We start from the raw sequence: 119,164 nt of genomic DNA on the forward strand, positions 1-119,164 counted from the left end.
AGAGGAAGGGAGATAGGGAGAGAGAGAGTGGGAGGAGAGAGGGAGAGGGTGAGAGAGAGAGAGGGAGAGAGAGAGAGTGAGGGAGGCAGAAGAGAGAGGGAGAGAGAGAGTAATAGGGAGAGAGAGAGGGAGAGAGAGTGAGGGAGAGGGAGGAGAGAGGGAGAGAGCGGGAGAGAATGAGCAGAGAGAGAGAGAGTGGAGGGAGAGAGAGAGGGAGGGAAAGAGAGGTAGAGAGAGGGAGGAGGAGAGGGAGAGAGAGAGGGAGAGAGAGGGAGAGAGGGAGGAGAGGAGTGAAGGAGAGAGAGAGGAAGGGAGAGAGAGAGAAAGAGAGAGAAGGGAGAGGGAGGGAGAGAGGGAAAGAGACAGAGAGAGAGGAGGGAGGGAGAGAGAGAGAGGGAGAGAGAGAGGGAGAAATAGGGAGAGAGGGAGGGAGAGAGAGAGGGAGGGAGAGTATGTGTGAGAGAGAGAGGCACAGAGAGAGGTAGAGTGAGATAGGGAGACGGAGAGAGAGAGGAGAGAGAGAGCGAGGGGGACAGTGAGAGAGAGAGAGGGAGAGAGGAGTGAGAGAGAGAGAGGGTAGAGGGAAGGAGAGAGACAGAGACAGTGGGGGAGGGAGAGAGAGAGGGAGAGAGAGACAGAGAGACAGGAGAGAGAGAGAGTGAGAGAGGGAGAGACAGAGAGAGAGAGAGGGAGAGAGAGAGAGGGAGAGGGAGAGAGAGGGGGAGAGGAGGGAGAAGAGAGAGGGAGAGAGGGAGAGGGAGAGAGAGAGAGGGAGAGAGAGGGAGAGTGGGAGGGAGAGAGTGTGGGAGAGAGAGGGTGAGGGAGAGAGAGAGAGGGAGAGAGGGAGGGAGAGAGAGAGAAGGATAGAGAGGGGTGATGGAGGGAGAGGGAGAGAGGACAGAGAGAGAGGGAGGGAGAGAGAGGGAGAGAGAGGAGGGAGGGAGAGAGAGAGGGAGAAAGAGGGAGAGAGGGAGAGCAAGGAGAGAGGGAGGGAGAGAGAGAGGGAGAATGTGAGAGGGAGAGGGAGAGAGAGGGGGGGAGAGGTAGGGAGAGAGAGAGGAATGGAGAGAGAGAGTGAGAGAAAGAGGGAGAGAGAGAGAGGGAGAGCGTGAGAGAGTGAGGAGAGAGGGAGGGGAGAGAGAGAGGGAGAGACAGACGGGCAGGGAGAGAGAAAGGGGGAGAGAGAGAGAGGGTGAGAGAGAGAGGTAGAGACAGAGAGAGTGGGAGAGAGGAGAGAAAAAGAGAGAGAGAGAGGGAGAGAGAGAGGGTGAGAGAGAGAGAGGGTGAGATAGAGAGAGGGAGAGAGAAGGAGGGAGGGAGGGAGAGAGAGACAGAGAGAGAGAGGGAAGAAGAGAGAGCAGGAGAGAGAGAGGGAGAGAGAGAGGGAGAGAGCGAGAGAGAGAGGGAGAGAGTGAGAGAGAGAGAGAGGGAGAGGGGGGAGAGAGAGAGGGAGAGAGAGAGGGAGGCAGGGAGAGAGGGGGGGAGAGAGAGGGAGAGTGGGATAGTGAGGAGAGAGGGAGAGAGAGGGAGAGAGAGAGGGAGGGATAGAGGGAGAGAGAGAGGGAGAGAGAGGGGGAGAGACTGAGAGATGGAGGGGGGGAGAGAGAGGGAGAGAGAGACAGGGAGAGAGGGAGAGAAAGGGAGATAGGGAGAGATAGAGAGAAGCAGAGATAGAGAGGGAAAGATGGAGAGACAGTGAGAGAGGGAAAGAGAGAGAGGGAGGGAGAGAGAGGGAGAGAGAGAGGTAGAGTGAGAGAGGGAGAGGGAGAGAGAGAGGGAGATAGAGTGAGAGTGAGAGAGAGAGGGAGAGAGAGAGAGAGAGAGTGAGGGAGGGAGGTCTTCCATTAGCTGGAGATTTTTCTGGGTCTCCCACGTGCGTGCAGGGGCTCCAGCACTTGGGTCGTCCTCCGCTGCTCTCCCAGGTGCATCAGCATGGAGCTGGACCAGAAGTGGAGCAGCCGGGTCTTGGACCGCACCCACAGGGGAAGCCTGTGCTGCAGACGGTGGCTTTACCCGCTACGCCACAGCGCCTTCCTGCTTTATTTGGTTTTTGAAACTGAGACACGACACACTGATTTTCTGTCCCGTTGACAGGTGCGTGCAGTAGTGAGACGCGCCCTTCCCCGCCTCCTGCACCGTGGCCCTGTGCCCGGATCTGCAGCGCTGCGCCGTCGCAAGGCTGTGGGCACGCGCCTTTTCCCTCTGGAGCTGACTTCAGCTGTGAGTGGCTCGGCTGCGTGTCTGCCACCAACACCCATGCAGCAACAGGATGAGAAGTGCAGGCTGTGACCAAACACTGAGGACATTCAGCCGGTGGCCAACAGTGCACCATGCTCGCCTCCACCACCGCCACCCACACACCTCCACCCACCCACCTCCTCCCACCTCCACCCACCCACCTCCATCTGTGCACCTCCAACCACCTCCACCCACTCACCTCTACCCACTCACCTCCACCCACCTCCATCCACGCACCTCCACCCACCTCCTCCCACCTCCACCCACCTCCTCCCACTCATCTCCACCCACGCACCTCCACCCACTCACCTCCACCCACCCACCTCCACCCACCTCCTCCCACCTCCACCTCCACCCAAGCACCTCCACCCACCTCCACCCACGCACCTCCACCCACCTCCTCCCACCTCCACCCACCTCCACCCACGCACCTCTACCCACCCACTTCCACCCACCTCCACCCACCTCCACCCACCCACCTCCACCCACCTCCACCCACTTCCACCCACCTCCACCCCCCTCCACCCACCTCCACCTGTGCACCTCCTCTGTGCACCTCCATCCACGCACCCAGTATCCACGCTCCTCCACCCATGCACTCGCCTCCCCACCCCCCTCCCTGCAAGTCCTCATCGCAGGGAGCTGGCTCTGATGAACGGAAGCCAGCAGAAGAGTCCAGATGACTGGATCCTCAGGGCCACCACGGACAGTCTCCCACCCCGAGAGTGACTACGGACAGCTCCCACCCCGAGAGTGACCACGGACAGTCTCCCACCCCGAGAGTGACCACGGACAGCTCCCACCCCGAGAGTGACCACGGACAGCTCCTGTCTCCTTAAAGGGTGACCACGGACAGCTCCTGTCCCCTCAAAGGGTGACCACGGACAGCTCCCCGTCCAAGAGTGACCATGGACAGCTCCCGTCCCTGCCAAGAGTGACCACGGACAGCTCCCACCCTCTTCAAGGGCCCAGGACGGGCTCAGGTGGGGGTCTCAGGCACCCAAGGGCTCAGCTGCCTCCAGGGGCCAGGACTGTGCAGGACGAGTCTTGGGAAGAGCCTGGATGCTGAGCCCAGGACTGTGCACCCTGGGCGCGGACCCTCGGGTGTGCCGGCGGCGTGGTGCCGGGGCCGGGGCAGCTGGGGCTCACGGTTTCTAGGGCTCCTGGGCTGGGCGTCTGCCCTGGCCGAAGCCTGGGGTGCATCAGGGTCTGGGTTCTCACAGCCTGGGCTCTGGCAGGAAGGGCCTGGGCCGGGCTCAGGAAGGGCTGGACACAGCTGGACACGGCCCCGCCACGCTCTGGGCCCCACTGTCCCTCAGCTGCTTCCGTCGTCCCCAGGAGCAGCTGTGGGGGGAGGGGTGCCGGGGTCTGCACGGAGGGACCCTCGCCTGTGAGGAGGGACCTCGGGCCCCGCTGGCCATGGGGGCGCACACGGTGCGAGTGGACGCACTGTCCCTTCAGAGACGCCGCAGGCGCCCCAGGCCAGACTGTCCCCGGCCACGGCAGGCGGGGGCACCGGCCCTGTCCCCCAGCGGGCAGCAAGGCAGCCAGGCTGTGGCTCCCCCAGCCCTGCCGGGACGCCCTCAGCTTGCCGTTCCCGTCTGCGCCATGGGGATTCTGGGAGCGACCGGTCAGCGCCTTGCCCCAGATCTGCTCACTGAGCGAGGGCCAGGCCCTCCCTGCCAGACCCCAGCCCCAGCCCCAGCCCTGCACTCTGAGCCCAGGGTCCACAGCCCTGACCCCGCGGCCATCCCCGTCCACCCGGGTCTCTACACGGGGGCCCACTGCGCCACCTCCTCGGGAAACCACGCTGGCCCACGTTGCTGACCGCCCGCTGGGCCAAGCAGAGACCCCACAGGGCGGTCACGGTCACGGCTGCTCCGCCCCACCTCTCTCTGTCGGCCTCACTGCCCTTCATCCGCCCGGAGCCGGGAGCTGCCTCACCTCTCTTCTGTGGCGGGCGCGTGCGTGCGTGCGTGTGTGTGTGTGTGTGTGTGTTACTGACTGGCCTGTGTGTGTGTGTGTGTGTGTTGCTGACTGGCCTGTGTGTGTTACTGACTGGCTGTGTGTGTGTGTGTTACTGACTGTGTGTGTGTGTGTTGCTGACTGGCTGTGTGTGTGTGTGTTACTGACTGTGTGTGTGTTACTGACTAGCTTGTGTGTGTGTGTGTGTTACTGACTGGCTGTGTGTGTGTGTTACTGACTGGCTGTGTGTGTGTGTGTTGCTGACTGGCTATGTGTGTGTGTGTGTGTTACTGACTGGCTGTGTGTGTGTGTGTGTGTTGCTGACTGGCTGTGTGTGTGTGTTGCTGACTGGCTATGTGTGTGTGTGTGTGTTGCTGACTGGCTGTGTGTGTGTGTGTTACTGACTGGCTATGTGTGTTGCTGACTGGCTGTGTGTGTGTGTGTTGCTGACTGGCCGTGTGTATGTGTGTGTGTATTGCTGACTGGCTGTGTGTGTGTGTGTGTTGCTGACTGGCCGTGTGTATGTGTGTGTGTGTTGCTGACTGGTGTTGTGTGTGTGTGTGTGTGTTGCTGACTGGCTGTGTGTATGTGTATGTGTGTTGCTGACTGGCTGTGTGTGTGTGTGTTGCTGACTGGCTGTGTGTGTGTGTGTGTGTTGCTGACTGGCTGTGTGTATGTGTGTGTGTGTTGCTGACTGGCTGTGTGTGTGTGTGTGTTGCTGACTGGCTGTGTGTGTGTGTGTGTGTTGCTGACTGGCTGTGTGTATGTGTGTGTGTGTTGCTGACTGGCTGTGTGTGTGTGTGTGTTGCTGACTGGCTATGTGTGTGTGTGTGTTGCTGACTGGCTGTGTGTGTATGTGTGTGTGTGTGTTGCTGACTGGCTGTGTGTATGTGTGTGTGTGTGTTGCTGACTGGCCTGCTGCAGGGACCTCTGGCCCCAGACCCCTCCCCGCTTCCTGGGGGCCCAGGGTCTGTCCTACCAGCTAGACCCCCGGGCAGGGGCTGGGCGAGGGGCGTGGGTGGGACCCAGGAGCTGAACAGGAGGCCTCGCCCGGGGCCGGCAGGGCAGCGTGGGCGCCCCACTCCCCCAGCGCCCGCGTGCCAAGCGCAAGGTGACTTCGGAGTGCGGGGCCACGCCCCACGCCCACCTGCCTCGGCTCGCATATCCCCATATCGCCAGCGTCCTGCACCGAGCCCACGCCTCCCCGCACATCTGGAGCCGCGGTTTCCAGGGCGCAGAATTGGCGCGCTGTGGCGCGACTGCCGGAGGTTCGTGCGGCCCCGGAGAGGCCCTGCCTCCCAACCTTAGGTCTCGGGCGGGGGTCTCCCTGCATCCCCCCACCCTTCCCCCCACCAGGAATCTTCTGTCCGCCCCAAACGTCGCTTCCTCCGCTCCTGCTCCTGCCCCCTTCGCCCCCGCGGGCCGGGCAGGTTCGGGACCGGGCAGGCTCGGGGCAGGCCGAGCAGCCGGGCGGCGGCGGGAGCGCGCCAGGGCTTGTCGGGGCCGCTGGTGGGCGGCGGGGCCCGGGCCGAGGCAGGGAGAGCCGGCCAGGTCGCGGCCCCTGCAGGTGCGCTCGGTGCCTGGGATCCCTGCGCCCTTTAGGGGCGGCGGCTGGGTTCCCAGGCACAAGCCCTGGGCACGCGCGGCCCCGCCTCTGTCGGCAGTCCTGCTGCTGTGTCCTTTGGCTCCTGGGAAGGGGGCTCCCCTGCCCCGCGGGTGGGTTGGGAGCTGGAGGAGGGGCGACCTGTAATCCGGGGGTGGGGGTGCCTGGCTCCTGCCCCCTCCCAGGCTCTCGGGGCACAGCAGAGGCAGCCTCCATGCTGGCCACCTGACTGCACCTGACTCCAGAGGAGCGACCCCGGGCCCGAGTCGCTGCTGCCTCGCGGAACTGCCACCTGTGCCTGCCTCAGTTTCCCGGTCTGTGTAAGGGGCCTAAGGGGTCTGGAACAGTGCCTGGGGGCGGGTCTTTCTCAGCTCTGCACCAGGAGGCCTGGGTGCAGAGGGCAGAGGGCAGGAGAGGCTGTGTGGGTGTCATAGGCCTCGTTCGTGCACGCACGCGAGCTGCCTGGGTGCTCCCAGGAGTGTCCTCGTGCCCTCAGTAAGAGGTGTCGGCATCTCAGACGCTGCCCTGGGGACACCGGGCAGCCTGTGCCCTGGGAGCAGATGACCACCCTCCAGCCACCCCCGGCCCCCAGCACCGGTGACAGCCACACCCAGGACGCCCCCACTGGACACGGCTCCCCAGTCACCGAGGAAGGGGCTTTCAGCAGAGGGCCAGGGACGCGCCCGTCCCCAGGAGGAGGGGCCCTGGGGCGGGCAGGCCGGGAAGCTGTCGTCCTCAAGGCCTCCGTGAAGAACCGGCAGTCCCAGGGCGCAGGGGCTCCTGGGGGAGGCTGGAGTCCCCGGGGAAAGAAGGAGCCGAGCTGCCTGCTCTGCTCCCTGCCCCCCGCCCCGTGTGCCCCGCAGGGCTGGGGTAGGCGAGCTTGGCCCCTCCTGCCTGGGCCACTCGGCACCTCCTCACACGCTCAGGGAAGCACCCTCCAGGGCTGCATCGGGGGACTCGGGTGCCAGGGGACGGCCCGGCTCCACACCGCAGTCCACCTCCGGGCTGACGTGCACCCTGGAGGGCGGCAGGAGCCGGCTCACGGAGTCGGGCCGCTGCCAGCCACATAGGAGACCCAGACTGAGCTGGGCTCCTGGTTTCGGCTTGGCCCAGCCATGGGTGTTGGGGAGTGAACCAGACAGAAGACCTCTCTCTCTCTCTGATAAACACATTCTGAGAGCCTCGGTTCATTCACTCCCGTGACCGGCGGCTGGACGCTTGGGCTGGCTGCCCTGGGGCTCGGAGGGCCCAGGAGAGGGTGAGCGACACGGACCCCACACATGGATCGGAAGGGGAGGGGTCACAGCCCCTGGAGCGCAGACTTGGCCTCCACTTCCCCCGAGGGTGCTTCAGGGCTGGGGGCCCTGCCGGGTCTCCCGCCGCTGGCTGCTGCCCAGGCCCTGCTCCCCTGTCGCACCTCCACAGGGCGCTCCTGACCTGCGGCCTTTGCTGCAGACGCCTTGGGGGGACGAATACCCTCCTCAGGACCCCCACATGGGAAACAGTCCCCAAGGATGTTTCCCCAGACCAGCAGCCCCTCTGCCCTGGCCCGGGACCCTTGCAGGCCTTCCCCCACCCAGCCTGCGGGTACCAGTTGTCCAGGCGGGCATCGTCACACCTCCTGGAGCCACCAGGGGTCGCTGCACTCGCGATGTGCGGTCGGGTGGATCCGTGCTCTTCTGGAAGCTGGGAAGGGGTGGGACTTGGCTCAGCCGGGAGGGGGCTGCGAGCGGTGCCCCAGGTGCCCTGGCTCTGAGAAGTGGCAGGACTGGCCCTGGGTGCACCTGGGTGCCTCCGGCTTGCTGTCCCCCCGTACAGTGGAGGCAGCAACGTGTCCCTGCCCCACGGAGCAGGCTGGCCGCTGGGCCTGGCGTCCAGCCTCCAAGAGCAGGGCGCTGGTGCCTCAGGGCTGCTGTCCGCACAGGTCACTGGCCCTGACCCCAAGGCTGGGGCTGGGACCGCAGCGTGGGTGAGCACCCCGCAGCGTGCCAGGCTGCTGTGTTCAACAGTGTCCCCTCCCTCCTGTGGCCCTAGAGGCAGGCCAAGTGCCCACTGCCCTCCTCCCAGGGACCCTGTGCGGCCCATGCTGGAGGGCGGTCAAAATGCTCCAGCCTGGGCCCTCCAGGGCAGCCGGGCTGGGTGCTGCCAGTGTGGGTGTTCCCACGCGCCTGGTGCCAGCCCTGCCCCACCTGCCTCCTGGGGAAAGGGCACCCGGAATGCGGCTCTGGAACCTGTCCTGGGGCCACCGATTCCTGTCTCAGTGGGCAAGGGCGGGCGGCTTCCTGCCTTTGATCTCTGCCAGGCAGGCGGTGGCCGGGCAGGGCCTCCCCAGGCGCCAGAGCCCGCCCGGAGCCAGCCCCTCCCCCTCCTGGGCCCGTTCTCAGGACCTCACCTCTGACGGGCTGTGGCCTGCGTGGGGACCCAGGCCCCTCGCCCTGGAAGCGCTTGTGTCCCCCACTGGCCCCTTGGCTCCAGGTGACGACTGGTCACCTGCTCAGTCCATCTTCTTGAGTCACCTCCTGCCTGTGAGCACCCCAAGCCGGGGAGAAGGGGTTCCCAGGGAGACAGGCCCACCCCTGAGCCTGGGGGGGGCTGAATCCCCACACCCCAGGTGGGCGGGACCCAGTCCTGGAGGCAGGAGGTGGAACCCCCACGGCCCCGTCCCGTGGGAAGCAGCAGCGACCAGAGGCCGTGGTGCCGGGCTGGGACTGGCCAGAGCAGCCGAGGCGGAGGGGGCACCTGCCCACCTGGCTGGTTCTTATTCTCAGATGGCCAGGGTCTCGGGGTGCTCCTTCTCAGCGGGGTGCCTGGCTTGAGGGACACACAAGAGGGAAGGGCCAGTCCCAGGCAGGGGACAGCGTCAGACTCACAGCAGCTGGGGCGCTGCGTGCAGGGAGCCACCCAGGGTCCTTTGGGTTTGGGAGCGGATTCCTGAGAGACGCCCCTAGGGGCTGTCAGAGCCGAGCTACCTGCGACCCTCAGCCAGACCGGTCCCATGACCACGTTCCCACGCGGGGCAGGCAGGCAGGGCGGGTCCCCGCGCCATGGTCCAACCACGCACTGGGCCGGAGTCGCCTGAGCCACCTGCAGGGACGGGAGGGCAGGAGTCGCGGGGGGCCGGGGGCGGGGCTTGGGGCGCTGTGGGGGCACAGGGGAAGCGTGAGAAATCCCGGAGGGGAGGGAAAGGAGCCGGAGTCGGGGGCGACCGCAGAGGGCCACGCAGGCAGGCACTGAGCACACCTGGGTCTTGGGAGCCGGCGCCTCTGCAGCGCACCTGGCTGCCGCTGAAGCTGCTCCGTCCCGTGTCCTAGCCCTGCCCGTGGTCACTGACTTCGATTTTATTATTTTGCTTATTCCTAGACATTTATTTACTTGAAAGGCAGTTACAGAGAGGGATCTTCCATCTGCTGGGTCACTCCCCAGATGGCCCCAGTGGCCAGGGCTGGGCCAGGGTCTCCCACAGGGTGCAGGAGCCCAGGTGCCTGGGCTGTCTTCGGCTGCTTTCCCGGGGGCATTAGCGGGGAGCCGGATGGAAGGTGGCCGCACTGCACGTGGTGTGAGGGCGAACGTTCAGCTGTGTCTTTGGGCTCCTGCCCAGTGCAGCGCTATCCCGGGGTCCCTGGGTCCCTGGGGCTGGCCCTCGCCAGCACAGAGGCCTATGTGATGGCCACCACGGCTCAGGAAAACCTGTCCCCAGCAGACACAGGAAGGTGGACGCCAGGACTCCTGGGGATGAGCCCCAGGGGCACTTGGGAGGCTGCAGGAGACAGCTGTGCCGAGGCGGCCGGCGGGTAGCTGAGGTGGCCAGCAGGTGGCCACGGCCCACCTGACATTCCAGACACCAGAGCCTGGCGGGGAAAGCTGGGCAGTGACCTTGATCTGTGTACCCCACTGTGTCCCCCCACAAGCCAAAAGGCATCCGGGCGATGGCGGAGACGACATGGCAGCGGGGTCCCGGCGCCCCAGTCCTCGCTCACTGGCTTGGCTTTGTGTGTGGCCCTTGCTGTGCCCAGGCCACACCTTGTCCCACCTTGTCCCACTGAGTGGTCCCACCGGTCCCCGCCTTCTCCTCTTGTGTGGCTTCCTCTTTTGGTTGCTTTTTTACTTTTTTTTTTTTTTTTTAAAGATTTGTTTTTATTTATTTGAAAGGCAGAGTTAGAGAGAGACAGAGACAGAGACGTCTTCCATCTGCTGGGTCACTCTCCAAATGGCCGTAACGGTCAGGGCAGGGCCAGACTGAAGCCGGAGTCTGGAACGCCATCCTGGCCTCCCACGTGGCTGCAGAGGCCCAGGCCCTGGGCCGTCTTCCACTGCCTCCCAGAACATCGGCAGGGAGCTGGCTCGAAGAGCAGAGCCGGGACTCGAACCGCTGTCCTCATGGGATGGCGGCACTGCAGGCTGTGGCGTCAGCTGCTGTGCCACAGCGCCGGCCCTCTTCAGGTTGCTCTGTGGGCTGTGGTCTTCGGCGCTGTTTCCGGTGCCTTCCTGCCCGAAGCTCGGCGAGCCTCAGCGCCAGGGCCAGCTCTCGTGTTCTCCAGGGTCTCCCATGGATGGAGCATGCGGTGAAGCCTTCAGGGAGCGGGGAGGCGCAGGGTCAGGCTCCGGCCCTTCCTGGTCACCAGCCCGTCACCTGCCTGGGCACTGACCTGCGTGGGCGCTGAGGGCGGTTCTCTCCTGGGGCCGGGGGCGTGGGCGTGGCCCGGTCTGCCAGTCACCCTGGTTCTGGGGAGACCCCCTCTCGTTCCCGCTCCCCACCTTGAGAACTGTCACGCCTGTGCACTGCCCCTCCCCACGGCGCCCCTCCGCCCCCAGCCCGCGCTGCGTTCCTCCCGAGCCTTGCGTGGCTGTCTTTAAATTTGTGCTGAGGGTGCCGTGCTGTGGCGTAGCAGGTAAAGCTGCCGCCTTCAGTGCTACCGGTGGCATCCCACGTGGGCGCCGGTTCGAATCTCGGCTGCTCCACTTCGGATCTAGCTGCCCGCTGATGGCCCGAGTGCCTGGGCCCCTGCACCTGCATAGGAGACCCAGATGGAGTTCAAGGATCCTGGCTTTGGCCTGGCCTGGCCCTGGCCTTTGTGGCCATTTGGGGAGTGAACCAGCGAAGAAAGACATTCTCTCTCTCTTTTATGCTGCCTCGCAAGCGAATGAATGAATGAATGAATGACTCTTTTAAAAGCTCTATAAATCAATATAGCAGGCCGGCGCCGCGGCTCACCAGGCTAATCCTCAGCCTTGCGGCACCGGCACACGGGGTTCTAGTCCCGGTCGGGGTGCCGGATTCTGTCCCGGTTGCCCCTCTTCCAGGCCAGCTCTCTGCTGTGGCCAGGGAGGGCAGTGGAGGATGGCCCAAGTGCTTGGGCCCTGCACCCCATGGGAGACCAGGAGAAGCACCTGGCTCCTACCTTCGGATCAGCGCGGTGCGCCAGCCACAGCGCGCTGGCTGCGGCGGCCATTGGAGGGTGAACCAACGGCAAAAGGAAGACCTTTCTCTCTGTCTCTCTCTCTCACTGTCCACTCTGCCTGTCAAAAAAAAAAAAAAATATATATATATAGCAAAAGCTGCTGCCGGCCAGCCCAGCTGGTGGCCACTGCACACACCCCGTGGTGCCTCTCCCCGAGGCTGCGCGCCCCACCTGGGCCCTGCCAGCGTCTGTGTCCCACCCTGGCCAAGGGCTCCAAGGGCGCTGTCCATGAGCCTGAGGGTTTAGGCCCCGTGAGAATGCATCGGTAGAGAAGGAAGTGACCTGGGCTGACCTGTCCAGGCCCTGCCCCCGAGCCTCGGGCCCCTCCACCCCACATCAACACAGGCACAAACACTGCCCCCACACAGGCATCCCCGCCTGAGCTGCTCCCTGGAGGCTCCGTCCTTCCAGAACCCTCCGCAGAGACGTGGGCTCACAGGGGAGCACGGACCTCTCACCAGGTGCCCCTGGTCCCACCTCCTGGGGCCCTCCCAGGACAGGCCCTGTGCTCCCAGGCCTCAGCCCCAACCCCGGCATCCCCCACTCAACCTGAGACCCTCGCACTCCTGCCAGCCTGGGCTCCCAGGTCTGGGGCCCTGCGAGGAAGGGCCCAGCCCTGCACTTGCTTGGGACAGCTGACTTGGGCCCACAGCCACCGGGAGACCCGTGCCACCCGCCCGCCAGCCCGGCGTGCAGGGGTTAATGGGCCTGGCCATAGCAGGCAGGGCCCAGCCCCTGTGTGGATTCCCCGCGCCGCCCCCCGGGGCCTGGTTTCTTCGGAGACAAGGCAGTCGGCACTGTCTCCAGGCAGAGCAGCTGGTGCCGTCCCCGGGGCGTGTGCCCAGGAAGCCGCTGGTAGCCTCTGGTTGGGGGGGAGGTGGTGGTGAGAGGAGAGGCCCACACCCCAGCAGCCTGCTGCCGGGACCTGGCCGCAGGCTGGAGCCACCACCGGCCCTGCCCTGGCCGTGGGCACGAGCAGAGGGCGGACCCGCCTGCGCCCTGGGAGCCCGCAGCAGCTGCTGTGCAGGGGCCGGGACTCTCCTCCATCCATAGCCAGGTCCCTACCTGGGGTCCCAGTGGGCCGCATACTCTCTGCTGGCCCAGGCTCCTCCCCATGCTCAGAGCCATGTGACCAACACCTGCTGGGCCCTCCAGGTGAGCTTCACGGGGCGGCCCAGGACCCCCGCCCGTCTCTGCTATGTTCCAGGGCCCCAGCCCCCACCGCTGACCAGGGCACCTGCCACCTTCCCTCCTGCCCTGCTTTGAGGCCCTGGGTGGAAATAATGGGCGTGACAACCTTGACCTCATCGGCCTCAGACACCCACTGGGAGCAGGGCCAAGGGCCTGGGGCGCCCCGTCCCACCCCACCCCACCTCTGGGCCTTGAGGCCCCAAAGCAGCACAGACCACAGCCTCTCCATGCAGCTTGCCCAGGACGGGGGGTGGGGGTGGACAGGCGGAGAGGCCCCTGCGGGAGGTGGCCCCGGGGGAGGTCCCGCAGCCTCATGGCGCCCGCAGCACAGCTCCTGGAGACACGGCGGCCATACAGGGCCACACTTGCCCACGGCGTGCAGGGCTGGGAGCAGCGCAGCCTCCCCCGCCCAGCTCAGTCCGGGGCTGCTCCTCTCGCTTGGCTCTGGGAGCTGGGGACCGCACCAGCCTCAGTCACTGCAGTGCCCTTGACCAAGGTTCCCTCTGGCCGGACTTGCCGACCAAGTCCCTGCCCGCTGAGACAGGCCGGGTGGGGTGGGGACATAGGCTGGCCACAGGGCCTGGACCTCCGCCTGGGCCCGGCCACCACTCCTCAACGACTGACTAGGCCAGGCCCCTGTGGGGGAGGCGTGGGGAGGTCGATGGAGAATGGGAGGCAGGCTTGTGGGGGCTGCACACGCCTGCACACTCACAGCTGTGGGGTCGCACACGTGTGTACACTCACAGCCATGGAACCTGCACACACATGTACATGCACAGCCTCACATGTGAACACACACAGCCATGGGGGCTGCACATGCGTGCACACACAGCTTTGGGGTCTCACACACGTGAACACGTGCAGCTGGCTTGCGGAGGCCCCGGTTCTACCCAGGCCTGCTCAGTGCAGGTTCCTTCTGGGAGCCTCACCCTGGACAGGCAGAGGCCAGGCTGTGTCCTGGGAGTCCCTGGGCTTCCCCAGAATGTGGGGGACATGGCCCAGCCCAGCGGGTGCCGCGAGCAGCACGTCCCGGCCCCCGCGGTGCCCGCTCACCAGGAGCCGGCTGTGTCCTGCAGCACCTCCTCCCGGGTGTCTTCCAGTTCCCGGAGTCTCCCTTCGGCAGCATCTAAGGACGGCTGCCCGCCAGCACTCCCGGTTTTCAGCGTGTGTCCGGCACGTGTCCATCTCTAGAAGCTCCACCTGGTTCTCAGGTCTGTGGCTGGGTCCACCCGCGTCCTCCACACCCGTCTTCCCAGGTCCGGCGCTGCAGCACAGCGGGTAAAGCCGCCGCCTGCAGTGCCGGCCTCCCATGTGGGCGCTGGTTGAGACCTGGCTGCTCCTCTTCCCATCCAGCTCTCCGCTATGACCTGGGAAAGCAATGGAAGATGGCCCAAGTACTGGGGCCCCTGCACCCACGGGGGAGACCTGGAAGAAGCTCCTGGCTCCTGGCTCTGGACGGGCGCAGCTCCAGCCGTCGCAGCCAATTGAGGAGTGAACCAGCGGATGGAAGAGCTCTCTCTCTGCCTCTCCTCTCTGTGTAACTCTTTTAAATAAATAGATAATTTTTTTTTTTGGACAGGCAGAGTGGACAGTGAGAGAGAGAGACAGAGAGAAAGGTCTTTCTTTGCCGTTGGTTCACCCTCCAATGGCCGCCGCAGCCAGCGCGCTGCGGCCAGCGCACCGCGCTGATCCGATGGCAGGAGCCAGGTGCTTCTCCTGGTCTCCCATGGGGTGCAGGGCCCAAGCACTTGGGCCATCCTCCACTGCCCTCCCTGGCCACAGCAGAGAGCTGGCCTGGAAGAGGGGCAACCGGGACAGAATCCGGCGCCCCGACCGGGACTAGAACCCAGTGTGCTGGCGCCGCAAGGCGGAGGATTAGCCTAGTGAGCCGCGGCGCCGGCCTTAAATAAATAGATAAATCTTAAGAAAAGAAAGAGAGGCCGATGCCACGGCTCACTAGGCTAATCCTCCGCCTGTTCTAGTCCTGGTTGGGGCGCCAGTTCTGTCTCGGCTGCTCCTCTTCCAGTCCAGCTCTCTGCTGTGGCCTGAGAAGGCAGTGGAGGATGGCCCAGGTGCTTGGGCCCTGCACCCGCATGGGAGACCAGGAGAAGCACCTAGCTCCTGGCTTCAGATTGGCGCTGTGCACTGGCCACAGCGTGCTGGCCGTAGCGGCCATTTAGGGAGTGAACCAACGGAAAAGGAAGACCTTTCTCTCTGTCTCTCTCTCTCACTAACTCTGCCTATCAAAAAAAAAAAAAAAAAAAAGAAAGAAAGAAAGAAAAGAAATGAAAAAAAAGAAAAAGAGACAGGGAGAAAGGGAGGGAGGGAGGCAGGGAGGGAGGGAGGGAGGGAACGCTGCCAGGATCCAAGCTGAGAATCCTGCCCCCTGTGCCAGCTGTCCTGCACGCGTGTTCCAGTGTGGGACGATTTGCCTTTGCTGCCACCTGGTGGCCGGGGCCACGGGTGAGGTGAGCACCATGAAGCCCCGGCCCCTCTGGGCCTTGTGCCCCACGACGGGCACAAACCACACCTGCACCAGGGCCCAGATGTCCCTCGTCCTCCTGGGTGGAGGCCTCACCCCAGAAGAGGAACCCGCAGGCCTGTGCACACACGTGTCACGTGTGCTCCGAGGCGCCTCCTGGGACGCCCACGTGCCGTACCCGGGTTCCAGGCCCGCGGCACTTCCCGCTAACGCACCCCTTGGGAGGCAGCAGTGACGGTGCCTGCCATCCGGGGGGGTCCCCATGGAGTTCCTGGCCCCTGGCTGCGGCCAGGCGCAGCCCCAGCGGTTGTGGCCATCGGGGGAGTGAACCGGCGATGGAAGAACATTCTCTGTGTCTACCTTTCAAACAAAGATAAGTCAGTCAGTTCTTACAAGAGGGACAGCCACGTGAGCTCCCTGCCGCTGTCGGGGTCACCTGCCCACAAAGCCGCCGTCCAGCCTCCCCTCCTTGCTGACCACTCCTGGGCTTTGCTCAGCTTGGGCGACCCCTGCCCCGGGGTGGGGGGCACGGCTTGGGTCAGTGGGGCCTGGGTCAGTGGGACCCCCAACAGCAAGGCCAAGGCAGCTCCCCGGCCACCTGCCCCAGGGCGCTGCCTACTCCCATGTTCTGGGGGGGGGGGGTCCCGGGAACCAGGCCCCGGAGCTCCATCACAGGCAGCTTAGGGGCTTCTTCCAGCCCCTCCCAGCCAGGGTCCCTCCCTCCCAGCCCCGCAAAGAAGAGGGAGGCAGCAAGTGCGGGCATTAAATCAAATATACAGAATGTTCCTTTAATATGTACATATTCACAGTGCACCTGCGGGGGAGGGGCGGGAAGGCACTTGTCACGCGCCGGGGGCCCCGCGGCCAGGGCGCGTGCGGGAAGGCCACTTCTGAAGCACAGGGGAGGTCTCTGGAGCGGGCGGTGCGGGCGCGGTGCGGGCGCGGTGTGGGCGCGGGCAGGAGGGCATGGGGGCGGCGGCCCCGCGGGTGCCGCACCACGGCCGCCGCGCAGCTCCTGGGCCCCAAGCCACCGGACACCCCGACGGGGCGTAGGAAGGTGGGTCCGCGGCAGCCGCCCCGGGCCGCAGCCCCACGTGGCTCCCGCACGCTCCTTACACAAACAGCGCCTCCCGCCCGGCGTCACTGAATAATTTATACACGGGTCCAGGAACGTAGAAAATAAACATTTGTTTTTTGGTTTTTGGTGGGGTTGTTTTTTTTTTTTACACAAAATAGAGGAACTATGCACACGGCCCGGGCGCCCGCGGGGCCTCGGGCGCGCCCCGCACGGCGCGGTTGTCCACCTTGGGGCCCGCGGCCCAGCGCGCGTCCTTGGCAGGCGAGCGCGGCAGGAACTTGTCCACTTCCAGCGCGTCCTCGTCGTCGCCGCCGCCGCCGCCGCCCGCCCCCCGCGGCCGCGGCGCGAAGTTCTTGTGGGGGCCCGGCCGCGCGATGGGGTTGCGGATGGGGTTCAGCGGCGCCCACTGGTTGTTGGCTCCGTCCTCGCGCGGCAAGCGGCTCCGCTCCCGCTCTTTCCTGCGCTTGCGCGTCCACCAGACGCACAGTGCCACGCACGCCAGCCACAGCACGCTGAACACGCCGCACAGCACGGGCACCAGCAGGCCTGGGGGCGGGGGGCGGGGGGCGGCGCGTGAGCCCTGGGCACGGGGTGGGTGGGGCAGGACGCGCGGAGGCGGGGACGCTGTGGGGGTGGGCGGGGCGCCAGCCGCCTGTGCACCTGCCGCACCTGTGGAGGGGCCGCCCGCGACCACGGTCTCCACCTTGACCTCGGTGACCGCCAGCAGCACCGAGCCGTTCCCGCGCTGCGTGACGGCCGCCACGATGGCGTGGGCCGCGCTCTGGATCAGGCTGCTGTCGGGCAGGTCCCGCGCGGGGCTAAAGGACTGCAGAGTGCGGGCTGAGCGCCTGGCCCCGCCTGGGGGCCCCGGGAGGCGCCAGGAGGAGGTCTGGAGCTGGGGGGGCAGAGGTGGCCTCCGCTTCCCGCCACCCCATGTCACGCACCGAGCACTCCCCACCACTCCGGGAACAGGGGCTCACGCACAGCAGAGGTGGGAGGGGCCGAGCAGCACCCAGACCCTGCCGGGGGTCCCCACAGGCAGCCTGAGGAGTCTCAATGAGGGCCCAGCCCCGTTCTCAGGCTGGGGGCTTCCTCACTCGCCTGCCCCCACCCTGCCCATGACCCCCCTGCACACGGCCCCTCCCCAGGACCCCCTGCCTAGAGCCCTGACACCCACAGCCTCAGACCAAACAGCTGGAGCCGACATCCAGCCGTTGTCTGCACAGGCCGCACCAGAGACCCCAGAACCGGTCCCACCCACTGCCTGCCCAGCCGCCTGCCAACCCCGCCCCTGCCGATGTCTGGCAGTGCCTCTGCCCACCCTCGCTCCGGCCACCACCTCCTGCACAGATGAGCTGCCCATCAGCCCCACCCCCAGGAAGCCGAGCCCTTGGGTTGCTGGTGACCCCCCGGATGCCCCCAACTTCTCCCTCTGCCCACCCTTCCCACTGACGCCTGGTGCCCAGCTCCCAGCCTGGACCCTGCTGGCCAAAGCTTCCAACAGCATGGGCAAGCAAGGTGCCACCAGGCCCCTGTGTGTGCAGGTCACCTAGCACCCGGCCAATCCCAGCCAGGGCCCTTGGCACCACACTCACCACAGCCACTTCCACAGCGCTGGGCCCCGAGGGGGACCGGTCACACAGCAGCACCAGCAGGCGGTCCCGGGCGACGGCCCTGGTGGCCGGCAGGGAGCGGATCCCAGAGCAGATGGTGCCCACGGTGGTGCCCTGAGCCGACACCACGCGTGAACAGGGTCAGCCGAGGACCTGGGGCTCAGGCCCCCTCACAGCCAGGACTGGGGCAGAGGCTGGAGGGAGAGGTGGAGGGCACAGGTGCCTGCTGCCGTGGGCGCCGTCCCCCCCCCCCCAGGGCCCAGCTCGGCTCCCGCACTGGGCCCCGCTCACCTGGGGCACCTGGTCGCGGTTGAAGCGCAGCGTGAGGCGGGCGCAGTTGTTGTCAAGGTGGCCGGAGCGCGGCAGGCAGGGGGTGCCGGGCAGCAGGGGCTCCTCGGCACCACACTCCCCCCAGGCGGCGCAGGGCGGCTGCAGGCACTGGCCCTCAGCCCTCTCCCGGCACTGCTGTCCTGGCGGGCACTGGGTGTCCGGTCTGTTGGACTCGGCTGCCAGCAGGCACGGCTTCCACCCGCACCACACCTGGGACAGGCACGCGTGGGTGAGGAGGACCGAGACCGGCATGGGGGTCAGCAGGTCCTGGGCCTGCCCCCCACCCACAGGGAAGGGCAGCGCCGGCCCCCACCTTGCTGCAGTCCCGGCGGCCATCCAGGCAGCGGCAGCTGTTGCAGTCCTCCACCCAGGAGCTGCCGTGTGGGAGCGGCGTGCCCCGCGACCAGCAGGATCTCCCGAACCCGACGACTGTGGGGAGAGGCAGCCTGAGGGGGCGGCGCCTGGGCCCTGACCCGGCCACGCCCCGTGGGACCACGCCAGCCTACCTTCCTGGCACCGAGGCCCAGCCCGGCCTGGCGGGCAGCTGCAGTGGTAGCCGTTGATCTCGTCCACACAGGTGGCCCCGTAGGCACAGGGCGAGGACTGGCACTCATCGATGTCTGCGGGAATGTGCCATTTGCTCAGCAGGGCTGGCGCCCCTGGGGAGTAGTCCCTGGCCTGCTGGGCACCCCGCCCCCGGGGGTAGTCCCTGGCCTGCTGGGCCCCCGCCCCCGGGGAGTAGTCCCTGGGCCTGCTGGGCACCCCGCCCCTGGGGAGTAGTCCCTGGGCTTGCTGGGCCCCCGCCCCCGGGGAGTAGACCCTGGCCTTCTGGGCCCCCGCCCCCGGGGAGTAGTCCCTGGCCTGCTGGGCACCCTGCCCCCGGGGAGTAGTCCCTGGGCTTGCTGGGCACCCCGCCCCCGGGGAGTAGACCCTGGCCTTCTGGGCCCCCGCCCCCGGGGAGTAGTCCCTGGCCTGCTGGGCACCCCGCCCCCGGGGGTAGTCCCTGGCCTGCTGGGCACCCCGCCCCCGGGGAGTAGTCCCTGGGCCTGCTGGGCACCCCGCCCCTGGGGAGTAGTCCCTGGGCTTGCTGGGCCCCCGCCCCCGGGGAGTAGTCCCTGGGCCTGCTGGGCACCCCGCCCCTGGGGAGTAGTCCCTGGGCTTGCTGGGCCCCCGCCCCCGGGGAGTAGTCCCTGGCCTGCTGGGCACCCCGCCCCCGGGGAGTAGACCCTGGCCTGCTGGGCCCCCGAGCCCTGCGGGGGGCACGCCTCTGCGGGCAACAGTGACGGATGGCCCAGGCCAGAAGGGCCCAGGTGAAGCTGTGACCCCAGCCCAGGGACCCCAGCCCTTCTGAGTTTCGTCACCAGGCAGGGTGCGACCCGGGCAGTGGGGGAGGGGGAACCAATGCTGGGGTGAGGCAGGAGGTGGCCGAGGTGCCCGGGCTGGGCTGAGCCCCCACTCACTGAGCCCCCCACTCACTGATGCCCGGGCTGGGCTGAGCCCCCACTCACTGATGCGGCAGTCAGGACCTGCGAAGCCCGGCGCACACTCGCAGCGGAACCAGTTGACGCCGTCCACGCAGACGCCACCGTTGTAGCTGTGGGGCACGGGCGTCAGGCGAGCCCCAACCCCAGGCCCCGCCCCGCCCACTGCCGAAGCTGCACTCACCACGGCAGGGGGTTGCAGTCGTTGGTGTCTGGGTTTGAGAGAGGACAGGGCGGTCGGTACAGCCCCCCTGCACCGTCCAGCCCGGCCCTGCCCAGGGGCCGGGGAGGGGCAGGAGCCTGGGGGCGGGGCTCAGAGCCTTTGGCTGGGGGATGGGGCAGAGGGCTCGATGCAGGGTGAGCAGCCACAGGGCGGGGTGGGGGGCTTGGGGCGTCGCCCTGGGGGAGAGTTGTGCTGGGGGACAGGCAGGGGCAGGCCCTGGGCAGGGAGGGGAGCCCCCGCCCGCTCACTGTGAGTGCAGGTGCGGCCCTCCCAGCCGTCCCGGCAGATGCAGGAGAAGGAGTCGCCGCTGCCCACGCAGGTGCCCCCGTTCACGCAGGGGTTAGGGAAGCAGCTGCTGTTCCTGGCTGTGGGGGGGGGGAGGCGCTCACCTGGTGCCACGCCCACCCCACAGGCGCAGATGGAGTGGGGGGGCATGGGGGCTCCCCATCCCCCACAGGGCACGGATGGAGCAGGGGGTCATCGGGGCTCCCCATCCCCCACAGGGCACGGATGGAGCAGGGCAGGTGGGGCTCCCCATCCCCCACAGGGCACGGATGGAGTGGGGGGGCATGGGGGCTCCCCATCCCCCACAGGGCACGGATGGAGCAGGGCAGGTGGGGCTCCCCATCCCCCACAGGGCACGGATGGAGTGGGGGGGCATGGGGGCTCCCCATCCCCCACAGGGCACGGATGGAGCGGGGGGGGCTCCTCACCCACAGCGCAGGTGCTGCCCTTCCAGCCCGGGGGGCAGGCGCAGCGGAAGGTGTCGCCGCTGTCGTAGCAGGTGCCGCCATTGCTGCAGGTGTAGGCGTCGCACTGGAACTCACCTGCGGGCACACGGCCGTCAGCGGGCGTTGGCCCGGCGAGGCCCCGCCCCCCACGCCCCGGCGCTCACGCGAGTGGCAGGTCTTGCCCTTCCAGCCGTCGTCGCAGACGCAGTAGAAGTCGTTGACCAAGTCGTGGCAGCGGCCGCGGCTGTGGCACGGGTCGGGGAGGCAGTCGTTGGGATCTGGGGGCGAGGCCGAGGGTCAGCGGGGTGGGGCGGGGCGGGGGCCCCGTGGCCGCGCCCCGGCGCCGCACTCACTGGTGTCACAGAGCTCCCCCTCCCAGCCGCTCGGGCAGAAGCAGCGGAAGGCGTCCACCTCGTCGATGCAGGTGCCGCCGTTGTGGCAGGGCTGGCCCAGGCAGTCGTCGATGTCTGCGGGGCAGGCCGGTGAGCCGGCGCGCGGGCGGCGGGTCCCCGGGCGGCCCGGCCCCCGCCCCACTCACTCTCGTGGCAGTAGGTGCCTGTGAAGCCGCTGTCGCAGACGCACGAGAAGCTGCCCCCGGGCTGGCTGATGCAGTGTCCGTGGGGGCCGCACACGCCGGGGGGCGCCAAGCCGGGCGCCCCGGGCCCCACCTCAAACCCGCAGCCGTCCACCACTGCGCAGACAGGGGCAGGAGTCAGGACCGCCCCCGCCGGGCCCCCGCCCCCGCCCGGCCGCACCGCACACCTCTGCAGGCCCCGCCGGGGCACGGCTCCCTGGGCACCGAGCAGTTCTTGCCACCGAAGTCCTCGGGGCACGCGCAGTAGTAGTCGCCGTCCAGGCTGTAGCAGCGAGCCCCGTTGTGGCAGGGACTAGGCTCACACACGTCCACAGTCACCTGCGCCACGGGGAGTGCACCTGTCAGGGCTGCCCCGCCCCCGCCCCCGCGTCCAAGCAAAGGCAGGCCCCTCTTAGCCCCGGCCTGGGCACTGCAGCCGCCCCCACCCCACGGCCGTCCAGGCCCTGGCCGCTGGACGGAAACACCTGTGAGCCCCAGGCCTCCTCCCAACGCCCTCGCCGCCACTACAGCCCAACTTCCTCTGCCTCCCAAGGGCTGCATCCGGCCTCGGCCCCTCCCGCCGGCAGGAAGGCCACCTCCTGTCCCTCACCCCCGCCAGGCCACCCTGGAAGCCAAGGCTGTGGGTCCCCCCAGAGCCAGCCACCTCCATGCTCCTTCCGCCGAAGGCCAAGTCGGCTGCACGGAGAGGTGGGGAGGGGAGGTGGACCCACCCTCCATGCACAAACGCCTCCCCCCACGTCCCCAGGGGCCGCCCACCTGCCCAGCCATCAGGGCCACTTGTGCTCCAGCTGCTGACGGCCTGGGCAGATGGGCCCCCCACACACACCAGGAGGGGCTCCCTGGGCAGCCCCCCCCACACCGGCCCAGCCAGGCACCCAGGCTCTCCAGAGCCCAGAGCTGGGCCTGGGATGTGGGGTCAGCTGCTGGTCACTTGGGCTGGTGCCCCTCCCAGCGCCCAGGCCTCACCTCGCAGAGGGACCCAGAGAGGCCTCTGGGGCAGTGGCAGCGGAAGCCGTCCACCAGGTCCTCGCAGAGGCCACCGCCGTGGCAGGGGCTGCTGGCGCAGGCCTGCCGCTCCAGCTCACAGTGCTGGCCCCAGAAGCCGCGTGGACACACACACCGGTACCCGTTCACCAGGTCCTGCCGGTGGGGCGCCGGCTGAGCCTCCCGCAGTGTCCTGGGCCCTGCACCGGCCCCTGCCAGCCCCCTGCCGCCCCTCCTCCCGGGCCCCCGCTGGCCCCCTGCCCCTGGTCCCAGGGCCCCCCACTGCCCCCTCCTCCCGGGCCCCCGCTGGCCCCCCTGCCCCTGGTCCCAGGGCCCCCCACTGCCCCCTCCTCCCGGGCCCCCGCTGGCCCCCTGCCCCTGGTCCCAGGGCCCCCCACTGCCCCCTCCTCCCGGGCCCCCGCTGGCCCCCTGCCCCTGGTCCCAGGCCCCCCCACTGCCCCCTCCTCCCGGGACCCCGCTGGCCCCCTGCCCCTGGCCCCCCCACTGCCCCCTCCTCCCGGGACCCCCCCCCCCCGCTCACCTTGCAGGTGCCGCCGTGCTGACACTGGCCGTGGCAGTCATTCACGTCTAGGGCACAGGAGTGGGTGTCGGGCTGCCCTGCGCGCCCCAGCCCCGCCCCGGCCCCCCCCCCATACTGACTGATGTGGCAGTTGGCGCCCGTCCAGCCCGGGAGGCAATCGCAGTAATAGCCGCCAATCAGGTTTTTGCAAGACAAAGCGTTAAGGCAAGGCCGCCCTTCACACTCATTGGCGTCTGTGGACGAGACAAGGGCAGCTGGGGAGCCGTGGGCCAGCCCCGGGCCCCATGCCCTGTGCGTGGCGCCCGCAGCCCCGCAGCAGCCCACAAACATGCACACGCGGCCCCACAGCCCTGCAGCCCCACGCGTGGCGCCCGCAGCAGCCTGCATGCATGCACACGCGCCCCGGGACCCCTTACCCAGCTGGCAGGTGGCCCCCACCCACTGCTCCGGGCAGATGCACTCAAAGCCGTCCACTCGGTCCACACAGGTGCCACCCGCCGCACATGGGTTCGAGGCACATTCATCAATGTCTGTGGACAGAGACCAGAGGCTGTGGCCGGGGGCGTGGCAGCCTGGCCCATGGCATGGCCAAGGGGAGAGCCTGGCTCCCACACGGGTCCCCCACCAGAAGCAGGACCACGCGCAGGGTCTCGTGCCACCCGTCCCTGGGCCAGACCGGCCCCTCCCCAGAGCCCTCAGGTGCCAGGCCAAGCCCCCAAACAAGGGCCCAGCACTCACCCACGGCACAGGTGGGCCCGCTCCAGCCCGATGGGCACTGGCACTCGAAGCCGGACGGCACCTCGTGGCAGGAGCCCCCATTGGCACACGGGTTGGAGGCACAGGCGTGTTCCGCTAAGAACCAGAGCAGGGGAAGGTGGGGGGATGGCAGCTGCCCCTCCTCCCTGACCCACGAGCCCCCAACGCCAGGGGTGTTGGGGTCACAGCAGGGGTGCTGGGTCACAAGATGGGTGTGCCAGGGTCATAGGGCCAGGTCACGGGGGCCGGGGTTACAGGGTGGGGGTCACGGGGTCACAGAGTGGGGTCACAGGGTGAGGGTGCCAGGGTCATGGTGCAGGGTTACAGGGCAAGAGATGCCAGGGTCACAGGGTGGGGGGTGCCAGGGTCACAGGGTGCGGGGTGCCGGATTCACAGCGCAGAGGTGCTGGGGTCACGGGCAGGGTGCTGGGTCATAGATTGGGGGGGTGCCGGGGTCACGGGTGGGGGTGCCGGGTCACAGAGTGGGGTCACAAGGTGGGGGGTGCCGGGTCACGGGGCCCCGTCATACCCCGCTCGCAGTTCTTGCCCGTGTAGCCCTCGGGGCAGGTGCAGTGGTACTGGTTGGGCTCCGCATTGATGCAGGTGCCCCCGTTGGTGCAGGGGTGGTGGCTGCCGCAGTAGTTCAGGTCTGGGGACGGAGTGACGCTCAGGGCCACAGCCCGGCCCCCCGCCCCCCGCTACCTTTGTCGCACAGCAGGCCGCCCCCGCCCCCGCTACCTTTGTCACACAGCAGGCCGCCCCAGTTGGTCTCACAGTTGCACTGCCAGGGCTCCACACAGCTGCCGTGCAGGCAGCCAGGGTAGGGGACGCACTCGTCACAGAACCGCCCCTGCCAGCCGTAGCTGCACCTGGGGGCCGGGGCGGGGCCTGGTGAGCCCCACGGGGTGAAGGCCCCGCCGGCCGGCCCCGCGGTCACAGGCATTCCCGGCCACTGGCCGAGGCTGGTCAGCCCAGCTGTCCCGTCACTCCTCCCCGAGCTATTTTGGGACTCCCCCCGAGCTGGGCCCCAGGAGCAGGCGCCGGGGAAGGAAGGCCCTGCAGGGACCCCAGGGAGCAAGCACAGTGTGGACACGCCAGGGCCACCTGGCCAGGCAGCCCAGCAGGCTATCGGGAGGGCCTGAGCCCCACCCTGGTCGTGTGACCCAGGCCACGGTACAGGACCTCACCTCAGCACAAGGGCAGCCTGGGGCGGGGGCCGCCTGAAAAATGGCCCCCAGGGGCGCCATGGCCCCTAGGCCTGGCTCTGCCCTGCGTGCCAGCCGGCGTCCCCTCTGGAAGTCGTGGAGTTGGGCCAGTGGCCCCAAAGGGGAGAGCCTGGGGTCCCCCAGGGACACCCCAGGGCTCGCTGGCTGCCTGCCAGGCCCACATAGGGCTCCAGGGACCCCTTCCCGAAGGCTGACGCCCTGTGGACGGCACCGACGTCCAGGCCGCGTCACTTCCACACCGGCACCCACCACCCGGGTTTATTTTTGTAAAAGGAAAGAGCCAGGGCCCTTCCCTTCCTGAGCCGCCCGGGGCCACGCAGCCAGCATCGTGGCCGGCACCGCGGCCGGCACCAGCCCTGGGCCCAGCTCACCCTGGCTTGGGATGGGGGAAGCCAAGGCTGGGTCCAGCCCAGACGCTCAGGGCCCCCACCTTGCATCCCCACGGGGAATCCCCCTCCAGGTGACAGGGACACAGGCTCAGGGTGGGGCTGTGACGCCTCAGGTCACCGCCAGGGAGCGCCACAGCCGGGCTCAGAGCCCAGACCTCGGGGGTCCCAGGGGTGTGCTCCCAGCCCTGGGTGGGGCAGCCCTGCCACGGCCCCCAGCCCAGCAGCTCCAGGGGCCCTGGGAGGGCAGCAGGAAGGCCCGGCCATCTCCTCTCTGCATCAGCATCCGGTGGGGGGGCACTGCCCCCGAAACACAGGCCCAGCGCTGCTGGAGGCGGCCGCCGGGGCCACCGCCAGGCTTCCTGCCCCTGGCCTCCCCGCAGGTAGCCCGGCAGCCGTCCACCCCCTCCAGGCTGCCCGGTTCTCCTGCCGCAGCTCCTGTGCCGGGGCCTGCTCCCAGCACACAGGCCAGACGGCCCACCCCAGGGACTGGGCCTTCTTGGCCCCATAACCATGTCTCCCACCCTGGATGTGGCTCCCGGAGGCCCACCCAGGGCCAGGCCATGCCCTGCTCCAAACCTTGGCCCCTGCATCTCCGGCTGCCCGTTTTCAGGCCTCTGCTCCACTGGGCAGAGGGGCAGCCCCTGGCCTTTTTTTCCCACCAGCTGACCCCCAACCCCCAGCTGCCAGGTTCCCCATCTCCTGGTCTCCTCTGGCCCCAGCTGCTCCCCTGCTCAGCTGCACACCACCCGTCCGCTTACCTGCCGGAGGCTGGGATCTCCCTGGCCCACGTCCCCCTGACGCGTGCCAGGACCACGGACCTCACTCTGCTGTCCCCAGGGGGTGGCCCTCGGCCCCATCCCACCTGCCCACCACCCCTGCCTCCTCCACTGCTCAGGGTCCTTCCTGGCCCCCCACCCCTGCGTCCAGCCCACCGGCCAGTCCACAGGCCGCCCCACGCCGCAGACACTGCCAGTGGCTTCCGGCCTGCAGCCTCTGCTCTCCGGTGGGCTGACCGCTGGCCGCCGGACACGCCCCGCGCTCAGAGGACGCCAGGCGCCGGGCAGGGGTGAGGGCGGCGCGGGACTCACCTGCACTCCCCAGGCACAGCGCATCCCCCGTGGAGCAGATTACACCCTTGTTTACACACAGCTGCGAACAGAGGAGCAGAGAGAGGCTCGCCGCGGCCCGGGGGGCTGGGCGCCGCCGCCCGCCGCAGGCCCTCACCTTCCTTGCACTCCTTGCCCATCCAGCCGTCCATGCAGGCCTTGTTGCCGTACTGGTCGCAGCCGTAGTGGCCGAAGAAGTCGTCGCGGGGCCGGCAGAACTTGTTGCAGGTGGCGCTGTAGTAGTTGTCGTCACAGCGCACGCGGATCTGCAGCTCCAGCTGGGCCACGTGCCCGCTGAAGTGCAGGCTCTTCCAGCGGTCCTCGGGGTTGATCATGCCGGCGTGCGACACCCGCTCGATCAGCAGCTCCTCTGGGGGGCGGCAGAGTCAGTGGTGGCCGCCGCCCCCCCGCCGCGGACTCTGTAGGGGCCGGGCACAGCGGGACGCAGGGACGCTGGCCGGGATGCTGGGCCCAGGGGAGGCCCGGCTGGGGCGGGAGCCAGGCCCTGGGCTCTGCCGGGAAGGTCTGGGTGCCAGCTGCCTGCCCACAGCGCGGCGTGGCCAGCCCTGGTATCCCGGAACCCCTGAAGCCCGGTGTGGCCCCGGTAACCGCCTGCTTGGGCCCTGCCTTCGCGGAAGCCCCGGTGACGCCAGGACAGGTTCTCCACGGTGAAGACTCAGCAACACCCCCCCCAAGAGCCCTCCCCCCGGGGCCCTGCTCTGGCCTGGCGCCAGCCCCTCCCCAGAGAACTCTGGCCCCTCTGCTTCTCCCTGGCACGGCCCTGTGTGCCCCACAGCTCCAGCCCCCACCCCACCAGCATCCCCAGAGAGCAGGCTCTGCATAGCCTCGGGGCCCACGGGGCAGGACACTCCCTGCCTTTGCTGGCCCAGGGCCCTGCAGACCCCAGCAGGGGCAGCAGCTGGGGAGCCTGGGGCAGGGTCCGCCAGGGGAGGGGCCCAGCCCTGCGTCCCTGACAGGGCCAGCGGCAGAGTGACAGGAGACGCTGCTCCTGCCTGGTGCGTAGCTCAGCCCAGCACCGCCACCAGGGAGCCCGGGCATCGCGGGACCTCTCACGCAACCCTCTGGGCAGAGGACGCTTCCCGGGCACAGGAGACCCTCGTCCCCGAGGCCCCTGACAGGGGCGCCCCCGCCCAGAGCTCACTCACCATCGGGGGTGGTCTCGTTGTCCCAGTCCCAGGCTTCCACAATCAGGGTGAAGGAGCGCTGAGGACAGGAGGCGCGGTCAGCGGCCTGCAGGTGCGCCCAGCACAGCCCCGGGCCCTCCGGCCCGATGCAAGGACCCCCCACCCCTCTGTTCCATCTGAGGACCCCGCCCCCACCCTGCTGTTCCACCCGAGGACCCCCGCCACCCCTCTGCTCCATCCAAGGACCCCGCCCCCACCCCTCTGCTCCATCCGAGGACCCCGCCCCCACCCCTCTGCTCCATCCGAGGACCCCGCCCCCACCCCTCTGCTCCATCCGAGGACCCCACCCCCACCCCTCTGCTCCATCCGAGGACCCCCCACCACCCCTCTGCTCCATCCAAGGACCCCGCCCCCACCCCGCTGCTCCACCCGAGGACCCCCCACCACTCCTCTGCTCCATCCGAGGACCCCACCCCCACCCCTCTGCTCTATCCGAGGACCCTGCCCCCACCCCTCTGCTCCATCCAAGGACCCCGCCCCCACCCCTCTGCTCCATCCGAGGACCCCCCCCCACCCCTCTGCTCCATCCGAGGACCCCCCCCGCTCCATTGATGACCCCACCCCCATCCCCTCTGCTCCATCCGAGAACCCCGCCCCCACCCCCTCTGCTCCATCCGAGGACCCCCCCCGCTGCTCCACCCCAGGACCCCCCCACCCCTCTGCTCCATCCAAGGAGCCCCCCCTGCTCCATCCGAGGACCTCCCCGCTGCTCTACCCGAGGACCCCACCCCACCCCCTCTGCTCCATCCGAGGGCCTCCCACCCACTCTGCTCCATCTGAGGCCCACACCACCTCCCCCCCCTGCACCATCCGAGGACCCTAACCCACCCCTCTGCTCTACCCGAGGACCCCACCCCCACCCCTCTGCTCCATCCGAGGACCCCAACCCACCCCTCTGCTCCATCCGAGGACCCCTGCCCCCTTGCTCCATCCGAGGACCCCACCCCACCCCTCTGCGCCATCCGAGAACCCCACCCCGCTGCTCCATCCGAGGGCCTCCCCACCTCCTCTGCTCTACCCAAGGACCCCACCCCCCCCGCTCCATCCGAGGACCCCACCCCTCTGCTCCATCCAAGGACCCCCCATGCTCCTCCTCAGCAGTGCCCCTTGGAGGCTCAGAGGCTGAGCTCCTCATCTGGGGCCCCTGAGGCCCCTGTGCAGCCTGCCCTGAGCTGGTTCAAGCCAGCACGGACGGAAGGGAGAGCCATGGAGCTGGGTGGCACAGACAGGGCCCAGTGGGCAGCCCGGGTCCCCAGTGTTTCCAGGGGGTGTCCCCTGGCGCTTCACAGGGGTCTGACCCACCAGAGGGAATGCAGGATGCAGGGTTAGGGTTAGGCCCTCCCTGCCGCCAGGCGCGTGGAGGCTGCCATTGAGAAGCCTGGACAGGTGAAGCCCACACACCTGCCTCCACCCTCGGGCTAGGAACCAGGGCTGGGGGCGGGGTGGAACTGAGGACCAAGAGGCCAGCACCACCTCCGCTCCAGTGGCCGCCCCTCCCAGGATGGTCTGGCCCGGGGCCCCTAGGCCATGGGATGCGGTGACACAGCCACCCCCACCCCTGCAGCGCAGGGCCCCAGGGGCCACGCTCCTGGCCCTCAGTGCCCCCCTTGCAGCCCCTGTATCCTAGCCGTGCAGGGGAACGCGAGGGCCCCCACCCGGCCACCCTGGGCCACAGCTGGCCCGAGACAGGGCTGGCCTTCGCCAGGGCCTCCTGGAAAGCTGGTGGTCCCACCAGCCCCTCCCTGCCCAAGCACATTCACAGCTCTGCACGCTACTCCCAGCCCGGGACCCTCTGCCAGGCCCCCACCCCATGCCTACTGCCCCTCAAATGGGCATCCTGGGACCCACATGCAGCCAGGAACCAGGCTACAAGTGGGGGTCCCCAGCACCCAGCACCCTGGGGCTCTCAACATGTCTCCCTAAACCCAGGCCCCCTGCCACCCACCTCCCCCGGGGGCCCCTCCCAGCTGTCCACAGTACCATACCCAGAACCGAGCCAGGGCAGCTGCCCCAAGGCTCAGGGCTGGGCGGGCACTCCTAAAGCCCCGCCCACCTGCCCCCCCCCCCCCGGCCCTGGCTCTTTCCCAGACCCCACTTGTCCACTCCTTCACTGGGCCACACACTGAGCACACAGCATCTCGGCCACTGGGAGCCCTCAGCCTCAGCACGGGGGGAGGAAGCGTCCCGAGCTTTCCCGGAAGGTGGCACGGGGGCCAGCAGGGAGCCCCGGAGCTGCGGACAGGGACAGGGGCACTGGAGGAGGGTCACAGACCCCCGCCCAGACCTTGTCACCCAGTCAGCAAAACAGGTGGCTGCTGGGGGGGTTAACAGCCACTAGGGCCAGAGCGGGGCCTGGAGGCCGAGACCACCAGCCAGGGCTCGGCCGCTCTGGCCACAGGGCGGGCAGACAGGAGCCCGGCCGACCTCGGCCTCTCGGCAACCACACCCGGGCTTCAGGGCGAGCAGGGAGCTCCTCCTGGCTCCCAGGAAACCCCCGCCAGCTGCCCAGGTAGGATTACTGCCACCTTCACCCAGGCCCAGGGCTCCGGTTACCTGCTCCCGCGGGGACGTGGCCTGCCCGCCCGCCAGCTGGGCTCCCTGCACCTGGACGGCAGGAAGTCACCCAGAGGCAACCTGAGCCAGTGGGTGGGGCACACCTGCACCCCTCGCCCACCTGCCAGGTCGTCCAGCACCCCGCCGGGCCGGCTGCAGGACCCAGGCCGCCTCCTGCCAGGTGGCTGCGGCCTAGGACAGAGTCTGTCAGCGGAGTCCCCACAGAGCATGAGGGAAGTGAGGGGCCTCCCGACCACCCCACCGTCTCTGCAAGCTGCGCTCCACCTGCTCGCGGGGGCAGCAGGCCAAAGACACCCAGCAGGCAGGAGTGAGCGGCCCCACTCACGCCCTCCCCAGCGTCCAGGCCCAGCCCCCCAGCGGGGCAGATGCATTTCCTGAAACCCGATAGGAGAGGCCCAGGCCGCTGCCGCCATTGTCACCGGAGGCAGAGGAACAGCCCCCAGGGCCACACCGGGAGCAGCGGGGACCCCGCATGCGGGCTGCAGACATCGGCCAGGGCCTGGCCCGGCGCGCAGCCTCCCCGGCCCCCAGCATCTCCTCACAGGGACCTAAGTGGGCTCCCGGGAGAAGGACCAGCGTGGCCCGGGATGAGACATCCAGCCTCCCCCCACCAGCCCTGGCCCCAGCCTGCCTCCCGAGCGCTGTCCCGCTGGCCAGCTCATCCTATCCAGACCCCATCTCCACCTTGGACCGCGGGCTCACACGGCTGAGCCAGTGAAGGCAGGTGGACGCCTTGGCAGCCTGCGGCCCCAAAGCTGGGGCAGCTCTGTCCACGCCCGCCAGGCCCCTCCCCTACCACCCTGAGCACAGCCCCATGGGCAGCCCACCCCCACCTCACAGAAGGCACGGGACTGGCATGCTCTGGAGCCCTCAGCCACGGGTCAGGGAGACGTGCCAGACCCCGGGCGGGCGGGGCTCACAGGCAGCAGAGGGTGGGCCCAGCTCCTCTCCCTCTGGGCAGAGCCCTGGTTGCCCAGGTCACAGCCAGCTGCTGTACCTGAACCCGCCACACAGCAGACCCAAGGGAAAGTTCCTCCTCCCCCCGTGGGGCCCTTCCTTCAGCCCCCTGGACCCCCCGGACCCCCCGGACGCCGGGGCCTGGAGAGGAAGGGCAGCCACTGCCCGGAGGATGGCCTGCGAGACCCTGAGCCTGCCCACTCAGGGGGCCAAGCCGGACTCCAACAAAGAGCCACGACACGTACACTCCAGAGATCCCAGCCCATGAGGGCAGAGGGCCCAGCCGGCCGAGACTGTGGGTGGGAGTGGGGGCCAGGGGGCCAGGGGGCGGGAGGGGCCCAGGCTCCCTTGCTCACGACCCTGCTCTTCCCTGGGGAGCCCGTGAGTCGGAGCTGGGCCCCGGCAGGACCGGTGCCCGCTCTCTGGGCTGAGGCCGCAGCCTGGTCCCCAGGGCACCTGGACAGTTTCTGCTCCTGCGGTCTCGGCACCTGGGTTCCAAACGGGCCCCAGCCTGTGGGATGGAGCCGGACCCTCGGCAAACCAGGGCGGCATGGCCGCGAGGCTGCTTCGGACGGGGCGGAAATACCAGGGTGTTGGCATCACCGGCTCGAGGGGAGGAGGGAACCGGAGCTGCCCCCAGACTTGCTTTCCCCACGGCCCCGCCCCCCCCCCCCGGGGCTGCCCGGGGACCCATCGCCCGGCCTCCAAGGAAGGCAGGGGCCTGCCCCGTCCCGTCCCCCGCCGCGCAGCCGCCACATTCCTCCAGGGCCTCCCTGCCCCCACGCCCACTGCTGCCAGCTCCAGCAGAAAACACATCCCCAGGTAGCGATTTGGAGCCTCGCCGCCTGATGACAGGCTTGGGCCCTGCTCGGGCCTGCCCGCAGAGCCGCGGGGGCGAGGGCCTGCCCTCCCCTAACTGCCTGGTCCCTCCCCGCTCCAGCACAGGGGGCGCGGGGTCAGGGGGCACCAGGCCGGGCACTCAGGGTGGGCAGGGGCAGGAGCAAGGCTGTCCGGCCAGCTTAAGAGAAGCTGTACCAGGGTGCCCAAAGCCCTTGGCCCGGCCGCCAGGCCCAGCCTCCACCAGGCCCAGGATGCCCGGCTGGCCACTCCTGTGCGGCCCACAGGCCAGGTCAGAAGGGCCTCCTGCCCCCTACCCGTGCCCCCACCCAGCCGCAGGCCTGCAACACCCAGCAGGGAAAAATCACAGAACAGACCCAGGTACCCGCAACCCCGCAGCACCCGCGGCGGCCTCCGAGCCAAGACCCTACACCACCCCTGCCCCCCTCAAAGAGGGAAAGTCACACGGGCGACTCAGAGGGCCACGCCGACGGGGCCCAGCCACTCTCGCCCTGGGGGATCTGGGCCCAGCCATGGACACCTTGGCCAGCAGGGACCAGACCTTCCCGGGCCCAGGTCCTAAGCCTCCCCCACCCCAATCCACGGAACTGCAGGGCGGGCACAGGCCCCGGGCCCGGGACGGCTGCGCCAGGACCTGCCCGGGGCCGGCCCCAGCACGCGCGGTGCACATGCCTCGCCCGGGGCCTCGCGCGCCTCCCCGCCCAGACAGACACGCGCGGGGCGACGCAGGCACACGCCAGGGGCCGCCGCCCCGCCCCGCCGCGACCCCGCGCGCCCACGTGGCCCGGCTCGCCCCAGGCCCACGAAGCACGCGCCCCCGCGGCCCGCGGCGCGGCGCCCCCTGCAGGCCCCGCCCCGTCTGGGCCCGCGCCGGGCCGGGCCGCAGGTGCTGGAGCGGCGGCGGCGGGGGAGAAGGAGGACGCGACGCGGGGGAGAGGGCGCACGTACCGGCCAGGCGAACTGGAAGGGGATGACGACGAGGCCCGGCTCCTGGTCGCCGCTGGCCCGGGCCCGCGCGCGCGCTCGGTCCCCCGCAGCGCCCGCCGGCGGCAGGTAGAAGGAGTTGCCGCCCAGCACGGGCGTGGCGCCGTGGCCGTAGTTGCAGGGCCCCGTGGGCGTCACCTTGGCCTGGTACTCCTTCAGGCACACGCGCACGTACGTGTCGCACTCGTCCCGGCCGCAGCCCCCCGCGCGCGTCGTCCGGCCGTCGCCGTCACAGCAGGCGCCGCTCCGCAGCTCCCCGTTCGCGTTCCGCAGCGCGCTCAGCTGCAGCTCGAAATAGCCCATGGGCCGCGCCGCCTAAAAATAAGGCAGCGGGGAGCGAGGGAGGCGCGGGCCGGGGTCGCGCGCCGGGGGAACGGGCCCCACCGCGGCGCGCAGCCGCTGGGGCTCCCCCCGAGGCTGCGCCCCGAGGGGCGGCCCGGTGCGCCCCGTCCGCGCCCGCGCCGCCGCGCCCCGCTCACCTGCACGCAGAGCGCCAGCAGCAGCAGCAGCCGCCGGGGCAGTCGCCCCCGGCCGCGCACCCGCATCGCCGCCTCGACCCCGCCGCCGCCGCTGCCGCCGCCGCCGCCTGCGCCCGGTCCGGGCCGCCGCGCCGGCCTCCCTGCGCCCGCCCGCGCGCCCGCCTCCGAGCGCGGCAGCGGAGGGGCGGCGGCGGCGCGGGCGGGGTCGAGCGCCGCGCCGCGCGCGGGCCTGGGCGGCGGGGGGCGGCGGCGGCGGCGGCTCCGGCTCGCTGGCGGCCGCGCTCGGCGGCCCGGCCCGGCTCCCACCCGGCGGCGGCGGCGGCGGCGGCGGCGGCGAGTCCCGGCCTCGGCTCTGCGCGCCCGCGTTCCCGGCACCGCAGCCAACAAGTTCGGGACGAGACTGACAGCTCGCTCGCCCATTCGTCACCCGCGCACCTGCATATGCATGAGGGGGAGGGGCCGCGCCGTGGGGTGGGGCCGCGGGGGGGCTGCCGGGGGCGCCCCTGGCTTTGAAGGCGGCGGAGGGCGCCGCCCGGCAGCGCCCAGGCGGCGGGGGCGCAGGGCTGCGAGGTCAGCGGGGCCGCCCGCGCGCCCCCGCCCGCTGCCGGCGCCGCACACGGCCTCGCCCCGGCCCGCGTTCCCGCCGGGTGTCAGGAGCCGGGGGTGGGGCGCCCCCCCGGGGTCACCGCCGCGGTCCCCTCCCATCCGTGCGCCTCTGCCGCGCTCCTGGCTCCCGGGGGAGACACCGCCTTCTGCTCACAGCCGGCGCGGGGCGGGGGGTCGGCTCCGCGCGCGGCCCGGCCCCTCCTGCGCGCCCCCTCCCCGAAGACTCGCCCCCGCCCCGCGCCGGCTGCAGGGGGCGCTGCTCCCCTCCGACGCTCGCCCCGCGCGGCTCGCCGCTGCCTTGCCTTCCTCTAGGCGCCGGCGCAGCCGCTACTGTACAAACGCTGCTGCGGGGGTCGGGGCCCCAGGCCGGGGGTGGCGTCCCGGAGAGCACCGCGGCCCCCACCTAATGCCGTCCCCCTCCCTCGGGGTCCCCCAAGGGCCCCTCCTCCGGAGAGCAGGTCTGTTCCAGGACGGAGCTCAGAGGCCTCCTTGGTGGTCAGAGACCCCCACCCGGGTTAGCGGTTCGGCTCCAGACGCCCTGCGGGCCGTCCCTCTGCAGGCAGTGCGGCCCCTCCTGGGCAGGTGTCCGTGGCGAGGGCAGGGGGGACTCTGGAAGGCCCCGGCAGAGGAGGACTTTGGGGTTGGAGGTGTGGCAGGAGTCAGCAGCAATCCCCTTACTGCTGCCCCGTCCCCACGACCCAGGACCCCCCGATGCCCACCCCTCGGCTCTGCTGCCCCAGGGAGCGCCCACCCAGCAGAGCCCCTGTGGGCCCTGAGGCTGGAGGGTGGGTGCCGCCACACACAAGACCTCCACCACCAAGTCAAAGGTGCTGTGGGGGTGGGTTTCAGGACCTGTGGTGCCGCCCCTGCCGCCCGAATCAGTCCCCAGGTGGACGCAGCCCCGCCCACCCTCTAGAAGCAACTGGCCTCATCCCAGGCAGACTGGGCCAAGATGGGGATCCCTAGCCCAAGATGGGGAGGGCGCAGGCTGGCCAGGCCAGGCCCAGGCCCGCAGCCTGCGGTGGGACTCAGGAGCCCAGCCCAGGGAGGGGCGCGGTGGCCAGGCCTGGTCTTGCTGCAAGACCATTGTCACAGCAAGCTGGTGACACGTTCCCGGAGACCCCTGGCTGCAGGCAGGGGAGGGGCTGGGGGCCGGGCCAGGGCCTAGCAGCGCAGGGCTGGGGAGGGGAATTCCAGCCCAGGTGAGAGCCAAATCCAGGGGCTCCCCTGTGCCCTCCCTTGTCCACCTCCCAGGTTTCCTGCCCTGGGCCAGCCGGGGGTGGGGGGCTCGTGGCTGAGTGACAGCTGCTCACTCCACCCCTCCCAGTCCTTTGGGAGGGGACTGGGTCCCTGGGGCAGTGGGTGGCACCCTCTCCCAGCCCCCTCCTCTCCAGTCCCGCGTGGTGTCCAGGATGGGTGCAAGGTGGGGAAGGTGGCCGTCCCCACCCTCCCCACCCTGAAGGGATGTCTGTAGCCCTTGGGCCAGCAGTGCCAGGGACGACTGGACCCCACGTGGGCACTCCCAGGAAGCGGCATTGGGAACGCTGCCCACACATCTGTCTCCAGGGCCAGGCTGCACCCTCTTCCAGGAAGGCCCCCTCACTGTCCTGAGGGCTGCTGGGCTGGGGCACCCCTGAGCCCCCAGCACAGGCAGGCAGAGGCGGGTGCTAGCTGCAGACGCCTGGCCATGGGGTTCAGGCCCCACAGGGCACGCCTGGGACCAGGCTGCCCAGGGTTTGGACAGCCGGCTGTGCTTGGAGTAAGCTGTGCTTCCGCCGGAGTCCAGTGGTGCTAAATATAGCGGCCAGGGAGGGGAGTTTCCGGTTACAGCCCCCCCCACCATGCCGGGAAATCGATGCCAGCTCCATTAGGCCCGGCAGCAATGCCTGCTGACCAGCCCCGTGGGCTGCAGGGCAGAGCCGGGGGCGGGACTGCACCCGAGCCCAGGTGCCCTGCCCCCATCCGCCCACCCAACACCCTCCCCAGGCTCTGCCAGAGCCTCTTGGAGGCAGTGGACAGGACCTGCAGGTGAACCCGGGAGGCCCGGGGCAGCTCTCATGGTGGGCACCAGGCAGGCTGCAAGCGGGTGAGGCAGACCAAGGGCTATGGGGACGGTGGCCTGCCGGGGCTGGCCGCCCCACCCCACTCGAGTGGCCCAGCCCGAGAGCACGGTCACTTCCCACGTGCACAGCCCCACCTGGGCCAAGCAGCCAGCATTTGCATACAGGTGGTACTCCTGGGCAGGCCTCCTCAGGGCCACCCACACAAAGGCTGTCCAGCACTGTGCTGAGGGGCCGGATGCTCCTCCATGCTCAGCTAGGGAACCGCCCTGGGGGGGCAGCATAGGCACCCCCTCGGTCTCAGCAGGAACCAGGGGCTGCGGGGGGCCCTACCCAAAGGGACAAGGGGACAAGAGCAGGAAGTCAGATTCACAGCAAAGCTGCCGGTCACTCCAGCTCCCACTGGGGCTGGCATCCCCTGGGGCACTGCCCGAAGGGCTGACCTGGCAAAGGGCAGGAAGCCTCAGGCTGGGTCAGAGCCCTGGAATGCACACTCCACGCGCCCGCTGACCGTGTCTGCAGCCTGTGCTGGGTGGGCAGGGGCTGGGCACCCCAGAAAGCCCAAGTGCAGCTCTGAGCTGCCTGCATCTCACACAGCCCAACCCCTGGGCAGGCAGAAGGCAAAGCCAGCTGTTTGCATGGGAGGGGTCTTCTGGGGTTCGCCGGCCACATCAGGCAGGCTGGCAGAGCCCCTCACGCTGGCGGCCTGGGCCAGGATGGGTAGCTTTGCACACGGCTCTCTCGGGCAGGCAGACCGCAGACGCCGGCCGGTGCTCCGCAGGCTGAGTGAGGTTCCGGAGGGGGCTCGGGGAGGCCCTGGGGCCCCTAGACCAGGCCAACTTGGGCCCCTCCCAGGAACGTGCAGCCTGCTGCAGGCCCCACCGGATCTCGAGCCTCAGGGTCGGCCACCCCCTCCCGGGGACAACGTCCACTCCAGGGCCCAGGCCTGTCCTGCTGCACTGCCCTCCCTCGGCATCCAGCCTGGCAGAGCCCTGGGCCACCGCTCCTCTCTGGCCCGCCCTGGCCGGACTCAGAGTGCCCACTGCATGGCCTGCGGCCAGTGGAGCTGGGGGCTCACAGGGAAGGCCCACCGTCCCCTGCCCCTCCCCAGTCCTCACTGCGTTGGCCTAGGCTACAGAGCTCGGAGCCAGCGGACAGAGGCACCAGAGCCGTCAAGCTTTTATTGGGGCTGGGGGGTGGGGCAGCGGGCCTCACTGGACACCCAGGTCGGGGCCACATGGCTGAGGAACCAAGAGATGCCAAAGATGACGCCCAACGTCTTGGGGATGTCCGGGTCGTCCACGAAGGCCTGGGCCCCTTCCAGGGGCAGGTGCACCACTTCGATGAGCTCGCCCTCGTCCACCAGGCCCCCGCCTGGGCCGCTGCGCTGGGCGTCGGTCACCTCCGCGTAGAACATGGTCTGGCAGGAGCCAGTCAGCCCCACCCCAGACCTGCGGCCGAGACAGGGTCTACTGAGCCCTGATCCCTGGTGGGGGCATCACGCCACACACAGCGGGCATGAGGACACAGGTTCATCACGAGGGGCCTTCCTGGGTGGGCTTAGCGTCACGTGCTCACAGCAAAGCCCCCGGCCGACGGCCAGCAAGCACCCTGCACCGAGCAAGACCCCAGACGCCCACCCTGAGCCTCAGAAACCGAGGGGCGCTTGAGTTCTCGTGCAGGCCCCTGCCCCTCGCTCTGCTGGGGGCCCGGCCAGGGCTCCTTCCGACCTGCAGTGCGTCCTGTGCCGGCTGCCAGGCCAGGCCAGGCCCTGGTCTGCACCCACGGACACAGGAACAGTCTGTGGGACCAGTGAGGGCTCCCTGGTGGGCACCTGGGATGTCACTGCTGAGCTGGCCGGAAGGCGACTGAGACCCAGAGTGCCCTGGGGAGTGAGGGCCCAGCCCCTGGTCACAAGCTGGCGAGGAGAGGGAGGGAGCCCTCCCTCAGCAGGCAGTGGCCAGCAGGGGATGGGCACCCAGCCTGAGGAACTGACACGAACAGTGCGCACGAGTGGTGACCGCGGCCACGAGGATGGGGTGGCGCAGCGGCCACGCCAGAATCCGGAACAGGAGGCGGGCCAGGAGTGCCCTGAGAGGGGGGCCATAAGGGACGTCCTGGAGGGAGGGCGCCCTTGGAGGGGTGCCAGCACTGGGGGGAAGCAGAACTGGGGCCTCCATTCCCCACCCCAAGGGGCCCCCGCTGCTCCCTTGCCTCCTGTCCCTGGGGCCCCTCCCACGGCCCGGCCTGTGACCCCTCCGGGGGTCCTCTCAGCCTTGTCCTCGGCTGGCTGCTCCCACACCAGTGCCTTGAGCTCCAGGGCCGTGTCACCTGTGACGGGCAGGTGAGCAGTCTGGCTCCCCGCTGGGGCTGTGGACGGCGCAGGGCGTCCCATGTCTGCCTCCTCATGGCCACACCCTCCTCACCCAGACGAAGGACCCCCTGGCCCGGCCCCTCCCACCGCCTCCCACCCCCAGGCCACCAGCCTGCCCCTTTGGTGTGGAAATCCTGCCTCCGGGCCAAAGCGGCCCTCGTTCAGGTGGTGTTAGGCTGGGTGGGGGGCACAGAGACCCCCTTCCTGCCCCCCCACCTGGAGTGAGGGAACCATCACCAAGTCCATGGGGGGTGGGGGGGTACGGGCCTCATGGCAGTGTCCCAGCCTAGGGGGTGGGCCCAGGCTTTGGTGGGGGCAGGTGCTGAGGGCGGGGCTCCAGGCCACACCCCTCCCAGAGTCCTGGAGCACCCCCCCCCCCCCCGTGGCCTTTCCTTCATTCCTGAGCGCGGAGCTGTGAGTCACCCACCCCCAGCCCCGGTGCTTAATCCCACAGGAAGTGGAGGCATCTGTCGGCAGCAGCTGCCACCGGAGCCGGCCCACACGCCAGGGGCCGCAGGCTGGGGGCACGGGCCCAGAACGCCGCGGGAGCCCGCGAGCCCTTGGGTTCCGGCTTGGCTTGGGATCTGAGGCGCAGCCCGTGCAGCCCGCCCCCAGCTCCACGACCTGCTGGCACGCCCACCCTCGCCAGGCAGACCATCCCCGCCCAGCGCGCCACACCGAGGCCAGCCGCGTGGGCCTTCTCACCTGTACGTGGCCACCCGGCGCAGGCTGGAGGGAGCCAGGCGGTAGCCACACTCCTCCCACGCCTCCTTGCAGGCCACCTCCTCCAGCGAGAGCCCCGGCTGGTCCACGAGGCCGGCGCACAGCTCCACCGTCACCCCTGCCACGCCGGGCAGCGCCGGCTGCAGCTCCCGGGGCCCCTCCCGGCCCACAGCCGCCAGCGACCCTGGGAAGTGGCGCTCCACCTCACCTGCGTACACAGCTGGGGGTGTGGGGGGTGCAGCCACAGCACCCAGAGCGCCCGAGGTGCCCCACCCCAGCCCACCCTGCCTGCCTCACCTGGCCGGAACTGCCTGACCAACACCAGACTCCTTCGGGAAGAGTTGAACAGGAGCAGGGTCACGCTGCGGGGGGGGGGGGGGGGGGGCTAGCACAGGAGCAGCCCTCCTGGCTTCCCCGTGCCCAGCGTGCCTCCCACACCCACTCCCGGGCCCCTTGCTCAGATGGGGAGACCGAGCCCACACAGCTCAGGGCTCACGCATCAGGCCAGGACCCGGTCTTCCCTGTGCCAGCTGGCAGGGCGGGGGCGGGCACGCTGCGCAGCTGGGCCAGCACAGCCCACACCCCAGACATGCGGGCGAGGGCACCAGGAGGCGCCCCCAGCTCCCAGAGGCCCCGTCCACTACCGCTGAGCCACCAGGCCTACGACCGAGCCCTCAGGACAGGAAAACTGGAGGCTGAGCGGGGGCGGGGCTCGGAGCCCGCTCCCGAGGCGGGCCAGCGGGCTCTCACCTGTCGTGGGTCTTCATGAAGTCCCAGGACTTCTGGGTGCCGTTCTGAAAGAGACGGGGCGGTGGGGAGGCGGGCTGAGGGCTGCCACCACCGAGGCGGCCCGCCGGGCCCGTCACACCGCTCCCACGAGGGATGTCTGGGGAGGGGCCGCGGCCTGCACTGGTCAAGAGGGCCCGGGGCTCCAGCGCAGGGAGCTCAGGCCGAGCAGAGACCAGGATCCCACGGCAGAGGTGGCTGCTCGCCCTGCGGGGCTCGGAGACCCGACCCCTCCACCCTGGGCAGCCCCTCTTGCCTTCCGTGGTCCTGCTCCCCAGCCTGCACCCTGCCCGGGCTACCAGGAGGGCCTGAGCAGTGCTCAACGAGGGGGCCGGGGCCGGACTCCCCACGGCAGCCGGTCCAACAGGTAGAAGGCAGGGCTCCTGGGGCCAGCATCCACCCTGGGGTCCGCAGCAGACAGTGCCATTCCCCCGGCCCACTCCCACCCAAGAGGGTCTCCGCTGACGGGGCCGGACCGGGGGCCAGCCTGAGGTTGCCCAGCTCCAGGGTCCACTGGGTCCACTGTGCGCCAGCCAAGAGCAGGACCCTGGGGCTCTGTCCGGGACCTGAGATGGACAGAGGTCTGAGCCTCAGAGACAGGAGGCACAGCTGGGGTGACAGCAGAGGGAGGATGCCAAGGGTCAGCCTTCCTGAGGACTTCCTGGAGGAGGTGACGGGAGGGGATGGGAGGCCTGAGCAGTCAGCCCCAGCTGAGCCTGGTTTCCAGTGGAAGGCCGTTGGGCACCACCCGGCAGGCAAGCCCAGGCCTGCCTGACACCAGGGCCGGCTCGGGGAAGGCGTGCCCCTCCAGGCTGCCCCCCCCAGCTGCCTCTCCTAGGTGTCACCCACACAGGTCTGGGGCCCTCGGTCAGGCCCTGAGGGCTGGGGCAGCCAAAGCAGCTCTAGCAAGGCCTGGGTCGGCGGGGCCAGCACCCACCAGCTGGACACCGTCCTGGGGCCTGCAGCGGGCGGGCTGTGCCGCTCCCTGGCCCCCTCTCCCCCAGGGAGGCCTCTCGGAGGGGGCTGGACCTACGCCTGCCAGAGGCTGCCCAGCTCCAGCGGCCACCGTGCGCCAGCCACGGGCAGGACCCTGGCGACAGCACCCTGAGGACGGGCCTGGGGTGGAAACGTGGGCCCGTCCTCCTCAGGGCTGTCTGGCCCCCACCAGGGCCCCCTGGCTGCCCTGCCCTGCCCGCTCCCTCTGCGGCCCTGGCTCCCTGGGCACCCCAGCCCTGTCCCTGCTGGCCTGCACCTGCGCCAGTGCGACCCTGCTGGCCAGCACAGCCCGGGGTGGGGACGGGTGCTCCGGGGGCTGTGCAGCCACAGCAGGCACCCTGTCCCCCACGTCCCCACCAGCCCCTCTACCAGCGCTGCCAACTCGGCAGGGACAGTGGCAGGAGCCTGGATGGGAGGGGGCACTGGAGGCCGGCCTGCACCCAGGGAGGGTCTCCGCGGGGCCTGGAGGAGCCCGGCAGGAGGCGCGGCCCTGGGACGGGTGGGCCGGCCGGCGCGAGGTGGGGGCGCGGTGAGGCCCTGGGAGAGGCGGGAGAAGGCGCCACGACCCAGTGGTCCAGCGGGAATCTTCGGTGAACCTGCTCCGCGCGGTGCCGAGGCCACGTCCTGGGCGGGGGCCGGGCCTCCGGGAGGCGCCCGCCCTGCGAAGCCCCTGGGGAGGAAGCCCACCTTGCCACGCCCCCTGTCCAGCGCCCTCTGTCCACCTCCTCCTCCTTCAAGTCTCGGCGCCGAGCCCTCCGCCTCCGGGGAGCCTCTTCGACCTCCCAGGGCACCTGAGTCCCAGGGCGAAAAAGGGACGTCTGGGCCGGGCAGGGAGGCGGGGGCCCGCGCCAGACGCGGTTCACCTGCCCCGCTAACCTCGCGGGCGGGGCGGGGCCCACGCGCAGAGCCCGCGGTGGGCGGGGCCTCGCGGGCGGGGCGGGGCCCACGCGCAGAGCCCGGGGTGGGCGGGGCCTCGCGGGCGGGGCGGGGCCCACGCGCAGAGCCCGGGGTAGGCGGGGCCTCGCGGGCGGCGCGGGAAGCGCGGGAGCGCGCCGGGGGCCGTGCGGGGCCGGCGGCGGCGCGGGCTCACCTGGCGGTAGTGCAGCGTGAGCGGCTGCAGGTAGGGCGACGCGGTGCAGGGGCCCACGGCTGCTCCCTCGATGCGCTCCATGGCGGCGCGCGGGGCAGGCAGGCCGGGGCCGGCGCAGGAAGGGGCCTCGCCCGCTGGGAACGGCGGGCGCGTTCTCGCGCCCCGCGCATGCCCAGTGCGCCCGGGCGGGGCGGGGCGGGCGCGCGGGCGGCGGCGGCGGCGGCGGCGGCCCCAGGTAGCGCGCCAGGTGTGGCCTGCGAGCAAGGAGCGCGCGGGTCTGGCGGGCCGTGGGGCGTCCTGGTCGGGGAGGGGCTGGGGCGGCTGCGTCGCGCCTGGGGGCCGTTCGGGGGCGGGCAGTCCTCCGAGGCAGGGGCTCCCTGGGGGAGAATGACCGAGGCCGAGGTGGGAGGGTCCTGGCTGCCCGGAGAGGCGTGTGGAGGCCGCACGAAGCCTTTGGAAGCAGGGCGAGGCGCGAGGAGCCGAGAAGGGCTGCGGGCGGGGAGGCTGGGCTGGCCGGGCCGGGCCGGGCCGGGCCGGGCCTCTGCCCCTGTGCCCTGTCGGAGGAGCTGCCACTCTGTGGGGCGGCCCCGCTCCCGGAAGCCCCCACCTGCTGACACCCGGCTGTGGAGGGCCCGCGGGACCTCCCCAGAACGCCGGGGCAGGTGCACGGTGAGATGGGTGCTGAGGCCCGCACCCTTGGCCTGCACCTGCTCCCCGTGTCGCTGGGCTGTGGCTTGGCCGGGGCTGTGCCCTGGGGTCCTGCTCTGCAGTGGGCAGGTGGTCGCGGGCCTGCAGTCGCTGTGGGTGAACAGCTGCGCTGCCCTCGCTTGGCGCCTGCCCTGGGACAGCAGGGCTGACCCCTTAGGTCAGGAGGACGGCCCTGGGCCACCCGAGTCAGGGCAAGAGGTCGTCGCAAGGAGGGACACTGGGAAGCAGTCCGTGGCGCCTTCGTCCAGGACCGGCCGCCGCCCCGCCCGGCCGCCCAGCGTCCCGAGGGCCCAGCCAGGTCCTGCTGTGGGCGTGTGCTGAGGAGCGGCCGAGGCCGGCCCAGGGCTGGGTCCCTGCCCTGCTGTTGGGGGCACTTGTGCTCGGACCCCTTTAAGTGCTGTTTGAATTTGGCGTGATGTATTTCCCCTCCAATGAAATCAATAATAAAAGTTAAGATAGCAAGTTTTCATGTATCTCTTAGAGCGAGGTGCTGCCCGCTGGTTCACTCCGCAGATGCCCGGAGCAGCCAGGAGCCCGGGGCAGACCTCCTGACCGGGGGTTCCCGGCGAGACCAAATGCCCACTCAAGGCGGCACACTTACGGTGCTGCTTTTTTCTAAAGATTTGAGAGGCAGAGTTAGAGAGGGGTCTTCCATCTGCCTGCTCACTCCCCAAACGGCCGCAGTGGCCGGAGCCAGGCCAGGCCGGAGCCAGGAACTTCTTCCGGGTCTCCCACACGGGCGCAGGGGCCCGAGCACTTCTGCTGCCTTCCCAGGTGCATGTGCAGGGAGCTGGATCGGAAGAGGAGGAGCCGGGACTCGAACCAGAGCCCATACAGGATGCTGACACTGCAGGCTTTACCCCTTGTGCCACAGCACCGCCCCTCTAGGTGTGTGTCATCTCACGGTGCTGGCCTGAGGGCGGTGCTGTCAGGTGCGGGAGCCCTGGCGCGTGGACCTGTGCTGAACCCTGGCCCTGGCCCATTCAGGATCCTTCCAGCCCTGCCTCCTGGGGTCCCCACCCAGGCTCTGCCAGCATCCGCCCGTGGACGTGTGGACGTGCGGTGTCGCCCTGAGGCTGGCGACGGGGCCCAGGCCCCACGTCCCCAGTGTGCAGGCGCCCCTGGGTCTCGAAGGGAAGCAGCTCAGCCCAGAGCCCCAGCCCGCTCACCCTGTGCGGAGCCCACCCGGAAAGCAGCAGCCCACGAACAATGCCCTCCGTGGGACCCACCTTCCCCCGGGGGGAGAAAACAGTGCTTCAGAGAATGGCAGCTTCCTGCGTTTGTGCTGCCCTGAAGGGGTGATTCACCGAGACCGCCCACAGAGAGAGGCCCCTGAGCCCAGCCAGCTCCCAGGGGAGACGGCCCCCGCCCGCTGAGCCCCAGCCCACACCGCCAGGCCTGGGTGCCCGCAGCCCCCGCCTGCACCCTCAGCCCAAGCATCGGCAGAGCTGGCGCAGCACGGGGAACTTCCTGGAGGAGGAGTCGGGCTCAGGCACCGGCCGGGAGGGCATCGAGGCCAGGCCTGGGTGCAAGGCAGGGGCGGGGGCAGTGAGCTGAGAGCTCTCGAGGACCCCAGAACCGGGTTTGCCTGACCTGGCGGAGGGGCCTTGGGGTCCTTCCCTGCGAGGGTGGCGCCTGGGGGAGGAGGGCTGCCCCTGCCCCTTGCTGCCTGGGGGGCTGTGTCCCCAGGCGGGCCTGGAGGACCCGCCCCTCGCCCCACCTGCAGCTGTCCTGGCTGCCGCCCCTCCCCCCTCCCCGCAGCACCCAGCCCACCCAGCCATGGGTGTTCCTGTAGCCCCGGCCCCCGCTGACACCCCTCCCTCAGGGGCCCTTCCCGGAGGGGCGGTGGTCTCTGGGCAGCGTGGGAGGGTCTTCCGGCTGGGCGCCAACATCAGCGCCCATGTCAAGGCTTTGTCTCCCTGCTCTGTCCAGGGCCCGGCCTCATGAGCAGGGCGCCTCCCCTTGCCCTTCTCTGCTGACAGAACTGAGCTAACGGGGTCCAGCGCACCCCCTCTGGCCTCTCCGGCCGTCCTCGTGCCCAGGGCCCCCTTCCCCAGGGCAGCAGCACCAGCACGGCCTGGAGGGGCCGGTGCCTCCACCAACACCTGCTGCCACTTGTCGGGTTTTTAAAAATTCATGACGGACGGAGACATCATCCATCCCCTGGTTTATGCCTCCTGCCCACAATAGCCAGGCGCTGGGGGCTCGAGCCAGGCCTTGCTCAAGGGGGCAGGGACCCAAGTACCTGAGCCTTCACCTGTGGCCCCCAGGATACCCAAGAGCAGGCCCCGTGCCAGGGACGCGGCGTCTAGCGGCTGCACCAAATACCCACCCGCCGGCCCTGCTGCCATCCCTGAGACAAGGAGCCGGGCGGGGGTGGCCCTCACCCTGCTCTCAGCCTCCTGGGCTGGCGGGGACGGGGCTGCGGGTGACAAACTCCCGTGGGGACCACCTTGCTGTCCCTGCTCCCGCTCGCCAGCCCCTTGCTGGCTTCCTCCTGGCGTCCGCCCCTGGACATCTGGCCACGGTGGTGGTGGCAGGGACCTCGTGAGGGGAGACTGGGCCTGTGGGGACCAGTGTGGGTCCTGGGGTGGCAGCTGCCGCCGTATTTCTCAAAGGTTAATTAATCAATTTGAAAGGCAGAGTGACAGAGACAGAGTGTGCTTCCAACCGGGCGGTCAGTCCCCAAGCGGCCCCGGTGGTCAGACCCAGAACCCCATCCGGGTCTCCCACGCTGGGCCATCGCCTGCTGCTCCTAGGTGGGTGCATTTCCCGGGAGCTGGGTGGGAAGTGGAGCAGCAGGGCCCCCGCCGGCGCTCGGAAACCCGCCGCAGGCACCACAACCCGGGCCCTGCTGAGCCGTGTGCTATCAGCTCCTTGTATTAAATCCCGCGTTAGAAGTTCCGGTGCTGTTTTCTCTGTTCGGATAGAGTTGGACTGAGTTGGGGTGGACAGCAATGAGGGTGCAGTCAGGCACTGGCGAGAGGTGGGGGCCACACAGGCAGGTGCCGGCCCGACAAGGCCTGGGGGCCCCTCTGTGCCGCCGGCTCCCGCAGACCCCACAGCCAGCGCAGCGTGCGCGCGGACCCAGAGGAGCCCAGTGCGGGCGGAGAAGCCGGCCGAGCTGCGCACGCCGCTCGGGGAGCCTCCCGCCGTGCGCGCCCTGCCCGTGCCCCCGAGGCTGGCGCGGCGGACCCGGGCGGAGTCCTCCCCTCCCCTGCCCACCCCCACCTGCCGGCCGCGGGCAGACCCCAGCCTGGGCCGGCCTCCGTGTCTGGCCCCGGCGGGGCGTTTCCGCAGGAAGCGGCCGCCTCCTGAACAAAGGCACCGGCGGACAATGGCCATTGAATTGGCCGGGGCGCTCGCGCGGGGACGGCCGCCAGCTGCCCGCGCTGATAAGAGCGGCTCGGCAGCGCCCTCCGCCGCGTTCAGGCGAGCGGGCCGAGGAGCCGCGCCGCGCCGCGCCCCGCAGGTTGGGAGCCAAGGGGGAGCCGGCGCGCCCCCGCCCGGCCCGGCCCTGGGAGCGCCGCGCGCCGCGGTCATCGCCCCGGACCCCCAGCCGAGGGGCGGGCGTGACGTCACCCACCGTGATGCTGGCAAACGCCAGCGCCTCGCTGCGTGTCCTGTTCGTGGATTCGGGTGCAGGGGCCGCAGCACGCCCGGCTCGCCGGCTCGCCTGCGTGCGCAGCGGGGGCCGGGGTGCCCCTCCTCCCACTCCCCTACAGGACCCTCGGGACAGCCCCCGACGGCGCCGGGAGGCCACCGGGCAGCTGGGTTCGCCGCTGCAGCCCCGGAGGCGGCTCCAAGGGAAGAGTTGGGCTTCCCTCCCCAGGTCACGAGCGGGCTCTGAGCTGACCCTGGAGGCTTGCGGCTGTTGAGTGGGCCTGGGCAGAGCTGCCGTCAGGGCAGGGTGTGGTTCCTGGCCGCTCCGGGATTACAGGGCCCCCGGGAGGGGGCATCAGTAAGCCCGGGTAGGGCAAGAGCCAGAGGCTTGGGGGGCCGTGGAGGGATGAGCAGACCCACCTGCTGGGAGGCGCCCACGTGACTGCTTTCCAGGTTCCCAGGCGCTCAGCTAGGTGGTGTCCACTGGATCCGCAGGTGTGGCCCTGGCTGTCAGGCCCACCTGGGTGGTGGCAGTGAACACCAGCCCCCTGTGCCTGGGGCTGTGTCACATCGTCCAGGGAGCCAGCACCCTCCTGCCGCTCCCATCTGCAGGGACCCCCCTGGGGGCCTGGACACGCCTGCCTTCCTCGTCCAGCCCTGCTGCCTTTGCCAGGGGCAGCCTGGAACTCCCGGCTTGCGCCTCACCTGCAGGGCCCCACCACATCCTCCGAGGGTCCAGCCAGGGGGCCACAGGCCACCTCTGCATTCTGTGCTGTGAGCCATCCAGGCTGGGCCGCGCCACCTGGTTCTGCATAACCAGAGGCAGCAGCCACTGGGCCCCGGGAAGGGGAGGCTGAGTGGCCCTATCAGTGCTGGGTGCTTCCTAAGTCCCCTGGCGCTGGGCCGCCCAGAGTGACTCATGCAGGGTCCCAGGGGAATGCCCTGGCCTCACACGTACCTGCTCATCCCCTTCCTACCTGGTCAGCCTGGCCTCTGTCCAGCTGCCCCCTGCATCCCACCAGCATCCCCCGCCCCTGCCAGTAAGGCTGAGGCACCCCCACCTTGTTCCTGCACCTGACCAGGGCTGTGAGGCCTCCAGAGCTGAGCACACCTCCACCTCAGTGGCCAAGGGCTCACTCCCTGCCCACGGCCCAGCTCTCCCCAGCCCCGCCCTCAGAGGCCTCTGTGGGGTCCTGCCTGCCCCTCCCCTCCTCTTCCCCAGCTGTTGGCCCTGCCCTCTCCCCTCTTGTGCCTTCTCAATGGCTCCCCTGGACCCTGGGACCGTCTGTGCCCCAGCATGGTTGCCACCTCTGCCTGGGGCCTGTCTAGCTTTCACAGGGCTCCGGGCAGGAACTGCCCACCAGCAGAACCCACCCTCCACCCTCATGCTGTCATGTCCCATGGGAGCGAAAGTTGGGGAGCGGGCAGAGGAGGTCTGGGGGCTCCCCTCCCAGGAGCAGCCCGTGTGCAGGGAATGCAGATCCCCGCGTGCCGTGCACAGGCACTGAGGCTGGCTCAGCACCCAGCCTACCCAGCTGTCCAACAGTGCCGCCTCATGGCCAGGGCTGCCCCCTGCCCACGTGCACAGTGCATGCCTGTGTACACTGCAGAGCGGCCTGGGCTGTGACCACCTCTCCTCTTCCCTGTATTCCCGTCTGGGCCAGGGTGGAGCACAGCAGCCCAAGGGGGCAGTGGGGCCTTGGAGGCCAGCGACAGGCTGGGGACCCCAGTCCCACCTCTGCCACCCCACAGTCCCTGCGGCTCTCAGACTGTTCAACTCAGCCCTGCTTAGACCCTCGCCCAGGCTCTTCACCTGCTCCTCCCACCCCAACTCCTGAGCCCCCGTGGGGCCATCCCCAACCTCAAAGCCCCTCCCCAGTGACAGCTTTTCAGCCTTGCCCCTTGGTCCTGGCCCTGCTGTCCATCCCTCCAGTAACCAGCCAGGTCCTGTTCTCCCCACCTGCCCTCCGCTTTCCCACATGTGTGCGTGGAGCTGTCTACACACAGGACACCAGCTCCGAGGGCAGAGGTGCGTCTGTCCCCGGTGTGCCCTTGCCAGCTCCTGCAGAAACAGTGAGAAGAGACCCAGGCTTCCTGGAGTCCTGCGTGCAGCTGATCTCAGGGCAGCCCCACTCAGGGCTGGGAACTGTAGGGTTGTGCACAAGGCCAGATGTTCCCACTGCTGATGTGACAGTGCACCTGTGGACCCCAGCTCTGCTTCTGGGCCCACAGTGCCCACCTCCGTCTGCCAGAACTGGGGTCTTGCCCAGGTCTGACCAGGCATTCCCATCCAAGGAGTGTCCCCATAGCAGGCAGCTTGGCTCCAAGCTGTTGTGGCTGGGGGCAGGGGTACACTGGCCACCTTCCTGAGATGTGCCGGCCAGCCAGGCCAGGCAGGGTCCAGGACAGGCACCTGGCAGGTGTATCCACTGTGGCCTCCAGGGGGCTGGTGCAAACTCCTGCTGGTTAACAAAGCAAGAAGTCCCTGAGCAGTCTGTCTGGCCCCGGTTCCTGTCCCACCCTCAGGCCAACTAGGGCCTCCTCGGCCTTGTGCCCGGGCTCTGCTGCCCTGCTGGGCCTTTGCTCAGTGCCCCAAGAGGCTGGCCCAGAGCCACAGGCCCTGAGGAGCTGCCCCAGAAGTGTCCCCCGCCTGGGCTGTTTCTACCTGGTCAGGGCTAGCCAGGCCGGCTGTAACAGGTGGCACTGCACACTGAGTATCGGTGGGTCAGGGTTGGGTCCTACCAGCCCCAGGCCCCTGCCCTTGCAGGTCCCAGCTGGGCCACTGTGGGGACAATGGCCTCCTGAGCCACACTAGTCCTGGCAGCAAAGCCAGAGGCAGCCTCTGTTCTGCCACCCCACGGCCCAGGTCTGGGCCCGGCCTGCAGTCTCAGGGCCTGTCTCCCGGCTCCCACCCCTCTGCCGTCTCGGGGCCTGTCCCCCGGTTGGAACACAAGGCAAGGCAGGCACTGGAGCTCAGCGCCAATGCAGTCGGAATCCCGGCCCAGAAACCCCACCAAAGGAGCCAGGCCACTCACCGCTGCCCCCCAGAGGGTCAGGGTGCTTTTGCAGCATGGCTGCACCGTGTGGGTCCCCCAGGGACACAGGCCTTGAGGACGGCCCTGAGGGCCGAGCACCCACAACTCTGGCCCACCTGGTTCTGCGGTGCCCCTGCCGGCTCCAGGGAGTAGAGGTGGTCGGGCCAGCGGGGCCAGCAGGGTTCCTTCCACTCTGCAACAATGCCCCCCCACCATCTTATAGGCCAAGGAGTGTCCAGACCCCAGAGGGAAGGGGGTACAAGAGGGGTCCCCACCATGGCACTTCTTAGCCTGCAGTGCCACAATAGCAAAACTGTGTAGTGGCCCCGTGAGGGAGCTCCTCCCGTTTATTCAGTGAGGGAGTGTCCCGGCAGCCCCCGGCCACGCAGGGTCCCACCTCCGTTTACCCTGCCTTGAGGTTGTGTCCAGCGTGGCCTCCGGCACGTGTGTGGTGGCGAATCCCCAGCCATTCCATCATGTACCACCATTTGGCTCAGTCTGGCTGGGCCCCCTGAGCTCTGTACCCAGCCCCCCGCGCACCTGCTGGAGAGATTGGCAGGGCGGCCAAGCTGCCACCCAGCTGGGCTTGGTGCCTGCAGACTCTGGGGGTGGCAGTGGCAACAGGTCCTCCGCCAGGCGGGAGCGACACCCCAGGGTTAGGCACGTGGCTTCCGCCTGTGTCCCACAACCAGAGCACCTGGGCAGTTCCCCACTCCAGCTTCCTCACGTGCAACCTGGGAGGCAGCAGGTGACGGCTCAGGTTCCTGGGTCTGGCCTGTCCCAGCGCTGGCTGTTGCGGGGGTGTGGGGCATGAATCGGGTGGAAGTCTCCCCGAGAGCAAACAGCTCCCAGTCCCCGGGGGCCCTTCCTGAACCCCAGCAGGGTCTGGACGAGGGCCGCTACCTGCTCCTCAGTGTTGTGGGCACTTGGTCTGCTGTGAGGACAGGCCGGGCTCTCACATAGTTCACCTGGAGGCTGTCTGCACGTCACCCTCCGTCACTCTCCGGGCACACAAGCCCGGCTGCAGCCCCATGAGTGGCCACGCAGGCCTGACGGGGACCGTCCAGAGCTGGGCCTGCAGGGGAAGAGGCCACTTCTCCAAGCTGCTCCTGGGCACCGTGGTGAGGACTGGCAGGTGACCGTGCGCTCTGCTCAGCAGAGAGCCTGCTGTCCTGGCCAGGCCCCTGCAGTCACTCTTGTGGGGGTGGGTACAGCCAGGACCCTAGCCCCCTGTGTCCAAGAGGAGGATGGCTGTCAGGACACTGCCTTTTCCAGGAGGCTACTGCCAGCAGGGGACCCTGGGCGGTCACTCAGGCTCCTGTGTGAGACGAGGGTGGAACTGGCGCCATCTCTCAGGGGGCAGGGAGTTAACACCACTGCCTGGTGCCTGTTTGGCCCAGGGAGAGCCATAGCCCGTCCTCCGTGGGAGGCAGTCCTCCGTGGCAGGCAGCTAGGGCGAGGGCACCATGGCCAGGCTGGCAGGGGGCGTGCAGGCGAGGAGGGTTGGAGATCCCCGGCAGAGACCCAGGCGCATCCCCAGGCCGGGCTAGACCACTGCTGCCCACACCATCAGACTCACTGAGGGACGTGGGGGCCACCTTGGTCTTGTGCCCCGATCTGGTCTGGGTGCCCAGGGGGCCCCCCACAGAGCCAGACGGGGGTGGGGCAGCAGGAGTCCTGTCCCAGGGGCTCCCAGGCTGCCCGTGCCCCGAGAGCCTTCACGTGCAGAATGCTTATGTGCCGCAGCCCCAGGCCCACACCCCTGCCCACCACTCCACAAGGCCTTGGAGTCCAGGAGAAGGCTGTCCCTGGGCCAGCAGCTGGAGGGACCTGGCTTCAGGGAAGACACCCAGGCAGCCTGCAAGCCCGAGTGCTGGGGCCACCATCTCCAGCAGACACTGCCTCTGGGCGGGGCTCCTCCCTGCCCCAAGCAAGTGCAGGGATCAGACCTTGTGCAGGCCGCTGGGGCCAGCAGGGAGGGGGTTGGCTTCATCTCAGAGCAGCCAGCGTGGACCCACCCCAAGACCCTGCCCATCCCACCCACTGCACCCCTCAGCCCAGCCAGAGCCACAGGCAGATGGCGGCAGAGGGTGCTGCCCACGCTCTCGGTGGGGTACCCCAGGGTGGCTGCAACAGGAGCTGGGGCTCCACTCCCCAGGAGGCAGGGCCTCTGGCGGCAAAGCCCTGGAGAGCCACCTTGGCCAGGGAGGGGGGTCCTGCAGACCGGCAGGTGCCTGAATGCTCCCTCGATCCAGTTTAGCTCCTGCGGCCACACTGATGGGGTCCCCAGGCACCAAGACCCCCCCCCCCATACACACACACAGCAGGGCAACACAGGTGGCTGGGGTCCCCCTGCAAGTGTTAAGTGTAGGGACCGTGGAGGGCAGGGAGTGAGGTCATTGGGTAGGACTGAAAAGCTCAGAGCAGCTAAAGAGTCAGACCCCATGCCCCACCCTCCAACTGTGTGGCAGAAGGGGGTCCCGGGCCACCCTCGATTCTCCATTCCTCCTACAGGGGCCAGCAGGCACCAGGAGAGAGCAGAGGCTGTGACAAGCAGGACCCTGTCTGCACAGCCCACTGAGTGGACTGTGGGGCAGGATCCCCAGCAGCCCATGTGGCTAAGGGAAGGGTTGGGGCTCTTTCCCCCTCCTCCCCGTGGGAGCGAGGCATGTATCTGTGGCCCCGACCGACCGCAGAAAGAAGACACAGAGCAAATGCCCAGCTCAGCCCCGCGCCTGCGCCATCCAGCCTGGCCCATGGCCACCTGCAGCCGGGGCCCTGCCCCTTAGTGCCTGGGTCACTCCATGTCCATGGGGCCCAGGCTCTGGGACCCATCCTTCCTGTCCAGCCACCGTGGCCCTTCCAAGCTCACACACTTTGTAGAGCAATTACCCTCCCCTGCCATCCCCAGCAGGTGGACAAGGCACAGCTGGGGACAGGCCTGTTTGCCTGCGTGAGACTCTCCTGTTCTCTTCCCAGGCACTGGCCTCGCATCCCACTCCTCTGCCCCACCCCTCCTTGGGCAGGTCCTCTCATGTACAGAGCACAGATATCCTCCACCACCCTCCCGCGACGGGCCGTGCCCCTCCACTCACAGCCTGGGTTTTCCTGGCCTTCCTAGGGGACACGACCAGCCAGAGCTCCGTCTGGCTGAGAGCTGGCCTGTAATCCCAGCTGCCCTGGTGCCCTGGAGAGCGCAGCCCCTCGCCTTCCCACACGGCAGCAATTCACCTCCACCCAGAGGCCACAGCCGGGCCGATGGAGATGGTCCTCCTGCCCTGTGCACCCCAGCTGCTCAAGCCAAACCGCAATGTGGTCATTTCCACTCTGTGACAGGATCCAGTGGCACTCCACTGCCTCTCCGTCCAGCAGGGCCCACCTCACCTCTGGCCTGGCCTAGGCAGTGAGCCCTCTGCCCTGGGGTCCCTGCTGCTGCCCACCCTGGCGCCAGCACAGGTGCCTCTGGCCGCTACGTCCTTCACTGCTGGAACCCCACGGCGGGCTGCACGACCACGCAGGTGCGTCCCAGCCCCAGCAGGCACAGCAGTCACAAACTTCCGGCCCACACCGGGGCCTCGATCTCCCAACAGCTGAGTGCCCAGCTCTTCATCTGAGGCACAGCAACGGGCCCTGCCTCAGCTCATGACAGGCCCCCACGGGCAAGGGAACTCCCTGTGGGAGCCTCACTGATGGCACAGTGTGCCCAGCAGGGTTCCCGTGGCACATCCCAACAGGGCAGCCCACGGAGCCAAAAGGAACAGCCTCAGTCAGTTTCTGCTCACGTAACGGATCTTTCTGTTCCTCTAAATCCGCCCCTCCAACCAGCCTTCTAGAAGCCCCAGGGGGCAGGCCCTGGGGTGAAGGCAGAGGGGCAGGCGGTGTCTGAGAAGGGGCCTGGCCACCAGGACTCGGGATGCCCAGTGCACTCTCTGCAGCACGCTGGCCTGTCGGGGCCAAGCAGCAGCAAGGAACCGAGCCCAGTCCAGAAGGCCAAGGGCAGAGACACGCTCTCCTGAGGGTCCCTGGGTCTGCTGGCAAGGAGGCCTGGGCCTGGGTGGCTCAGGGCCCAGCGCGGCCTTCTTCTGTGGCCGGAGGCTCCACAGCTCTTGGCTCTGGCTGCCCACACTGGGGCAGGGGAGCCGTTGGCTTCTCACTTCTCACCGACTGAGTGCTGGCAGCCGCGGGGGCTTCTGGGTGCAGACTCCCCAGGCCCAGGCTGGAGGTGGACAAGTGCTGTTCCAGCACTGCCCGGCAGCAAGTGGGCCCTAGCTGGAGGGGAGGCCGGGAGTCTGGCTGAGGGTCAGCAAGTGCGGGAGCTGCTGGGGGCTGCACCTGCTCCGCACACCGCACCCCATGGGGCCGAGCTCAGTGCTCCTCAGGGGGACAGGAGGGCCCAGCGTGCCTGACGGCAGGACCAGGTGTGAGGTCCTGGGGCTGCAGGGCCACCCGGCTCCCTTACAACAGGGACACGGTGTGACCATCTTCGGGGGTTCCTGGGTGGGTCAACGACTGCAGGCCGGCCCAGTGTCCCCCGCTGGGTACGTATTCCTCACATTGCTCCAAACGTAATCCCGAGTCAGCACACGGAGGTGCGTGCAGCTGGGCTAAGCAGCGCTGGTCTCATCACGGAAGCCTCAGGCCACCACCTGGGAGCTGTGGTCTGGGGGCCCATCTGCTCCCTGACGAGAACGCCAGGGGTCCACCACCAGGACTCTGAGTGGTCTCAACATCACCTCAGTAGCCGTCGTCGTCATCACCGTCACAGCCATAATCTGTGAATGCAAAGTGTGGGGGATCACGTGGCAGCCCCGACGCCCAGTGCTCTGGGAGCGGCCCCTCCCAGCTCTAGCCCTGCTGGCCTCACACGCAGGCTGGCCACCGACAGGGACCACTAGTTTGGTCTCCTCTCAGACAGCCTCGGGCTGGGTGGGGCTGGTGCGCAGAGCAGGGCCCTGGGCCCCTCCCTGGGGGCACCAGGGAGTAGTGTCCACCCTGGCCTACCCCCACCCTGTCAGGTAGCCTTCCTGGTAGGCCCAGGACCACGACCCTCGGAGAGGGAACCTTGCTGGCCCTAGGAGTTGGCCTCTCAGGTCCTGGGCTCTCCTCTCCAGTACATTCAAGGGCTTGAAAATCAACATGGCCAATTTGCAAATGTCTTGGTTCAAACTTTTTCCCAGAGAAATTCAGTTTGAAGCAGACAGGTCTTGGTTTAAGGACTGCTGGGGAGAGGGTTAGTGCCCAGTTCCTGAGTGGGGCCTGCCACCCACCGTTGCCCCCCAGCATCTGCAGGGCGCTGACACACGGCTCCCCGTCCTCCTCCTCGGGGTCGTCCTCCTCGGCGTCCTCGTCGGGGTGGTACGATACTGGCCCGCTCTCCACCAGCACGGCAGCCGGCCTGGTGGGCTCAGCTCCGAGGGCAGGGGCACTTGGGAGCGAGGCCTGCAAGGAAGGGGAAGGAGTGGCACAGGACCCACCTCCCCCCAGCAGGGGGACAGCACCTTCAACGCTTCTGCCCCACTGGCCCCTTCTGGCCTCTTGGGGACTATGTTGCAGGCTGTGCCGGGACCACAACCCACACTCTGTGTGCCAGCCCTCTTGTCCCCGGCCGCGGTGATGGTTACCAGAGGAAGGCCTCCCTCTAGGCCTAGGGGCCAGGCCCTCCCACGCACATCCGCACACCCAGGGGAGACGGTCCTGTGGGCTGTGCTCCGGCCAGAGGGCATGTGCTGCTTGGGCAGCCAGCACCAGGCCCACAGCGGGAGCCAGCTCACCCTTGGGCCGCTGGAGCCCACGATTCCCTGCCCGAGATGGGCCGACCGTGCTCCCAGGAAGGGGGCAGCTGCTCCTGCAGCCCCACCCTGGCTGTACAGGACGTACCTCTCGCACGGCTGCCTTCTTAGCTGGCTGTGTCGACAGCAGAGGCCTCAGTCTGAAAGACAGCACAACACGGCCTCAGCCCACACCTGCCCACTGCCCGCCTAGGCCTCAGCCCACACCTGCCCACTGCCCGCCTAGGCCTCAGCCCACACCTGTCTGCTTGGTGTCCACCCAAGGAACCTAAGGAGCCACTCCCAATGCTCCTGTCCCTGGTGGCTCCAAGTACCATCTGGGTGCTGCTGTCTAGAAAAGCTGGCTCTCCCGACATGGGTCCTCGTCCACCACACGTCCATCTCGACCCAGCCCCCACCCTCCCTGCAGTCAGGAGTCCACTTCACAAGGCCAAACAGGCCTCCTGCTGACCGCCTGGGGCCCTCGTTCTCCCCTCACTGCTCTGGTCAACAGATCCGTGGTGCTTCCCGCAGAAGCTGGGTTCCAGGTCCAAGCTGCGTCCAGTGGGATGGCGTTTGCCTCCCGCCGACCGGCGTTTGAACGCTACATGGCCGTGGCACATGCCAGCTCCAGCGGCTGCTTCCCTTGCTGATGGCGCAGCTGCGGCCGCGTGGGCAGGGCTCTCAACAGTCTGTTCCTGCCACCCCTTGGACGAGCGCCTGAGGTCTCGGGCAGCAGCCACCTGAGAGACCCCTTTCTAGTTCCCCCATGACACCCGCCACTGGTTCCTTCTACCGTCCCTGCAGGGGGTCAGGACAAGGGGCCAAAAAGGAAGGCGAGTAGGGAGAGGGGTGCTGCGAACTCAGCCCACCCGTCCCCTCCCAGCCTGGTGCCACTGCCACACCCCCACCCACAGCAGTGCTCCCCTGCACAGTCCTGCTGTCCCCCACCAAGACGGGCATTGCTCAGCTGGAACAGGGATGAACACAGGACACGGAGAAAGGACCGGGCAGCACAAGGGTGACCCAGAACACTTCAGCATAGGCGCTGGGCATACTTGGGCCCAGCTCCCATCTCTGGGTGACCTTACGTCCACGGGCCAGTCCCAGGCAGCCGGGGGGCAACTGTCCCCACTGCTCCTGCAAACCAATGCTGTCTCAACTGCCGATCCTGATGGTCTTGACGGTGCCAGTCAGCTCCCCCACACACCCCAGTCGAGAGGGCAGTAGCCAAAAGCTGCCAGGGCTGGGGCAGGAGCTGGGAGCTGGCCCGCACACTTCCCATCTGGGGCTGGCACCGCAAGACCCTCACATCCCATACGGGGGCGCTGGCTCAAGTTGCAGCTAGCTGCTTCCCATCTAGCTTCCTGCTGACGGCTCGAGTGCTTAGGGGAGACGTGGACAGGGCTCCGGGATCCGGGCTCCCGCCTGGCCCAGCTGTGGCTGCTGCAGACATTCGGAGAGTGAGCCAGCAGATGGAACACTTCTCTCTCTGTTGCTCTGCCTTTCATACAGATGACAATAAATAAACTGACAGCAGCAGGCTGAGCCTGGCTCGTAAGGCATGCAAGGCCAGGGCCAAACCTGCCTCACTGAAGCCTGGCCGGAGGCCAGCTGGGGGCACCTGGGAGCATGGGCGCAGGGCCGGGGGCAGCGTGGCTGCCGGGCCTGCCTGGGTCTCCCCTTCCAGAGGCAGGTGCCGAGCACTGCCGCCGCCCATGCCTGCTTTTGGCCTATCTGCAAGGGAGGCACCTCAGACAGGACGCCTGACGGCTGTCTCCATGGCCTGGGGATCCACCCAGGACTACAGGACAGAGTGAGCACAGGGCGAGGAGGAGACAAACTCAGGAGTGGCTCCCTGCAGATGCCACAGTCTTTTTTGTTGTTATAGCTTTAAAAAAAAAAAAAAAAAGATTTATTTTATTTATTTCAAGGGCAGAGTTAGAGAGAGGCGAGGGAGAGATAGAGAGACAGCAAGACAGAGAGAGGTCTTCCATCTGCTGGTTCATTCCTCAAAAGGCCGCAATGGCCAAGGCTGGGCCAGGCCCAAGCCAGGAGCTTGCTCCAGGTCTCCCATGTGGGTGCAGGGACCCAAGTACTTGGGCCACCTTCCACTGCCTTCCCAGGCCATTAGCAGGGAGCTGGATCACAAGTGGAGCAGCCAGGACTTGAACCAGTGCCCATATGGGATACTGGCATCGCGGGAAGCAGCTTAACCCACTGTGTCACAGTGCCGGCCCCACGTGCCACATTCCAACAGCAGCGATGCCAGGTGAAGCCTTGGTGGCACGGCCACCGCTGGCAGCACCACGAAGGGCTGTCAGGAACAGAGGGCACATACAGAGGTCGGGCATTTCTGCAGGGACAAAGGACTGCAGGACTCCACGGGGAGCCCTCACGGAGGCCAGGGCACCAGGACACCCTGGGAAGTGGGGGAACTGGAACGAAAGGGGGCCCTCAAGGTGCCAGTGGTGGGCGAGAGCAGGCGCTCGGCCTGGCAGCTGAGACCTGGTTAGGACATCCGCGGTGCCCGCCGGAGTGCCTGGGTCCAACCCGACTCCAGCTTCCTGTTAGCGCACACCCTGGGAGGCAGTGCCAGTGGCCCGAGTCTTTGGAGCCCTGCCACATGTGGGAGACCCAGAAGGAGTTCCTGGCTTCCGGCTTCCACACCACCCGAGCCCCGAGCTCTGTGGGCATTTGCGGAACAGCTCCTATCTGTCTATAAGCCTCTGCCTCTCGAATTAAAAAACAACAAACAAGTGCTGGTGGGGAGCAGTTGGTCCAGACAGGACTCTTGGTTCCCAGAAGAAAACAGGTCGTGGCTAAACAACGCTCGTTCAACGACCAGCAGAGTCGCAGCCGGTGGACCCTGGACAGCAGAGGTCCAGGAGTGGTCTGTCACAGCTGCCTGGCTGGGTCTTAAGTTCCAGGTGGATCAGACTCAGTGTGCGACCAAACCATGAAAGCATTAGAGGCGACGAGGCAGACTCCCACAGCTAACAGCAGGAAAGACCTGAGTAGGACAGACCCCGAGGGCACACAGAAGCAAGACGTGAACAACTCGCTAGTGCCAGGCTGCTGAGACGCCTGCTGAACAGCGGGCGGAAGAATGGGGCCCACGGATGCAGAGGTGCTGCCCTCCATACAGGAACAGCGTTCCCAAATCCGTCACACTGGGCTGATCCTCCCCCTGCAGCGCAGGCACCCCAGGTTCTAGTCCCAGTCGGGGCGCCGGATTCTGTCCCGGTGGCTCCTCTTCCAGTCCAGCTCTCTGCTATGGCCCAGGAAGGCAGTGGAGGATGGCCCAAGTGCTTGGGCCCTGCACCCGCATGGGAGACCAGGAGGAAGTACCCGGCTCCTGGCTTTGGATCAGCGCAGCGCCGGCCGTAGCGGCCACTTGGGGGGTGAACCAACGGAAGGAAGACCTCTCTCTCTGTCTCTCTCTCACTCACTAACTCTGCCTGTCAAAAAAAAAAAAAAAAAAAAACAACAACAACAACAACAACAAAAACGAAGCCCAAGGCACAGCAAAGTACTGCACACCAACAGGTGTTTGGTTCAGCTTGAGGAAAAACGCCAAGGGGCACGTCTCTGCTTCTGACCTGAGTCATGAGGGAAACTGGCAACTGCGCGGGGCTGGGGGGCACCCGGGGTGCGGAGGGGCGCATCCCTGCGCCCTGTCCCCACGGCCTCGCTCACATCCCTGCCCTTGGTGGAGCCGGCACTGAGTCGGCTGTGGCGGGCTCTTCTCCCATTCTGCACACCCTGGCCAGGCCAAGGACGTGCCTCTCCCGGTGCCCTGCTGCCTCCTTGGGACAGAGCACAGCCTGATGCTGCAGGATCGTCCAGACTACAGCCTCCTGCCCAGCTCACGGCCTGCAGGCCCAGGGCAGCCCCGGCCCCAGCCCGAGGAACAGCAGGGTACCTCTTTCCCACGCTGGTCCCAGGGTCAGCCCCACTCCTGCTGGCTGCTGCTCTCCTCCGAGGCAGCTTCCTGGAGCTGCCCCCGGCGGCCGGCCGCACGGCCTCCCTGGGCGGGCTGTCCAGGCCCCGCAGCACGGCCTCCCTGGGCGGGCTGTCCAGGCCCCGCAGCACGCTGTAGTTGATCTTGCTCGAGATTTTCTTCTGCTCCAGCATCTTCTCGATGGCCTCCCCAGCGGTGCTGGCCTGGATGGGCTCGCGACGCTTGCAAGACTTCTTGGGCTTCATTGAAACACAAAAGCAGGGTCCCTGTGAACCACGGACTCTGAGCAACCAGAGTGCCCCCCCCCCCCGAGCGGAGGGCACGGCACGGGGTGGGGTCCTCCCAGCCCTTCCGAGGGGCTGCTCCCCTCTCCCCTCTGAGACTGGGCCTTGCTGAGCCTGCTTCAGCCACATCTCACTTGGGGCAAAACTGGCCATCAGCTGGGAGCCATGCCACAGCAGGAGGCCAGCCCAGGAGCTACAAGGCCACCAAGCAGTGATGGCGATCAACGCCCAAAGCCAGCCACCTGGGTCCCCAGCTGTGTCCGGGTCCCGTGGTGGCAGGTAAGGGGTGCCTCGCAAGGAATGCAGCAGGGGCGTCACCCAGGACACAGGTGGACAGCCTGCCCCAGTCCTCCACCCTGGACTGCGGCCTGGGAGCTGAGCTGTGGACAGGGGGCTCCTTGGGACAAGAAGCCTGTGCTGAGCCCCACCAGCTGGCCTCAGACCATCCTGGCACCCCCACCTCACATCCTGGATGCCCCTCTGGTGAGGAAAGCGAGGCACCCAGCAAAGCATGGAGCTGCAGCTGTGCGGGTGGAGGCTCAGGGCCCCCAGCTCCCGCGCGCCAAGTTCCAGAGGCCCTCCTGAGTGGGCAGCTCTGCACCCAGCCTCTGCCTCCTCTCTCAGTCACAAGCAGCTCGGCCGCATGTGGCTGACGTCCCCACACGGGCACGGAGCAGCAGCGGAGCCCAGGCCCTCCCAGGAGAGCAGAGAAGCACCGCCATCAGAGCTGGAGGAGACCCGGTCACACTGGCCCCAGAGACCGAGGGCGCTGGTCTGGACCTCAGCCCCGGCCCCAGGTCCGAGCGGCACGGCCATGCGCGGCGATGCCGGGGCTGGTGTGCGGCCAGCGTGGGTGCCGCTTCCTCCCAGAGACCCGGAGGCGCCCACCTTGTGCTCCTTATAGATGCCGAGTTCCTTCTCCTTTGCTATCCTCGCCTCCTTCTCTAGAAGTGGACGAAAGCGGTGGGTCAGTGGGTCAGTGGGGTCAGCGAGGCCCAGGGCCGCGGGGTCCCCGCAGGCAGGCGGGGCGGGCGCTCACCCTTCTGCTCCCGCAGGTACTCCGCGTTCTCCCGCATCCACAGCTCGGCCTTCACGCGGGCCTCCGACTCATTCAGGATGTACTGTGGGGCACAGGAGGGGCTTCAGCTTCACCCTTCCATGCCCTGGGGCACGCTGCGGCCTCTGGCCAGTGAGTGCCCTTCCCGCACGGGCGGCCTCGGTCAGGAAGGAAACCGGGCTGCCACTGGAGAAAGCTGGGGAGACCTGCTGCCCCTCTGTCCTTTCCAAAGCCAAGTTCGCAGGCGGCATCCGTGACCCTCCCAGGCGCTCACGGCCCTGCCACACCAGAACCCTGCGGCCCAGGTGCAGGGCCCCAGTCCCCGTGGAGGGACTGAGCCCAGAGAGAGGTCCACACAGGGCACCAGGCGGCCACAGACTCGCTGCTTGAGAGAACAGGTGCCACTGAGGTGCAGCGTGGAGCCGCATGCCTGGGCCTCGGGGCCTGGACACCGCCGCACGCTCCGTCCGTGCAGACCTCCACTGAGACGGCCCCTGCAAGTCTGCCTGGGCCACAGGCCGCGTCCCCGATGGTGGCTCTGGCTTCCAGGGGGAAGGGTCTGAAGCACCTGAGGCCACTGTCGAGCCAAGGCTGGGGCAAGGGAGCCTGCGGGGACCACGAGGCCACCCGTGCGCCTGGGGAGCCGGGGAACCACAAGGCCCTGAGGTCAGAGGCGAGCAGCAGGCCCCGGCACTGGGGGGGAGACCAAGCCCACCACAGCTGACCTCCCAGGCAGGCGAGGGGGCGCAGGGTCACTCACTCTGTCGATCTCAAGGTCATCGATGCCACTGAGGTCCAGCTCGCCATCCCCCGAGGCATCGGCTGCAGAGAAAGGCAACGTTGGTTTCATTAGGGTCAACCTGCCTGGAGGAGCACAGACCCCACCTGGGCCAAGGAGCTTCTAGAAGCTGGGTTCCCTCTGCACCAGCAAGTCCTGCCCTTCCCTCACGGTCTCCCCACGAGAGCACCGAGTGACGAGCCGGCACTAAGGGAAACCAGGGAGAGCAGTGCGGCCACGGCGTCCTGTGCGTCACAAGACACAGGCTCTCGGCTAGGATGACGGCAGCGGGTGCCCCTGCCGTCCTGATCGGCAGGAAAAGCCCGTGGAGGAGGAGGCATGGAGGGTGCAGTCCCATCACGGTGCTGGCAGGAACGTGGTGAAGGCACAGGATTCTAGGAGCCCAGGCCCCAGGGAGCCCCACCGTCCAGCCTCAGCAAGGTCCCCCACAGTCCTTTGTCACCCCGTGGTCCTCGGCTGAGCCCCGCCCACAGTAGGCTGTCTGGCGTGCTCTCCTGCTGTCACTCACACCTGAGACCCGAGCCTGCTCCTCGTGACCCTCTGTGGCCTGCCTGGCTGCCCTCATTCTCTCAGCCTGGCCAGAACAGCCTCTTTCTGCATGGGGTCACTGTGCACCTGGCTGCCTGGGGGCCGTCTGTCGTGCCTGACCAGTGCTGTGTGTGAGCGTCCAGGTCCTGCTCACAGCCGGCGCTGTGTCCAGGGGCCCTGCGAGGGCAGTGCTCGCTGCAGCGCCCAGGCTGGCCTGGCTTGGCCGAGAACGGCAACGGGACCAACCTGCACTTCTCCTGGAGCCGCTGGGGCCCTGCCCTCCCAGGAGTGGAGTGAGAGCTTCAAGAACAGGAGGCGGGAGTGGCACAGATGCCGTGTTCCGTCCTGCTCAGGGCTCCTTGGTACCGCCAGCGCCCAAGGCCCCAGGTTCTCCCCCCACATTAAACAAATGAGGAGGGGACAAGGGGCTCAGGTCCTGCTCCTTGCACGACTCCAAGCCCGACCGACACAGCCCCAGGCTCACAGCAGCCACCTCTTCAAGCCAGCCAGGGGCCACCATGGCAGGAGCAAGTGTTCCGTGACGGTGACGAGACTGTCAGTGTCCTGGGCGAGAGCAAACGCCCAGCTCCTTACCTCGAGACCACTGAGCCCTCAAAGCCCTGTGCAGGGCACTGGCTGCACCCACCAAAGCCTACCCTTCTAGAACAAATGCTACCGTCCCGCACAGGTCACGTGGCAGGCACAGCCTCAGCACCCACCCATGGCCCCCGCAGAGGCACTCACTGGGGTCCCGGCTCTGGGAGGAGATGCACTCGCGGATGGAGTCCGAGATGCCCAGGCTGGCTGCTGTGGGCAGGGGGCCGAGCAGGGACTCCAGGGCAGGGGGCCTGCTGCTGTCCTCGGGGTCCCCGGCACCGGCCGAGCTGCCCGCAGTGCCGCCGAGCACCTCCTGGTAGAAGTCCTTGTTCAGGTGGCTGGCGGCGGCCTCCAGCTCCTCGTCCTCGGTGTCTTCCTCGCCAAATAAGCTGGACGTGGTGTCCTCCACGGAGCCTGCGGACACAGGGCCCGCTTACCACCGGTCAGCTGGGCAGAAAGCCAGAGCAGCTCTGGGGACAGCATTCTCACCACGTGCAGAACGGCTGAGAAGAGCCACCGCTGGACAGACGAGGCCCTGTCCACGTGGGAGCTGGCGCCTGTGCAGGAGGAGCCTCCACCCACACCCCACACCTGGTGTGAAATTTAGCCGTGCACACACCACGGGCCGAGTGGGCGAGCTGGGAGGAAGCACGGAGCAGGTGTTTGTGGCCCTGGATTAGGCCCGACACGGAAAGCACAAATCGCAGAACGCTGCTGACGTGGTCGGGAGACACGGAGGCACCGCCTTCGAGGGCACAGTCAGGCTGAGAAGGCAGCCCGGGGCTTATCTGCAGCCTCCGCCCCATCAGGACACACAGAGCCCACTGCAAACGGGCAAAGCAGGCACGGAGACTTCCACAAGGACACGCAGAAAACCACCAGGCTCACCACCCATCAGCAGGGAGGCGTGCACCGAGTCACAAGGAACCACGCAGAAACAAGACACAGGAACGTGTGCTCCCGGAACACACCTGGAACACACCCACACAGAGACCAGCACACACAGATTCGCAACAGATACTTAAAAAAAAGTTCATTTATTTATTTGGAAGTCAGAGTTAGAGAGACAGAGAGAGAGAGAGAGAGATCTTCCACCCACCAGTGCACTCCCCAGTGGCCACAACTGCCGGGGCAGGGCCAGCCGAAGGGGCCCAAGCACTCGGGCCCTCCTCCCCTCCTCTGCGCCCTTCCCAGGCCATTGTGGGGAGCTGGACTGAAAGCAGCTAGGGCATGACTGGTGCCACCTGGGATGCCTGCACCACAGGCAGCGGCTTCACCTGCTCTGCCACAGCGCTGGCCGCCACGGTCGGTGTTCCTAACACACCAAGCTGGAAGAGACCACACATCCTACAAGAGATGCACCACCCCGGTCCATCCAGGAAGCTCACACCACAGGAAAAGGAACAAACTATCGACGAACGACTCAAAATAAAGACAATGTGTGAAAATAGCTAAAGGAGAAAAGAGTACATACGTGATCCTACCAGCGTAACATTCTAGAAAATATGACCCAACTACTCACAGTGACAGAGCAGCCCTGTGGCAGCCTGGGGCAGGAGGGCTTCACAGGTGTGGCAGGTGTCAGGATGCAGAACTCAAAGGGAACGCTTCATTTCTTTTTAAAAGATTTATTTTATTTATTTGAAAGAGTTGCACATAGAGGGAGAGAAAGAGATCTTCCATCCACTGGTTCACTCCCCAAATGACCACAATGGCCAGAGCTGTGCTGATCCAAAGCTGGGAGCCAGAAGCCAGGCGCTTCCTCTGGGTCTCCCATGCGGATGCAGGGGCCCAGGTACTTGGGCCATCATCCCCTGCTTTCCCAGGCTCATTAACAAGGAGCTGGATTGGAAGTGGAGGAGCTGGGACTTGAACCGATGCCCACATGGGATGTCAGTGCTGCAGGCCAGGGCTTTAACCTGCTGTGGCACAGCGCTGGCCACAGAGGGTACATTTTCATCATGTACAGTTGGCTGCGTGTTATACCTTAATAAAGCTGCTAACAGTTATCAAGTGGTCAACTTAACTTTAAAAAGCCACATCTCAGGGGCAGGCCCTGGCAGCGAGGACGCTGTCCGGGATGCCCGCCTCCCGTCCCGCAGGGCCTGGGTTGAGTCCCAGCTCCCTAATGTGCACCGTGGGAGGCAGAAGCTCCTGCTCAAGTGCCTGGGCCCAGAGGAAGCTCCTGGCTCCTGGGCTCAGCCTGACCCATCGCTGGCTGTTGCAGGTATTTAGGAAGTGAACCAGCAGATGGAAGATCTCTGTTTGTCTCTCTACTTTTCAAACAAAAACCTACAAAGCTAAAAATGGGGCAGGAATGAGGTACGGCAGTCAGGCTGCCGCGCGGACCCCACACGCCACCGAGAAGAGAAGGATGCTCTGAAACACCTTGCTACGGTTTAGGTCACTGTCCAGGAACCACGTCCTGGCCAAGTTCACGGCACAGGGCCAGAGGCAGGGTTAGAAACGCCTCAAGGGGCGGGTAAAGCCACTGCTTGCAGTGCCAACATCCCATACGAGCGCTGGTCCAAGTCCCAGCTGCTCCACTTCTGATCCAGCTCTCTGCTGTGGCCTGGAAAAGCAGTGGAAGACGGCCCAGGTCCTTGGGCCCCTGCACCTGCGTGGGTGATCTGCAGGAAGCTCCTGGCTCCTGGCTTGGATCTGCTCAGCTCTGCTGTTGCGGCCATCTGGGGAGTGAACCAAAGGACGGAAGACTTTCGCTCTGCCTCTCTGTAACTCTGCCCCTCAAATAAATAAGAAATAGAAATGCCTCGAATGCCAGGGAGCAGGACGTCCACCACGTTTACCTCCAGAGGTGCAGACGCAGGCGCAGCTCCGCCCTGAAGAGCAAGCGGCGCTTCAGAGGGAGCCCCTCCTCCAGGAGCAGGCCCAGGCCGCAGAGGCTGCCACGCCCGTCCACAGCTCTGCTGCCTCCACCCCAGCAGCCTGTGCTCCCAACGCCGGCGGGAGAACAAAGCATGTCTGTTCATTGCCAGGGCAGGCGCGGACAGACACGTGCAGGAAACAGGAGTGAAGACACCGCAACAAGGGCGCCACCAGCACAGAGCACAAGCCTGCGCTCGGAGGGCTGGGGGCTCGGAGGGCTGGGGGCAACAAGCAGGTGCGCTGCTCTGGCCACGCCGAGGACCAGGCGGCTCAGCTGGAGTCTACGGCGGACAGAAGACAGGCCCCAGGGGAGCGATGGAGAGCGGAGGTGGGCGCAGGGCAGGTGATGGAGAGTGGAGGTGGGCGCAGGCAGGTGCCAGGCCTGTGCACAGCTGGACCCAACCACATGCCAGCCACGGCAAGGAGAGCGGTGGTGGCACTTCTGTGCTAGAGCCATCACTGGCAGGCCCAAGGACCAGAGACCCGAGGGCACCATTTAACAGCAACGGCAGCCGTGACAGCCAGAGCAGGACGGCGCTGACCCCGCCTCCGTGCCTGGGGGCAGGGGTGCCTCCTTCCAAGCACCCGCGTTCTCAGACACTGGCTGTGAAACTGTACAAAGGGAAGCCAGCATCAGCGGCACAGGCAGGATTAACAACAAAAGCAGAAAACACCTCCCTGAACGCCACAATTCCCTTCCCCGGGATAGGGAGAACCCAGGCCAAGACCTGGACGTGCTCCAGGCAGGACAACGCCTGGAGCAGGGCTCCCCGCCGTGCCGTGCGCAGCCGGCCACCGGCCAGTCAGCGGGCAGGCAGGGGCTGGCGCTGCGGCACTGAGCCTGCGATGCCAGCACCCGAGCACCCACAGAGGCCACGTTCAGGGGAGCACCAGCAGCCTGGCTAGGGAGAGAAACAGAACACGGTGGAAAGGGAGGCCCAGGCAACAGAGAACGACAAAGGCATCTGAGATGCACGGTGCCACAGGGCGACGGTCTCAGGAGCCAGCACAGGCCTGAGGTGTCACGGGCACCTGTGGTCTGCACACGCTGCTGAGACAAGAGCACTCAAGGAGCAGGGGCAGCGGGACGGCACCTGGCACAGAGCAGACCTGGGGCCCCACGGGGCAGTCGAGGCCTTAACGGAGGCAGGACAGGCCACTACGGCCACCGCCACTCACCAAGTGCTGAAGGGCCGGGCAGGGCACAGAGGTGAGAGAGAACTGAGAACGCAGGGCTGACCTTGTTGCGTGGGGGCTAAGCTGCTACCAGTGCCGCCAGCACCCCTACTGGAGTGCCAGTTTGAGTCCCAGCTGCTCCGTTTCCAACCCAGCTCCCACTAATGAGCCTGGGAAGGCAACGGAAGATGACAAGTGCCTGGGTTCCTGCCACCATGCAGGAGACCTGGGTGGAGTTCCTGGCCCCTGGCTGTACCCAGCCCAGGCCCAGCTGTTGTGACCATCTTGGGAGTGAACAGCAAATGGAAACACTCTCTCTCTCTTGCTCCGCCTTTCAAATATACACATAAATATATACGTTAATATACACATAAATAAATACAATTTAAAAGGAAAAGGAGGAGCCAGTATTGTGGTGCAGTGGGTTAAACCACCATCTGCAAGGCTGGTATCCCATGTGGGTGCCCAGTTCAAGTCCCAGCTGCTCCACTTCCAATCCAGCTCCCTGCTAATGTGCCTGGGAAAGCAGCAGAGGATGGCCCAAGTGCTTGGGCCCCTGCACCCACCTGGGAGACCCAGAAATGGCTCGTGGGTTTGGCCTGGCCTAGTCCTGACTGTGGTGGCCATTTGGAGAGTGAAACAGAGGATGGAAAATCTCTAACTCTGTCTTTCAAATAAATAACCTTTAAAACAACCAGACCAGTACCGTCCACAAACAACAGGCAGCAGGCACGAAGGGAGAAAGATGCCGCCCACGAGGCAGCAGGGAGCAGCAGGCCCTGGACAGGCCCGTGGGGACCCCAGCAGGACAAGGACAGGGTGCTACAGAGCAGAGTGAAGGAGGGGACCCCAAAGTTCACATGCGAAAATAACCAAGAGCAGCTACCACAGCTCAGGGGAGGCTGAGGGCCCACTCCCCACCCCCTCCTGACGCCAGCGCCTGACAACATGGCACTGCCTGGAGCCAGTTCTGATGAGCAGAGGGCAACAGGACAGAGACCAGGGCTGCTGCCATGGTGACTGGCACCCCAGCTCCTAACCTGAGGGTCAGGTGGGCAGTCGCAGGATGAGGACCACTGCAGTCCCTCTGTGCTGAGAAAGGCAGCCCGGGAGCACATGTCCCTTCACTGCCACGCCGTCCACGAGGGGAGGAGGCTGTGGGGTGGGGGCGGGGCCTGGGGTCTCAGGGTTGGTAGTAGCAAAGCCAATCTGGGAGGACATTCAGCACAGTGCTGGGAGGAGGTGACAGCAGCCAGGTGCAGGAGTGGGGTGAGGGGGCGGAGTCCGGGTCGAAGGTCAGTGAGGGGGAGGTGCTGACCGAAGTCTCAGGGATGCTGGCCTAGAGTCACTTAGGCCGTGAGGGCAGGGCAGGGCAGGGCAGGGCGGAGCTCACCGTCTTTCGCCAGGTTGGCAAGGGCCCCCTTGGCCTTTGGGCGGCTGTTTTCAAGCTCAATCTCAATTTCATCCTGGTAACTGGATATTTCACCTTGGTCAGAAGCAAGAAGTCAGCACAAGGAGCAGGCGTCTGGCCCAGTGGTGAGAGGACGCTGGTGCCCCACAGCTCCAGCTCTGGACCCCAGCTTCCTGCTACCGTGGACCCTGGGAGGCAGCAGTAATGGCTCAGGTGGTTGGGTCCCTGCCACCCATGTGGAAACCAGGATGGAGCTCCCAGCTCCCGGCTCCCAGCTTTGGCCTCAGCCCAGCCCTGGCCATTGCGGCCATCTGGGGAGTGAACTACCAGACGGTAGCTCTTTTTCTCTGTCTCTCTGCTTCTCTCTTTCTCTTCTTCTGGGGAAAAAAAAAAAAAAAAAGTAGAGACCAGAATTGTGGCACAGTGGCTTAAGCCGCCACCTGCAACGCTGGCCTCCCACGTGAGCACTGGTCCCCGCTGCTCCACTTCTCATCCGGCTCCCTGCTGTGGCCTGGGGAAGCAGCGGGGGACAGCCCCCGTGCTTGGGCCCCTGCACCCCCATGGGAGACCTGGACAGAGTTCCAGGCTCCTGGCCGCAGCCTAGCCCGGCCCTGGCCATCTGGGGAGTGAACCAGTGAATGGAAGATCTTTCTGTCTCTCCTCCTCTGTTGCTCTGCCTTTCAAATACATAAATAAGTCTTAAAAAACAAAACAAAACAAAACAAAACCATCCGCCTCTGTCGGGACACTGAAGCCCCTGCCTGGGAAGACGTTCCTTACCTTCGACTTCCTCCAGTCTCCTGGACAGGACCTGCTCCAGCTGCAAGAGGAAGGTGAGACGCGCCAGTGACCGGCGTCCACGCCAGGCCACCGCACCTGCCTCCCACACCAACTCAGGGCGGACGGCAGCGTGTGGGACGCAGGCAGCCCCTCCCACAACTGTGCAGGACGCACCCAGACAGGGGCAGGCTGTGTAAGGCCCAAGACCAGCGCAGCCTCCCCCCAGGCCAGGCCTGACCCAAAGACCTTGATGACAAGACAAGCAACTTCTGTTGCTTCAAGGACTTCTGGAATATTCCACAGTACAGCCGAGTCACGGAACCCACACTTCCTACTCCAGCCTTCTGGAGCAAAACCAGAACCAATACTCTGCTGTGGGGAGGGGCTCTATGGGAGCAGAAGGCTGGCCTCCTGACGGTGCACACGCACAGACACACACATGGGACAGGGGTGTGGCCAGCACGGCGTCACGCGGGCGCTACCTGCTTCATCCGCAGCTTCCTCTGTCCAGCTGTGTAGGAGGGGGGGTCGCATTCCTCCTCCAAGTCAATCTTCATGAACTCATCGATGGTCAGCTGACTGGTGGGCGTGTCTTCAAATTCTGTGAGCCTGAGACAGAGACGTGCAGGCCCTAAAGAACTGAACGCCCGTCGGCCCCCCGGCCGCACCGAGTCACCAGCTCAGCCGTCACTTCCTGCCAGCCTCTCCTGCCCCACCTCATCCTGTCAGCGCCTCAGGTCCCTGGGAGAAAAACCCTCATTCCCACAGGCTCTGGGGGTCCTGGCGGGAAGACCCAGAGGAGGCCGTGATGCAACGGAGGCGGAGCCAGAACTGCCACGGCCGAGAGCAGGGCATCCTGCCTAACCCTCACCAAAAACTACATCTTACAAAACTTCTAAATGTCGAAAACAGGAATTTTCAAGGAGAAATGGAAGTCAAGTATTTAAAGCAAAATAATTTTCCATTTGCTTTTGGAAACTGTATCAGACGTGATCACATGTCTGCCAGCCACGTCAGACACAGCAGCAAACCAGCGTCCCGCATCCCCTCGGGAGCGACTGGGCCAACCTGTCACTCCAGAGGGCCTGCGAGGCACCGCCCACGCCAGGAGCCACCCCAGGGCTGAGCAGAGGCAGCGTCCACTGGGAGGTGGGCCACGTGGCTCTCAGAAGGCCTGTCACAGCGCCCTTCTGCTGCTCCCAGGCACCCTGCACCCTACCTCAGAGACGCTGGGGTCAGGAGGTGGGGGACGCCCTAGCCGGGCAGGGTGGCCCTCAGCACATCTGAGCCTGTGCCACCAGGGCAGGCCAGGCACAGCCAGACAGGAAGGGGCAGCAGCAGCCTCGCCTGGGAGGCCCCGAGTCCTGGCCGAGGGACCCTACCTCTTCCGCAGGGTGGACTCGCACACTTTGACCACGCTGATGACCTCTTTGACAGTTCTCCGGAAGTCGTGCATCCTGGCTGCGACCAGAAGCGCTGGAAGGAACAGGAGGGCCCTTGTGAGGCCCAGCCCAGCCCAGGACAGCGACAGCTGAGCCTTGTGTGAGACCTGGGGTCAGGCGGTCTGTCACCAGGGCCACAAGACCTGCACCTGGCACGGCCACTCCAGCTGAGAGGTGGGCCGGCAGGCCAGCACCCACTGTTCCCAGAACACAACGCTGCGTGGGGGGCTTCTGGGGAAATGCAGGCCCCACCTCCATTCACAAAAGGGAGAGTGCAGAGAGGGCAGAGAGCGTCACGTAAACAAATGAGCCCGTAAGCTCAAGGTCACTCCACACGTGGTAACACGGGGCCGAGAGCAGGCACCGCAGGGGAGGAAACCATGGGCCCTCTGCACTGAGGGGTGCTCCTGGCAGGGGACTCCAGGCCCCAGGCTGCTGTGGCCAGCCAGGCCATGTCCATGCACCAAGAGAAGGAGCAGCAGCACCCAGGACTGCAGAGGTGTGGCCACAGCGGTGCAGCTGCAGGTCCTGAGGAATTTGTTCTGTGTGGCCGCACTGTCAACTGCACTCCCTGAGCAGCCACTGCCTCTGAGTTGCAACGTGGGCTCGCAGCCGTGGGGCCTGCAGGTCCCACCCCTCAGCTCAGGGCCTGGGAGGCCGACTGGGAGCATGAGGACGTCCCTGAGGGCTGAGGACCTGCGGGTCTGGGGTGAGGGGAGCAAGGCCCAAGTCACAGCCCACGAGCTCAGCCTGCCCAAACAATCAGCCCACAAACATCGCAATGGCCAGCGAGTCCAGGCTGCCGCCACAGGGCCCTGGCACTCACCTGCTCCGCAGAGGCCCGAGGGGCGCCGGCCGGTGTGCATCCAGTCCCTCTTCATCCGCTGCAGCAGCCGCAGGGCTGTCATGGACACCTCGTGGTTCCTCTCCCCGAACTCCAGCAGGTGGGCGAAGCGCGGGATGTACAGGCATGGGTCTACGCACACACGCGGGTCAGCACTAGCCTGGCAGGGGGTCTCTGGGGGCACGTGTTCAACAGCCTCACCCGCTCCCCACGTACACGGGCTCCCGGGGGTCTCTGGGGGCACGTGTTCAACAGCCTTGCCCGCTCCCCACGTACACGGGCTCCCGGGGGTCTCTGGGGGCACGTGTGCAACAGCCTCGCCTGCTCCCCACGTACACGGGCTCCCGGGGGTCCCCACACAGCTGCAGCAGCTGCAGCTCCTGCGTCCAGGAGAGCCATGGCTCTCCCACCACCAAGCCAGCCTGCACCAGGAGGGGCTGGGGAGTGTCCACTCACTCCCCTGCTCAGGGCTAAGGGTTCTCTAGGAGTCTCAGAAGGGGACGACAGGTCAAAGGGCAGGACAGAGGGCGGCTCTGCACACAGACCAGCCTGTGCATCGCCAGCTCACTCATGCAGGCTGCAGCACTGGCGGCACAGGCACACACACACACACTGCTCCTTGGCAGTGCCTCCCGGGCGCCTGGCGGCACAGGCACACACACACACACTGCTCCTTGGCAGTGCCTCCCGGGCGCCTGGCGGCACAGGCACACACACACACACTGCTCCTTGGCAGTGCCTCCCGGGCTCCTGGCGGCACAGGCACACACACACTGCTCCTTGGCAGTGCCTCCCGGGCGCCTGGCGGCACAGGCACACACACACTGCTCCTTGGCAGTGCCTCCCGGGCGCCTGGCGGCACAGGCACACACACACTACTCCTTGGCAGTGCCTCCCGGGCGCCTGGCGGCACGCTGGGAGCAAAAATTCACAGGCCCACAGCAGACGGCGGTGGCCAGCAACAAGGGCCAGGGAAGCAAGCAGTGCCTTGGGAGCATGGTGGGGGCCACACAGGCTGTTCCAGGGTCCAGGCTGCAGAGGGCAAGGGCTGGGAGCAGGCGCTGCTTGCAGAGAACAAGGCAGTGGCAACCCCGGGAGTCCAGGGCAGGGGAGTGGTCACTCTCTCCTCTCTCACAGCAGCAGTGGACAAGGAAGCCCTGGCTGCTTGCCAGCCTCCTGCCCTGACGAGGGAGTGCACTCTGGCCTTGGAGGCCCCTGAGGTCCCACAAGTGGGTCCATCCCTGTGTCCCAGAAGGCCACAGAAGGCCGGTGCCATGGCTCACCAGGCTAATCCTCCGCCTGCGGCGCTGGCACACCGGGTTCTAGTCCCGGTCGGGGCGCTGGATTCTGTCCCGGTGGCCCCTCTTCCAGGCCAGCTCTCTGCTGTGGCCAGGGAGTGCAGTGGAGGATGGCCCAGGTGCTTGGGCCCTGCACCCCATGGGAGACCAGGAGAAGCACCTGGCTCCTGCCTTCAGATCAACGCAGTGCGCTGGCCACAGTGCGCCAGCCGCGGCAGCCATTGGAGGGTGAACCAACGGCAAAGGAAGACCTTTCTCTCTGTCTCTCTCTCACTGTCCACTCTGTCTAAAAAAAAAAAAAAAAAAAAAAAAAAAAAAAAAAAAAAAAAGGAGGCCACAGAAGACAGCAGCAGCCATGCCAGCAGCCTGGGTCCCCTGCACTGACCACGTGTGGCTGTGGTGTGAGCGAGCGTCACCCCTTGGTTGGGCCATACCAAATGATCCCAGCAGGCCTTCAGCTCACAGTCCTGCAGGTGAGCGAAGGAGAGAAACCACGTGGTATGTCCAAAGCCACGTGACCCCCCAGGGTGGACCTGGCTGTGAGTCTGGGCAGTCTGGAGCCACAGTCCATTTCCACTGTGGAGTCTTGTTTGTGATGTTGGGGTCTGGTGATTCGGTTGCTATCAAACGCGTCTGTTCTGGGGGTTAGGTCGTCAGTGAAGGTGCGCACACCCCACACGACAGTGCGTGGACTGAGCGCTGGCTCCGGTTTCCGATTCCATCTTCCTGCTAATACAGGCCCTAGAAGCAGCGGGACCTGGAGGGAGCCTCCAGCCCCTGTTTCAGCCCCTTCCTGGCATCGCAAACATTTGGGGAGTGAGCAGGCAGCTAAAACTGTGCTTGCTCTCCAGTACATTTTTAAAGTAAAATAAACAAGAAAGATCACGGTGAGAAAGATGGCACACAGCTGTATCTGAGGAGGGAAGCCGGAAGGTGGAACCAGACTGGAGCCGGGAATCAAACCCGGGTGCCCCTCCTGGACCAGGTGTCGCAGCTGCTGTCAGCTGCGGCAGCCGAAGTCTACCCCAAAGTTGTTCTGAACATTTCTGCTAATATTTTTATTCTCAGTAACAGAAACCATCAGTGCTAGGGGTTAAAAGGGTATTAAAAGATCCCATTCTTGGGGCCGGCGCTGTGGTGTAGCGGGTAAACACCGCAGCCTGCAGTGCCAGCATCCCATGTGGGCACTGGTTCAAGTCCCAGCTGCTCCACGCATGATCCAGCTCTCTGCTATGGCTTGGGAAAGCAGTGGAAGACGGCAAGTGCTTGGGCCCCTGTGCCCATGTGGGAGACCTGGAAGAAGCTCCTGACTTCTGATCTGCCCAGTTCTATTGCGGCCATCTGGGGAGTGAACCAGTGGATGGAAGACTGACCTTTCTCTCTCTTCCTCTGCCTTTCAAATAAATAAATCTATTATAAACAAACAAACTAACAAAAAAAAACAACTCTGACCTGGGTGGGACCCTGGAAACAAGTGCAAGTTAGCCCGTGGGGCGGGGTGGGGACTGTGGGGCCAAGGGCTCGGCAAGGCTCATCTTGCAACACTGCTCTCAGAGGGCCTCCAGCACCACACACGAGCAGCAGCTGAAACTGCCAGAAACCAGCTGAGTGAAATCTTGGGGCCCTTTCCTCGTAGAATATGTGCCAGAAGGGGCCGGCGCTGTGGCGCAGTGGGTAAAGTGCCGCCTGCAGGGCCAGCATCCCCTACGAGCACCGGTTTGAGCCCCGCCTGCTCCACTTCCGATCCTGCTCTCTGCTATGGACTTGGGGCCCTGCACCCACGTGGGAGACCCAGCCCCAGCCACTGTGGCCACTTGGGGAGTGAACCAGCAGATGAAAGACCCCTCTCTCTCTCTCTCTCTCTCTTTCAAATCAATAAATCTTTAAAAAAAAAAAAAAAAAAAAAGAATGTGTGCCAGAAAATATGACTTACAAGAGACCTAAAAAGTAACGCAAGAGGCTAAAGAAAGACTGGGCTGGGGGCGGGGTAGGCAGATGGGCTGCAGGGCTCCGAGGCCGGGAACGGAGCCACAGTGCCACCAGCAATGCGGAAAACAGGAAGAGGGCACACAGGGGACAGGGGAAGAAGTAAACTGGAACTAGAACCTGAGAGCCACAACAGGAGACTTTACCAGACCTCTCTTAAATTAACAAGACTGCAGAGGGGCTCAGACACACCATCAGTCTCAAATTAACAAATACAGTTCACGTTCTGCAACTGGGCCAGGAGCAGCCTGTATCTGAGGAATCCGTCTGGTCCAAGTGGACTTCCCACACAGGAAGGGCACCCCAGCTTGATGTGCGAGTGGTAGCCCAGCACCAAGCCCCAGCCAATCCCAGATGCCGCCTCATCACGCCGCCCCCATGTAAGGCGAACGCCGACTGCAGCCCATCGGGCTGTCTGTGAGACTCACTGCCTTTGCCGTCTACACGTAGAACCTTCCTTCTGGAGGGCTGGCTTGTTCTAGGACCTCTGTCACAGGTGGGCTCTGTTCAGTGTCGCTGTCTGTTTCCCTTTAAATGTGGCTTAAGAGTGAGCGTTTGCCCAAGGCTGTGCAGGCGTTTGAAAAGGGCCCTGGTTCATTCCAGGAACAGAAGCTTAACCCAGGCCTGTCTGCAAGCACAAGACGCATAGTGCTCCCCCCCGACGCAATCCTCCCCCAACACACAGTCCTCCCCCCACAGTGCTCCCCCCGACGCAGTCCTCCCCCAACACACAGTGCTCCCCTCCAGACGCACAGTCCTCCCCCAGACGCACAGTGCTCCCCCCGACGCAGTCCTCCCCCAACACAGTCCTCCCCCAGACACACAGTGCTCCCCCAGACACAGTCCTCCCCCTAGACACACAATCCTCCCCCAGACGCACAGTGCTCCCCCCAACGCAGTCCTCCCCCAACAGACAGTGCTCCCCTCCAGACGCACAGTCCTCCCCCAGACGCACAGTGCTCCCCCCGACGCAGTCCTCCCCCAGACGTACAGTCCTCCCCCAGATGCAGTCCTCCCCCAGATGTACAATGCTCCCCCAGACACAAAGTCCTCCCCCAGACGCACAGTGCTCCCCCCGACGCAGTCCTCCCCTCCAGACGCACAGTCCTCCCCCAGACGCAGTCCTCCCGACAGTTCTCCCCCAGACGTATAGTCCTCCCCCTAGACACACAGTCCTCCCCTAGATGTACAGTGCTCCCTCAGACGCAGTCCTCCCCCCAGAAGCACAGTCCTCCCCCAGACGCACAATGCTCCCCCCAGATGCACACTCCTCCCCCCAGACACACAGTGCTCCCTCAGACGTACAGTCCTCCCTCAGACGCACAGTGCTCCCCTCCAGACGCAGTCCTCCCCTAGACACACAGTCCTCCCCCATAGTCCTCCCCCAGACGCAGTCCTCCCCCCAGAAGCACAGTCCTCCCCCAGACGCACAACGCTCCCCCCAGACGCACAATCCTCCCCAACGCATAGTGCTCCCCTCGACGCAGTCCTCCCCCAGATGCACAGTCCTCCCCCTAGACACAGTCCTCCCCCAGACGCAGAGTCCTCCCCCAGACGCACAGTCCTCCCCCTAGATGCACAGTCCTCCCCCAGACGCGGTCCTCCCCCCACAGTCCTCCCCCAGACACGCAGTCCTCCCCCAGACGCAGTCCTCCCCCAGACACACAGTTCTCCCCTCCAGATGCACAGTCCCCCCTCAGACATACCGTCCTCCCCCTAGACAAACGGTCCTCCCCAAGACGCACAGTTCCCCCCAGAAGCACAGTCCTCCCCCAGACACACAACGCTCCCCCCAGACGCACAGTCCTCCCCGACGCACAGTGCTCCCCTCGACGCAGTCCTCCCCCTAGATGCAGAGTCCTCCCCCCAGATGCACAGTCCTCCCCCAGACGCACAGTCCCCCCTCTCCAGCCCTCAGGGAGCTACAGAACACTCCTTTAGGAAGCTTTGTAGAGGAAGAAACTTGACAATAACGAACTAAATTATTAAATAACAGAAAATAAAAATTAAAGTAGACGAGAGACTCGTAAGGAAAAAAAAACTCAAAGGTAACTCCCAAGGGGTGGGCGCTGGGCCTGCACCCACGTGGGAGGCCCAGGAGCAGCTCCAGCTCCGCGCTCTGGACTGGCCAGCCACAGCCGCTGCCGCCATCTGGGGAGGGAACCCGCGGACGGAAGACCTCGCTTCTTCTTTCTTTCTGTAACTCTGCTTTTTGAATAAACAAATATTAAAAAAAAAAAAAAAAAAAAAAAAAAACCTGGCATGGTACTGGCATAGAGACCCACGGAATGGAATGAGAGCCCAGAAATAAACCTTTGATGCCTGCTCCAATGATGCCCAACAAGTAGACACAACAGAAGGGGACAAGGCTGGGGAAAGTGGAAGTGTACACACTGAAGAATGGAGAAGAGCCGGTGCGCGGCTCACTAGGCTAATCCTCCGCCTGTGGCACCGGCACCCCAGGTTCTAGTCCCAGTCGGGGCGCCGGATTCTGTCCCGGTTGCTCCTCTTCCAGGCCAGCTCTCTGCTGTGGCCAGGGAGTGCAGTGGAGGATGGCCCAAGTGCTTGGGCCCTGCACCCGCATGGGAGACCAGGGGCAAGCTCCTGGCTTCAGATCGGCACAGCTCCAGCAGTTGCAGCCATTTGGAGAGTGAACCAACTGAGGAAAGACCTTTCTCTCTCTCACACTGTCTGTAACTCTGTCAAATAAATAAATAAATAAATCTAAAAAAAAAAAAAAAAAAAAAAGACTATAGGGGCCGGCACTGTGGCACAGTGGGTAAAGCCACCACCTAGAGTACCAGCATCCCAGTAGAAGATGGCCCAAGTCCTCGGACCCCTGCACGTAAGTGGGAGACCCAGAAGCTCCTGGCTTTGGATAAGCGCAGCTGTGGCCGCTGCAGCCATCTGGGGAGTAAACAAGTGGATGGAAGACCTCTCTCCCCCCCCACCTCTCTCTGCCTCTCTCTGTCTTCAAATAAATAAATAAATCTTAAAAAAAAAAAAAAAAAGACTATGCAGAGTTAGAAAAAGAGAAGGGCAGACGGGGAGAGATCTTCCCTCTGTTGGTTCACCCCACCTGGCCACAAAGGCTGGTGCTAGGCCAGGCCGCAGCCACGAGCTTCATCAGGGTCTCCTGAGGGGATGCAGGGCCCAAGCACTTGGGTCATGCTCCCTACTTTCCCAGGGACATTGGCAGGGAGCTGGATCCAAAGTGGAGCAGCCGGAACAGGAACTGGTGCCCACAGGGGATGCTGGCATCACAGGCAGCAGCGTCACCCATTAGCCCAAAAACCACTTTTTTCTGTTGTCAATTATCCACACTCAGGCATCCTGCCACAGCAGTGTGACGGCCCAGGACCAGAGCCTGGCCCGTGGAGGGGTCTTTGTCCCTCCTATGTGCAGTCACTCTCACCAATCAGGTCTCAAACAGCACCTGCCAGTGAGCGTTCACCCACCACCCCACACCCAGCAGCGCACAGACGCCCTCTGCCTGTCCCTGCCTGCCACCCCCTCTCTGCTGCACTTCTCACCGTCTGGCCTACTGTCCACTCACCTTGTGTTCACTGCCCAGCTCTGTGTGGGGTCTGGCACACAGTACATCCTCCACAAACATTTACTGAATAAACTTAAAAAGGGGTAGGGCAATGTATGGGATAGGAGAACACGCGTATCTGACAAAGGCAAACGCCCAGGCGATGTAAGGAACTCAGTAAGCAGCAACGATGACAGAAGAAACATCTTCACTTACAAATGGGCAAGGCCGGGCTCGGTGTTGTGGTGCAGTGAGTCAAGCTGCTGCCTGCGGCACTGGCATCCCACATGGGTGCCTGTTCATATCCTGGCCTTACCACTTGCAATCCAGCTCCCTGCTGTGGCCTGGGAAAGCAGTGGAAGATGCCCCAGGTACTTGGGCCCCTGCACCCACATGGGAGACCCAGAAGCAGCTCCTGGCTCCTGGCTTCAGTCTGGCTCAGCTCTGGCTGTTGCAGCCATTAGGTGAGTGAATCAACGGATGGAAGATCTCTCCTTCCTCTTTCTCTCTAACTCTGCCTTTCAATAAATAATAAATCTTTAAAAAAAGAAAGCAAAGGCGGGGGCGGGGCAAGGCCAGGCACTTCGCCCAGCGGGTAAGATGCCTGTGGCCCTCACCTGCTCAGTTCCCGCTGCACGCCGACTCCAGCTTCCTGCTCACACACCTGGAAGGCGGCAGTCATGGCTCGAGTGGCCAAGTCTCAGCCACCTGTGGGAGACCTGGGCTGAGTTCCTGGATCTCAGCTTTGGCCTTGTCCCAGTCTTAGCCACTGTGGGCATTTGCGGAGTGAAGCAGCAGATGGGAATATTCTTTCTGTGTCCCTCAAATAATAAATGAATATACTTTCAATGGGCAAAGGAGTTGGATAGATTTCTCTGAAGAAAGCGTGCAGCAGCCAGGAAGCCTATCAAAGATGCTCAACACCACTTTATCAAGGAAACGCAAGTCAAAACCCCGAGTCCGCGAGGACAGTCTCTGTCGGAAACAAGCACAAACTCTGACGAGGGAGGAGGAGAAAGGAGCTCCTGGACCCTGCTGCTGGCAACGTAAAACGTGTGACCGCTTGACAGAAACAGTGGGTGGCCCCCAATCACCACGCCCCAGCAGTCGCACTTCTGACGCTGCTCAGACACCCCAGCCCACACGGCCGAGCCCGGGCTCCAGGCCTGGCCCTGCTCGGACACCCCAGCCCACACGGCCGAGCCCGGGCCCCAGGCCTGGCCCTGCTCGGACACCCCAGCCCACACGGCCGAGCCCGGGCCCCAGGCCTGGCCCTGCTCGGACACCCCAGCCCACACGGCCGAGCCCGGGCCCCAGGCCTGGCCCTGCTCGGACACCCCAGCCCACACGGCCGAGCCCGGGCTCCAGGCCTGGCCCTGCTCGGACACCCCCAGCCCACACGGCCGAGCCCGGGCCCCAGGCCTGGCCCTGCTCGGACACCCCCAGCCCACACGGCCGAGCCCGGGCCCCAGGCCTGGCCCTGCTCGGACACCCCCAGCCCACATGGCCGAGCCCGGGCCCCAGGCCTGGCCCTGCTCGGACACCCCAGCCCACACGGCCGAGCCCGGGCCCCAGGCCTGGCCCTGCTCGGACACCCCAGCCCACACGGCCGAGCCCGGGCTCCAGGCCTGGCCCTGCTCGGACTCCAGCTTTCTGCTGATGCGCACCATGGGAGGCAGCAGCTGATGGCTCAAGTCACTGGGTCCCTGGTACCCGCGTGGGACACCTGGATGGAGTTCCAGGCTCCAAGCTTTGACTTGGCTGTTGTAGGCATTTGGAGAGTGAACCAGAAGATGGAAGGTCTTTGTCTCTTTGCCCTTCAAATAAACTGGAAAGTAATTACAAATCTGAAAAAACCTCAGAATTCTGAACGGGTTTTTGCACTCCTGTAGTCACAGCAGCACCGCGCACAACAGCTGAAACAATGGAAGCAACCAAGTGTGCATCAGTGAACGAACGGAAGAGCAGGATGTGTCCAACCGTATGATGGGCTGTCACTCGGCTTTGAAGAGGAAGGGGATTGTCACACAGATATGACACGAACGAACCCTGCAGGAAATTACACCAAGTGAGGGGCCGGTGCTGAGGCACAGCGGGTTGACGCCCTGGCCTGAAGCGCCGGCATCCCATATGGGCGCCAGTTCGAGTCCCGGCTGCTCCTCTTCCAATCCAGCTCGCTGCTGTGGCCTGGGGAAGCAGTAGAAGATGGCCCAAGTCCTTGGGCCCCTGTACCCATGTGGGAGACCCGGAAGAAGCTCCTGGCTCCTGATCGGTGCAGCTCCGGCCGTTGCGGCCACCTGGGGAGTGAACCAGCGGATGGAAGACCTCTCCCTCTGTCTCTGCCTCTCTCTCTAACTCTGCCTGTCAAATAATAAATAAAATAAATCTTTAAAAAAAACTACACCAAGTGAGACAGGCCAATCATAAAAGAGAAAAACCATTTGACTGCACTGACGCAGGATGGAGGTGATGAGGGGCTGGGAGGAACGGGGGCCGCTGCTAAACAAAGGGCCACCACACAGGATGTGGTTCGAGTCCCAGCTCGCTCTGCTCCGACACAGCCCCTTGCTCATCAGCTGCGCTCGATGGTGTCCAAGCCCACGCGGGAGGCCTGGATGGAGTTCCCGGCTCCTGGCACTGGCCTGGCCAAGCCTCGCTGATGCGCCATCTGGGGGGGTGGGGGGAACCAGCATAGATTGCTCTCTCTCTGCCTTTCAAATATATAAATAAAAACTGTGGCGAGTAAATTCACAGCAAGTGTTTATCACAATAAAGAGGAAGCTACCCCTAGAGCTGGAATTCTAAGGAGATCAATACACAGGCAGAACTTGACCAAGTCCACCAAGAGAAAAGACACAAGGAGCACACAGGCGGGGGCTCAGAACCCGGAAACGCGTCTGACGCACACACGACGTTCAGAATGGAGGCGGCCGTGCTGGCCTTCTGTGTTGAAGCCCAAGAACTTTCAGATACTCACACCTCTCGGGTGACGGCAGCCCCTCCGAGGCACCAGCCACCCAGGTTTTGCGGGCGGCTGCTCTCACCCCTTCTCCACGCACATCAGGAAGGCACACAGCCTGCCCAGCCCCTCTGCTGGCAGTGGACAGCGGGCTGTCCCCTCAGGCCCTGCTACCTTCTGCAAAGTGCTCACTTCTCACGCTCCTCCGTGGCTGCCACCGTGGCCGGTGAGGCGCCCGTGTTACGAGGACACTGCTGTGGCCTCTGTGGACACGTCCTGCTGGGCACACACAGGTGTCTTCCCTCAGGGCCTTTCGGCCCTAGTCCCACAGCTGTGAGTCACCCTGATCACAGCCCACCAGTGGGTGCTCCTCAACCCCAGCTGTGGTCAGTCTGCCCAAGGTCAGCCACCGTCTAACTAACCTCGTGCTTGTTGGCTACTTAGGCAGCCTTTCTCCGCGTAGGAAAATTACTTGAGAAAGAGAGTGCATGAGCGCTCCCACCTGCCGGCTCACTCCCCAAACACCCGCGTGGCTGGGGGCAGCTGAGCCTGGGCACTCTCCCAGCAGAGGCCGACTCGCAGTGCCCAGCCTCCTGCGCACGTGAACAGCCGGGGCCCCGCCCCCCCCCCCCACCTGTGCTCCTCACCTGCTCCTTTGCTGCAGACTTCTGGAGGCCTGCACAAGAATGAGGCTGAAACGGGAGCAGACTGATAGCAGCTGTGTCGCCCAAAACTCCCGGAGCTGCCCAGCTGCAGGGCCGTGGGATGGCCAGGAAGCCACTGCTGACAGCAGAGGCTCTAGGGCTCCAGGCTCCGCTCAGGAACGGCCTGGAGGTTCCCTTGCCGGCAAAACCAAGGGACAGCATCGCCCACCTCCCAGCACCAGCGCGGGGCTGTCTGGTGACACGTGAGCAACACCAGCAGAGCCGGCCCCGGGCATGAGGCTGCACCCGGCACCCCAAAAGAACGGTCAAAGGACTGGCGACGGACCAACAGAGGCCGCCAGGGCCAGATCCCACGGCTCTGCCCTCTGCAGGGCTCCCTGGGCTACCCGAGCGCGCCGGCGGACGACGCAGGAAGTGGCCATCAGAAGGCTATGAGCAGAGTATTTAGGAAAAGAACCACCTACTGTTCTCCGCGCCCTAGGTTCGCAGAGCCCGAGGGGTGGGTGCTGCCGGGGCGGGAACCGCAGCCTCTCACACACTCTTGGGGTACAGCGGCCCTGTGCAGAACTGGCAAACCCAGCCCGCAAGCCCAAACTAGACCGCCCCGGGGCAGACGCGTCGGCGCCGACGGCCCCTCCTGCCCCGGGAGTCCAGCCGCCCAGCCGCAGAACGGAGGGCGGGGCGCGACCGAGCTAGCAGCGCTTTCCTCCCGCGGTGTGGGGAGCAGCTGGGCGTAGCAGAGCGGCTGCGCGCTCGTGTACAATGGCAGAGTGCCCGGGTTCGAGCCCAGCCCCGGGGTCTCCTATTGCAGGACTGAAGGCAGTGGCGCGGATCTCAGGGGCTAAGGTCTGCCCGCCATGCGGGAAAGCTGGACCCTGGTCCCCAACGCCAGCCCTGCCCACAGAGGGAGGGAGCGAGTGGCTGGGGGCGCTCTCACTCACTCTCAAGTGAATCACAAAGGAATTTTTTTTTTTTAGATAATTACATTTCGCTCTTGGGCGACGAACGATGAATCCTTTAAAATGGTGGGAGGGGTCGGGGACTAAGCAGCGGATGCAGCCGGCCGGGAGCGCACCCTCCCCCGCAACCCGCTTAAGGGTACACGCCTGGACGGGGGCGGGTGCCGGTGGGCGGGGCCTGCGCGCGTCACGCCGCGGCGGGGCGGGGCCTCGGCCGCGCGCCGTGACGCACAGTGACGCGCCGGCGCCGCAGCGGGTACGGACTAGGGCGGGCGGCAGGGACGGCGCCCCCTGCGGCCGGGCTGCGGGCTGCGGGCTGCGGGTGGGGCGGGGTGGGGCCGCGGCGCGGGCAGCAGCGCCCCCCGGCCGGCGGGCCCCGCAGGCCGCCCCCGCAGGCCGCCGCGGCCCCATGCTGCTGCCCCTGGCCTGCCTGCACGGCCGCGTCGCGCAGTGCCTGACCTCGCTCCTGGTGCTTGCAGAGCCGCGGACCAAGCCCCGGCGCGGCGCCAGGGTGCGCGGCGCGGCGCCTCCCAGCGCTGAGGCCGCCCCCGCCGCGCCGCCCGCGAAGATGGCCGCGGAGCTGTACGCCCCCGCCGGCGCCGCGGCTGCCGCCACCGACCTGGCCAACAGCAACGCCGCCAGCGCCGCGGCCAGCGCCGCGGCGGGCAGGAAGGCCGGCCCGCGCTGCCCGCCCAGCGCGCCGCCCCCGGCCCCGCCGCCGCCCGCCCCCGCGCCGCCCGCGCCCAACAACAACAACTTGGAGAGCCCCCACTGGCAGTCCTTCCACCCGACGCTGCGCGAGAGGTGAGCCCGGCCGGCGCCCCTCCCCGGCCCCGCGCGCGGCGCCCGGCCGCGGACCAAGCCCGTGTGCCTCTGCCCCTGCAGGAACGCGCTCATGTTCAACAACGAGCTCATGGCCGACGTCCACTTCATCGTGGGGCCGCTGGGGGCGGCCAGGAGGGTGCCTGCCCACAAGGTCGGTAGCGGCCCGGCCCCGCCCCGGCTCCCCGGGCCCCCGCACTGCGCACGCAGCTGCGGCTCACGCGCCTGTCTCGCCCGCAGTACGTGCTGGCCGTCGGCAGCTCCGTCTTCTATGCCATGTTCTACGGGGACCTGGCGGAAGTCAAGTCGGAGATCCACATCCCGGACGTGGAGCCCGCCGCCTTCCTCATCCTGCTCAAGTAAGGCGGCCCCGCGGGGGGGGGGGGGGGTCCGCGGGGTCCCCGGCCCGGCCCGACCGCGTCCCTGCGCCTCTAGGTACTTGTACAGCGACGAGATCGAGCTCGAGGCCGACACGGTGCTGGCCACGCTGTACGCCGCCAAGAAGTACATTGTCCCCGCGCTGGCCAAGGCCTGCGTCACCTTTCTGGAGACGAGTCTGGAAGCCAAGAACGCCTGCGTCCTGCTGTCCCAGAGCCGGCTGTTTGAGGAGCCTGAGCTGACCCAGCGCTGCTGGGAGGTCATCGACGCGCAGGCCGAGATGGCCCTGCGCTCCGAGGGCTTCTGCGAGATCGACCGGCAGACGCTGGAGGTCGTGGTCAGCCGGGAGGCCCTCAACACCAAGGAGGCCGTGGTGTTCCAGGCCGTCCTGGGCTGGGCTGAGGCCGAGTGCAAGAGGCAGGGCCTGCCCGCGACCCCCCTCAACAAGAGGCACGTGCTGGGGCGCGTCCTCTACCTGGTCCGCATCCCAACCATGACCCTGGAGGAGTTTGCCAACGGCGCCGCCCAGTCGGACATCCTGACGCTGGAGGAGACCCACGACATCTTCCTGTGGTACACGGCGGCCAACAAGCCCCTCCTGGACTTCCCCTTGGCCAAACGGAAGGGCCTCACCCCCCAGAGGTGCCACCGCTTCCAGTCCTCAGCCTACCGCAGCAACCAGTGGCGGTACCGCGGACGCTGCGACAGCATCCAGTTTGCTGTGGACAGGCGGGTGTTCATCGCCGGGCTGGGCCTGTACGGGTCCAGCTCGGGGAAGGCCGAGTACAGCGTCAAAATCGAACTCAAGCGGCTGGGCATGGTCCTGGCTCAGAACCTGACCAAGTTTGTGTCTGATGGGTCCAGCAACACCTTCTCGGTCTGGTTCGAGCACCCAGTCCAAGTTGAACAGGACACCTTCTACACGGCCAGCGCTGTGCTGGACGGGAGCGAGCTCAGCTACTTTGGACAGGAGGGGATGACGGAGGTGCAGTGTGGGAAGGTGACCTTCCAGTTCCAGTGCTCCTCAGACAGCACCAATGGGACTGGGGTCCAGGGCGGGCAGATCCCTGAGCTCATCTTCTACGCCTGAGCTGCTGTGAGGGGCCCCTCCTGCCAGCAGGGGGCGGGGGCGGGGGCGAGACCCCACTGGCTGCCCGCGGACACCATTAAAGGCTTCACTCACTTTGCGTCACCCCCACTCTGAGACGGAACCTTGCTACAAAGCTAGAGCCCAGCTACCGGTCTGAGGTGTCTCCTGGTGGCTGGGGTGCGTGTCTCAGCCAGAGGGCAGATCTGGGACCCAGGGCAGGCCCCAGGTCCCTCCCCCGCACCTGTGCCTCCTGCTTTGGAGAGCGCCTTCACCCCTCCCACCCAGTCGGATTCTGAGCGGTCCCAAGCTTAAGGTGAGACCTTCCCTTCTAAATCAGTGAAGTCACGGTTCACCTACGTGAGTGGGTTTTCTTAATAAAGGTTTCATAAGACGATGGGCACGTGTAGATAAATTACTAACAGGAATTGTGATCTGCATGTTCTTCTCCTAAAGATCTGAGGAGACGAGAGCCCCTGCCTGCGGTGGGCATGTGGGTAGCAGTTAGGACCCCGTGCGGGGCACACACGACCCCTGTCCCAGACCCAGCAGGTGGTGGCTGGAGTACCAGGATCCCTGCCACCCACTCGGGAGGCCTGGGTGGAGCGCCCGGCTGCTCTGCCAGGAGGTGTGGCAGGCACTTGGGGAGCTCTCAACACCACCCGCCCACAGGATGGGCTGTGGCCCCAGCGCCACGATTCCCAGTCTGCACCTGCATGTCCTGTGTAGAGGACAGTGGGCCTGCTGATGGTGTACTGGCCGGAAACCCTACCCTGCTGAGCGCCGGCAGCTTTGGGGAGACATTTCCTACTGGAGGCTCCCACGCCTAAGAGCCCCAGGCGGCCCGCCCACAGCCCAGAGGCCTACCTATGGCAGGTGCGTTGATGCACAGCTCTCGGGCCAGCAGGAGAAACGTCTTCCCCAGCACATAGACGTTCACCTGTGGGGAGAACACAGCCAGAAATGCATTGGGTCCAAGGAAAGGCCTGCGTTCTGTCCTCACAGAGCCGCCCCCCCCCCCCCCCCCAGGTCACACAGGGCCCCGCCGCCTTCAGGCAGCTGCCTGGCCTCGGCTGTGCTGCTGCACTGCGGTTGTGTCCGCTTGGAGAACGGCCTGGAAGGTACTGGCCGGGGCACAGTCCCTATGACACCATCTAAGTGTCAGTCACAGGCCTGCTGTGCCCACACACACTGCACCCGCCACAGCGGGCCCAGCTGCCTCGGCCTCAGGGCCTGAGCCTCTCTGCTGGGACCCCACCGTTCCTCAGTGACCGCCTGCTGCTGCCACAATGGCCAGTCTGCCACGGAGCCTGCTGTCCGGCCTCCCAGCAGGCAGGTGGTGGGAGGCTGCTTCAGAGTGGGGTCTGGCAGTTTGGAGGTGCACGGCTGGAAGCCCAGGTTCCTCAAGGCCCCCCGGAGACCCCCACAGCCAGGATGCCGCAGCCTCAAGCCTGAGACCCTCTGGCCTTTCCAAAGAACTCCCCAAATCCTGCCCAACCTGTGCGCCCTGGGACAAGGCCCCTGTCCTGTCTTGATGCCGAGGTGGCAGACGCAGGTGCCTGAGACACAGGGATCAGGAGGCCTAAGGGGTGGGACCGGGAGGGCAGGTGCCTGCGCCTGCCTCTGTGCAGGGCTGCTGGCTCGGCGGTCTTCCGAGGAATTCCTGGGAGCCGGGGCTTCCTCGTGCATGTGGGGGTGTGAAGTTGAGTGCCCTGATGTGGAGCCTAGCGCTGAGGTGGATGAAAGGAGAATCCAAGACCAGTCTCCTCTGACCTTAACCTTCTACACGTTCCCCCAAAACATTTGGCCTTTGCCAGTGGCAAGGCCCTGGGCCAGGTTCTTGCGATGTGGGCGTGTTCCACCCCCGCCACATTCTGTGGCCCCTCCAGGGAGGGGCCGGCCTTGGCAGTGGGCAGTGCCTCGCATCCACTCAGATTGTTCCGGGCTCTTGCTGGCCAGCACAAGACCCTGGCCTCGTGCCTTGGTTCAGCGCCAGGCGAGCAGCAGTGTCCACTTACTAGCCTCCTTCTGTCTTGACAGCCTGGTTGGTTTTCCATTCCCAAAGGTGCGAGGCGAGGAACTGTGCCCACCCCTCCCTCAGGATGGGGAGCAAGCTGCTTCCAGCAGCTGCCCCAGCCTGGGAAGTTACCAGGCTGGAAATGGGGTCACATGGCCCAGAACTCCACATGGCACATTTGAAACGTGGGCTAACTGGATTATCACAATTCCAATAGGTTATTTTTAGCTTGACCACAAACTATTTCAGCAATAGCTGCTGAGAGAAGCCATTTATACGGACAGCTGGCGGGACAAAAATACGAGGCAGCACCGATCCCGGCACAAGTCCATGCTGGCTGCTGCAGGAGGCCCTCCGAGCCCTGAGCCCGCTGCAGGCCCTGGCGGGCACCCAGATCAGCCTCTCCTTCTGGCTGTGGATTCCGTGGGAATCTTCGCACTGCGGTCACTGTTGCTTCCAGGGACGACCACTCTCTTCTGGAGTCCTCAGTAGAGTGGCCACGGCTTGGGACGAGGGACCCAGGACCTAGTGCGGTCACTGGAACACAGTGCCCTCAGTCCCCCACGTGTCCCACGTGCACGGGGACCCTTGTCTTGCCGCTACATTCAGCTGTTTGGAAATGAGAGACGCAACAGAAAGCGCTCTCTGGCGCCTAGAAAGCAAGTCTCTAAGCAGGTTCCAAACAGAACCGTCTTCTACGTCTGAAACGCGTACATTGTCAGTGCAGTGTTTTGTTCTAGAGTCTTCCTTGCCTAGACAAAAGCCCGCGTGGGTCTCTACCAAGGGTACGTGACCCTGCTGGCAGCTGCCCTTCCGAGCCACGCGGAGACCCTCTCCCGCCCTCCTGCTCTTAGGGCCAGGAGCGCAGAGCGGTCTGCAGGGTACGTGCAGGGCGCAGGTGCCCGGGCACCGCCAGGCCAGGAGACTCAGGAAGGAAACCGGCCTACCTGAAGCAGGTCGCTGAGGTCAAGCAGCATGTCTGCAGCAGGAGTCAAGGAGCACCCAGCAGGCAGCTGCAGCCTCGTCTACCGGCCCTCAGCCCGGCACCGTCACCAGCAAGGCAGAGGCCTGACCAGCGCCATGCCCAGGGCAGGGGCCGCAGTGGGGATGGGCAGCTACGCAGGGAGGCTTCGAGAGAGCAGCCCCACATGCACACCTGCCCGCCGAGGTGTCTGCTGCCTGACAGCACACACAGCTGAGCACTGCAGCTACACCTGGGACAGCACCCACAGACACGGGGCAGCGCCCACGGACACGGGGCAGCGCCCACAGACACGGGGCAGCGCCCACGGACACGGGGCAGGGCCCACAGACACAGGGCAGCGCCCACAGACGTGGGGCAGGGCCCATGGACGCAGGGCAGGGCCCACACAGAGCAGCGCCCACAGATACAGGGCAGCGCCCACAGACACGGGGCAGGGCCCACAGAGAGCAGCACCCACAGATGCGGGACAGGGCCCAGGGACACAGGGCAGCACCCACAGAGAGCAGCACCCACAGACACGGGGCAGGGCCCACAGACATGGGGCAGGGCCCACAGATGCGAGGCAGCACCCACAGACGTGGGGCAGGGCCCACAGAGAGCAGCACCCACAGACGCAGGGCAGGGCCCAGGAACACAGGGCAGCACCCATAGACGCGGGGCCACCCTCTGGGGCAAGGTGGGCACCTGGCAGCAGTGCAGAAGTCAGCTGTGCCTGGGAGAAATGAGGTCCCCAGGCCAGGGCTCCAGAGCTGCAGGCGGCCAAGCCAGGAGCCCTGAGGCCTTGAGGAAACGCACGAGCTTCATCACACAGCGGCCACAGCCAGGGCCGGCTCCTCGGGGACAGGAATAACCACCACGAGGAAAGAGGAGGAAAGACAGCAAAGAAAGCGAACAGGCAACAACCAACCTTCAGGACGGGAATCAGAGACGCCAGAAAAGAACCATAGTGAAAAAGAACAAAGCCCAAAGGCTCCGTGATGTCTCACTCCAACCAAATGACATCCTGGAAAAGACGGATCAGGCCCGTGGCTGCCAGGATCGGAGGGAAAGAGGGAAGAGCAGGCGTGCAGGGGCCTCTCCAAACAGTGAGGCTGCGTGGGGACAACACGCCCGCCACACACACAGAACGCGCAACCCCAGACACGGCCCACCAGCTGCACACGCGTCGCACTGCTGCTGCCACCGCGCGGGGGAGATGGGCAGACAGGAGTGCTGAGCCTCCGTGCTTCTCCTACAGACCTGCATCCTCTCTGAACGTCAGCCACCTTTAAAGGATAATGAGGGCCAACAACACGGTCAGCCTTTGGGACAGAAGCTTCCGCAACAGCAGAGGACAGCGAGTGCTGAGCAGAGCCGGCCTGCACCGGACTCCAGAAACAGGCAGAGCGACTCCACAGCGCCACACAGCTCCCACGAGGAGAGGGCTGGAAGGCTCTCGCACAAGGGGCATGGAAAAAAGACGTTGATTTTGGTGCAAAGAATTCTGGAATCCGTGTGTGACAGAGCGCGAAAGCATTCACAGAAAATGGGGATTATGAAAAAACCTAGTGGGTGAAGCCTCCACCTCAGTGCCCGCATTCTACAGGGGCGCCGGTTCAAGTCCCAGCTGCTCTGCTTCTGAACCAGTTCTCTGCTATGGTCCAGTGAAGCAGTGGAACATGGCTCAATGCTTCCGCCCCTGCACCCATGTGGGAGACCCAGAAGAAGCTCCTGGCTCAGGATCAGCTCAGCTCCGGCCGTTGTGGCCATCTGGGGAGTGAACCAGAGGATGGAAAAACCTCTCTCTCTGCCTCTGCCTCTCTGTAATTCTGCCTTTCAAATAAATAAATCTGTAAGAAAACAAGGAGGAAGGAAGGGAGGGAGGGAGGGAGGGAGGAAGAACAAAGGAACTAGGCATAGATTTCAATTGTTTTGGCAACAAAATAAACATTTTTCTAAAGATTTATTTTATTTATTTGAAAGATAGTTACAAAGGGAAGAGATGCAGAGAGTCTTCCATCCACTGGTTCACTCCCCAGATGGCTGCAATGGCCTGCCCTGCGCTGATCCGAAGCCAGGAGCCAGGAGCTTTTTCCAGGTCTCCCATGTGGGTGCAGAGGCCCAAGTATCTGGGCCATCTTCTGCTGCTTTCCCAGGCCACAGCAGAGAGCTGGATCGGAAGAGGAGCAGCCGGGACTAGAACCAGTGTCCATATGGGATGCCGGCATTTCAGGCTAGGGCTTTAACCTACTGCACCATAGCGCTGGCCCCTAAACATTTTTTTTTTTTTTTTTTTATTTATGAGTTACAGAGAGAGGGGGAGATAGAGACAGATCGTCATCTGTTAGTTCACGCTGCAAATGGCTGCAATGGCCGGGGCTGGGCCAGGCTGAAGCCAGGAAGTCAGTTTCTTCCAGATCTCCCCTGTGGGAACAGGGGCCCACACACCTGTGCTATTATCAGGGAGCTGGATCGGAAGTAGAGCAGTGGAACTTGACCAGGCACCCATGTGGCATGCTGGCACCCAATCTAACGCACTGCACTACAGCACTGGCCCCCAAGCTTTTCTTTTGATCCCATTTTCATGAATTTTGATGTAACCCTCAACACACACCTCCCTCTTGGCCCAGGTGTTTACTGATGCTCACAGGAGGACCTGTACCAGAAGCAGCCTCACTCGTCAGGGCCCAAACTCGAGAACCCAGCAACCATCACGAACATCAGTCTTCCCTTGCGCACAGTGGCACCGCTCGGCACACGAAACAACGTGCACAAGCCTCAGAGCAAGCCTAGATGTATTTCTCTCTGAAGGGAGAGCCCTGTCTAAATACTGATGAAGTCTGTGGACTCAAAAGGCTTCCACAGCCGTGGGCAGCTCATGACAAGAGACTCGGGTGATCACTGACGTCGTAAATAAGAGTGTTATTCCAGGTCTCCCACGTGAGTGTAGGGGCTGAAGGACATGGGCCATCTTCTGCTGCTTTCCAAGGCCATAGCAGAGAGCTGGATAGGAAGTGGAACAGCCAGGACTCGAACCAGCACCCATATGGGATGCCGGCACTGCAGGCAGCAGCTTTACCCGCTACGCCACAGCACTGGCCCCAGTACTATGAAAATTAACTGTAAAACTTATTTTTGGGGCCGCACCATGGCGCAGTAGGTTAATCCTCCGCCTGCAAAGGAGCCTCATTCATTAAGGACAGAGATCCTACATGGGGAGCAAGTGCACAGTGACTCCTGTTGTTAACAGTTAACACTCTTATTTACGACGTCAGTGATCACCCAAGTCTCTTGTCAGTAGAAGATAGCCCAAATGCTTGGGCCCTGCACCCGCATGGGAGACCAGGAAGAAGCGCCTGGCTCCTGGCTTCGGATTGGCGTACTTCCGACTGTTGCGGCCATTTGGAGAGTGAACCAACGGAAGGAAGACCTCTCTCTCTGTCTCTGCCTCTCACTGTCTGTAACCCTCTGACTTTTAAGTAAATAAATGAAACCTAAAAAAAAAAAAAAACAAGCCGGCGCCGCGGCTCACTAGGCTAATCCTCTGCCTTGCGGCACCGGCACACCGGGTTCAAGTCCCGGTCGGGGTGCCGGATTGTCCTGGTGGCCCCTCTTCCAGGCCAGCTCTCTGCTGTGGCCAGGGAGTGCAGTGGAGGATGGCCCAAGTGCTTGGGCCCTGCACCCCATAGGAGACCAGGAGAAGTACCTGGCTCCTGCCATCGGATCAGTGCGGTGTGCCGGCCACAGAGCGCCGGCCGCGGCGGCCATTGGAGGGTGAACCAACGGCAAAGGAAGACCTTTCTCTCTGTCTCTGTCTCTCACTGTCCACTCTGCCTGTCAAAAAAAAAAAAAAAAAAAAAAAAAAAACTAAATAAAATCTTTAAAAAAAAACCCTTGTTTTCAAACAGTATTTTATACTTTGTATGTGGGTGCAAATTGTTGAAATCTTAGTATAGAGTTGGTCTTCTGTACATAAAATTAATGTACGGGGCTGGCACTGTAGTGTAGTGAGTTAAGCCGCTGCCTGCAGTACCAGCATCCCATGTGGGCGCTGGTTCGAGACCCGGCTGCTCCACTTCCGATCCAGCTCTCTGCTGTGGCCTGGGAAAGCAGTAGAAGATGGCCCAAGTCCTTGGGCCCCTGCACCTGTGTGGGAGACCCAGAAGAAGCTCCTGGCACCTGGCTTTGGCCGCTGCCACCAATTGGAGAATGAACCATCAGATGGAAGACCCCCCCCCTTCCGTGTGTTACTCTTTCAAATAAATAAACAAATCTTCAAAAAAGAATCTTCATGAAGAATGGGATGGGAGAGGAAGTAGGAGTGGGGGTAGGAGGGTGGGTATGGGGGGAGAACCACTACATTCCTAAAGCTGTACCTATGACATTCGTATTCTTCAAATAAAAGCTTCCTGAACAAAAAGCACAGCAAAGCAGATCTAGCTGTAAAGACCTCCCAGAAAAGAGTGGCGGAGCCGGTGCTGTGGCGTAGTGGGTAAAGCCACCACCTGCAGTGCCAGCATCCCATATGGGCGCCGGTTTGAGTCCAGGCTGCTCCACTTCCAATCCTGCTGTCTGCTATGGCCTGGGAAAGCAGGGGAAGATGGCCCACGTCCTTGGGCCCTTGTACCTACAAGTGAGACCTGGAGGAAGCTCCAGTCTCCTGGCTTTGGGTCGGCCCTGCTCAGCTGTTACGGCCATTTGGAGAGTGGACCAGTGGATAGAAGACACCTCTCACTCTCTCTCCCTGCCACTGTAACTCTACCTTTCAAATAAATAAATAAATCTTTAAAAGAGAGAGAGCGCGAGTGAGCAGACAGGTAGTTCTGTTCCCAGGAGTCCCAGAGCGAGCACAGATGGGCTGTGTGCGAGGCGGCGGGGTGGGGCTGGCCCTAAGGTGCACACAGTTCTCAGCCTCACGCAGCACAGCAAGACCGTGCATTCCATTTTATGCCAATTCTACCTCCCGAGAGATCAGGAAAAAGAACCACAGAGAAACAGCAAACTACAGTCAGCTAAGCAGCTGCCTGTGGGAGGGCTGGGCGAGCCAGTGGTGTCTGCAACGTGCTTTGAAATGCACCCACAGACAGGGCTGAGGAACAGCTGGGGGACAGGGAGCCAGTGGGGAGGGGAGATGGGACAGGGCCAGGACTCTACAGGAGACTCGATGACAGCTCAACTTCCCGGGCATTCAGAAACAATGACAAAGCCGTAGAAGAAAGTATGTATGTTAAAAGGAGGTTGGAGGGGCTGGTGTTGTGGCAGAGTGGGCTAAGCCTCTGCCTGTGGCGCCAACACCCCATATGCGCGCCGGTTCAAGTCCTGGCTGCTCCTCTTCTGATCCAGCTCTTTGCTATGGCCTAGGAAATCACTAGAAGATGGCCCAAGCACTTGGGCCCCTACACCCACGTGGGAGACCCAGAAGAAGCTCCTGGCTTCAGATGGGCCTATCTCCAGCCACTGCTGCCATCTGGGGAGTGAACCAGTGGATGGAGGACTTTTCTGTTTCCCCCTCTCTCTGTCTGTAGCTCTGCCTCTTAATAAATAAATAAAATCTTAAATAAAAAAAAAGGAGATTGGAATTAAATGTTTAATCAAGTTAAACTGATTGATCTCCTTGAAATGAATACAGCCTGGTGCCTGACCCCACTCCCCTCACCCACTGGGCTCTGCAGGGAGTGCCCAGGGGAGTCGCTCAGCACCAAACTCAGCCCTGTGCTTCCCTTCATGGGGCACTGCATTTCCCTCAGCCCCATCCTGGGCCAGCCTTGGGCATCTCCTGTCCAGCACTGGCAGTGGCCCGTCTCCCCAGCAGCCCTCCCTTTTGCGACGTGAGAGCTCTAACCCCTGGGTGCTGGAACTACCTGGAATTCGGCAGGGAAGAGGGCCTGCCTGAACCCCTGAGGGCACAAAGGCCTCCCTCCTAAGGCTGCGACCTCCTCTTGCCTCCCTCCTGGCCACTGCTCGATGCAGCACTTACTCTTGGAAGAGAGGCATCGACACAGAACATCGAGTGACCACAAGACGCAGGGATGGGCGCTGGCACCGTGTTAAACTGCTGATCCGCATCCGCGTGCCCGGTTCAATCCCCAGCTCCACTTCCAATCCCAGCCTCCGCTAGTGTGCACCCTGGGAGGCAGCAGACGATGGCTGGGTCTCTGCACCCACACGGGAGACCTGGACTGAGTTCCTGGCTCCTGGCTTCAGCCTGGCCCAGCTCAGCTAGAGTGAGCGTTTGAGGAGTATAGCAGCAGCAAAGAGATCTCTATTTATATGCCTTTAAAATACCCTTGACTTAGCCAAAAGGCCAAGAGGCGATATGCCTTTAAAATCAAATGGAGGCCGGCGCCGCGGCTCACTAGGCTAATCCTCTGCCTTGAGGCACCGGCACACCGGGTTCTAGTCCCGGTCGGGGCACCGGATTCTGTCCTGGTGGCCCCTCTTCCAGGCCAGCTCTCTGCTGTGGCCAGGGAGTGCAGTGGAGGATGGCCCAAGTCCTTGGGCCCTGCACCCCATGGGAGACCAGGAGAAGTACCTGGCTCCTGCCATCGGATCAGCGCGGTGCGCTGGCCGCAGCGCGCCAGCCGCGGTGGCCATTGGAGGGTGAACCAACGGCAAAGGAAGACCTTTCTCTCTGTCTCTCTCTCTCACTGTCCACTCTGCCTGTCAAAAAAAAAAAAAAAAAATCAAATGGAAATAAATATTTAAAGAGATTCTGGACATTTCTGAGTGCTGGAAGAAACCAGAACTCACCCAGCCCCCACCCAGCCCAGCCTGTGAATGTGCTGGTACAGCCCATGGCCCCCACGGCGTGGCCAGCAGTGGAGAGGGCACTCCCTCCTAGGCAGATGGGGAAGCAGGCTGGCCACGCCGTCTGAAGGCCACACACTCACCACGGCAAACTGCAGGGGTGAAGTAAGGCAGAAGGAAACTCAACACGCAATCTCTTTGCCTCACCCATGAATGCTTTTCTGGAAGCCAAAAGAGAAACCAGACTGCCCTCGTGGGCCTGGCCCAACAGCAAGCTCAGGACGCTCCACACCAGCACCCCTGCGGCTCTCAGACCAGAAAGGGGATCCCAGCATCGAGGTACATCAGCGGCACAAAGCCCAGACGTGCCAGAGAAGGACGCAGGCTCCAGCCTCTGTCCATGCCCACAGCTCACCCCACAGCACCTGCCTCGAGTGCTGCTGCCCACTCCCGAGACACAGCATGCAGCACAGTGGCCCACGGCCAGCCCACAGCTCGTGACAGAGGAGGAGGAGCACCCGGGACGCCCACGCAGGGCAGAGGCCACAGGAGCTCACAGCACCTGCTCAGCACACACTGTGCCCAGCAACCACGGCAGGCAGCAGCCCACAGGGCTCTCAAAGGCGGCTGCCTGCAGTGCCGACGTCCACCATCTACACAACGGCGAGGGCCTACACTGCCGAGTAAAGAGGCAGCGGCCTCAGAACTGAGCCCAGCACGGTGCACTCCAGCTCCCCTCAAGGTCCAGGTGCAGAGGTGAGTACACGGGGCCAGCGAAGCCCAAGCCGGCTCTGAAGGACTTCAGGGCGTAGAGGCACAGCCTGGGCCTCCTGACAGCACCCTCGAGACAGCCACGCGTCGGGGAGGGCCGGCACCCACGCAGGCCCTGCACGCCCAAGAACACTGACCCTCTCTGGTGGAAAAGCAGACTTGCTAACGACAGAACCAAATGAACACACACGGGAAGAAAACCGAGAACACGACAGCAGAGCCGCGGCTGATTCAACCACTGAACTTCCAGGGCTGTGAGGAGACGGGGCTTCTACCAGAGCACCTACCAGAGGCCAATCGCCGAAGCAGGACATTAACACACGGGTTTATTAACACCTGCCGAGACAAAGCAAACCGAGAGGAGGGACGAGCCCCCCCAGCTGCAGTCCCGGAGGGGGGTGCGGGCAGCGGCAGCTGCACTGGAAGCCGCACTGTGGGCTGCTGCAGAGACTCAGCCAAGACAGGCGAGAGACTTCCATCACGACGCCACACGCTCTGCAGGGGCAGCCTGGTGCATGTCCAGGCCTCAGTGAGAGCCCTCAGGGCAGAGGCAGAGGTCTCCTAAACAGGGCGCAAAGACGTTGAAGGCAAAGGTGGATAAAATGATGGGTTTGTGTTCGGGGCCGGCATCGTGGCGCACTTGTTAACCCTCCGCCTGTGGCGCTGGCATCCCATATGGGCGCCAGGTTCTAGTCTCGGTTGCTCCTCTTCCAGTCCAGCTCTCCGCTGTGGCCCAGGAAGGCAGTGGAGGATGGCCCAGGTGCTTGGGCCCTGCACCCGCATGGGAGACCAGGAAGAAGCACCTGGCTCCTGGCTTCGGATAGGCATAGCTCCAGCCATAGCGGCCATTCGGGGAGTGAACCAACGGAGGGAAGACCTTTCTCACTCTCTCTCACTGTCTAACTTTATCTGTCAAAAAAAAAAAAAAAAGGGGGTTAAAAAAAATGATGGGTTTGTGTTCATCGAAAAACACCACTGGTCAGACAACGCAAACCCAGGATACATGCAGAACACCTCGGCCTCCTGCCTATGTGCACCCTGGGTGGACCCTGGGCTGCATCCAGCTCCCTGTGTTTGGCCCTCGTGCCAGGGCCCCCCTCCTACCCATGGACTGGATGGGGGAACTCTCTGCCTCACCCCTGCAACATGAACTCACCCAGGTGCTCCCCAGGCCAACTGACAATGGCGGGGTGACGGGTCCAGCTGAGTCCTGGAGGAAAACCCAGAGTTCCCAGGGGTGAGGTGGGCAAGGGACACCAGGGCCAGCACAGCCAGGAGGCCCTGGGCAAGGAGAGGACCAGGCCCCGCGTGCCCCTCAGGGCGTGGACCTTCCGTGGAAGTGAGGCAGCCGGTCAGGGCCACAGGGGAGCCAGGATTTGACCACAGAGCTGAGCAGGGTCAGCAAGGAGGAAGAAAGCAGGCACTGGGGTGGTGACAGACAGGCTGGGGGTTCTGGCAGGGAACTGACCGATGCAGCAGACACGGAGGGGCACCCTTTCTGACTCCCACCCCCTCGAGAATGCACTCAAACCAGGGGCTGAACTAGAAAATGAGACAGAACCGCCTGATGTGGAGCCCAGAGCGAGGTGCCGGGCATCCTCTGAGGACAGAGGGAGCCCAGCTGGGCCAAAGGGGCTGCAGCACTGGCCTCACCGAGAACCCAGCCTGCTCCCTGTCATCCTGTCTTTCACAGCTTTACAAGGTAAGCGTTGCCTGCCACAAATTCACCTGTTCCAAGTGTGCAGTCCAATGGTTTTAGTGTTTGCAGAGCAGTGCAAACATTACAATAATTTAATGTTAACATTTTCTTAATTTGAGAGGCAGGAGGACAGAGAGACAGAGAGAGCTCCTGTCCACTGGTTCACTCCTAAAATGTCCACAATGGGCAGGGCTGGACCATGAACTCAATCCATGTGTCTCATGTGGGTGGCAGGGACCCATTGCCACCACCGCCTCCCAGGGTGCGCATCAGCAGGAAGCTGGAACCAGAAGTCAGGACTCCAACGTAGGACACAGGCAACCCGACTACTACACGCATGCCCCAGAAGCCACCCCAGGCCGCTCAGCGTGTGTCTGCATCTCTGCCCTGTCTGTCCCTGTGGACTCACTAACTCTGGAGGCTTCACACAGCACACGGCCCTTTGTGCCGGGCTTCCTGCCCTCGGCATGCTGAGGTTCACCCCCACTTCACCGCTTCTGTGGCAGAGGAACACCCCGTGGCATGGCCACCCCACGTTCTGCTCATCCGCTCACTGGCTGCTGGACACTGGCGCTGTTTCCGCCTGCAGGCTGCAGCAGCGCTGCCACAGCCAACGTGGTGTGGGCGTCTGTGTGCACTCAGATGCGCATGTGCCGTGAGCTGACAGCACGCAGTGGGACTGCCAGGGAATACCGGCTCATGCAGCCGCTCACCCTGGCGGGTCCCGCTCACCCTGGCGGGTCCCGCTCACCCTGGCGGGTCCCGCTCACCCTGGCGGGTCCCGCTCACCCTGGTGGGTCCCGCTCACCTGGTGGGTCCCGCTCACCTGGTGGGTCCCGCTCACCCTGGTGGGTCCCGCTCACCCTGGCGGGTCCCGCTCACCCTGGTGGGTCCCGCTCCCTGGAGCAAGAAGCAGGTGCCTTCCCACCAAGAGCCGGAGGCGGCACGGGGAGGAGAAGCAGCTACGACGCAGCTCGCTGACCCAGACAACTCAGAGAGCGGCCCTGGCTCCGCGCAGCCTGTCTTCAGGGGCCCTCGTCGAGCAGACTGCCCCTCCCGAAAGAGCAGGGCTGGACCAAGCCTCTTGGCAGGGCATCCAGAGGGCTCAGAGGAGCAGGCAGAGCAGGTGGCCTGGCGGGGGGGAGGGGAGACAGCAGGGCTGCCTGTTCCCTAACCTGTGTCAGGCGGCCACCGTGGTTTGGATCATCCCTGAAAGCACATACAAGACCTAGCCACTCTGACGCTGAAATGACAAATTTCACATTTTAAAAGGCACTTGAATGCAAGACTCGGTGACTGAGGGTGGCCGGACCAGAAGCGTGGTCCACATGTCCACCCAGCACACCTCAGGACCTGCCAACTCGCCAGCTTCCCCGAGAACAGAGCACAGGGATCCGACATGGACTATCTCAATCCAAACTAAACAAAGAACAGAAGAGCCACACCCACCCTGCCCTTCCAAGCAGCTGAGAAGCCGCCACACTCGTGAACGTGGGACGGTGTGTAGGGGACATCGCCTCAGGAGTCAGAAACGGAACGCAGGAGTGAACAGGCCTCACCAGAGGTGACATGCACGCCCCACTCAAGGCGGGCAGAGCAGCAAGTGGACAGGGACGGGCAGGGAGACAAGGGAGGCGCGCAGGGAAGGAACCAAGGCAGGGCGGGAGGAGTTCAAAAGAGGCAGCCGGAGGAAGGGGCCTGCCAGGTCCCTGTGACCCTGAGTCCTGGGCACTGAGCGCACAGAGAGGAGGCTGCACAGAGAGGAGCGCACAGGAGGAGGGCCAGAGGAAGCCCCCCGACCCAGACAGGGCCCTTCACCAGCACACAGAAGCACAGGGCCTGCACCCTGGAGTTCCATGCCCCCACCTCGGGCAGAGGTGGGAGATGAAGGCTGTCTTCAAAGTCCACCCCATATCAGGCCCTTCCTCAGAGAGCCTGCAGACAGGGGCCTCACGAAAGGACAGCAGGGACCAGGAAGCCTCAGAGGAAGGGGAGAGAGGCAGACATTCCCAAGCGGAAGAAGAGTTCCAGAAGGGGCTTCTCCCGACGAAGCAGCGGGACAAAGAGCTGCGCGCGTCTGCAGAGGGCAGCGGATCAGACCTGTCTGTCACCTGCAGAGAAGGCAAAGCTGAGTGGGAGGGAAGGGAGCCAGCAGAGCACAGGGTGTCCGTGTCCTCACCCCCACCCAAAGCTGGCAGGGACGCCCAGCCTCGCTGAGATGCAGCCCCAAGTCAGGGTGCTCTCAACGAGAGGCAGCAGCGGGAGAAAACCTAGAGCAGGACCTCGGGGCCAGCAGGGCCCATCCCGTCCTCCCAAGCCCCGCCTCCCCGTCCTCGGGGCCAGCAGGGCCATCCCGCCCTCCCAAGCCCCGCCTCCCCGTCCCTCATCCTGTGCTCCGGAAGCTCAGATTCAGGAAGCTGTGCGTCAGCTCAGTCAGCCGGATGAGGCATCTTCCAGTGAAACACAAACACCAGCCCACCCAGAACACGACGGGGTCCTCCCAGGGACTCCCCAAATCCAAGGATACGTGGTGTGCCTTCCGTCCGGCAGACCAGGTAGAGGCAGGCGGCGATCACGTGTGCCATCTTGCGCCCTCGGGTCAGGTGTTTGCTCACGGCCATCTTGAAGAAGTTGAAGGCGGTGTCCAGGCAGTGCTGGTTCAGCTGCAGCTGGCTCCCCAGGTGGTGGATGTGGCGCCGCCCTAGGGCGCGACAAGGGGCGACTTGGTGAAAGGCTGCCGCTCACGCATGAGCAAGCGAACGGACACGGCTACCTTACAATTTAAAGTGTAAGAAGAATGCAGAATTGGCATTTAGCCTAACAACTGAGACACCAGTTAGGACAGCCCATCCCACACAGGAACACCGGAGTCGGGTGCTCAGCACTGGCTCCGGGCTCCAGTTTCCTGCTCACGTCATGGGCTCCTACCAGCCACACGGGAGCTCGGGGTGAGTGCCTGCTTTGGGCTTTGGCTTAGCCCTGGCTGTTGTGGGTATCTGGGGAACGAATCAGCGGACAAGAGCTCCGTGTCTGCCTCTCCAATAAGCACACGGCACTTTTCAAGAAAGAGAGGGAGATCTGCAAATTCATCAGAACATCTCAGCGTGCAGAGTCCGGGACAGCATTTGGGAATATGAACCCACATCACTGCTGAGCTTATCTTTTTTAAAAGATTGTTTTAAATTTGCATTCATTCATTTGAGAGGTAGAGTTACAAAGAGAGAAACAGACACAGAGAAAAGCCTTCCATCCACTGGTTCACTCCCCAGATGGCTGCAGTGGCTGGAGCCAAGCCAATCTGAAGCCGGGAACCAGGAGCTTCCTCCTGGTCTCCCACGTGGGTGCAGGAGCCCAAGGATTTAGGCCATCTTCCACTGCTTTCCCAGGTCATAGCAGGGAGCTGGTTTGGAAGAGGAGCAGCCAGGACACAAACTGGCGCCCATATGGGATGCTGGCATCGCAGGTGGTGGCTTAACCCAGTATGCCACAACACCAGCCCCAGTAAACAAATCTTTAAGGAAAAAAAAAAAAAAAAAAAAAAAAGGAAAGCAGCAGAAGTACTTCCCATAGGCAGGAAACGTTCCCCCAAAACATCTGGTGTACACACAAAAGCTAGAGTGGGGAGAGCTGGGGAGAGCCGGCTACTGACACCAGCACTCAAGGCCCATGGAACACCCAGGGGATGCAGCTGGGGGTCAAGACGGGGACGCAAGGCCAGCTGCCTATGAAGATACCCTCCAACCCCAGACCCACACACACAGGGACCTCCGCTTCACTCACAAAGTTAAGTACCAATCTCCCTGATTTCTTCAGTGAGGGCCAGCACCCAACTCATGCCCGAACTTTGCTAAGGGTAACCACTGGCCAAAGGCAGAAGAAGCTCCTGGCTCCTGCCTTCAATCGGCACAGGTCTGGCTGTTCTGGCCATTTAGGGAGTGAAGCAGCAGATGGAAGACCTCTCTCTGCCTCTGCCTCTGTCTCCATGTAACTCTGCCACTCAAATAAATGAATAAATCTTAAGAAAGAAAGGAAGGAAGACAGACAGGAAAGAGGCTACAACAAATGGAAGCAACAGCATCTCCTTCAGTGGGACAGGTGATGGCTACTGTCCACAGGAAGACACAGGGCCCTGAGCGTGAGACAGACGTGGACGCCACACACAGGGCCCTGAGCGTGAGACAGACGTGGACGCCACACACAGGGCCCTGAGCGTGAGACAGACGTGGACGCCACACACAGGGCCCTGAGCGTGAGACAGACGTGGACGCCACACACAGGGCCCTGAGCGTGAGAGACAGACGTGGGGACCACACACAGGGGGCCCTGAGCGTGAGAGACAGACGTGGACGCCACACACAGGGCCCTGAGCGTGAGAGACAGACGTGGACGCCACACACAGGGCCCTGAGCGTGAGAGACAGACGTGGGGACCACACACAGGGCCCTGAGCGTGAGAGACAGACGTGGGGACCACACACAGGGCCCTGAGCGTGAGAGACAGACGTGGACGCCACACACAGGGCTCTGAGCGTGAGAGACAGACGTGGACGCCACACACAGGGCCCTGAGCGTGAGAGACAGACGTGGGGACCACACACAGGGCTCTGAGCGTGAGAGACAGACGTGGACGCCACACACAGGGCCCTGAGCGTGAGAGACAGACGTGGATGCCACACACAGGGCCCTGAGCGTGAGACAGACGTGGACGCCACACACAGGGCCCTGAGCGTGAGAGACAGACGTGGACGCCACACACAGGGCCCTGAGCGTGAGAGACAGACGTGGGGACCACACACAGGGCTCTGAGCGTGAGAGACAGACGTGGACGCCACACACAGGGCCCTGAGCGTGAGAGACAGACGTGGACGCCACACACAGGGCCCTGAGCGTGAGAGACAGACGTGGACAGCAGACAGGGCCCTGAGCGTGAGAGACAGACGTGGACAGCAGACAGGGCACTGAGTGAAAGAGAACCAGCCCTAGCACTGCAACCACTTAGAGAGGGAATCAGGGGTGGAAGATCTCTCTCCCTCTGCCTTTCAAATAAATAAGTAAATCTCACCAAAAAACTGTTTCCAGCGCAGAGCACCCTTTCCTGGTAGGCCACAGCCACGACGATGGTGCAAAAGCAGACCTGCCGTGAGGGCTGAGGCAGGGCAGCCTGCGCTCCCAGTGCTGCCCCACACAGCGCTGCCGGCTCCCGCAGGGCTACAACCTCGAGCGCAGCCAGAGCGCACCCCAACAGAAGCAACACCTGCCGCAGAGGGCTGACAGGGAATCCACTACGGAACCGTTAGGACTCAAAAAGGATCTCAGAACTCTGCTGAATACAAAGTCAACACACGCACACCAGTTGGGAATAAATCTAACACAAAGTATAAACCTTACCGTCTGAAAGTCACTGGAGGAACCCTAGGTCAACGGACAGACCGCGCACCAGGGATGAGACGCCACAGCAGCGCCAGCACGGTCAGTCTGGGGAGGACAGCCTCCCCAAAATGATCCAAGGTTAACACAATCCCCAGCAAAGCCGACTGACTGCTCCGCACACACTGACAATCTAATCCTAAAATTCACTTAGAAATGCATCAGAACAGAACTAAATTAGAGGACTCAACACTTGCTAATTCAAACCTCAGTGCAAAGCCACAGCAGCCAAAACACAGGGACAGACGCACAGGTCAGGGGGCCTGGGGCCAGGAGTAAACCCCTGGTCTCCACAAGGGTGGGCAGAGGGGTTGACCAGGAACAGGGTCTTTCCATCTACTGTCCCGGGAACCTGGGCACCCGCCAAAGAAAGAGGCTGGGCTTACCTGAAACCACACGCAGAAGTTAATAAAGTCAACACGACATTTAAGAGCTCAAACCGCAAAACTCAGAAGAAAACATAAGCATAAATCTTTGGTATTTGGATGAATTAGGCAATGTTTCTTAGTCACGACACCAAAAGCAAAGGCCATGAGAGGACAGAGAAACTGGACATCACCAGAATTAAGGCTCATGCTTCAAAGGACGTCATCAAGAAAATGAAAACCCACTGGAACAGATGTCAGCTCAGCTTCCCGCTATCATGTATCGGACAGAAGATTCCTATCCGAAGTATACAAAGAACTGTCCAGAGCCAGCGCTGTGGCACAGCAAGTAAAGCCACGGCCTGCAGTGCCGACATCCCACATGGTGCCAGTTCAGGACCCGGCTGCTCCACTTCCGATCCAGCTCTCTGCTGTGGCCTGGGAAAGCAGTGGAAGATGGCCCAAGTCCTTGGCTCCTGCACTCATGTGGGAGACCCGGAGGAAGCTCCTGGCTCCTGGCTTCAGATCGGCTCAGCTCTGGCCATTACTGCCATTTGGGGAGTGAACCAGCAGTTGGAAGACCCCCCTCCCCCTCCCCCTCTAACCCTGTCTTTCAAATAAATAAATAAATCTTTTTTTAAAAATAGAGCAGCTGTGGCCTGCCGCGTCCTCGGCTGTCTCGCAGCGTGGCAGCCCCAGCCCTGACCCTCTGCCAGGGGGAGTACCGTTCTGCAGGGTCTGCGCACGCGACTCCTTCCCCAGATTCACATGGAAGCCACCGCCCAGGGTTGGGGTTTTGCCAGCACCTGGAAACACAAGAGAGCCTGGTTAGGGACCACGTAGAGAAGACCCGATACAGCCTTTCCACCCAGGAACACGGCTGAGAACAAAGCAGGCCGGCACTCCCATGGGGCACAGCACGGGCAGCGCATTCCCTCCTCACCCTGGCCCGAGGGTGGACTGCGCCTGTCTTCCTGACGCGCCACCACACACAGGGACACACAGGGACCAGGCAAAGGCACCGGTTCTGCCTAAAATCGCAGTGAGGCACTGCCTCGGCTGTCCCTCCCTCCCCACGGCGCCTGCCACGCTCCCTGACCAGCCCACCCAGACCCTGCATCTGTCCACCAACCATGTTCTCCCTGTGGACAGCAGTCTCCAAGAGGGTGGGGACCACGTCCTGTCCATATCCTGTGCCACCATCGTCAGCTGGCCTGCAGGAGGCACCCAGCACACAGCCTGGTCACACTCAGGCCTGCTGGACACTCTGCTCTGAGACTCTCACGACAGTGAGCCCAGTACCAGCACCCCTGCCCGGGTGGGCCCTGGGTGCTTGTGCCCTGTGGGCATCATGTGGCAGGTGGTCCTTCACCAGACTACAAGCCTGCTCTGCTAACAAGCACGTGCTGGGGCGAGGAGCCCGGACGCTGCAGGCCACGCGAGTGGAGCCAGGACGCGCCTCCGACCCACAGGCCCTGGTCCTCGGCAGCTGGCACCGCGGCCAACACGCTGTGACAAAGCGCAGACACGAGAACTGGAGGCTCGGGCACACACACACCCAGCCCAGTGGGGAGGGTGGGCACGCCGGCCTGTGCAAGAGCCGTGGTAAGGATGGAACGTGAGCGCAGGCACAACGGAGATCCACAGTCGGGGCAGGCCGCGGAACAGATCCGCAGGGGAAGACGAGGGTGGTGGCCAGCACTCGGGCCAGCAGGGACCTTAGGGCTCCCGAGCGGGGGCCACAGTGCAGACAGGGAGAACAGGCTTAGCGTCCAGCTTAGCAGTGAATGCGACTGCAGTCCAAACGCGCATCAGCAAAACGCCTCTGCAGCTCCACGGAGCCAAAGGAAGCTCAGAGCAGCGAGAACACGGGAGATGCACACCCTCGGGGCAGGGAAGTCACTGTGCTCACACCAGTAACGCCAGGGGAGATGCACACCCTCGGGGCAGGGAAGTCCCTGTGCACACACCAGTAATGCCACGGGAGATGCACACCTCGGGGCAGGGAAGTCACTGTGCTCACACCAGTAACGCCACGGGAGATGCACACCCTCGGGGCAGGGAAGTCCCTGTGCTCACACCAGTGAGCCACGGGAGATGCACACCCTCGGGGCAGGGAAGTCCCTGTGCTCACACCAGTGAGCCACGGGAGATGCACACCCTCGGGGCAGGGAAGTCACTGTGCTCACACCAGTAACGCCACGGGAGATGCACACCCTCGGGGCAGGGAAGTCACTGTGCACACACCAGTAACGCCAGGGGAGATGCACACCCTCGGGGCAGGGAAGTCACTGTGCACACACCAGTAATGCCACGGGAGATGCACACCCTCGGGGCAGGGAAGTCACTGTGCTCACACCAGTAACGCCAGGGGAGATGCACACCCTCGGGGCAGGGAAGTCCCTGTGCACACACCAGTAATGCCACGGGAGATGCACACCCTCGGGGCAGGGAAGTCACTGTGCACACACCAGTGAGCCACGGGAGATGCACACCCTCGGGGCAGGGAAGTCCCTGTGCACACACCAGTAATGCCACGGGAGATGCACACCCTCGGGGCAGGGAAGTCCCTGTGCTCACACCAGTAACGCCAGGGGAGATGCACACCCTCGGGGCAGGGAAGTCCCTGTGCTCACACCAGTAACGCCAGGGGAGATGCACACCCTCGGGGCAGGGAAGTCCCTGTGCTCACACCAGTGAGCCACGGGAGATGCACACCCTCGGGGCAGGGAAGTCCCGTGAAGACACCAGTGAGCCACGGGAGATGCACACCTCGGGGCAGGGAAGTCACTGTGCATACACCAGTGAGCCACGGGAGATGCACACCCTCGGGGCAGGGAAGTCCCTGTGCACACACCAGTGAGCCACGGGAGATGCACACCCTCGGGGCAGGGAAGTCCCTGTGCACACACCAGTAATGCCACGGGAGATGCACACCCTCGGGGCAGGGAAGTCCCTGTGCTCACACCAGTAACGCCAGGGGAGATGCACACCCTCGGGGCAGGGAAGTCCCTGTGCTCACACCAGTGAGCCACGGGAGATGCACACCCTCGGGGCAGGGAAGTCCCGTGAAGACACCAGTGAGCCACGGGAGATGCACACCTCGGGGCAGGGAAGTCACTGTGCACACACCAGTGAGCCACGGGAGATGCACACCTCGGGGCAGGGAAGTCCCTGTGCACACACCAGTGAGCCACGGGAGTCCCTGGGCTTCCTACCTGCGCATTCCCAGTTCCAGCCTCCTGCTAGTGCAGACCCTGCGAGGCAGTAGCAATGGCTCAGGAAGCTGGGCCCCGGCACCTGCACGGGAGATCAGCTCCCAGCTTTCACCTGGCCCCACCGGCTCTTACAGACGTTAGCAAGTGAACGAGCAGATGCAACTCTGTCTGTCTGCCACGGGTACAAAAACCGGCACCACCGTGGCTCACTTGGTTAATCCTCCACCTGCGGCCCCGGCATCCCACATGGGTGCCAGGTTCTAGTCCCGGTTGCTCCTCTTCCAGTCCAGCTCTCTGCTGTGGCCTGGGAGGGCAGTGGAGGATGGCCCAAGTGCTTGGGCCCCTGCACCCGCATGGGAGACCAGGAGGAAGCTCCTGGCTCCTGGCTTCAGATCGGTGCAGCTCCGCCATGGCGGCCATTTGGGGGGTGAACTAATGGAAGGAAAACCTTTCTGTCTCTCACTGTCTAACTCTATCTGTAAAAAAAAAAAAAAAAAAAAAAGGTGCCAACATCACGGCACAGTGGGTTAGGCTACCACCTGTGATGCCAGCATCCCATGAGTGCTCTTCCTTTATTTTTTTTTTTATTGACAGGCAGAGTGGACAGTGAGAGAGAGAGAGACAGAGAGAAAGGTCTTCCTTTGCCGTTGGTTCACCCTCCAAGGGCCGCCGTGGCCGGCGCGCTGCGGCCGCACCGCGCTGATCCTGATCCGATGGCAGGAGCCAGGTACTTCTCCTGGTCTCCCATGTGGTGCAGGGCCCAAGCACTTGGGCCATCCTCCACTGCACTCCTGGGCCATAGCAGAGAGCTGGCCTGGAAGAGGGGCAATCGGGACAGAATCCGGCGCCCTGACCAGGACTAGAACCCGGTGTGTCGGCACCATTAGGCGGAGGATTAGCCTGTTGAGCTGCGGCACCGGCCTGTTCCTTTATTTAAAAAAAAAAATATTTCATTTATTTATTTGACAGGCAGAGTTACAGACAATGAGAGAGAGAGACAAAAAGGTCTTCCTTCCGTTAGTTCACTCCCCAAGTGCCTCAATGGCCGGAGCTGCGCTGATCCGAAGCCAGGAGCCAGGAGCTTCTTTTGATCTCCCATGGGGTGCAGGGGCCCAAGCACCTGGGCCATCCTCCACTGCCCTCCCGGGCCACAGGACTAGAACCAGTGCCCATATGGGAGGCTGGCACCACAGGCGGAGGATTAACCGAGTGCACCACGGTGCCAGCCCCATGAGTGCTGTTTCAAGCCCCAGCTGTTCTACTTCCGATTCAGTTCCCTACTAATGTGCCTGGGAAGGCAGCAAACAGCGTCCAAGTGCTTGGGCCCCAGCACCCACATGGGAGACCTGGATTGAGACCCTGGCTCCTGTCCTGACCTGGTCCAGTCCCAGTCATTGTGGTCATCTGGGGATTGAACCAGCGAGGGAGGACCCCCCCTCCCCCTCCCTCTAACTCCGCCTGTCAAATAATCTTTTTTAAAAACTACAATACAAACATTAAATTTTAAAAAGGCACATACCCAGCAAACCCCAGCTTGCTGAAGGGGGTGGGCTCCCTGAAGTGGAGGGGGAGAGCCAGGTGCCACCTCTGCCACATCCCATCAGCCAGGGAGAAGGAACCTGGAGAACCGAGCTGGTGGAGGCCGCCCCCTTGTGGACAGGAGGGGAGAGACCCCGATCCGCTCAGCCTACCTAAGGGTGCGTCCTGAAGCAGAAGGCACGGAGGCTGCACCCGGGCCTGCCGGGGCTGCTCTGCAGCAGGGACACCGCCAGCACCACTCACACACACCAGGGCGAGAGGGAGGGCTGCGGCAGGCCGGGAGGAGCCTGCCCGGGGCACCACCTCCAGCGAAGTAACAACTTCTAGTAACCGCGGTAACGGAGCCTAACGTGAGGGTGCTGCTGCTGCCAGGCGGCTGTTTCCCGGGGAGACCCCGCAGGGCAGGGCAGTGCAGGAGGCAGAGCCGTCAGCCAGTCCTCCCCCAGGACTCCAGGGAGCTGCCCGCCTGGGGTTTGTGCAGAAGCACAGCAAGCCAAAGGCAAGCCACAGGAGACATGACACACACAGCGAGACACGGAGCAGCCCTGCAGGGACAGCAACACGGCCATGGGGACCGGGGAGCGTGGCACAGGGCGCACGGCAGGTGACAAGTCACCAGCAGTCCTCGCCTGCCGGGGCCTCCACCTCCGGGGTGGGATTCAGCCAACATCTCCTAAGAGCGGGCCCTTCCTCCAGGACACGTCAGGGCTCTGGGGGGCACAGGACAGAAACAGAGGCGGGGGCCGTCTCAGGAGCAGACCCCCACCACACACGGCTGGCGGAGGGAGGGGCTGCATGCCCACGCCCTCCTCCAGGCAGAGGGAAGCAGGAGCAGCTTGGTCCTGGGTCTCAGGCGCTCCAGCGCACCCCCCGCCCCCTGCACTCAGAGGGCTCGGTGTGCAGCACTAACGTTCTGACGGCTGCACCTGGGGACAGAGGGCCGCGGGGCAGGAGCCACGGGCTGCCCGACACAGTTCCAGGTTCCTGGGAGGGGACGGGAGCCCGTGGGCCACCACAGGCCAGCAGAGCGAAGACTCGAGGACACGTGGCACAGCTCCCTGAGTGTGCAACGCCGGAAGCCCTGCGGGGCCCTCAATCCTTGCACACAGGGCCCGGCAGGCACCCAGACACCCACAGAGGGCCGGGCCCGAGCAGACTGAAGAGGCCTGCAGGGCCCAGGCCTCCACCCCGGGGCAGGACCCTCCTGCCACGGGCCTCGTTATACACTCCAGAGCAGACCACCAAGGACGCCCTGGAAGGACAGTGGGACCTAGAAGACGACCCCTGAAGAGAAAGGTCAGCCTTCATGACGAAGCAGGACGACGAGCTGAGCCCCACCTGGCAGGGGGCTGCCCACAGCAGCTGACCCCCGTGCTTGGCCAGGCTCCCCAGAGCTAAGAACCCACACCCCGCAGGCTTCCCACGGCACCGCAGGCGGTTGCTGGGGCACCCTCTCCCTGGGGAGGCGTGTTGGTGCCTCCTGACAGCCGGCCACACCAGTGAGACTTCCCAGGGCTCCTGAGTGGTCGCTGGCCCCACACCTGCTCCTTCCACCCCGGGGTGACAGCGGGATGCACCTAGCAAAGTGCCTTCCCACAAAGCCCCAAGTGCCCGCTACATGACGATGCGGTGCTGCCATCCCAACAAGTCTCCAGGGGAGTCAGGCGGCGAGCCCGGGGCCTCTGCCGGGCAGCCCTTGGGCAGTCACCGAAAGCACGGGGAGGGAGGAACGTGGAGAAAGCTCAAGGAGATCCGAAGCCCGCTCTTTGGAAAGACCAACAAAATTGGTAAATTTCCAACCAAAGGGGAAGACAAAAGACACAGCACATCTGAAGGGAAGAGGACATGACGCCAGCAGACAGCACAGACGCCAGCAGACAGCACAGACGGCACAGATGCCAACAGACGGCACAGTCGGCACAGATGCCAACAGACGGCAGACAGCACAGGCGGCACAGAAGGCACAGGCGGCACAGACAGCACAGTCGGCACAGACGGCACAGTCGGCACAGATGCCAACAGACGGCAGACAGCACAGGCGGCACAGAAGGCACAGGCGGCACAGACAGCACAGATGCCAGCAGACTGCACAGATGCCAACAGACAGCACAGTCGGCACAGGTGGCACAGATGCCAACAGGCGGCACAGGTGGCACAGGCGGCACAGACGCCAGCAGACAGCACAGATGCCAATAGACGGTACAGACGGCACAGGCAGCACAGATGCCAACAGATGGCACAGGCAGCACAGATGCCAACAGACGGCACAGACAGCACAGACTCCAGCAGACAGCACAGACGCCAGCAGACAGCACAGATGCCAATAGACGGTACAGACAGCACAGTCGGCACAGATACCAACAGACGGCACAGTCGGCACAGATGCCAACAGACGGCACAGACAGCACAGACTCCAGCAGACAGCACAGACGCCAGCAGACAGCACAGATGCCAACAGACAGCACAGTCGGCACAGGCGGCACAGATGCCAACAGACGGCACAGGCGGTACAGACGCCAGCAGACAACACAGATGCCAACAGACGGTACAGACGGCACAGGCGGCACAGACAGCACAGATGCCAACAGATGGCACAGGCAGCACAGATGCCAACAGACGGCAGACAGCACAGTCGGCACAGAAGGCACAGGCAGCACAGACAGCACAGTCGGCACAGACCGCACAGACGGCACAGATGCCAACAGACGGCAGACAGCACAGGCGGCACAGAAGGCACAGGCGGCACAGACAGCACAGATGCCAGCAGACTGCACAGATGCCAACAGACAGCACAGTCGGCACAGGTGGCACAGATGCCAACAGGCGGCACAGGTGGCACAGGCGGCACAGACGCCAGCAGACAGCACAGATGCCAATAGACGGTATAGACGGCACAGGCAGCACAGATGCCAACAGATGGCACAGGCAGCACAGATGCCAACAGACGGCACAGACAGCACAGTAAACACAGGCAGCACAGATGCCAACAGACGGCAGACAGCACAGGCGGCACAGACCGTACAGACGGCACAGGCGGCATAGACAGCACAGACGGCACAGACGGCACAGGCAACAAAGACAGCACAGATGCCAGCAGATAGCACAGATGCCAACAGATGGTACAGACGGCACAGATGCCAGCAGACGGCACAGGTGGCACAGACGGCACAGGAAGCATAGACGGCACAGGCAGCAAAGGCTCCAGCAGACGGCACAGGCGGCACAGACGCCAACAGATGGCACAGACGGCACAGGTGGCACAGGCGAGCAGGCCCCTCCCAGGCACACCAAACCCATCCTCTGAGACACAAGGGGCCAAATGCACAGCGAAAATCCACCCACTAGGCCCAGGCAGCTACACAGCTGAATTCTACCCAACATTTTTATTTATTTATTTATTTGACAGGTAGAGTTATAGACAGAGAAAGAGAGAGAGAGAACGAAAGGTCTTCCTTCCGTTGGTTCACTCCCCTAATGGCCGCTACAGCCACCGCTGCGCTGATCCGAAGCCAGGAGCCAGGTGCTTCCTCCTGGTCTCCCATGCGGGTGCAGGGCCCAGGTGGGCCATCCTCCACTGCCTTCCTGGGCCACAGCAGAAAGCTGGACTAGAAGAGGGGCAACCGGGATAGAACCCAGCGCCCACATGGGATGCCAATGCCACAGGCAGAGGATTAACCTAGTGTGCCACTGCGCCGATTCTACAGTCTCTCCCGGAAAATACAAGAATGTTCCCAAGTCGGCCGGCGCCGCAGCTCACTAGGCTAATCCTCCGCCTTGCAGCGCCAGCACACCGGGTTCTAGTCCTAGTTGCCCCTCTTCCAGGCCAGCTCTCTGTTGTGGCCCAGGAGTGCAGTGGAGGATGGCCCAAGTGCTTGGGCCCTGCACCCCATGGGAGACCAGGAGAAGCACCTGGCTCCTGCCTTCAGATCAGCGCAGTGCGCCGGCCACAGCGCGCCAGCCGCGGCAGCCATTGGAGGGTGAACCAACGGCAAAGGAAGACCTTTCTCTCTGTCTCTCTCTCTCTCACTGTCCACTCTGCCTCTCAAAAAAAAAAAAAAAAAAAAAAAAAGAATGTTCCCAAGTCACTTCATGGGCACATTATTGCCCTGATAGCAAAGGGAAAGACATTACAAGAAAGCTACAGGCCAACATCCCGCAGGAACACGAACAAAACTCTGCACGAAGCGTCAGCGACTCCAACTGCGCAACAGAGAGAGAAAGAGGGGGAGAGGGAGGGAGGGAGGGAGAACCACTCATGCCAGGAGTGGCTGGCCCAGGAGTGCGAGGCAGGCTGGGTGCCCACGACTCAGCCCCGCTGCAGGTTCACAGAATGAGGGGTGGGTCCTTGCTGCTTCCCACGCGCTCACACCACGAGTCTCCCGAAGACGAAGCTCAGGCAGGAGATGCGCTGTGTAAGATCTGATTTGCTGGGGCCGGCGCTGTGGCGTAGCAGCTACCGCCTGCGGCGCCGGCATCCCATATGCGTGCCGGTTCAAAACCCGGCTGCTCCTCTTCCTGTCCAGCTCTCTGCTGTGGCCCAGGAAGGCAGTGGAGGATGGTCCACTTGGGCCCTGCACCCGCATGGGAGACCAGGAAGAAGCACCTGGCTCCTGGCTTCGGGTCAGCGCAGCACCGGCTGTAGCGGTCACTTGGGGAGTGAACCAGTGGATGGAAGACCTCTCTCTGTCTCTGTCTCTCTCTCTGCCTCTCTCTAACTCTGCCTTTCAAGTAAATAAATCTTTAAAATAGTGTGATTTGCTGGTTCTTCCTGTAGCTATAAATCCAAAGACTACAGGATCTGATTAAGTTTCTTCAAACTGCATTTGATTTGTGGCTGCGGGACAGCGTAACTTTGCGCACTGGGCCACAACACGGGGAGATCTGTTTAATAAACGCTGTGCTCACTGGGCTAACAGGAAAGAAAAAAGCCAGGCTACGGAACACACGATCCTGCCAGTGCGCACAGAAAAAGCCCCCGCAGCCGCCCACCGCAGGCGGGGACAGCCCGGCCCGCGGTCTACACCGAAGACCACACGGAGCAGCGCGCAGGATCCCAGCCACTTCTGAACACCGGCACTCAGTCTAAAGAACATCCACGCGCAGGCATCGCGCTGAAGCCACGGGCACGCACGGAACAGCTCGCGGGAACCCGCACACGGCGCGCCCACGCTCCGGCCTCCCGGACCAAGCCCCGCAGCAGACGGCTCGCGCCGAGTGAGGACAAGCAGTGGCCACGCGGAAGGGACAGGCGGTGTGGACAAAGGACCGCGAGCGCATCACAGCCCGCAGCGCGGGAGACGCGGGCGCAGCTGCCGTGCGGTGCCTGGGGAGCGCTCCCTCTGCCGTAACCGCTCTCCGACAAGTTTATTTTGATACCGGAAAAAAAAGAAAGCCATTCGAACCCCGCGCAAAAGGAGCGGCTTCCGCGCGCCGAGCCTCACTCCCCGCCGCGCCCCGCGCCGACCCACCGTCCAGCGACACGAACTGGCCCACGGCCGAGGAGCCGCCGCCGCTGTTCTCCACGAACTGCACCTCGGACACGATGATGTTGTCCTCCAGCACCGAGCCGCACGCGGTGCACACGGCGTCGCCGCGCGCCGCGTCCAGCTCGATGTCCGTGCCGCCGCAGCCGCGGCACACGCGGCCCGTCATGGTGGCGGCCGCCAGGCCCGAGGCCCGCGCCCGGCCGCTCCCGGCGTCCGCGCCTCAGCGCCTCAGCGCCTCAGCCCGCGAGCCCGCCCGCCAGGCCCCGCGCAGCCGCGGCCGGCGCCGCACTCTCGCGAGGCCGCCGCCCGCGCCTGCCTGTCCGCGGCGGCAGATTCGCCGCGCCCGCCGGGCCGCACCGCCCTCAACGGCTGTGTGAGACTGCGCGCCGGGACGGGCTCCGGCTCCCGCGGGGACGCAGGGGTGCGCGTCGGGGACCCTCCGGCCCGCCAGGCCGCCGAGCCTCCGCACCGTAAACCGGCAGGCCTCGGGGCGGGGCGTGGCCTGGGCGGCGGGCGGGGCCTCGGGCGCGGAGCGCGGCCTGTGACAGGCCGGGAGCGGTGGGCGGGGCCGGATGTGGGCGGGGCCTGGGGACCGCGCCGCCCTCGACCGTAGGTGCGCGGACTCGGAAGCCCAGCTGGGCGCGGGCGCCGCGTCGGGAGGCGGGGAGGGGCGTGGCCTGGGCGGTGGGCGGGGCCTCGGGCGCTAGTGCCGGGATCGGTGGGCGGGGGCGGAGGTGGGCGGGGCCTGGGGACCGCACCGCCCTCGACCGTAGGTGCGCGGACTCGGAAGCCCAGCTGGGCGCGGGCGCCGGCGTCGGGAGGCGGGGAGGGGCGTGGCCTGGGAGGTGGGCGGGGCTTCGAGCGCCAGTGCCGTGATCGGTGGGCGGGGCCGGTGGTGGGCGGGGCCGGTGGTGGGCGGGCCCCTGGGGGTCCTGGGGACCGTGCAGTCCTCGACCCTAGGTGTGCGGACTCGGAAGCCCAGCTGGGCGCGGGAGCCCGAAAGGTCCCGCCGAGGGCCGAGCCCCCAGACCCCTCACTTTGGGACAGCTGCCAGCGGCCTCTGGTGGCCACCGAGCCGCTCCGTCTGTACCCCGCACGCCCCGGACGTCCGCACCGCAGGTGCCCAGCATGGTCCCCCCCACCCGCACCCGCGCCGTCCGTGGGAACGATCCTGGGACGTGCACAGCTCCAAGCCTTGGGAAAGGCATTCGACCTGGCGGCTGAGCCTGGACTACAGCTTCGGAGCCTGCCCCCTGCTCGTGGGAGGCCTGCACAGTGTCCCGCTCCCGGCGTAGGGCACTTGGGGAGTGAACCAGCGGATGGGAGAATTTTGTGTCTCTCTGCCTCTCGAATGAAACGAAAATAAAACTAAAACTTGGAAAACGCAGCAGCAGGGAGCCTGTGTGTCCAGCCATCCCCAGGGTTGTTGGTGAGGGAGGGAGCTCTAGGGACTGGGACAGCCCTGAGGGTGGACAGGGGAGAGCGGTCAGGCAGCAGCGAGCTGGGCAGGTCCTGCTCTGTGTCCCTGTCGCTCTATGCTGTCTCTCTGGGTGTATATCCCTGTCTCCCTGCCCCCCACCTGTCACCCAGGTGCAGGCAGCGAGGCACTGCTGCAGAGTGTGGGATGGGGTCTCTCTCACTGCAGCCCCCGTCACGAGAACCTCAGTTCCCCACCCTGGGCAGAGCGGTGCCCACCTCGGCTGGGCCCTGCCTCGGCCATGCAGCTCAGCCGGCCCCATGGGACTTTCAGCCCCGTGGGAGGTGACCTGATGTCTTCCCGGCTGGCCTGTGAGCTCTGGGACGAGGCAGGCGCAGCCGCGGGTGTGCCGGGGCGACAGGGAGAGCCGGCGGCCAGCCTGGCCGGCACTTGCAGCTCACACCTTCAGGACCTCTTCCCACCGCCTCCTGGTTTCCAGACTTTCTCCGCGCAAGTCCAGCCCACGGCCGTGTCCCGCACCTGGGAGCCGGCCGGCTGTTTTCCTGGATGCTTCCCACCTCCTGGTTCTGTGTTTGCCTGATCCTGATCAGAATCAGATCCACACAGCAGCTCGAGCCATGGCTCTTTGCAGGTTCCTGGCCCCGCTCCTCCCTGCCGGGACCCCAGAGACCCCCGCATTGCACTGCCAGACGCCCTCTGTGGCCTGCACTCCCCCTGCAGCCTGCATATTGGTTCCTCCCCCTTTGCAGGTCCCAGGACTCTCGTGCTATTTGAAATCTGCTTCTCTCTCTCTCTCTCTCTCTCTCTCTCTCTCTCTCTCTGTCTATCTCAAGTTCTTAGAAAGAGAGAGAGAGAGAGAGAGATCTTTCACCCACTGCCTCACTCCCAAATGGCTGTAACAGCCACAGCAGGACCAGAGCGGGAGCCAGGAGCCCCACCTGGGTCTCCCACATGGGTGGCTGCGGCCGTCACCTGCTGCTTCCCAGGCACATTTAGCAGGGAGCTGGATCAGAACCAGGGAAGCTGGGACTTGAACCTGCACTCGGAACTGGGATGTGGGCGTCACAGGCAGCGGGTGGCTTCAGCTGCGCAGCCCCAGCACAGCCCGTGTGACTTGCTTTCAGCCTTATCTACTTAGCACCCAATTTCTGGAGTTTCCCTACATTCTGATCATCTGATGAAATCCTGCACCTTCTCATGTTTTTCTCTTGAACATCAACTGTATTTTTAAGGTCCATCATAATGATCCCAATATCTGGTAACCCATGGATTTTTTTGTTTTGATAGGCAGAGTTAGTGAGAGAGAGAGAGAGAGAGAAAGAAAGGTCTTCCTTTTCCATTGGTTCACCCCCAAGATGGTCGCTATGGCTGGCACGCTGCGCTGATCCGAAGCCAGGAGCCAGGTGCTTCCTCCTGGTCTCCCATGCGGGTGCAGGGCCCAAGCACCTGGGCCATCCTCCACTGTACTCCCGGGCCACAGCAGAGAGCTGGACTGTAAGAGGGGTAATCGGGACAGAATCCGGTGCCCCAACCAGGACTAGAACCTGGGGTGCCGGTGCCTCAGGCGGAGGATTAGCCAAGTAAGCCATGGCACTGGCCTGCTTTTGCTTTGAGGCTTGTATTTTTGATGTATAAACACTGCACGTACGTAAATGTATAATTCGATAAATTTCCCTTTGGGAAGCAAGCATTTGGTTTAGCAATATAAAGAAAAACTTGAAATTGAAAAGTTTCCTTTTTGAGTTCTTCTTTGACCCAAGGGTCATTGCTAAGTGTATGTAGACCTGGGCCACCGCCACTGCAGTTGAGATGGTGAATGGGGCCGGTGCTGTGGCGTAGCAGGTAAAGCTGCCGCCTGCAGTGCTGGCATCCCATATGGGCACCTGTTCGAATCTCAGCTGCTCCACTTCCGATCCAACTCTCTGCTGTGGCCTGGGAAAGCAGCAAAAGATGGCCCAAGTGCTTGGGCCCCTGGAACTGCATGGGAGACGTGGAAGAAGCCCCTGGCTCCTGACTCCAGATCTGCCCAGCTCTGGCTGTTGTGGCCATCTGGGGAGTGAACCAGTGGATAGAACATCTCTCTCTCTCTCCCTCTTTCCCTCTTTCTTTCTCTCTCCCTGCCTCTCTGTAACTCTGCCTTTCAGAGTTAATGGGGCAGGCACGTGGCTCTGCGGGTTAAGCTGTTGCCCACAATGCCTACATCCTGGTTGAGTCACAACTACTCGGCTTCCGATCCAGCCCCTGCTGGTGCACCTGGGAAGCAGCAGATGGTGACTGCCACCCAAGTGGGAGACCTGGACAGAGTTCCTGGCTCCAGGGTTCAGGGGTCCCGGCCCAGGCTGTTGCAGGCATTTGGGGAGTGAACCAGCAGATGGAAGATGTCTGTCTGTCTCTGTGTGTGTGTGTGTGTGTGTGTGTGTATATATATATATGCCTTTCAAATAAACAGAAAGAAATCAATTAAAAATGAGAGCAACCTAAGGGAAAGCAGCGAGCCGCGCTGGGTGCAGTGGGGGCCTGCGGCCCTGTGAGCCCCGAGCCGAGTGATGACCTGGCTGCTCCCTCTCTTTCCCAGTGTTTGACGGTGTGCTTGGATGCCGAGGCCTGATTTCCATGGTGGGACTCGCAGAAAAGCATCACAACTTAGACACTGGGCTCCCTCTGATTCTGAGGGTTCAGGATAACCGCAGGTACTGGGGCGAGCCTGAGCGCCGTCACACGCGCACCCGAGCGTCTTGGTGAGTGAGCCACCCTCCCTGGGGCAGGTGCAGCGGTGGCTGGCTGTGCCACTTCCCCGCGTCGGGCGTTTTGCTATTTGAAGCCTCACCCACAGTCCCCATATCCCTGCTATTTCCAGCTCCGGGACAGGCACACGGCAGGCCCGGCTGCTGCACGACTGGCTCCAGGAGTGTGACTCCAGACCCCACGGCTGGTGTGGGGCAAGGCCACCGCACCTGAGCCAGAGTCAGCCAGGGGCAGGCACCAGCTTTACGGTGAACCCAGACACAGGGAGCCCAGGGTTTGTGCTGGGGGTAGAGGGAGGGGAGGGCTCCCTTTGTTCATCTGATTTTTCCAGGGCCAGGCAAAGTCCCAGCCAGGGGGCGCCCAACACTCCAGCTAGCGGCCTGCTGGTCCTGGCTATGGGGCGTGTATCATTTCCCCTTGGCAGTAACACATGTTCACTGCGGAGGAAAACACAAAATATGGAGAAGCAAAAGGGAAAAGGGAAGCCAACTGAGCTCCCCCCCGCCCCCGCCGATCATTTCTGAGCACTTTGGATGAGGCCCTTGCCTGTCAATATTTTTTTGCATACTTGAAGACAGGTACTCTACGTGCATGGTCACTTACACGTAAACATACATGTTACAATTCTACGTGCATGGTCACTTACACGTAAACATACATGTTACGTGCACATACACTTACACACATACTTTGTAACCATATTATGCTGTTTTTAGTTTTTAAAGGGTTGAAATTTTAAAGTTTTATTTCTGTATTTGAAATACAAAGTGACAGAGAGAGAGAGGGGATGCGTACTCTTCCATCTGCTGGTTCACTCCCCAAATGCCACAGCAGCCCGGGCTGTGCCAGGCCAAAGGCAGGAGCTCCATCCAGGTCTCCTGTTGCTGTGGATTGGTTTCCGAGAGGAAGAGTGTGGCGGGGGCAAGAGGCGAGGCCCAGAGTCACCACACAGACCCCGGAGCCGGGTGATCACAGGCGAGGCAAACAGCCCGCAGACTCATTTATTTCAGATGGTACAGCAGCTTATATAGCCAAGGCAGCCAATCCGGTCAAGGGGCGGTTTATGCCCTAACCAATCACAGCCTGTTGCCAGGCAGTTTCCTAAGCCATCCAATCACAGCCTGTTGCCAGGCAGGCTCCATTACCACTGGCCATCTTGGCATGGCCTTCTCATTCCACCACAGTCTCCCACAGGTGTGTCAGGGGCCCGTCACCTGCTGCACCTTAAGATGCACATTAGCAGGAGCAGAGCAGCCAGGACCGGAACCAGCACTCTGCGATGTTGTCATCACCAGCAGCAGCTTTCCCCGCTGACCAGTGCCGGTCCCAGGACTGTTTTTCTTAAGTTTATTTGTATTTATTTGGACAACCAGGACTGGGCCAGGTTGAAGCCAGGAGCCTGGGACTCTGTCAGGTCTCTCGTGTGAGTGGTGGGGAACCAAGCACTCGAGCCATCACTGGCCACTCCCGTGCATGTGAGCAGGGAGCTGGGTGGGACACGGAGGCTGGACTCCATCCCAGGCAGTCTGGTCCAGGCTGCAGGCTGCACCTGTGGAGCCATAACACGTGTTCCTGCGCCTGGTGTGTGTGCAAAGTCTGCCCTACCAGGCAGCTGTGGAATATTCTAGCAGGGCCTATCACCGCCGACCTAACTGTGCCCTGCCCTGTGACAGGGTGCTGAGCCCAGGCTGTCCCTCTAAGAAGCCGAGCTGGTCTCAGCGTGGCTGTGCGAACTGTCCATATCTCTGAACCAAGGGGCTGAGAAGTCTTGGGGCTCCGGGCCCATCCCCCACGCCCTCCCAGTGCACAGCAAGCCAGCACGGGGACCCGCGTCCCCCCTGCAGTCTGGCCGGGCCTGTCCTGTCCTGCCACTTTCACTGGTCTGCCTCATCTCGCTCCTGTCCACTTGCAGAAGGCCTTCACAGGGTATCAGCCCTTGGCTTTGGACGCGGGTTTGATCTGTCAGCTGTGCCGGCGGCAGGCTTCCGGCCGCAGAGACGGCAGCATTCCCCAGCAGCCGCCTCTTCCCGGTCCTTGCAGAGATTCCACGCGGCTTTAGTTACCGACACGGAGCACACGGTTAAGGCCACGGCAAAATGCACGGAGTGTGTGTTATTAGGTGACAAACACAGCAGGTGCACTCTAACTGAAAGGAAAGCCTGCGGGGCCAGCCCCTCAAGCTCACCGTGGGCCTCAGGGCAGCCATCCTCATGGCCACCCCCTTGGCCTGGCCCAAGCAGACATGTCTCCCAGGGACCTGAGACTGGCTCCACGTGGCCCTTCAGCCTCTGCCTGGACACTGCTCCCTGCCCACCCCTTGCCCGCGTGGCCATGGCGACCTAGAAGCCCACTTTGCCAGGAGGATGACCTGCCTGTCTTCTCAGCTCCGTGACGGCATGCTTGTGCCTGGGCTGACCCACGTGGGAAACCGGCTGGATAATTAATTACCAAACGGATGCGCGAACAAACGTTGGAACCTCTGGACTTGAGTCCGT

At 64.6% G+C, this 119,164-nt stretch overlaps 3 protein-coding genes across 14 annotated transcripts; all 3 read right to left on the bottom strand.

The window, feature by feature from the left end:
* Positions 1 to 15,692: 15,692 nt before the first annotated feature.
* On the bottom strand, positions 15,693 to 33,322 carry JAG2 (jagged canonical Notch ligand 2). Of its 6 annotated transcripts, none has more exons than XM_051839904.2 (26): positions 33,049 to 33,322; positions 32,534 to 32,884; positions 27,158 to 27,215; positions 26,110 to 26,361; positions 25,974 to 26,034; positions 24,009 to 24,139; positions 23,800 to 23,919; positions 23,253 to 23,366; positions 22,931 to 23,044; positions 22,634 to 22,747; positions 22,515 to 22,561; positions 21,956 to 22,129; positions 21,157 to 21,307; positions 20,933 to 21,085; positions 20,748 to 20,861; positions 20,577 to 20,672; positions 20,377 to 20,490; positions 19,912 to 20,028; positions 19,625 to 19,652; positions 19,468 to 19,553; positions 18,466 to 18,579; positions 18,273 to 18,388; positions 17,921 to 18,169; positions 17,612 to 17,743; positions 16,686 to 16,842; positions 15,693 to 16,562 (listed from the first exon to the last, which is right to left on the bottom strand). In XM_051839904.2, the coding sequence occupies exons 1-26, from the start codon at positions 33,112 to 33,114 to the stop codon at positions 16,180 to 16,182; spliced, it is 3,612 nt and encodes a 1,203-aa protein (XP_051695864.2). In that variant the 5' UTR covers positions 33,115 to 33,322; the 3' UTR covers positions 15,693 to 16,179. The 6 variants fall into 6 exon arrangements, with proteins under 6 accessions (XP_051695864.2, XP_051695863.2, XP_051695867.2 ...); XM_051839903.2 differs by having other exon boundaries at positions 20,559 to 20,672; positions 33,049 to 33,318; XM_051839907.2 differs by lacking the exon at positions 21,956 to 22,129 and having other exon boundaries at positions 20,559 to 20,672; positions 33,049 to 33,320.
* Positions 33,323 to 36,877: 3,555 nt separating this feature from the next.
* On the bottom strand, positions 36,878 to 41,860 carry NUDT14 (nudix hydrolase 14). Of its 2 annotated transcripts, none has more exons than XM_051839917.2 (5): positions 41,684 to 41,860; positions 39,562 to 39,605; positions 39,109 to 39,173; positions 38,794 to 39,019; positions 36,878 to 37,165 (listed from the first exon to the last, which is right to left on the bottom strand). In XM_051839917.2, the coding sequence occupies exons 1-5, from the start codon at positions 41,762 to 41,764 to the stop codon at positions 36,895 to 36,897; spliced, it is 687 nt and encodes a 228-aa protein (XP_051695877.2). In that variant the 5' UTR covers positions 41,765 to 41,860; the 3' UTR covers positions 36,878 to 36,894. The 2 variants fall into 2 exon arrangements, with proteins under 2 accessions (XP_051695877.2, XP_051695875.2); XM_051839915.2 differs by having other exon boundaries at positions 38,794 to 39,031.
* Positions 41,861 to 52,800: 10,940 nt separating this feature from the next.
* Positions 52,801 to 112,762, bottom strand: BRF1 (BRF1 general transcription factor IIIB subunit). Of its 6 annotated transcripts, none has more exons than XM_051839913.2 (18): positions 112,469 to 112,762; positions 102,938 to 103,049; positions 99,005 to 99,153; positions 87,219 to 87,250; positions 85,122 to 85,194; positions 70,548 to 70,697; positions 69,662 to 69,755; positions 68,762 to 68,888; positions 68,280 to 68,319; positions 67,482 to 67,574; positions 62,174 to 62,440; positions 60,863 to 60,924; positions 60,085 to 60,166; positions 59,934 to 59,989; positions 58,723 to 59,000; positions 54,907 to 54,958; positions 54,297 to 54,468; positions 52,801 to 53,801 (listed from the first exon to the last, which is right to left on the bottom strand). In XM_051839913.2, the coding sequence occupies exons 1-18, from the start codon at positions 112,650 to 112,652 to the stop codon at positions 53,764 to 53,766; spliced, it is 2,061 nt and encodes a 686-aa protein (XP_051695873.2). In that variant the 5' UTR covers positions 112,653 to 112,762; the 3' UTR covers positions 52,801 to 53,763. The 6 variants fall into 6 exon arrangements, 5 of the variants coding, with proteins under 5 accessions (XP_051695873.2, XP_051695869.2, XP_051695871.2 ...); XM_051839909.2 differs by having other exon boundaries at positions 98,980 to 99,153; positions 102,969 to 103,049; positions 112,469 to 112,761; XM_051839911.2 differs by lacking the exons at positions 85,122 to 85,194; positions 87,219 to 87,250; positions 99,005 to 99,153; positions 102,938 to 103,049; positions 112,469 to 112,762 and adding an exon at positions 81,994 to 84,647.
* Between the last annotated feature and the right edge of the window lie 6,402 nt (positions 112,763 to 119,164).

Source organism: Oryctolagus cuniculus, chromosome 20 (assembly GCF_964237555.1).
Source record: "Oryctolagus cuniculus chromosome 20, mOryCun1.1, whole genome shotgun sequence".
NCBI classification, from domain to species: Eukaryota; Metazoa; Chordata; class Mammalia; order Lagomorpha; family Leporidae; genus Oryctolagus; species Oryctolagus cuniculus.

Coding starts and splice junctions, on each gene's coding strand:
- JAG2 (XM_051839903.2), bottom strand. CDS start 33,114: ATGCGGGTGCGCGGCCGGGGGCGACTGCCCCGGCGGCTGCTGCTGCTG. Junction 26,362..27,157: donor CAACGAGACCACCCCCGATG/GTGAGTGAGCTC, acceptor GCCGCCCCCCAG/AGGAGCTGCTGATCGAGCGG. Junction 18,170..18,272: donor GCCGCCGGGACTGCAGCAAG/GTGGGGGCCGGC, acceptor TGCCTGTCCCAG/GTGTGGTGCGGGTGGAAGCC.
- NUDT14 (XM_051839915.2), bottom strand. CDS start 41,764: ATGGAGCGCATCGAGGGAGCAGCCGTGGGCCCCTGCACCGCGTCGCCC. Junction 39,032..39,108: donor GGTCAGGCAGTTCCGGCCAG/GTGAGGCAGGCA, acceptor CCACACCCCCAG/CTGTGTACGCAGGTGAGGTG. Junction 37,166..38,793: donor CGCCGGGTGGCCACGTACAG/GTGAGAAGGCCC, acceptor TCTCGGCCGCAG/GTCTGGGGTGGGGCTGACTG.
- BRF1 (XM_051839911.2), bottom strand. CDS start 83,431: ATGACCTCCCAGCAGCGCTGGGTCAGCTCAGGCTCCTCAAACAGCCGG. Junction 68,320..68,761: donor GGAAGCTGCGGATGAAGCAG/GTAGCGCCCGCG, acceptor TTCCTCTTGCAG/CTGGAGCAGGTCCTGTCCAG. Junction 54,959..58,722: donor GGGACCAGCGTGGGAAAGAG/GTACCCTGCTGT, acceptor GCTGTCTTTCAG/ACTGAGGCCTCTGCTGTCGA.